The sequence below is a fragment of the Neolamprologus multifasciatus genome, chromosome 18, assembly GCF_963576455.1.
Source record: "Neolamprologus multifasciatus chromosome 18, fNeoMul1.2, whole genome shotgun sequence".
NCBI classification, from domain to species: domain Eukaryota; kingdom Metazoa; phylum Chordata; class Actinopteri; order Cichliformes; family Cichlidae; genus Neolamprologus; species Neolamprologus multifasciatus.
In genome coordinates this window covers 23,879,409-24,023,587 of record NC_140456.1, presented here as the reverse complement: position 1 = coordinate 24,023,587, position 144,179 = coordinate 23,879,409, and the positions used below count along the sequence as shown (strand labels likewise).

The 144,179-nt window shown below is 40.7% G+C and overlaps 5 protein-coding genes across 8 annotated transcripts; 1 reads left to right on the top strand and 4 right to left on the bottom strand.

The window, feature by feature from the left end:
- Positions 1–13,324: 13,324 nt before the first annotated feature.
- Positions 13,325–19,553, bottom strand: LOC146497985 (uncharacterized). The gene is made up of 7 exons (XM_085141661.1): positions 19,328–19,553; positions 18,844–19,246; positions 17,401–17,467; positions 16,584–17,293; positions 15,111–15,744; positions 14,914–14,971; positions 13,325–13,644 (listed from the first exon to the last, which is right to left on the bottom strand). Exons 2-7 carry the CDS (start codon positions 19,237–19,239, stop codon positions 13,611–13,613), a joined length of 1,899 nt encoding a protein of 632 aa, XP_084997787.1. The 5' UTR covers positions 19,240–19,246; positions 19,328–19,553; the 3' UTR covers positions 13,325–13,610.
- Positions 19,554–31,172: 11,619 nt separating this feature from the next.
- nr2f6a (nuclear receptor subfamily 2, group F, member 6a) lies at positions 31,173–40,144 on the top strand. 3 transcript variants are annotated; one of them, XM_085142008.1, is made up of 6 exons: positions 31,173–32,569; positions 32,886–33,681; positions 34,976–35,070; positions 36,408–36,736; positions 36,909–37,155; positions 37,794–40,144. In XM_085142008.1, the coding sequence occupies exons 2-6, from the start codon at positions 33,413–33,415 to the stop codon at positions 38,066–38,068; spliced, it is 1,215 nt and encodes a 404-aa protein (XP_084998134.1). In that variant the 5' UTR covers positions 31,173–32,569; positions 32,886–33,412; the 3' UTR covers positions 38,069–40,144. The 3 variants fall into 3 exon arrangements, with proteins under 3 accessions (XP_084998134.1, XP_084998132.1, XP_084998133.1); XM_085142006.1 differs by having other exon boundaries at positions 31,178–32,569; positions 36,405–36,736; XM_085142007.1 differs by lacking the exon at positions 31,173–32,569 and having other exon boundaries at positions 32,577–33,681; positions 36,405–36,736.
- On the bottom strand, positions 38,824–50,681 carry ocln1 (occludin1). Its single transcript, XM_085142002.1, has 9 exons — positions 50,301–50,681; positions 48,822–49,398; positions 48,015–48,218; positions 47,678–47,839; positions 43,595–43,749; positions 43,104–43,361; positions 42,264–42,435; positions 42,067–42,108; positions 38,824–40,744 (listed from the first exon to the last, which is right to left on the bottom strand). The coding sequence occupies exons 2-9, from the start codon at positions 49,368–49,370 to the stop codon at positions 40,643–40,645; spliced, it is 1,644 nt and encodes a 547-aa protein (XP_084998128.1). The 5' UTR covers positions 49,371–49,398; positions 50,301–50,681; the 3' UTR covers positions 38,824–40,642.
- A 1,478-nt stretch (positions 50,682–52,159) lies between these two features.
- On the bottom strand, positions 52,160–60,685 carry LOC146497982 (MARVEL domain-containing protein 2-like). Its single transcript, XM_085142003.1, has 6 exons — positions 58,927–60,685; positions 54,994–56,165; positions 53,295–53,482; positions 53,039–53,210; positions 52,916–52,966; positions 52,160–52,604 (listed from the first exon to the last, which is right to left on the bottom strand). Exons 2-6 carry the CDS (start codon positions 56,089–56,091, stop codon positions 52,488–52,490), a joined length of 1,626 nt encoding a protein of 541 aa, XP_084998129.1. The 5' UTR covers positions 56,092–56,165; positions 58,927–60,685; the 3' UTR covers positions 52,160–52,487.
- Positions 60,686–64,408: 3,723 nt separating this feature from the next.
- On the bottom strand, positions 64,409–128,703 carry kcnn1a (potassium intermediate/small conductance calcium-activated channel, subfamily N, member 1a). Of its 2 annotated transcripts, none has more exons than XM_085141998.1 (9): positions 126,433–128,701; positions 94,995–95,468; positions 91,158–91,253; positions 87,812–88,230; positions 76,368–76,509; positions 75,917–76,027; positions 74,305–74,432; positions 71,451–71,520; positions 64,409–69,106 (listed from the first exon to the last, which is right to left on the bottom strand). In XM_085141998.1, the coding sequence occupies exons 1-9, from the start codon at positions 127,732–127,734 to the stop codon at positions 68,801–68,803; spliced, it is 3,048 nt and encodes a 1,015-aa protein (XP_084998124.1). In that variant the 5' UTR covers positions 127,735–128,701; the 3' UTR covers positions 64,409–68,800. The 2 variants fall into 2 exon arrangements, 1 of the variants encoding a protein (XP_084998124.1); XR_014870958.1 differs by having other exon boundaries at positions 69,068–69,106; positions 71,451–73,664; positions 126,433–128,703.
- Between the last annotated feature and the right edge of the window lie 15,476 nt (positions 128,704–144,179).

Genomic DNA, 144,179 nt, shown 5'->3' with positions numbered 1-144,179 from the left:
TTATAAACAGTTGTAGAATTAAAAATTATCGTATTGTACAGAATGATGTGAGCTGCATCCACAGAAGAGAGGCCTGAGAGATGATTCCTGTTCAACCTTAAAATTCTATAGGAACCACAAGTACACTTAATATTCCAAAATTAAAATCTGGATTTCAAAGCGAGTCAGTGAAGACAATCAAATAAACTGTCATGACAAAACTCTGTTCAGACAGTGAATGGACTGATTCTTATATAGCGCCTTTTTACTCACCCATATTACTCAAAGTGCTCTATACAACATGTCACATTCACCCAATCAGGCCAGATGTAGCATGCCATCACATAAACAGTGCCATCTTACCATGCCAGAAGTCAGCCAGCAGTGCCGGCTTCACACCAGATCCAGGCAACACCCGTCTGCTATGTGGGATGACTTGTTCTTTTGGCGTTTTAGTTGTGGATTATGTTTGGGCTGTGTCTCTTGCCCTTTCAGTATAGTATTGTTTTCTTGTGCTTCTAAGTGTCCCTTTGTTTCTTTTTAGGTTATGTAGTATGGGTTAGGGATATTTTGTATGTTGTTTTGTTTAATAAATCCGCCTTTTGGATTATTCCCTGATGTGCCTGAGTTCTGTTATTTAGTGTCACTTTGAAAGGCACACAGCCAGCATTGACATATAATTGTTCTTTCAATTTTTGATAAAGATTACAGTGAATTGAGATGTAACTTGGCCCAGAGATACCGTAGGTCGCCCAGAGTAAGACGGTGTTGAAAGTTGGACATCAACTATTATGGATGATTTTTAATGAATTTTTGAATATGATGCAATATTTAAGTAAGTGTATTGAATTCAATATACATGTCCTTTAATTTCTGAGGAATCTTACAGTAAATCTGGATGAAACTTGGCACACAGGTACAGTAGGTGTCCCAGAGAAGGAATCTGTTGAAAGTTGGACCTCAACTACTAAGGATGATTTTTAATGAATTTTTGAAATAGACATAATTGTAGTGTATTGACTGTATTGCATTGAATATAAGTTTCCTTTAATTTCTGAGGAATTCGACAGTAAATCTGGATGAAACTTGGGACACAGGTACAGTAGGCTTCCCAGAGAAGGAATCTGTTGAAAGTTGGACCTCAACTACTAAGGATGATTTTTAATGAATTTTTGAAATTTGACATAATTGTAGTGTATTGACTGTATTGCATTGAATATAAGTTTCCTTTAATTTCTGAGGAATTTTACAGTAAATCTGGATGAACCTTGGCACACAGGTACAGTAGGTGTCCCAGAGAAGGAATCTGTTGAAAGTTGGACCTCAACTACTAAGGATGATTTTTAATGAATTTTGAAATTTGACATAATTGTAGTGTATTGACTGTATTGCATTGAATATAAGTTTCCTTTAATTTCTGAGGAATTCTACAGTAAATCTGGATGAAACTTGGCACACAGGTACAGTAGGTGTCCCAGAGGAGGGATGTGTTGAAAGTTGGACCTCAACTACTAAGGATGATTTTTAATGATTTTTTGTAATAGACATAATTGTAGTGTATTGACTGTATTGCATTGAATATAAGTTTCCTTTCATTTCTGAGGAATTCGACAGTAAATCTGGATGAAACTTGGGACACAGGTACAGTAGGCTTCCCAGAGAAGGAATCGGTTGAAAGTTGGACCTCAACTACTAAGGATGATTTTTAATGAATTTTTGAAATTTGACATAATTGTAGTGTATTGACTGTATTGCATTGAATATAAGTTTCCTTTAATTTCTGAGGAATTCTACAGTAAATCTGGATGAAACTTGGCACACAGGTACAGTAGGTGTCCCAGAGACGGAATCTGTTGAAAGGTGGACCTCAACTACTAAGGATGATTTTTAATGAATTTTTGAAATTTGACATAATTGTAGTGTATTGACTGTATTGCATTGAATATAAATGTCCTTTAATTTCTGAGGAATTCTACAGTAAATCTGGATGAAACTTGGCACACAGGTACAGTAGGCTTCCCAGAGAAGGAATCTGTTGAAAGTTGGACCTCAACTACTAAGGATGATTTTTAATGAATTTTTGAAATGTACATAATTGTAGTGTATTGACTGTATTGCATTGAATATAAATGTCCTTTAATTTCTGAGGAATTTTACAGTAAATCTGGATGAAACTTGGCACACAGGTACAGTACGTGTCCCAGAGGAGGGATGTGTTGAAAGTTGGACCTCAACTACTAAGGATGATTTTTAATGAATTTTTGAAATTTGACATAATTGTAGTGTATTGACTGTATTGCATTGAATATAAATGTCCTTTATTTTCTGAGGAATTTTACAGTAAATCTGGATGAACCTTGGCACACAGGTACAGTAGGTGTCCCAGAGAAGGAATTTGTTGAAAGTTGAACCTCAACTACTAAGGATGATTTTTAATGAATTTTTGAAATGTACATAATTGTAGTGTATTGACTGTATTGCATTGAATATAAATGTCCTTTAATTTCTGAGGAATTTTACAGTAAATCTGGATGACACTTGGCACACAGGTACAGTAGATGTCCCAGAGGAGGGATGTGTTGAAAGTTGGACCTCAACTACTAAGGATGATTTTTAATGAATTTTTGAAATTTGACATAATTGTAGTGTATTGACTGTATTGCATTGAATATAAATGTCCTTTAATTTCTGAGGAATTCTACAGTAAATCTGGATGAAACTTGGCACACAGGTACAGTAGGCTTCCCAGAGAAGGAATCTGTTGAAAGTTGGACCTCAACTACTAAGGATGATTTTTAATGAATTTTTGAAATGTACATAATTGTAGTGTATTGACTGTATTGCATTGAATATAAATGTCCTTTAATTTCTGAGGAATTTTACAGTAAATCTGGATGAAACTTGGCACACAGGTACAGTACGTGTCCCAGAGGAGGGATGTGTTGAAAGTTGGACCTCAACTACTAAGGATGATTTTTAATGAATTTTTGAAATTTGACATAATTGTAGTGTATTGACTGTATTGCATTGAATATAAATGTCCTTTATTTTCTGAGGAATTTTACAGTAAATCTGGATGAACCTTGGCACACAGGTACAGTAGGTGTCCCAGAGAAGGAATTTGTTGAAAGTTGAACCTCAACTACTAAGGATGATTTTTAATGAATTTTTGAAATGTACATAATTGTAGTGTATTGACTGTATTGCATTGAATATAAATGTCCTTTAATTTCTGAGGAATTTTACAGTAAATCTGGATGACACTTGGCACACAGGTACAGTAGATGTCCCAGAGGAGGGATGTGTTGAAAGTTGGACCTCAACTACTAAGGATGATTTTTAATGAATTTTTGAAATTTGACATAATTGTAGTGTATTGACTGTATTGCATTGAATATAAATGTCCTTTAATTTCTGAGGAATTCTACAGTAAATCTGGATGAAACTTGGCACACAGGTACAGTAGGTGTCCCAGAGGAGGGATGTGTTGAAAGTTGGACCTCAACTACTAAGGATGATTTTTAATGAATTTTTGAAATTTGACATAATTGTAGTGTATTGACTGTATTGCATTGAATATAAGTTTCCTTTAATTTCTGAGGAATTCTACAGTAAATCTGGATGAAACTTGGCACACAGGTACAGTAGGTGTCCCAGAGGAGGGATGTGTTGAAAGTTGGACCTCAACTACTAAGGATGATTTTTAATGAATTTTTGAAATTTGACATAATTGTAGTGTATTGACTGTATTGCATTGAATATAAATGTCCTTTAATTTCTGAGGAATTCTACAGTAAATCTGGATGAAACTTGGCACACAGGTACAGTAGGTGTCCCAGAGGAGGGATGTGTTGAAAGTTGGACCTCAACTACTAAGGATGATTTTTAATGAATTTTTGAAATGTACATAATTGTAGTGTATTGACTGTACTGCATTGAATATAAATGTCCTTTAATTTCTGAGGAATTTTACAGTAAATCTGGATGAAACTTGGCACACAGGTACAGTAGGTGTCCCAGAGGAGGGATGTGTTGAAAGTTGGACCTCAACTACTAAGGATGATTTTTAATGAATTTTTGAAATTTGACATAATTGTAGTGTATTGACTGTATTGCATTGAATATAAGTTTCCTTTAATTTCTGAGGAATTCTACAGTAAATCTGGATGAAACTTGGCACACAGGTACAGTAGGTGTCCCAGAGGAGGGATGTGTTGAAAGTTGGACCTCAACTACTAAGGATGATTTTTAATGATTTTTTGTAATAGACATAATTGTATTGACTGTATTGGGCTGTTCCATCGTAATGTGTGCGCGCGTGTGCGCGGGTCTAGGCTCTCAATCGGGATATAAAGCGAAAAGGCGCTACCGTAAAGACTGGTGTAAAAGCGCAAGGAAATTTATGCGGCGGATAAGAGGCGGCTGGCTTGACCGCGGCTCACAAATGACGGCTCACTTTACCGCGGTATACTCACTCAACACTCCAGACGGGGTTGAGGACGTCTGTTGATGCTGCTGCTGGTTGTTGGTCCTGTCCTGCTGCTGTTCGCTTGGCACCGTCCTCTCCATCCTCTCCCCTGCCCCGTCTCTGTCGCTTATGTCTGCGGCGCTGCTGCTGCTGCCACTGTTTACAGTAGCATCGGCATCAGCTGCCGCGGTGCCCGCCGCTTGCATGGTGGTGCACAAATACTCCAGTTGGTGAATTGGCTGGAAGACCGCACCGCACGGAGGACTCTGAATTTTTCGTTTATTTCATGGCTGTTGCGTGCAAAGGGAAACCCTAATGTATGTGAAAGATGAGGAGGAGGAGGAGGAGGAGGAAAAGGAGGAGGAACATGATCATGGCATGTACACGTTACGCACACCAGTCGTGACTGTGTGACGACAGAGTTTTAGGGGAACACCTAGCAGACTGCAGGTCTAGTGGTGGTATGAAGGTGCACTTTATGTTTTGGTTTTTTTTGGAAAAAATATATTTATTGAAAATCTACAAAGCCAACAGAATTGTATTGAGTCCCTTCAGGATTGGAAGTTCTCACATATTAAATTAAGTCAGTGCTCAAGATTAATAGCCTGTTATCACCAGGACTTCATGGCCTGTATCTGTAACTAATATGCTTTTGATTGTAAACTTGCAACCAATGGTTTTTAAATCAATCTTCTTTCTGCCCTGGATATCATCGGAGTCTTTTGTGAATTAAAAAAAATAAATTCAGACTAGTTTGCTTTTTAAATCATCTTCCGAGGTTGCAAGCAGGAGAATGCAGCCAAGGAAGTGGTTACCATGGCTTACCAGGGGTCTAGTGGTGACAGCAGCTTCTATACAAGTCTGTATGCACGTGACACTCAGTAGTTTGCTTATTACACAGCAGTAAATTAAGAAACCTGACACTCTGACATGGTCATGTTTTTAATAATCCCTGAGTCATATCTCATTATTTTGGCATCTATAAAATGTGGCTCTGGACTGCATATGGAAGCCTTTTGTTTCACTGTATTTTTGTGTGTGTGTGACTTGCTGGCCTAGTTACATATTCCAAATTTGCTCACTCAACTAAAAATATAGCGAGCAAATGCGGCTATGGTTAGACACAACTAACAAGTTGGTTTTAGGAAGGGTCATGTATTTGGTCATAATGACGTTGAGTTTTAAATGTTTGTTCATGTACAAAACAAGACAAACAAAACCAAAAAAAAAAAAAAATGCTGTCACATTTTAATTAGGTCAAGCCACACTAACCATTTCCATGTTCGATAGAAGTGCACATGAATATTTCCCAAGACATCATTGCATACATTTAAGTGAGCACAAAGTCAATTCTCAAATACATTTTTAATAAAACTGAAGAAGGAAGAAAACAAAATTCACATTTATTTCTCATGAGCTCACAGGTCCACTGCTTCTGTGAACTTTCTGCTGCTCAGAACAACATAAATAAATGTGCATGTTGGTATTTTCTGACCACCCTCTGGTGACACATTTCTGAGTATTAGAATCAGGAAAAAATGTGATTTAAGAGACTTTGAATCTCTCAAAACACAGCAAATTGAACCTTGCAGCAGATGGGCTACAGCAGCAAAAGACCACACCATGTGTCATTCCTGTCAGTTAACAACAGGAAACTGAAGCTACAGTTGGCACACGTTCACCAAAACTAGAGAATTGGACAAACGCTGGCAAGGCTGATGAGTCTGTGACATTCGGATGGTAGCATGGATGTTGTAGCAGAGGAAGAAGTTGGACAGATTCCCCAGAGCCCCAACTACAGGAATGAAACATTTGTTTTTGTTTGCAGTACTTGAATAAATCTACTGACACAAAATCATTTCATTCACCCCACACTTGGACTCGACTTTACAGTTGACTGATAATGCATACCTAAAGTCATCTCTCTAACCAAGGAATCAAATTTGGCGTGTCAAAAAACAAAAAAAAGAAAGGAGAGGGAAAGAAAGCAAAGTGAGGGAAATGAGCCATTAACAGATTTCTTTCAAAATAAAGGTGAGCAGAGCACAACTAACAGGTTAAGAATGGTTTAGCTAAGAGCATTTGTTAAAGGCAGTGAGCCAGTGGTTCTATCAGAGTTAGCCAGCACGACTTAACTCATTAACACATGAATATTCATTTCAGAAACAGCCAGAGACTGAAGCAGCAGCAGGTCCCTCTCTAGATTATGTGATACTAGGTGAGCACATGTAGCAGCAGTTTAAAGTTATTCTAGTCTTTTCTATCAATAGCAGCTTCAGCTTCAGCTTATGTTGGACCAGTGAGGCCGTGATGTAAACAAGGCATTTTTAAGGAAGTGTTTAAGGCTTATGAAATAGTATTTTAAAATAATGCAATGCTCCTTAATTAATATTAAAAAAAAGTATGTAAGTAGTCACTTATATGGCGATGGACGCATTTATTTACCTTTGGTTAGTTCTTATGAAGCACCAACATATCCACGTAGATGCTCACAGTTTCATGTTCTGCTAAATCATCCAGTCAAGACCAAAAAACTGCTGCATAACTTTTATGTTTGATAGCATCAAAGGAACACTAACAGATGGCAGCTGTTACATCATCGCACATATCGTAAACCTACTTTGACCTAATTTCAAACTAACACACTGCTGTTAGACCTGTACAATACTGTCATTAGCGTTTCATGGAAACAAGTAAATATGGATACTTATTTACACTTTTTACACACAATGATCAAGACAAGTACATTTATAATTATTCTGGTTTGCCTTGATGGTCTGGTTTGACCTCTGATGTGCCTTAGTGCCAAACAGGTTGAAAGCAGCATGATGCTGTAAGGTTAAGGGGCTGCAATCAGTCCCGAATGCGATAAAAGATGATGGAAGTGAAAAGAGAGAGCAAAATGAAGGTTACCCTGGGGTGATTGGAAGAATGAGGAGAGGACAGAGCATGTTAGAAAGCTAAGATTGCACTTTAAGCTTTTTTATGCCAAGAGAATAATAAATACTGAAATATAAATGAAGAAAATAATACACCCCTAAGCTGGATACTCCAAGCAAAACTCATTGAAACATAATATAATTGTAGAAATGTGGGGATATTTCAGACTAAACAGACTTTTGGTCTTATGTGTTTTTAAAGGCAGCTCATGAATACAGTACAGATTATTGTGTACAGTTATGAACTAAATTATTTGTTGAAATAAAATGAAATAAAATGATGTAAGATATGGAGCGAGAATGGAAGAGGGCCCACAAAGAGTCATGCATATGTGCCCCTGAAGGTTTGGTCCGAATTTAACATAAACACCACAAAAGCATGGATCAGGAAGCTGGTGGTGTAAATGCATGGGGGATATTTTCCTGGCACGCTTTGAGCCTGCATAAAGCATAGCATAAAATAAAGGCATAACTTTATGGTGAGTCAATCAACAAGCCCAGTAAATGTTCTTATTTTTTTTATGAAGAAAAACAATATGAAGCATTAATAATATCATAATTAAGGTTTTAATAATAGCATATGGCATTGTGTGCATCGTTTTTCACGAGAAGTGTAAAATTAAGCATTCAGCGATACAATAATTAGAGCTATTTGAATCTATTATTCATTTACACCTTCTACTTTTCTTGTCACACAAAGGCACAGCTGTTTGCCTACCACAGTTCTCACTGTCATGTCAGCACATGGACCTGACAAATTGTCCCTCAGCTCAGAAAGAGATCTTGTGTCTGCCTCTCAGCGTGCTGTGCAACGTGAGCAGCAGTGAAAGGTAAGCATGGCTGAGCGCTGACAAAGTAAGTAAAGTTAGAGATAAAAATGGAGTACTGTTGATTATCTTTCTGTTCTTGACTTTGTATGCCAGTATAGGCTACTACTTGGTAAAAAATAAACCAAACCTCGGGTTTTATAAATTGCATTAACTTCCTGCTTTGTAAATTGGTGTACCCTCCAGGCAGGTAAAAATGAAACAATCAAAAGAAAGATAAACGGGCATTCATGACACCCTTGTGTTCTACAGGGTGGACCATTTATATGGATACACCGTAATAACATGGGAATGGTTGGTGATATTAAAGTCCTGTTTGTGGCACATTAGTATATGTGAGGGGGCAAACTCCTCAAGATGGGTGGTGACCATGGTGGCCATTTAGAAGTCGGCCATCTTGGATACAACTTTTGTTTTTTCAACAGGAAGAGGGCCATGTGACACATCAAACCTATTGGTAATGTCACAAGAAAAACAATGGTGTGCTTGGTTTCAACGTAACTTTATTCTTTCATGAGTTATTTGTCTTTATTAGTGACAGTTTTCTTGCGTCCACATTTTGGCAAATCCAACACTGAACCAGTTTCACGAAATTTAGCAAGCAGTTTGCTAACTGTAGCATGGGAGATGGGTGCTCTCATAGGGTGTCTTGCATTGAAATCTGCTGCAATGACCCGGTTACTGCGTTCACCAGATATCAACACAATTTCGATCCGCTCTTCACGTGTTCACCTGAACAAAGAGAAACTTGTAAATAACTCATGAAAGAATAAAGTTACGTTGAAACCAAGCACACCATTGTTTTTCTTGTGACATTACCAATAGGTTTGATGTGTCACATGGCCCTCTTCCTATTGAAAAAACAAAAGTTGTATCCAAGATGGCCGACTTCTTATTGTCCACCATGGTCACCACCCATCTTGAGGAGTTTGCCCCCTCACATATACTAATGTGCCACAAACAGGACTTTAATATCACCAACCATTCCCATGTTATTACGGTGTATCCATATAAATGGCCCACCCTGTAGTATAGCAATACACTGGCATAGACACTAGATGGAAGCAGTACACAGGTTAGCGTCATGAAGGATGGTTCTGCTGCAAAGCTAATATGTGAACCTGTAACCCTTTTATTGCATTGAAAGAAAGACACTACAGGTCTATGACACACTGAGATAAACAAAAGCACAAACCTTTGTATCATTAAGCAAAAGTAAGGAAGGGGCTGTCATTGTCACGGACTGAGATGCAGAGTTTCTTATCAGACCAATTTTGTTATCAGCGTGTTGCACCGGGTTGTAGCACTAGACCTCTGTCATAACTTTTTATGATTTAAATGGGGAACTCCAGGAGTCACATGACCTTTGAAAAGTACCCATATGAATTTAAGATATTGTCAGTGACATCTGAAAGAGAGTATTTTTCACAGCGTTCACCATTTGTTCTTAATTATTTTCTGCTTTGCTCAAACTAAACAGATATGATAACTTCAAGAGCTTTGTGTAATGAGTGATGTCCTTTCTAAGGTGTGTAATGTATACAGCACCTACTGTTACCCTTAGCAGACTGGATGATCAATAACCTTCACTATATTCCCTGCTGTAGAATAGAGTTCTCAGCATGTGAGGGATAATTGATTAGATCAACAGCACCCTCTTGTAAACAGGTTTGAGTGGGCCTGCTTTTTGTTTCTTGTTTGTACGGCTTCCCTTTGTTACATATTGCAGATACACTAGCCGACAACATTAAATGTTTCTGCTATGCAGCAATTTCTGTTGAGTTATTTTGCCTCTCAACAAGAGAGTCAACAAACTGCTTCACTTTTTCACTACACATTGATATAGTGTTATTTTATTATCATCAAGTCTACATTTCACTTTGATTCATTAGCCAATCAAATGCAGGATAAATGTTTTTTTCATTAGTCTCAGCTACAAAATGTTTAGCTTTTCCATGTTGAGCATTTTTGCAAATTGATGTTAGCTTCTACCTTGGGCCATAAGTGATTTGCTGCCATTCACTTTTAGGACAATTCAGACTGCAACTTGCAATGTTTTAATTTTAGTTTCAGTGCAATTCATTAACCCAAATAGATTTTGGAAACTAATAGTTATTATAAGACTGTTTGATGGAAAAAAGGAGATGTCATCACAGGATCTTGAGGTAAGTGTTGTTCTTAAAGTACAAAGTGTCAAAGTCTGCCTGTGAATAACTGCACAAATTTGACTTCCAGGGTGTTCATAAGGAACATTAGAGCAAAACTACTGTACATGTGTTTAAATTGATATGCACTCGACAGAGAAATCAATCATTCCAGCTGGGATGTAGAGTAGTGAAACTGCTACGGTTTTGCTTCAAACATTTGGTAACGATTGATTCAGCAGTGAGTTCAGTGATATCAGTCATAATGAAATTCCATCTGTCCAGCAATTCAAGCTGAACCTGACCATGAGCTTTTCAACTGGATAACAAAAGCCAGTAAATAAAAAAAACATTCATCTGTTGATACAAACTCTTCTTTCTATGCCTTAGCGCTTTGTATCTAACATCACAGAGAAACGCGGGGTTTAGTATCTTGCCCAAGGATAGTTTTGGATGCAGACTGAAGAAACAAGGGATCAAACCATCAACCTGCCAATTAGTAGAAGACTACAGATATTATGACAGGCCTATGACATTAAACAAAAATACAGAACTTACAATCTGACAGCCTTAGTACTTTCATTAAATTAAGAGACACACACAGACACGTCTGTACATAATTTACTATATAAAGTTTAATGTAAGGTATTATTGTGCTCTTCGTGTTGGGGCAGTAAAATAAAGAAAAGTTGTGGGTGGAACATTTTATTATATTGACGTTACCATTTGAACTTCATGTTTCTTCAAAAAACATAAAGGTCTAGCTGTTAAAACAAAGATTATATGAAAGCAAACTGTTGTCTTTAACAACAAAAAAATCTTAGCCTTTCTTCCAATAACATTTCTGCTGAAAGAAGTCAAGGTGAAGGTCAGGGTTGCTCTGAAGGATGTAAAAAAAAAAAAGAAAAAGCCTCATAATCCCCTCTAGACTCTGCAGTGTTGATGGACAAAAAAAAGGGGTTTTGCTCCATGATGTCTTTTCCATCCTGGGCAGCCGTGTGACGGCAGCTACAGCCCAACAGACAGGAAATGCAATTAGAAGTCACAGTAAAAAAGGGGACATTAGCATGCACAGACAAAAGAGTCACAGTCCTGAAGCCCCAGGTGAGGAAGGAGGTCGTAATCATAACCACCCCTACAATTTCCTGCCTTTTAGGAAGTAGAGGGAGGTGGTCCTTCAGACTGTGCCACAAATGCCTCATATTTTTGTAAGTAATGACCAGAGTTCCTAGGGTCAAGATCCCCAGTCAACAGCCAGCACTGAGTGTGTGAATGTTATCTAGTCTTAACCTGACCATGTGCTGGATTAGCTTTTACCCAGACGTACATCTGGCCTTAATAATGACCTGCTTAAACACCCAGTGTATCGTATCTGATGCATGTCTTTTGTGACTTTTTGAGACAAGCAATTAAAAAATGCCAGATGTAGCATTTATGTAGCATTAAATTTAATAATTTTTTTAAACAAAGGGTCAGATGGTTCACTAAACCTTTCCTGGCAATTATGTCATGTTTCAGGTTTTAAAAGATTTTTAAAAACCTGAACAAATAAAAACAAAAACAGGATGGATAGGCTGCTTACACTTTATTTCAAACTGTGTCCAGTTTTGGCAAAGTGACAGAAAGCTTGAAAAAAAAGAGACATGCATTGCTCAAATGTAAGTATATCTCATATGTCCTATTGTTCTGTGATGAAGTTCACTTTATTACATGTTGACATATTTATAATGCTTTGTTTTTAGCTCTGTTCGAAGGAATAATATAAATACAATAACCTTCAAGGAGTTGTTCAAGCATAAATTAAATGTAAAGAATGTAAGGTGGGAAAGTTCAAACTACGCCTGTAGCCTCGTAGTCTGTTCAGAGTCTGCCCCACCTCTTGCCCTATGACAAGCCTGAACTGGATGAGAAATTATAGAAAGTGCATAACAATTGTTGTTATTGACCACTGTGTCAGTCAGACAATGCTCAGTGGTGAACTGTGCACATAGAATACACAAATGATGTACTGGGGCAGGAAAATGAGATGACATGACAGGAAACAGACTTGCTCAGATCAGCATCATCAAGATAATTTTCCAGTAAGTAGTTTTAACACATCCTGTGTCCCATCGCAACCAATAAAGAGACTCCCAGTAGCATCCAACCATCTGACCTTTAATACCCTGATTGGCGCTCCTGCATTTCACATCCTAAATGTGGAAAACATTACTGTTAAACAAAGGATATCCTATCCCTCTCGCCCAAGCCTAAGTGCTGTATTTAATTGGCACCAATACAAATACCCTTTTGATTCTTGAATTAACAGCATGTCCCCATCCTTTCACAGTTCTTTGAACAGGATGTTTGTCTGTTCTCAAGATGTTTTTTCCCCACTGGACCATGTTGGCTCCACACTGTTGGGGTCCAAATAAAACTAACCTTTGTATGAAACTAATCCAAGACCAGTAGCTTTGTTTATATTTTTGTCTGTATTAAAGCTGTTGTATTAATATTCAGGCTGTGATCGGAGAAAGAAGATAAAATCTGATTGCTATGTCTAAGGTTGTTTAAGGTGTGGTCAGACCACTCATCATGTAGCGATTGCTCCGTCTTTTCCCCACCTGTTTTTTTTTTTCAATGAGAGGTATTTTAAGATCTTATTTAGATTATGGATATCCGTGTTCTCTGCCGTAAGGAGGTTACGCACTGTTTTTAAGTGCTTGTCAAAAGATTCCTACCATTTTTCTCTGCCTCCATACTAACAAGTTGGCAGGTAAACATAAACATGTTGGAAGGATTAAACTGTGTTGCCAATAAGCTGTCACAGGAGGGGCTTGGGAGTCAGCTGCAGACAATTAGTTACACAATAGGTGACGCACACAGAAACAAACAGTTCTTTCCGGATCTGAATGGGATAATATTTTAAATAGCTTTGTTTATAAAGAACAAGACAAGGAGACAGAGAAATGGAGACTAGAGGCACAGTTTACATACTTAGGCTTAAACAAGACCTTTATTTTTATCTTTGTATTTACAGTGTAAAAATACTATATACTAAATACTAGATGCCATTATTCATACACGGATGACAAAGCTTCACATTTTAAATGTAAAAGTGCAAGTTATTGGAATGGATTTCATACATGCATACTGAAACATTACCTGTCGTAAGCAGAGCGTATTATACAGTACGTTTATGTATAGACAATGTGAGAACTCAATATGAGAAGCCATGTGTAACAGATAACAACAGATTATAAAAATGATACGGTTAACCCAGCATTCTGGAGACTTCTTGTTGCTCCCTGTTGAAAGAAAGAAAGAAAGAAAGAAAGAAAGAAAGAAAGAACGAAAGACAAAAATTTGGTATTTGTATATAAAGTGGAAGTGCATCAAACCTGCAACATTTTGTTAAAGGATAACTTTGGTGATAATCTGTGTAACACACAAGGGTCTTCTAGAAAATTTTGATATAAACTATTTAGAAATAACCTATAAACCTATTTTAAAACATTTATGTATTCACTCCACCGCTTACCAAAATCCAAATTTTTTTGGTAAGGTGTTCCATCGCACATTGCGTTACCTAAAAAAAAAACTGGTTTGTCTAAAAAGGCCAATTAATCACATTAGCAGAGGCTAAAATCTGTCATGCTGATTAAAGAAGCAGCACATTTGCTTAAAAAATGCTCGACCTTGGCTATTTTAGCAGACTTAAACCCACACAGGCTGTTGCCTCATTCACGTACATAAGCAATTGCATTGCTTCTTCAATTTTATCTGGTGCACAAATAACCCACTAGTGTTTCTAGTTTGAGTGACTTGCAGGTCTTCAGCTGGCAACTTAATTTAGTAAGAGCTAGACTGTGCAGGTTTGCGAACAGAGTATTATACCCTGTTGTATGTCTTTATGATTCTATAATCAAACCCAAAAGGCTGACATTCAACAAGTCAAAGTCATTGCTTTTTTAATCAGCACACTTTTCAGCATTAAGTAAAACATAAGTGATGGCTGATGTTGATTTTAACTATTTTTTAAAAATAATCCTGCATTAATAATGGTCATTTACAACATTTAGTGTCATATTTTATTGCCCTGCGCCTTTCTTTAAGAACCTGCACTTTTCTTACTGTTGCCTACCTTTTGAACATTAGTATAATAACAATACCAGTACATGCCCATTCTACAGTATTATTTGGCCTGGTTGTGCTGTTGACCGTGAAAGGAAAATGATGCAATGCTTTTATAATGTTTATAAATGCATAAAAAGGGTCATTTTAACCTATTTCTACGTGGTTGCTAGGCAACATGATGATGCAATAATATATCATGTGCCATTCAGCTTTTGTGGATGCACACGCAGATAGATAGCTGGAGAAATGCTTAAATGAGGTCATTTTAGCCTGTTGCTAGGCGTTCACTTAGCAACATCGGTAAGAACTTTCAGGGCTCAAGATGAACCCGTGTGCCATCTTGGTTGCTCACCTCCTGGTCATGTAGGAGGACTCAGCAATCAGCAACTTACAACACTTGCAATAAATCATAATCCTCAGAGAATAAATAAAATACTTACTGTGGGCCAGGCGGGTTGATCAGGCGTTGTAGATTTTGTATGTGCTGAGCGATGTTGCCTATTTGTTAAAACATAAGAAAATAGCGATTTATCATGACCTCGCCATGAGTTATTAATCATATAAATGTAGATGTTTGACAGTGAGAATAATAAATAAGAGTAAAACAAATGTATTTATTTATGCTCAAAGGGTGTACCTGTCATTCCATTGGGTTTTCCTGCACCAAATGGCGATCCAGCTCCAGTACTGGTACCACTTGACGTTCCTTTCCCTGGTATGCTTGGTGTTTTACTTTGACCTGAGTTACTGCTCCCAAACCAAGGAAGCCCAAAGGTAGTTTTACTTGTTGATGATGAGGAGGAGGAGGAGGAAGAGGAGGAGGATGAACCTAATCCTAAGCCAGAGCTTCTTGTATTTGATGTTTGCTTATTCAAGGAAAACGAATTTGAGCTAAGGTTAGGAGTAGACACTGATGACCCAGAGGAAGACCCGATGGAAGAAGAGCCTCTCCCACTCAATGATGGGTTATTTGAGCCTATTCCACCTGAGCTAAGATTTGGATTGTTAAGTCCTGACCCAGGAGAGCTGACTCTTGACCCAGTGGACAAGGGTGTATTTGAGGAGCTTGCTCCAGTTGCACCCAGTAGAGTTGATGCAGGTTTATTGAATGATCCAAGTGAGCTAGAACCTTGGCCTAACAGTCCAGTTGACCCTGTCTTACCCTGCTGACCGAAACTGGTAGAGCTTGGAGAATTAGAGCCGGCACCCCAGCGATTCTGTACTGGTGTGCCGGGCTGATGGGCCAGGGCTCCAGTATATCCAAACCCTGTCTGAAAAATTAAAAAAATGGTCAGTTTTAACATGAGAGAAAATAGAGCCTTCAATTTTCATTCATGTATAACACAACAAAACATGTGAATCAAGAGAAAATATAAAAACAATGAAATCATGTTCTGCTTTAAGAAAAAACTACATTTTTCCTCAGTAATCACAAAACTGCACTAAGCTTCATATCTAGGTTCATATTTTCTCCTCAGACAATAGCAGACACTTAACATGAAAGGCAGAAACATTTGCCTGCTTTCACCTCTTTGCCCTCTAGTTTTTTACTGGCAGACAATACCCTGCTCCCCCCTCATCTTCTGCACTTGCTGGAGTTGAGGCTGGATCATTTCCAACAACCAGTCATGCTGCTTTGATCTCATCCACCTTATATAACACCTCATTATCTCAAAGAGGTGAGGCATGGGCTTTTTTCTATGTTAGCATTCCTGCACTTGCTCTGTACTGCAGGGGCTGTCATTAACAGCAATGCTAACGCTTTTGCACAAAATCAGCTAGTTGCTGTATCAATAAATGCAGATCATTGCACTTCTCAATAGTTTTATAGGAAAATCTACAACAAAATATACAGACACAGACAAATTGCATGGGATCACTTTTCATAATAGCATGAATCTCTGTCTGCAGTTGTCATTGAGTTCCCCTGAGAAAAGCTTTGGAAGGATAAAGGACTCAGTTGAAAATTAAATTAGGTTTTTGATGACTAAGTGTTTTTTTTTCCTGAAATATCCAAGTTTTTATATAACTTGGATATTTAAGAACACAAAAAAACTCAAAAAGCAGGGCTTGTGTAGCATATCGATCAGTCTTGAGTGTTCTTTCTTACCTTGGACTTGTTGAGAATTTCGATTTGCTGCATAAGGCTCTCAATCTCTTTAGTTTTATAATTGACGGTGCTTTCTAAGACTTCTTTCTCTCCGCTTAGCCTCTTCTTTTCCCTCAGGAGTCTCTCCTGGTCCTGATCGTGCTTCTGCTGAAGTTTGTCTAGGTTCTGTTTGTGTTGCTCAACCATACCTGAGCGCTCCTGGCTGCACGAGCGGTAGTCTTCAGCGAATCGCCAGTTTTCAGCCTTCAAGCGGATGTTCTCATGCTGGATGCCTGCCACATGATTTCCCACGGTATTCATGTAACGCTGGAGCTTGTCTTCCACCTCTCTGGACAGGTTGCTGCAGTTGGAGCGGATCTGTTCCAGGTGTTCCCTCTGTTTTGGACAGGTGAGCTGGAAGGCGATGTGTGCAGGGAAGAGGGAATCGATCTTGTGCAGAAAAGCCCTGGAAACATTGTAGACCGAACCCAAGGACTGGGAAAACTCATCTTTGGATGTTTTCTCATAGATCTGCAGCTGCTTTTCTTTTGTGGCGATATCCCTCCTCAGCTTGATAGTCTCCAAGTTGAGGTTGTCCCTTTCTTTGGCAATCTCCTCCATTTCCATCTTCATGGCTTGCACTGACTGGGTGAAGTTGGAACTCACAAGCTGAAACCTAGCTTTCAGTTGTTCGACAATCACCCCACAGTTACAAGTATTAAAATTTGTAGCTTTAAAAAAATAGAAAAGAAAAACAACATACAAAGTAAGTCACGGCTGCATGAAATGCATTAATGTATTTATTTTGGGGCTTGCACTGAAGACATATCATATTTACCACTTTGCATGGGGCATGGGTACGATCGTAAGAGTCTGCATGAGAGCAGCTCAGTATTGAGCTGTTGCTGTTGACATTAATACAAACAAAACAAAACAGAGTGTTAGGGATTTGTTCTAAAACAGAGTGAAAAAACACATTTTTAAAACTTCAGGTTTGCCAGTCGCAAGAAATATTATGCCATTTGAGCTAAAGTTCTATGGATCTATGATCATTTTGATTCTTCTCCAGTTTTGGTGGTGTGAAGTTCAGCGGTCTCTGCCAACTTTTATACAGCAGGAATGGACACATTCCCTTTGTGGACAATTTTATGTCCTTGCGTAACTTCTTGGAGCTTTTTTTTTTTACCAGGACCATCTTCACCCTAACCACTGGGGTTCATATAATTTATCTACAAACATTTACCAAATCCTCAGCATGGCCTATAAACTCAAATACAGGTACAACTATCATAGACTTTCACCTTTTAACGTGTATAACCACCTTGGGTAAATGCCTCACTGCCATTACTAATTTGATATCTTTAGATTTCTCGCATCCTAATGCCAGCAAAATTGAGGTTCTGGTGTTTGGACCTGACAGCTTTTCTGAGGAGGTCAGTCATTATGTCGTGCTGCCCCCCCCCCCCCCCCCCCCCCCCCGTCCAGATTATCTTAAATCCCTGAATGTACACCTCTGTGTCCTCCTTAGCCTGTCTCTAACTGGTGCAAACAAAAAACTCGCCAGCACTCGAATATTACATTTAATCTTGCTGCCATTCACTGAGAAATTCAGAATTCATTTTCAAATTTCATTAATATCAATGTAGAGCTCTGATTTGACCATCAGAAGATAGGTACAGCTTGGCCGTAAAGAGATGGAAATGGTCAGCAATACTTAGGTAAGCTGTGGCATTTAAACAAGGCTCAGTTGGTACAAAGCCAGCCTCCTGCCTCTACAGCAGATCGGCTGAGACCTTATTCCATCAGCTGGACTCTCCAGTCGTTGGCAAGTCTAAAGGTGTTCACGCTTTTCGAAGTTGTGGCTCCTAAACTCTGGAACAGCCATCCTCAGCCTGGCTGAATATGTGGTTTGCTTTGAATGAATGATGAAAGCTCATTTTTATAGCTTTTTTTTATTCTTGTTTTTCTGATGTGTGTGCGTAAGCATGCATGCAGCAGTGAATGTAAGACCGTATATTTGACAGTTTGTATGTTTGAACCTGTAGATTTATCGTTAATGTGCAGTTCATCAAGCTGTGAAGCACAAATGAAATATTATTAATTCTATTATTATTTTGCATCAACTTGGCTAAAGCATTGCAGGTGTATTGGTTATCTTTTCCTGTCATCTGTAATTTTACTTATTAAAAAGATGAAAGCTTCATTAATTAAATTAGATAACACATAAGAAGGTAGACGTAGAAGAAAGATATAGGTATTGTAAAAAAGCTCAGTTCCTCACCTTCTTCTGTTCGCATTCGTGGAAATACAGAATTGACATATTGGTGTACTGACGCAGTGTTGTCAGGTCAGAGTCGAGCTGAGCCTTCGCAGTCAGGGTGACATTGAGGAAATTGGTCAAGTTTGTCCTCTGCTTCTTGAGAGCCACATTGTCCAAGGATAGCTGACTGAAGCGCTCCTCAAGGTCCTGCGTGCGTTCTTGGCATGTAGAGTCCTGCGTCTTACCATAGACAAGAAAGAGCACGAGGCTAACTATGATAAGAGACTGAATGAGCGAGGAGAAGAAGAAGACGATGCGCATGTAGTAGCCGCAACTCTTGCTGCTGGAGCGGTACTGCATCTTTTTTTTAGCCTGTGGGCTGTGCTTGGAGACCTGGGAATAGCCGCTGCTGTACATGGGTGCTCTAAAGCAGAGTAAAAAAAATCAAACCAAAAACCAAAAACAAAACGAAGGGCTTAAAGCAAGTCCAAGATCTGAGAGTTACCAGGAGACAGATGATAATGCTGAATTATTTCAGACTGTCCGGCTGATTTCACACCCCATTTCTTGTAAAGTCTTCCAGTGAAGCCCAATATGCTGCAGATCCTGACCAGACGTTTCCTCTTTGCAGTTGTGCTACAAGAGAATAGAAACGATTGTGTACTGGGTGTAAACTTGGGCAAGGGTTTATAAACACCTTTGGCCACACATTTCCTATAATGGGAATGGGCCTGTTCCCAGTCTCCTCCCTCCGTTGGCCGTCCACACCTATGCAGAGTTTATCAAACACACGATGACCTCTCTGCATGCTTTATGAGCCAAATGTTTTCTTGGGAAAAAATAAATAAATTCTCTTACTGTAATTTGCGAACTGCACCTCATTGCAATTGGTTGAGTCAGAATTTAAAGCCTGCTGAAAAACCCCAAATACCAATGGGCTCCAAGGACCTCACTGGACTGAATGTGTGGAGCTTCCCTGTAAATCTGCCAAATTCGTCTTTCATGGGATCATAAACAGTGATTTCCATCACGCAGCTGACAAGGAGGACAATGGCTCCTGATGCACCTCTAAGAGTCTTATTCTGTGGCTCTTTGATGCTTCGAGTCTCAGTCCAACACAATGACGTCAGCACACTTCCCTCTGTCATAACACAAACATGTACTAAGGCACACACACACACAGGCAATTTAAAATGAAATGTAAGAGTGAGAATCCCAACTTTTGTCCTGCACGCTGTTGTTGACATGGTTGACAGGAAGTGGCACACTGCAGAGGAACTGCTGATGTCCAAAGCTGCCAAGAATCTACAGAAAAGACTCAACAAACACAGGATACAGATTACACAAATAATAAGGGTGTTTTAATTGAGGTTGAAGTGGTTTGCTTGTTTTTTTTTAAATATCTAGATGGTGGGTCCGGTTTCCATTTTATTTTTATTTTTGGAATCGTGGTGATGCCGACCTGGTCGAGCAGCACAGAGGGCTATGTTTTACTTCCAGCGTACGCTAAACACGTGAAGCCCGAACTGCAGGCATCACATGCATTTGCCTAGCAAGCTGCAGTGAAGTCGGACTCCAGTGGTGATGGTGATGAGCCACTAAAATGTGGTTCAACACCATTTTTTGCCACTGAACATGAGCAAATCTCCTTACATGTGAATTTCAGGTTCCTTTGTGACATAAATAACAGGAAGGGCTCACAGGGTCCAGTTTTGTGTGATTTCTTTGCTTTGGGTGCGTCTTTCCCAGCAGGACTCCCATCACAAAGACTATAAATCAAATAATAAGTGTTTGAGCTGACCGTTAACAATCAAGGAAATATTTCTTGTAGATAATGTCATATTTATAAGAAAGACACATGGCTATCAATCGTCTCACGTCACACTCCATAAGAAAACTTCCCAAAATGGCCAATTTTTTTCTTTTCCAAATTTAACCTAGATTGTGACACTCACACTGACTGAAAGACCATTTTATCTGCAACTTTTGCACCCAAATTTCTTGTCTCAGTTAGGCCAGCAGGCCAGATTCTTTAATTTGTTTCAACAACGCGACACAAACTCAGAGGTGACGGAGCTTTCGCAGTTATGGCTCCAAACTTGTGGAATGATTTCCCATTACATGTCAGGCAGGATCCTTCATAACTTCACTTGCTGTTTTAAATCTCTTTTAAAAGCACACGTTTACTTCCTGGCCTTTGAGATGTGTGAGTGTGAGATTTTAAGTTACTTTTTATCCACTCGTTTGTTGTTTAACTTCTATAGCTCTTTCTTTGGATCTGTATCTTTCACCCCTGGCCTGTATTTGTCTATTACATTTGCTGTTATTGTACAGCACTTTGATCAGCCCTGTTTGTTATTTCTAAAAAGTGCTTTATCAATAAAGTGTTATGATGAAATTATCCCATCATGGGTAAGAGTTTTCACTAATTCCCAAATGGAGGGACTGAGCAGCTCCTTCAGCATTAGAGAGTTAAAACCCCTGTGTAGGATGAAGGGCTATCACAGGTCCTGTACTGTGACATGTCTTTTAATGTAGTGTAATTTATTTTAATGTATATGGTACAATTGATTAAAAAAAAAAAAGTACAAATTAGTCTTGTATTGTATTTTAATTGATTTTAACATTTGCAGTTGTAACTTATTTGTTTTTCAATATATTTCTATTTCACCTTTACCTTATGACTCTTGTGCTGTGGTAACAAGTGAATTTCCCCCTGTGTGCACTTAATAAAGTCCTTATCTATCTGAGAGATTTTATGCCATTAATATTGGTAATTTAAAAAAGAAGTATTTTAATTGAATTGTCTCAGAACATGGTAGACATTTGGATCTTCATGCAGTTGTAAAAATTACAACAACCAATAAAATCTTTTTGACATAACTGAGCAATCTTTTTTTAAATTATTATTAGTCTTTTGTTTATACAGGTAAAAAATATTACTCATTTTCCAAGAGAGACCTGTCATCTGAACATAACAATTATATTTCACTTGACCGCATGATTTTAAAAAAAGTTTAAAGTCATGATTAACGATGATTTTATGAGGCCGCTTAAGGTCTTTTTGTTAGGAAATGCAGACGTTACTGCAAAAACAGTTTATTTAAACCAAATTCTGTTTATTTCTCAGCCTCAAAACTGTCATCAACAGCTGCCCATGTGAGTGTGAAACAGCCGCAATTTCTAGCACCTCATGTGGGAACAAGCCAAATGCGTACCCCTCCCACACAGCACCAGCTAATGTAGGTGTGCAGCATCTGCTCCTGCAGCTGAGGTTAAGCACCTTTAACAGAAACACAGAGCTTGAAATGTTTGTGCCAGGCGCTGAGATTACACTTCAGGCTTGTGGCGGGCAGAAAATATTTTCCTTCAACAGGATTTTTTTAGTTATTTTATTGAAAAATATCAGAATTCAGCCAGACACTATAAAAAAGCTGCACGCTGTCATTCACCAGTGGTTTTTCCTTTCAAATTGATTGGGGAGGGGGGGGGGGGGGGTGTTTGGAGAGAAAGGTATTGCATTGTGCTTTTTATTTTCCTTGAAACTCGAAGACCTCCATTATGCTCGTGTTTCTTGAAACTGGAGAGGGCATACACCCACACAAAATCCACTGAGGGCTGCTTGCGTGTTCGCTTAAAATGCAGAATTACTGCTTCTGCAAATGAGCAACAAACATTTGGAAGTGGTTAAAGTAAACCTTGGTGCTACAATATGAGCATATATGAATAATTCTTATATATATATATATATATATATATATATATATATATATAAAGAAAACATTCTTTAGATCTTATGAATGATGAACGTTTAGTTTTAGTGTGGGTGAAATATTACACACAGTTTACCATTATGGGATTCTTTTATAGTTTCCTACATATTTTTAAAACATATCAAATTTGTCAAGTCAAGAAATCAGCTCATGGATTAAACAGTAACATTAAGCACAGGCCTCTACAGTGTACAATGTACCAAAACTGACAGATTTCTAATACATTTACCTGCAGCAGGTTGGTAATCAGTAATGACATATTTTAGGAGATAATCATTTAAGTAACGTTTGTCCTGATGGCACATCAAGAAGACAGTCGCATACAGTAATCGTCATGGGACACACTGCCACTTAGAGGAAAATAAACACTACTACAGCCGCAGATCTACTTGGAAATGTAGTGGCTGAATGCATGTGTGTGTAGCAGCTTCAAGCGTCAGGAAAGTCTATTTAAGCTTTGCCTGGATTATTATACTCCTCTAGGGAAATGCGCATGAATGAAAAATATGCACCTATTTAACAAAATTATTTTCTTGGCTATAATTGGAGTGCCATTGGAAAACTTTGAGAATGTTGTTCTGTTCAGACAGGACTATCTACTGATATTTTTGTTTTTGTCACAACTTGTCATATTTGCTCAATATAGCCTAACATTTTGATAAAAATTGCATGTTTTTTCATGTTGACTAACATGTTTAAAAGTATTCTGCATGTTTCCTTCAGTATTTTTGTGACATACAACAATATATTTTTCTGAAATTGACACTAGTGATTTTTTTTTTTTTAAATCAATGTGTGCTCAAATATGGGATTTTACAGGATGGCTTTATTTATTTATTTTATATTTACTTTGCCCAAACACAGATATTCTTTTGTCTATTCCAGATTACACGTCCTGAGTCATTTTTATGGTAAGAACGGACAATAAAAATTTCAGGCTTTAATAGGTTTTGAGATATTCATGTTCAAATATTGCTGCAAATTTTAACATGCGAAAAAAAAGAAACCCAAAAACATTCTGGAAGTGGGCAGACTGGCTGCTTTTAAAAAGATATATTTCTTAAAAAGTATTTCATATATACAAAAGAAAAGTATTTGAAAAGCTACAATTTTACACCAAAACATATATATGTCCAAAATTTAGCCACAAAATCAGAGGTGAATGAGAAGAAAACAGACGTGAACAGTAAAGCAGTGAAAATACTGCAACACATGAGGACGATTTAAAGAGCTGGACACAGAATTATAAATTCTTTGTAATGCTGTGGACAAATTTGTGTTTTACTAATTAACAGCTTTTGTTATTTAGATCAGAAATTTAGTTAATATTTGATGGACTGACTCTTTCATACAGCACGTGCTGCTGAATTTTTAAAATGTGCTCCAAAAAAATGTGAACATCAGACTGTGTAGCAGCTGTGTGTATCACTGATGGAGATGTTACTCAGTTTCATAGCACCTGTCTAAAAATGATTTTATGACTGCTGTCCTGATGTTACCAGCTGATGTGTGAAGTCCTGTTATTAAGCCTCAAGCTGGGGATTTTTGTTGTTGCCATGTCACTGTTTTGAAACTGAATGTGATTTGAAATACAGACTGAGGACACTCTATGTTCTGATCCAAAGTGCTCTGATTATCATTCATTCTGACTCGTAGAATGATCCAAATTCACAAAATCGACTTAACTGTTATTTTGACATCATGTTGAATAGAATATTCAGCTCATAACCCATCTAGGAAATGTTTAATAATGTCACAGATCAAAAAAAGGTGAGGGCCAAAGACTCTCATACAAGCGGAATTTGATTTCTATCCAAAGGAATCGCCTCCTGCTGCCCATTGGAGAGAATGCAGGTTTAAGGCTTACTTTTTTTTCAGACCTAGAAGCTATGTCATCTTTTATTCTGTCTGTGATGATGAGCTGGCCTCCACATTCCCCATATCCCACCCAAATCAAAATTTCCATCTCCAGTTTCACTTGAGAGCAGACTGGAATTCCCAGCCCAAACACAGAGGATCCACACACCAAAAACACCCCAAGAGGTCCGGTGTCCATGTTCACGTGTGTCAGAACCATCTTGTAGCACAGGAAAAATGTGCACAACTTTAGGCAGATAGTTTTAATGTTGCAAATGCTTGTTCCCTCTCACTTTCTTAAGTTCAAGGCAAAATCTGAAAAATAATCTGATTTGCGTTCTTGTGTAGCATACAGTCTTGATACAAGTTGGCTTGCTTCTAACCACAGGTAACATAATCCAGCTAATAGCAAAAAAGGCTCACTTTTAACATAATCTACTTTCTACTTAAATGCCACAGAAATAAAGTGGGTTCAGTGTACGAGCTGTTAATTTTCTTTTTAATTGTGTTGATGGATTTTCTTCTGCCCAGTGAAGAGATGTGATAAAGATAAAATGTAAAAATGTAAAAAAAAAAGAAAAAAAAAGCTACTTCTGAAGTAGCTTCCTGTCTTCGTGCTGGTCCCTGTGAACATCCAGATCTGATTTCAGCTTTTATGCTAAGCTAGGCTAACATTACCCTGTCTGCGCTTCATGTGACAGATATGAAACTGCGACGGCTGTTCTCATCTCAGCTCTCAACAGTCACAAATTAAATTGTTACATCTCACTTTTCTAATGCACACACACCAAAGCGTATAAACAATTTGCAGTTTTACCGGGAGGGGGTTTGTGTTATGTGTCGGCTGGGAGCACTAACTTCCTGGAGGCTCCGCTGGTTGCCTGGCAACTGCTCGATAATTCCCTAAAATGTCCAGCTTTCACTTTAATACCAAATATTTGAAAAGGAATCTAATTTACATGTTTCCTTTTTACTCCAGTGCTTCCTGGACCACCTACCTGGCATACTGTTTTATCTGCCCCAACAAAAAAAACAAACTTATTTCCTAATAAAAACTCCTGGATGACACTCAGAATCACACCATAGGATCTGATATGTTTTGATCCTTGGTATTTTGCTCCAACGTATCTGGTTACCTGTTTCACAAACATGTGCAATATTGGGTGACTTACTTAAGGAAAGAGGTGGTACATGCCTTCGTCAACCATCAGACCGCGGAAAGGCAAATAAACAAGGTGGTGCTAAATAACGGCGTGTGCAGAGTTTGTGCACAAAGAAAGTGGAAATACCTGCACTTGTTGTCTGCGCTCCAGCTTGAGCTGAATTTAAATGGCACTGCACCGCGTCGGCGGGGTTAAAAAATTCAGACGTTCATTTATCACGACAATGCGCGATGATATCAAAGACAGAATTGCTGAAATGAATTTTCTCAACAGGCCCTGTGATGTGCCATCCTCTCAGATCATTTATTCTGGCTCAAATTTAATTTAGAAAAAAAATAAAAAATGAAAGAATAGCTGTGGCCAGCACCTCCTGCGGTTATGTGATAAGAAAGACTGGAGCATTCATATCAAAGAAATTTCCCCCTCATATATATTGTATTTATCTATGTTTTTTAATCATTTTTTTCCTGCTGAGCCATGAGGCAGACGTGAAATTATCGGGAGGAAGGGGGGGGGGGGGGGGATTTCGCTTGTAATGGTGGAATGTACAGTGGCTTTCTGCACGTTCCCACCAGGCACCTCTCATCTGAGGTGACTGAAAAGACCAAATGATGAATACCTGGGAGTTAATCCCCCTCCCCTCCTTCTCTCTGTGTCTTCAGCACACAGCAGATGTTTTCCCTTTGACCCACACAAAAGGCTTCTGTTTTTGTTACCAGGCTTGTCCATTCCTCAAAGGTCAGAGGTCACACTGGTCTCAGGGCGAAGCTGTCACTGCAAGTCTAAACATTTGACGGCCATCAGAGCGTGATGAAAACGCCAGCCCTGCAAAAAAAGGCTACACAGACGCCTCACGACTGCTTTTAAGTAAAGACCTACTTTCCATATGTTGATGCAGTTGAAAGCACACAGTTTAGATCAGTTTAGAGTTTGGTAAGGATGCCTCGAGGAGAGGGATGGACTAACATGAGACATTTAAAGGTTAACTTAAATAGGTAAAATGTTAACTAACAGTAGTGATTCATGTTTGAACTTGTCTACACAAGCTAACGGTTCAATTAACTGCCCCGTAAACTTAAATTTAAAGGAAAGCTGGCAGCTTAAAGCCAAAAAAGTAACAATCATTCTAAATTTGACAAATAGGTTTTCTGAGCAGAGTTTAAAAACTTGAAAAACTTGTTGTTTTATGTTAGAATTGCATAAGATGATTTACTCAGGATAACCTAGTCATCTCTAACCTGAGAGATTGACAATAATCCCATAGAAATGAGACATTTAGGTAGATAGACGTATAGGAAAAAGTCAAACTTTTGCACAGTTTAAATGAAATATTTGAGCCCACATAAAAACATGCCAGATTTTTCCCACAAAGTTTATTCAGTTCATGTGGCCGTAGCGTTTTCAGTGGGAGAAACATTTCGGTACTCGTTCAAGTGTGACTTAATCTGTCTCGGACTGTAGTCACTGGATGCGTGATGAACGTCTCTCCCACTGAAAACGTTACGTCCACATGAACTAAATCAACCTTTTGGGATTTATGTAGCTGGATGATTGTGCATGCATCAAGACCTGCCAGATTTACATGCGTGTGTAAACGTAGAGATGTAAAACTGTGTATATTTAGATGTGATTTTAAAGCAAACAAAGCCTCCGTCTAGTGATGGGGTTGTAAAGTCAACTAACAGGCCTTTTTTAGCTAGCCATGTCCTCTATTAACCAGCTGCTTGTCAGCATTTGATGTATTCACCAACTCTGACCCCAATCAGGCTGCTTAACCTTGAAGAAAGGATTCAGCTGTGTCTTGTTCACTTGGTTCCTCGGATCCGTAACAAACTTGGACATTTCTTACCTCAGTAAAAGAAGCCACAGCCAGCTATACAAAGACACAGTGTTCGTGTACGAGGCACTGCAATGCTCTGAGTACTTCAGATTCTTCAGTATGTTACAGACTGCTGGTGCTGTTACAATCTATTACTTTTATTTTTTTGTTGTTAAATAAAGCACACTTACATTTTTCTTCTTATGATAGATTTTATTTTGTTTTCAATTTCATTTTTTGTGATATATATATATATATATATATATATATATATATATATATATATATATATATATATATATATAAATAAATAAATAAAAGAGTGTCATCAAGGCAATATCAAAGGAAATGGAAAACATAAGACCATCATGGTGGTGCATACTAATGCTTGCTTGCCTGCTGTGGTGTGCGATTGTTTAATTATTTATAATTACTGATGTTGGTGCATGAAAACTCAACATTGAGGGACTCTGGGATATGGTTTGCAGGTCTAGACTATGCTTAAAATTTTAAAGGGGTTAAATTAGTTCAAGCTACTTTTTTCCTTTAATCTGTGTATCTCAGAGAGGTGACGTTCATAGATATTTCTGTCACACACACATCATTTTTTAAAGAACAGACTGGGCTAAAAATCACAGGCCCTGTTTACTACAGGTGACCAACCTTTGCTTGGTTGTTGCAAGACTGGATCTACCTGCTGGCAGCTGTCAGTCATATCTGAGTATGAACTCATTTGACTATCAAAAAAAGTAGGGTAGTTGAAATGCTCTGATTTTCACTGTTTGCATCACCTCTACGTTCATAATTTTCGGCAAACATCAGAAACATGGGAAGTTTTTGACTCTTTCACTTGATGTGACTGGTTATGGAAGCTTTTTCTGCCTGTGGGAATGTTTTTATTTTCATGGGACTGGAAAAAGATAGATAAAAATTTGCCATCCGTAGGACAAATTTTCAAGCCCCCTCTCCCAAAGAAATTTTGAGATACAGTACTTATTTAGTATTTCAAATTAGTAAGTCTCAGACTAACCTGAGCTTTGCTCCTTACTCTAATTTTGAGATATTAAGTCAAAATTTAGAGATAATAACTTTATTCGTGGATGCCAATTTAGATTTTTTTTCTGTTTCTTCAAACAAACTTTCATTGACTTTCTTACACCAATCAAAAGTGTAATACAAGTAACAGGTATATAGAGGTCCCTTGTTTATGTTCTAAAAAATAACCTGCTATAGGTGAAATCTGCAAAGTAGCCAACTTTATTTTTTTACAATTATTATAGATGTTTTAAGGCTGTAAAACCCCCTCACTACACACTTTATACACTTTTCTCAGACAGGCATGAACATTTTCACACTTTTCTCTCTTGTTTAAACCCTCAAAGTTCAAATCTTAGTAGAAAAAATATTTCCAGTATCATAGAATAAAACCAAAGATCAAACCTTGTTTTCAGGTCCAGAACATGGGAATAGAGCAGCTGCCACAGAATTCAACATTAATGAATCAATGGTATGGAAGTGGAGGAAGCAAGAAGAATGAGTTGAGTAAAGTTTGACTTATCTTGCTTCGCTTAATGCGCCTTATGGTCCGAAATATACGGTAACTTCTACCTTCCTTTAGCATGTCCAGAAGTCCAATCATTTCTGCGATGGTTAGCATCTTCCTCTGCCTTTTGGGTGCTACGCAGGTGCCTTTGACGGTGCTAAACGTTTCGGCAACATTGTTGTGTTTGTTGGGGAGAAAACTTACAAGCATAAAGTACAGCACTTCAGAGTTACACTGCTAGCGATCGAAGATTTATGTAAATTTGACAAGCTGGAGACATGGCATGGAGGAGATTGATTGACAATGGTCTACAGCCGATCAGGATGCGGGACACAATGCGCTGTAAACAAAAACAAAACAAAAAGCATGCAAAAATAAAATATGCGAAACAGCGAGGCCGCGAAAAAGTGGCCTCGCTTATTTTAGCAGTCTTTGAAACTGAGCTAACCCATCAGTTGTTATCTTAAAACTGTTGATAAGTGGGAGCATTTTGCATTTTGAGTAGCGTGACCCTGTTGACCTAAAGAGAATCTCCAAAATGTTTAAACTGCTATTAGATAGTCAGACTTCACTATTTTATGTGTATGCACGTTTGTGTCTGTTGTTCTGGCTGCTTGACAGATATTTTTCACAGTCTTGCATTTCTGGATTTCTCGCTGGGAGCGATCACATCCTGCAAGTCCAAAGGTCACACCTCTGCTGCCCCCAGTAGCAGCATTAAATCGGACAGACACGCTGGCGTTGAAGTGACGAGAATGTTAAATATTCTCATTGTTTTCTGCAAAAAGTGATCTTAAATGTCACACCTGTTGTGTGCGAAATGCTATTCGGGTTCTGTAAATGACAATTTTATTACTGACATTTTTAAAACTGAGAGTTTAGGAAGATGCCATTGACATGTTTTGAAGACAGAACATGTCAGTGGCAGCAATCTGGTGCGCTAATGCTGAACCTGCATGGATAATGACATACAAGAAGGGCAGTTGGGTGCTGTTAAAGCTCCGCCGGTTGAGTAGGCGACACAAATGCCAAAGGCTACTGCCGGAGCCTCGTGCAGGTCAGACCATTTCCTGTGTGACACATCCCCCTCTCACTCTCTCCCTGTTTCCTGCCTGTTCCTTGTACTAACCTCTCAAAATAAAGGCCAAAAAAAAGGGAAAAAAAAACAAAAAAGTTCAATATCCAGGGGTTTGAATCCACAAGAGCTCTAAAATATTACTGACAGCATTATTTATAATGCTGTCAGTAAGCTACACAAAACACTCAGAAAAAAATGGTTTTAAAATTGTTTTGATTGCGTAAATCAACCTGTAATACATCCTCTGACCTGCAATGCCAAATTGAAAATCTTCTGACATCTAACGACAGGCCAATTAATGGGAACTCTTTAAATTTACTGTTTTTCAGATACAAAAAGTATTGATTATCGGCCCTGCTGGGAATCTCATCTCTCTCCACACACACTCCTTTTACAAGCAGCCTTTTATTTGACAAGCCTAATCTTTCTCAACACCAGAAGTGACAATAAGCAGGCACAGAGGCCTAATTAAAGGGACTTTCATTCAAATTAACACACACTCTCTCCCACACAAACCTCTGATGACCCATTAGCTGCACAATGGTTAGGACAATGCTTCTCTATCACACACACACACAAATACACACAGTGTTCTGCAGGGGGAGAGCGGTAAAGCTGGATTTAGATTTAGGAATGCAATAAAAGTGCAGATGGGGGTGGGGCTAACCAGCTGCTTGTCAGTAGGGTGGGGTTGGGGGGTAGATACCTTCACAATCTCTAGATAAGACAAGTTGCATATAATGGGATCTCTCAGGGCACTTTCATCTATCCATATCTTCGACTGCGACCCCCATGAAGCTGCGCAGTTTACAAGCAGATTCATCACTTATCTCTTGAAGCTCTTATCCGAGATTGTCGTCCCTCCTCTCCAACCCTTTTATCGGAATCTGACCCCGGGCTTTTAGCGTGGCAAGGGGCGTGAAAGTCAGCTTGACCTCTCGGGGTAACCTCCGACACAAAACACCGTGTGCAGCAACAAAGCGCTGAAAACAGAGGACCTCTGAGAAATGAGCAGTGACCATAAAATGGTAACCTCTATTTTCTAGCACAATAAAAGTGTTCTCGGGAGAACTGCTCACATGTACGCGGGATCAAAGAGCACCGTTCGCGGCGCAGTGCGCTTTTGCGCTGGGAACTAAAGTTCACCTCGATGCTACCTCGCTTGGCTTCTTAAAAAATAAAGTTTACTGTGATATGAACGCATGAATCTGAGGGTGCTCTTAAAGACAAAGGCGAAGCAGGAGATTGGCTTGCATGTGTTTGTTGTGGGGCTTCTGGGTAATCTGGTTTTGTCGGGATGGTTTTTGAGGCCTCGGGGTCATGCTCTCTGCATCTCTGAAGACAGACATCCTCCACATTCTTCCTGTGTGTGTGTTTGTGTGCGCACGCTGCCCTACACAGCCCACTCTCTTTGCTCTTTGACTCCAATGGCCATATAAGGCAGCCAGCACCATGGTAACCACAGGGCTTGAATAGCAGTGTCAAATCCCTGGGAGCGCACACACACACACACACACACACACACACACAGCCCCCTCCCCCTCTGCATACACTCCTGCTCCCCTCCCTCCTTCTCTCTCTCTCTCCGGCTTTGCTTGATCTCTCTTTCTCAAACACACACACAGACACACACACAGACACACACACACACACAGACACATACAAATACGTTGGAGGAAAACAGACAACAGGAAAGAGGGTCGAGGAGAGAGAGAGACAGAAGGTGGGGGGAAAAAAGCAAATGCTGAGAATTTCAGTCTGTGTGTCGAGCTCAGCCATTTCCTTGAATCATAATCTGATTTGTGGACTGTGAAGCCGGAGAGGGAGAGACAGAGGGGTGAGAGGAGCACCCATCTCTGCAACCCCCTCCTTCTGATCGCCTGAGCCATAGGGAAAAGCTTCTCACACACACACAGAGGCGAAAAGCAGCACACAGGGGCTAGGCCGCAAGTCATTAGTTCTTGGTGGACAAGCACTGACAAAAGGCTGGAGGGAGAAGGCTGCACAAGCGCCTGGAGAGCGACCGCAGGAACTATGGAGGGCTGAGCACACGGACACCCTCTTGTACGCTCTCTTGTTTTTCTGGGTTTTCTCTGTGGAAGCAGGAAGCACAGAGGCTTGTGTCACAACTGAAGCTACAACAAGCTACAACAAGCAAGGAAGAGAGATCACTTCCTTGTGCCGGGGATCTGCTGGTGTGTATTTTGGAAGTGAGTGCAGGCAGTCCACGTCGCCAGGTCTGCTGCCACCGCTGCTGCTTTTGCAGCTGCCCCCAACATCGCTCTGAGGACCGCCGTGACCACCTGAAAATGTTGCAGCTGCTGCGTGGACATTAACTTGGTTTGCTCAGTGTGGAATGTCTCCATCACGGGTCACAATGCTACTGCTGCTGCTGAGAGGATTACAGCAGGGAGAGAAGAGTTGCCTGCCTTCTCAGGAAGATCTCTAGAGCGACGAGAGGATTTCTTTTTCAGCGAGGGGAGCCACAGACACCACATTACTGTTTGCTCTAAGGTAAGCTTGACATTTTCTCTCAAAGGACTCTACATACACAGAATAGCTGCTACTAGCAAGGGCAAATTCAGTGTTAGGGGTACTTTAAGAGGGGCGGTCAAATGCTCTCCAGGCATGTGCTGAGGCGAGCTATGCTGAGGTCCTTTTTCAGCCATTACTGTTGCTACAGAGACAGGGCTGTACGTGTGTGAGAGGACAAGAGCATGCAGAGCAGCGCGAGACAGGATTCTGCACCTCGTGCCGTTTGCTTGCAAAGGATTTTGTGTTTTGCTCTAATTTTGGAGGGTGTGCGCTTAATGTGTGTTTCCTGTGTAAGGTTCCTCGGCTGAGACTATTTGCCTGGGCAGTGCTCGTTGCCCTTAACCATCTCAGGAACTGGTCTGAAGAAGAGGACGAAAACACCAGGCAGGGGCTACGAGCTGGATAAAGAGAGAGCGCGAGAGAGAAAAGAGCAGAGCAAGACACTGAAATCTACATGCATGCAAAACTAAAAGTTGCCACACTGAGACTGTTTCCAGGTCATAGTGGAGTGGGAGGAGACTGATCGCTCTTGTTTTTATTTTGTTCTCCTGCCAAACACACTTCTACTCAAAGGCTTAGAGCCCCCTCCTTTTTTTAACCCCCCTCTCATTGACATCTGCCATCAACCCCGAGGATTGTTTTTCTTTCTGTTCTTTGGTATAATAACCCAGAGACTTCATAAACAACTGAGAGAGGGAGAGGTGGGGGAAAACACACACACACACACAGTCTGGACTTTTTGATATTTATGTTACCTTGACAGCAACCAGAAATCTTGGCTGCCTGTCCCATTTTCCTCTGCGGTGGTTTGGTAACCAAGCGATGGCCATGGTGAGTGGGGGCTGGGGAGATCCCAATGGGGGCACTAACGGGCTGGGGGACAAGGGGTACCTGAGGGGGGAGGAGGAAGACGGCTCTCCCCAGGCGGGAGGCAGCGACATGGAAGCCGGAGAAGATGACAAGGCCTGCGTGGTGGACTGCGTGGTGTGCGGGGACAAATCCAGCGGGAAACACTACGGAGTGTTCACCTGCGAGGGATGCAAGAGCTTCTTCAAGAGGAGCGTCAGGCGCAACCTCAGCTACACCTGCAGGTGAGGCATTGTGGGTAATTGTTATTTTTTTGATTTATTGATGGGCTGAGCTCGCACAGCGTTGAGAAACCCGCTTAAGACAGGATACTGGAAGTTGAAAGAGGAAATGAGACTAGTTATCGTTAAAAATACGTCCATGTATGTTTTTTTCTTTTTAAAAAATATTGTAGCCTAAATTAAATATTTAAAAATAGTTATTATTGACAAATATAAACTTCCTAAATGTGAGGACTCGCTGCATTTCTTTGTCTTGTTGTACTGGATGTACTATAAGTGGCACAAAACAAACTGCTTTCATGTGGGAAGAACATTTTCTCTATTATCTGTTTTTTTCTGACTAAACGATTCCCCCAAAATAACAGAAACGTTACTAATCAAATCAGCTATTATTTGTAGCTAATATTTATTATATGTGTTCACTAGATCGCCATTACAATTTTGAAACTAGTGATTATTTTCAATTTTTTAAAAATAACTATCCGTGCTCTTCAGCTTGTATGCTTTGCCACGCCAAGATATTCTCACTTCAGATTATTTCTGTTCACTTCTGATCTAAAAAGTATCTGAATCCATTAATTAATTACAATTATTTATTTATTTATTTGCTGTTCATTTGACTTATTTAGCCCATGATAACATTTTTAGCCAATTTACTTGAATAATAATGAAAGCGTCTGTTGTTCACAGCACAGCTACATACAGTTAAGCTATATGACTGAACCGTGTAGCCATCAGCTCTCTGGGCGTCATCATGTTGTGCGCAGCCTCGTGGAAAATCTAGTTTCATAATGCAATATTAATGTTGAGTAGCTCTGTTAAAAGGAAGTGCTGGCATCAGACTGTTGACACTAATCTGCAAACAGCTTTTATGCTCAGCAGATTTTTTGTTTGTTCTTTTTGAGAGGAAGATAATGGCTGCACATCAGAGCAGAGCAGCTTTTCCACTCGCTGTTTATGGGGTTTGTTCTTACATTTGTCATCAGGTTTGGCCGCTTTTGATCACACGTCACACAAACTGACGCCCGCAGTAAAGCTGACCGTTATTAACTGTATTACAGGACAGTGTGGTCGATGTATTTTAATACATGTAAATGCAGTATGTAAGAGGTGTGATGTGAGGCAAATGTTTATTAACTTTACACATATGTAATGCTGCTCTGCTGCATGTGCTGCAGAATTGTTTCTTTTCCGTCTCACATGCGATGACACGAGGCCATCTTCATTTTTCCAGACAATCAAATATTTAATGACTTATTATTCATTAATTGACTTTTTTTGGCGGGTTTATTCTCAGATCAAATAGAGAGTGTCAGATCGACCAGCACCACAGGAACCAGTGCCAGTACTGTCGCCTGAAGAAGTGCTTCCGCGTTGGCATGCGCAAAGAAGGTAACTATCCTGTTCCCCAAATTATTTTACCATTCATTCACTTTTTCTGGCAAGAATAAGAAACACTGTGGCAAATGCTGTGATTGTAATTGCACAATAGTGGAAATGGTTCAGCTGAATGAATAAAAGAGGCTACTTTCAGCTGCTCTTGTATTTATAAGGGGTCGTCACAGTGGGTAGCTCTGCTTATTTAATTTATATGTTGGATACCCTTCCCTACGTAAACCCCAAAGAACCGGGGATCTTTCGCTTGTTAGGCAAATGTGTAAACCACTACACTATAAAAAAGGGGGAATAAGTGACATTCAGTACTAAGCATCAGAGTCTTCTTGTTATTTCCGTCAGATACTTTTTTAAAAAAAGAATAAAAACCCATTAAAGTATAGTAGTAATTATCTGCTAGTGTGATCTTGCCTTTTCTGTGCTCTGTAGTGCAGAGAATGCCACACATGGTTCTCTAGGTCCTATCATGGCATAGCAAGCCATGCGTGTCAGCTCAATGCCATGTACTAAGTGGCTTAATCTAGTGCCTGCGTAACAGTGAGTGAGAGGGATACAGGGCTAAGACACCTGCGTCCCAGAGGCTTAAACCTCTGGTTGAAGCTACAGAAACCCTCTGACTTGTTGGCTCAATCAAGAAGAATCCAATATGGGAACTTCACCCTAAGTGGAGGATCAGGCGAGGCCATCAGTAAATGTCACTCTGACAGATACACAACAACAAACAAATAAATAAATAGTTGTATACAAACACATTTGTTAGGCCTTTTAAAACTGACATCAACATTTAGGAGATTCTAAGCACAGACGTCCTCCCTCAGTGTCCCTTCAGTTGGTTTATTCCTTGTAATCACAGATCACAAAGTACGCTAACTACACACATTATGAGTCCCTATAGAAAACGAGAGAGATTCCCTTTGCTCCACTACCTTGACTGAGAGGTCAGAGGTCAGAGTCAGCTAGTGAGCTGCATTCCTACTGTATGTGTGAATTGGGCATATTGATCAAGGACGCTTGAAAAGGGCAGATGCTCATACCAGCAATTAATATCCCCAAATGGAGAGATCTCTACTGGTTTCTGCCCTGCTTTGAGCTGAGTTTGATTGTGCATGCTTTCAATGCTGGAGAATAGCTTCCTAATTGAGTCAGGCCTGGTAATCAGAAATGAACTGCTGGCTGAATTCAGTTTTAACTTTTCTTCTCTTTGGTCTTCTCAACCAAATCCCCTCCATCACCTCCCCTTGTCTTTTGCAATTTTCTATTCTGCCCTTTTCTTCTCCAAACCCTTTCCTTTCCTTTCCTCTCCTCCCCTTTGTCCCCCAACCAAAATACAGCAGTTCAACGCGGTCGCATCCCACCTCAGCCGAGCCTCAGCCCCTCCATCACACCCATAGGTGGCGCCAGTGGCCTTGGAGGCGGCGAGTTCTATAACAACAACAATGGAGGTAGTGGTGGTGGTCAGCCAGTGTCTGAACTTATTTCCCAGCTGCTGAGAGCCGAGCCTTACCCCAACAGCCGCTACGGACACCAGTACAACCAGCAGGCCGGTCCTGATAACGCTATGGGAATAGATAATATCTGTGAACTGGCTGCGCGGTTACTCTTCAGCACAGTGGAGTGGGCGAGGAACATCCCTTATTTCCCTGAGCTGCCTGTGTCCGACCAGGTTAGAGGATTATTTCTAATTAAAAGCCACATATACAGTTTTGACTTTGAAAGACTCTTCCCTCTTTATCAGATTATATTGCAGGAGCTGTAAAAGATAAGCAGAATGAACTGAGTAGACATTAAAGTGTTGAGGGGGGGTGTCACTGATTGAGACACTACTAAATCCTCAGGTGGCCCTGCTGAGACTGAGCTGGAGCGAGCTGTTCATCCTCAGCGCGGCGCAGTCTGCCCTGCCGCTCCACATGGCGCCCCTGTTGGCTGCAGCTGGTTTCCACTCCTCGCCCATGTCTGCGGAGCGCGTGGTGTCCTTCATGGATCAGGTGAGGGTGTTCCAGGACCAGGTGGACAAGCTGACCAGGCTACAGGTGGACTCTGCTGAGTACAGCTGTCTCAAGGCCATCGCGCTGTTCTCGCCAGGTGATTAGTGATTCGAGTGGCTAGTAAGAGCAGAAAACGTCTTGCTTGTTGACTTCACCTGCTGTCATTTAGCACAGCTAGATCAACAAAAGAATGGTACAAATCCTCACAGTTATATGGTGCCTGGCAAACATCCAACAGCTTTATCTTGTAAAACAGACCCTTCTTCTTCTTTCATGGAGAAAAAACAAAAAGAACTGCTGGAAGACTAACAAGCCACTTAGTCCAAGGCATTCATCGAACAATTTACCTCCTATGGCACCATCTCCTGGCTTGTCATTGAAAATGCAGTAATGTTTTAAGTGCTTTGTAATTAGCAGCACCATTGATCATCATGAGCCCTGAGCTTTTCCTGACTTAAGTCTTACATAAGTGTCTGCCTTAAAGAAATAGTTTATAGCGACTGTCACCTCTAAAAGCGATCATTATTTAAAGTAAAACTTTTTTAAGTGAGGCTTATAAATCACGTTTAGGCCTGAGAGCATCCATAGATGAAGCACTCTGGTTTCACGTGTTTCCCTCTGGGAGGTTTTATTACATTATTTGCTGGGATTTCATCCTTCCTCTAGGCTCATCACGACTCTTTATGTAACCTGCCCACACTATTAAGTAACTGCCTCCTCCCTCCTCCCTCTTAGATGCCTGTGGTCTAACAGACCCAGTACACGTGGAGTCTCTGCAGGAGAAGGCTCAGGTGGCTCTGACAGAGTACGAGAGGATGCAGTACCCGAGTCAGCCTCAGCGCTTCGGCCGCCTCCTCCTGCGCCTGCCCGCCCTGCGTGCTGTTCCTGCCAGCCTCATCTCCCAGCTCTTTTTCATGCGCCTGATAGGAAAGACACCCATTGAGACGCTGATCCGGGACATGCAGCTCTCCGGAAACTCAATCAGCTGGCCGTATGTCCCAGGACAGTAGCTCCCTGACAGACGAGGTCTCCGTCTGGTAATAGTGACGACAAGGACCCACAGGAAACCTCCTGACTCATCACTATCCATCTGTGTGGTTATCAAACTGCAGCGCCAGCTGGCCATCATATGCACTGTACTGTAACCGCTCAATTCCCCCTCATGAACGAGCCCTCAGACTCCACATGGGTCTCCAGAAGAAGAGAGTAGAAGAATAGCATAGCCAGTGCCAAGCTGGAGCTGTCTTGTTGCCAGTGCTGTCGTTCTGGTGCCAGGTCCCAGGCCGGAGACCAGCTCCTCACGCTGGGCTCCGATATGGCCACCACAGCCAGTCATGTCACCACCCACATGTCATAGTGACTAAAGACTCTGCAGTTTCATGTAGAGGGCAGCAGCACCCCACTACAAATACATTTAGAGAACAAAACTGTCCTGCCAACAAACACCGGAGGAGCAGTGTTTCCCACACCAGGCTCATTTTCCATGGCTCGCCATTTGTGATACAATGACCTTTTTAACCAAATAACTGACAACAGGATGATGAAGTATCACTATTATGGATCGATCTGTGCGCCTCACTGTTGAAGGGAAACTCTTACCTCGACAACGAGGAAGACACTAAGGAGCTCCTGAAAAGGAGCAGAAAGGAGATAAAACCAAGGAAAATTCACCAAAGTCTATCATATCATCCTACGAGATGGTCCTCACACCCAGAAAACGAGATGAACCGACTTGTGACTGCCTGACCATCGAGTAAACAGCGCATTTAAATTCATCCACAGGGCTCACTGGTGGTGTAGTTGAAGAAGATTAAAAAAAAAAAAAAAAGGCATAGAAAGATGAGAGCGGACTAATACCTCACTAGACATCAGAATGCTTTAGTCTGATATTTCCTAAACACAAACCTCTGTAAATTTTGTTCACCAGAAACCGCCTTCTTTTTGACAACTGCCTTGTTTTTCAGTACAAATTTGGGACGCCTGTGTAACACGAGTCTTAGATCCCCCGAATTGATTTTCAGTCGTCTACTGAATATGAGTTTTTGACTCGCTGAATACGGTGCGTTCAGCGTTATTTTGATCAAACGTCATTGTTATTATATATACGTATATATAAATATATATTTGTTTTCTTTTTTCACATATGCACTGAGAAACGGCAGGCTGACGTCTAAATCCTACTTGAGTTTAGTCGTTTGAAACGATTCTAAAACAATAAGAATTAGCTTGACAAAAACAGCTCTAAGAGTAAATAATCGACACTACCAGTTAAATTCCAGTTTACGCTTCTGGAGATCACGATCTCCCGAAAACTGTATTGAAATATGTACATATATATATTGAGCCCGGCTTTTGTCTTTTCTGCATGTTCAACTGTTATTTTGGATCTCTGCTAAGTTGATACTGTTTTATTTTATGTAATTAAAGTTTCATTTAAACATTAAAGTATTTGCCTTCAATGGTAGCTCCTAAATGTTTCTTCTTCTTTTTTTCCTACCTGTATTTACATGAAAATACCTCTGTCATCTGTTGAGATGTCAAGAAAGAAGCTGAATGCCATTACAACTAATACGACGTAGAGCTGTTCATGCTCTCATCTCTTAGCATCTTGAGTGTGTCTCTGCTGTTTGTGAATGATGTTGTAATTGATGAGGATCTGGTGAAAAGACTGCGATTGCAGGATATTCAATGCCAAAAGATTATACTGTCTGTCGGGTTCGAAGAAGATGGGATTCCCCGGTCCACCTGAATTTACCTCACATGGGTATTTCAAGAGGCGGGTTTACAAAATCAGGACTATTTTAGGTATTTTTAAGGAAATGATGAAAAACGCACTCCAAACTCAGCACGATTCAGCAGTTAGCAATTTAAGAAACCAGAGGAAGGGTGCAACTCCTGCTTCTTGATTTGCCGCTGGGCCATTTTGGAAGTTCTTTGCATATTCTTCCCTCAGTCTACAATTCACACAACCGCGCCGTAGAGGGAGGGGAAAAATATTGTTAATGTTTTCTTATCTTTGTGTTACTGAGTTCTTAAGATTAAAATTTCATGTGTATGGCAACGCTATTAAAAGAATCAAACGATGACGATGTGTCTTTTGTTATGTTTTTTTTTTAACTTCTTGAATAATGTGTTGTAATTTCATCTGTATGAAGAATGCCAAATAAACACTGCAACATGTACTGCAAGTTTGCTGTTGAAAGTAGTTTTGTATGACAAAAACAGGAGTTTCACTTGCTTCTTTATTTACATTATGCTCATCTTCCAGCGTATTCTTACATAGTTTGTCATATATTTAAATTAAATTACAACTGAAATTGAAATCTCATGCTTAAATATGACAGACATCGTGACAGACGTATGACAGTGACGTGTTCCTATGCAGTTTAAAACCACACACAGAGTTGCTGTGTGCTTACAGCTTCGTGAACATTGATGTCAAAAACAGAAATGAGGTTCACTGGCTGTAGGACCAGTATTAGTGACACTAGCTGGGAAGTTCTGTGCAGCCAGTGAAGATAAAGTCAGTAAATGCTGGATGAATTCTTGTCAGCACACCTTTCTGGACAGATGAATAATGTACACTAGCAGAAACCTTGGTCGTAGATTTTCACCAGACGTTTGATGTGGAAAAGTTTTTGCCGAAGTTCCTTACTCTGCTTCTTCTTTGCTTGATACTCAGGCGTCTAGAAAAAACAAAATTTAAACAAGTGTATATTTAACAAACTCAATATTGTCAGTTGTAGTAGTGTTACAGTGCAGGAATGAGATAGCTAGTTTATCTTATAATCTGGACTGTAAAAAAGCTAACTGCATTTGTCTAATATATGCAAACATGTCATAGCTTCCCTTAAAGAAATTAAAAAGTATATAGATGGCCACATTCTGCTTTCAGGTCCTGATCTCTGGGTTCCACCCTCCCCTATTGCTAGTTCCTGATGTTCCTGCTTTTCATGTCACTGGTGCTGGTATGAGTCCTGCAGCCACTGCATGCTCTCCAGGGCCTATAGAAGTTGACTAAAGTTGCCTTTCCTTAGCTTGGCTGGTTTGTTTTTGCTTGTTAAACCCGACTGATTTATTGTGACCACAGGGAGCTTGTAGGGGAGAGTTGCCATATTCTTCTGATATTCCCCTTTTTCTCTTGTTTATCTTTGGTTGCTAGGGAGTCGAGGAGTAGGTCTGCTTTTCTGTTGAGTAGCTTCATCAGTCAGTGAGTTTTATTTCAAGTTAGGGCCATTTTAGTTGCTGTGTTGGTTTTGTCTCTTCCTAAAATGAACTTCTGCTTCCTTTTATTCACAACCTGACAATAAATCTTTTCAAACCGACCCAAACAGCCTCCTCATGTTTCCCCATCTAGTATTATGTAATTCCCCTTACATCTAGGCCTATTTGGGGATGTAACACGGTCCACCCAAAGCCCCCAAATTGGGCTGTTAAATCAAAGAACGATGAAATGGCATGTGGGAAGATTTCAGACAAGCAAAGAAGGTGACAGAAGTATAACTTACAGTGAAAAAGTCTCGTCAATTTTGTTTTTTATTCGATTTCCCTGGTGACTCTAATCCTGCACTTTTTCTGTTTGCGTGACCACTGACAAATATTTAGAAAATACCCCTCAGCTCCGTTACTGCAAGACATCAGAAAATAGTCTTGTTTATGGGCTTAATCACCAGCTTCAAGCCCAATGATTATAAAACAAAGGTCATTTTAAAGAAATGGTCCTCAGCAGAGTTAGAAAGAAGGAGCAACCAGGGGATCCGTGTAACTTATGATAAACAAGTCGACTAGCATACAGTGTCCCACTTTTTCACCAGCTGCGTTGATTTCAAAACGCTAAGATGACGTTCGGTTTGACGCTTCACAATGAGTGATGACGCAGCAGGCATATCAATCTTTTATATTCAATCTATGATTTTAGGTTAGTGTATGTTTAATTTACTCAGTTTCTCTCTAAAGTGAAGAAACTGCAAACTTTACATTATGACATCACAGATCTTCTTATACTCACACTTTTAAGGCATTTCAGTCGGTTATACTCATCTGCCACACCCTAAAAAAAGAAAAAAGAAAGGTTTTGCTGACTTTATGCTGGGAAATGTCAAATACTTAAATACAAAAGCCACAACCATGACTGGCTGATATATTCTCCTGGCCCGCCACCTTCAGCTTTTCCACTCTGTGCGCCTTATTCCTGTTTTTCTCTACCTGGTACTTCATGGAGTCTTCTTCCAGTGCGTCCAACTCTCGGCTCAGCTTGTGCATCTTGTCGCTGATGTCATCCAGCTCGCTGCAGAGGATCTTATAGCGCGACAGATCCGAGTCAAAATCCTTCTTGTATATTCTGCGCTGCTCATCTGAAGTTATCTCTGGGTACAGCCTGGATTAATACCAAGACATGAAATCATTGTTACATTAAAACTGTTATTGGGGCAATGGCAGATACAAAGGGGAGCTTTTCATTAGTATCTCCACCAGTATTAAATTAGCTGAACTCCCTTAGAGGCAACTGTGATCCTGACCACTTCTTTCTGATATTGCTGTATTTTACTCTAAAATAGTATAAATACTGTGCCATTTCTTTATTAAAGATGTGACTGATTAGATAATTGTTCCTCCTCAGGGTATGATCTTTACGTAATTGTGGGTATAACCAAAGGGGATTTTTAAAAACTGATACCAGTGCTAATTTTTCTTGCTTAGTCAACATCTGCAGTGATATTCAGCATTTTTTTTTATTTAATTCAATTCCTTCATAAAAAAAAATTAAGAGATTGTTAAAAGGAAGGAAATGCATCTAAACCAGCACGTAGACTCTTCATTTAGATGTAATGCATATTTTTAACATTATATGAGTAAAAACATATTTTTCTTGTTAAATAAAGAGACGTGTAGTTTTTATGATTTCAGGTTCAAGACTATATTTTGTATTTATTATTTAAACTACTCTGAACACCACTGAAGCTTCTTTTGCTTTGAGTAAATACTTTCTCACACGCTGAACTCTCTGAGGTTGCAGCATTACGTGGCAGCAACCTCAGGACATACCTGTAGAGGTAATCTGTGTGGTCCCGGTCCAGCCCGTTGCCGGTGTCTCCCGTGGTGTAACCAGTTTCATACTGCGACTCGATCATCACCTGAGCAGCAGGCATTGGCTCGCTGTCCTTTTTCCGTTCCTTCTTCACGTAATAAGGTGGAGGCCTGATGCTGTCACTCTCATCTGAAGAGCTGCTGGAACAAACTATGGCCCTGCAGTTTTGGTACAAAGGCTCAACACCACGTGTCTTGCTCTTGTTTGCAGAGAAACTGTGGAAAATCAAGACTTAACTGAAGATCAGGAACAGGGAAACATAACTTATGTGTTTGACACTGTGACGAAAATGTGTCTCTTTTTGCTTTTTGTACTTCATAGTTGTTTGGATTTGAAGCCAAACATGTGTGTGTGTGTGTGTGTTTTTGTAATGTGACCTATTATTTGAACTCAGGCCACACTGGAGAATCTGTGCATCACAGACTCATTTGCTGCAAACATCACCCACCTGTTGGTTTTGTAATTTCCCTCACTGTGGATGCTGACTGCTCCATTGCCGTAGGAGACCGCGCTGTTCTCCGCCCTCAGGTCTGGCGCCGCTCTCTCTGACACAACAACAGTCGGTGCCTGCTGGGTGCTGCGCACTTCTCCAACATGATTCACCTAAGACAACATCCGGACAGTCAAATCATAATCTCCTTATTTACTTTCAGGACCTCTGGTTTGAATGACCTGAAGTCTTTATCTTGGTGTTTTCTGAGATAATGCCATATTTAACACGATGATATAAATAAGATAATCCTCCAGAGTTGTGAAATGTATTTTTTTTAAGCCGGAAAGAAATCCTTCGACTGACTCTGTTGCCTAAGTGGAGAAGTGCAGAACTGGAGGGTTCTCCAAACTGCTCAGAAACACTTGGCTGAAAGTCGGCATGTCCCTGCCAGACGCGTTCACATGTAGCCAGACTGATACAAGGGCAGACACAAACGCTAGCCTTGGCCTCAGCATGACTGTGTGACAGCTCTCATATCCATTCAGCCATTAAAGCGAGTGAGAAGCACTCCTCCAGGTTTTCAGGATGAGCTCCCCCTCACCTAAAATAATCTCTTCATTTCTTTCAGCAGCTAACAGAGGCGATTCATTCGAAGGACACGCGCGCACAATACAATTTCCCGGTTCCATCTGATGTGAGATGCATTCTACCAGAGCGTTAACAGTGTGAGAGCGTGTGAACATCAATATCATCAGCAGCGCGCTGAAAAGGCTGAGACTGCGGCGAAGAGTCGCATGTGTTTGTCAGACAGATATTTTAACACCTACAGTGTAACAGATGCTGCAACCACTGTCAAAAGAAAACATCCTTATAGGATACGGAGAATATAAGACACTGGAACTGCATTACGCCTCATTTGATCCACTGTCATATGCATCATTAATGAAGGCTTGTCTGACCTATTTCTGTAACAGGGTGCAGTCACACAGGATAAAGGTCTAGCAAGCTGATGTTTGAAAAATGCAGTCAGTGAAATAGATCTTATGAATGTCAGGGTTGCAAGTCAATCCCCCATGTGAGGGTGTGGGGGTGTGTGGGTGGGGAGCACCTAGAGGAAAGCTACAAGGAATTTGATCCACTGCGGCAGACAGATGCACATTCAGCTGTTATTGTTAAATCCAGACATCAGGATTATTATTAGTAATGGTTCTGATTACTACCTAAATCTGTAGATATTTCTAATTAAATGATTGTGTGTCTATAAAGGGCTGCCAACTATTAGAATTTAGAAATTTACCCGGGAAAGCTGTCTTTAATGATTGCTTTGACTCACTATTATGGTAATTCGTAAGCCATAGGGTCTGCGACATTATATAAACACTCATCACAATAAAATCTCTCTGTAACCTTGAGATATTTTTCCTTTGGAGGAGGTCTTGTCATCTGTTCGACTCTGGGGTAACTCCTGATGCTGATAAAAAAAAACCATTAATTAAGTTTTTTTTTAAAAATTCAACATAAGCAACGCACAGTTTTCAGATATCATAATGCATTTTCTTTTAATCTACTTTTCCTATATTCCCTCAATTATCTCCCTTTTTCAGTCATGTAGCACAAAACCGGGGGAAATTACGTCTTAGCCAGGAGTCTAATCTGCAGCAGTGTGTAGCAGCCCCTTCACAGACTGAATCATTTAGTGCCACCACACTCTGTAGGGATTCACACAGCAACACAGAGGCAACTCAACCCTTTTTATTCATTATACATGCCACATACATTATATATGCCTCCCTGCAAGGCAAGCATCTTCAGTGCGATACAAGAGTGCCCCAGAATAGGGCCTGCCTCTTGATGAATCAACTTGGTACATGCTTTGCGCTGATAGGAAGAATGTAGGCCAAGACTTCACTGAACTTACTGAATACGTTGCTTCCCTTGCCCTAATGAGTCACGGTGGGCCTGATACGTTCATGTCACATGGCTACTTTAATAGATTAATCGCTGCTAAACATCGCAGCAGGCTACTGCGAAATAAAAAGAGCACATAGCGTCAAAGCAGCAGGAATAGCTGGTAAATTCTGGACCGCTGATGCTCTCTGAGAAAAGCTCTCAAACCAATTTTTCTTGTCCTTTCATTGACACATGCGTCAATAAAACTACAAAAGAACTAATTCTTTAAATTCCTCAAACCCCACATCCTTGCTGAGGTCATAACCTGAGATGAAGCATATCTGCATCTCTGAGAAATGCAAAGAAGGCAGATTGGACAGTATGTGCAGTATGTTCCCATTAATAAACGTGCTGTGGAGCACGTTTATTAGTGACATGACAATGAGCCAAATTGCACCTCAACGTTCTGTGAGCTTTGTAGTGGACCAACTGGCAAAGTGATGGAGTTGTGCATCAGATGGCATGGTCATTCCAACAGCCTGACCTAAATCCATCATGGTTGGGATGCAGAGGGAGGAAATCAGTCAAGAAATGCTTATCGCAGCTGGCAGCTCCTGCAAGACTGCTGGAAACAATTTTTATGATAACTTAAGGAAGTCGCTTGTCGGAATGAACAGTGCTCAAACCTGTTATCAAAGCAAAGGAGGTTATTTGAGAAATGCTTTGTTCACATTTTTTGCTCCGCCCATTCAGTAAAGGTCAGAAGTTTACATGCTCTCATCACGGGCTTGAATGTTATGGTAATTTGGGGCTTTTAGTTATTTTTTTGAACTGTCCTTTTTGCATGGTGAAATAATTATACAGCATTCATCTTTAATGGCTTTGAAAAAACAAGAAGTGTGTGTACAAGTTTGAATTTATTTTGGATTTTCTCTAATTCCCATACAGGCTGATGGGCAACTTGCTGAGGGACATTTAATCAAATGTTTGTGAGAGTGAGTGTCAATTAAAAGCCCCAAAATACCACGACTGGAAACTGTAATTGTGTTATTTAAATTTTTCGATGTCTTCAGGACTGTTCTACTATACTGTCATGTATAAAAATAATGAAAAAACATTAAATGTGTACAAATTGGTACTAGAGATCAAGCACGTTTTTTTTCTGTGGGTAAAATCTTGATTCAAACAGATGGCACAAAGTGGTGCTGCATGTTAGTCAAGAGCTTCTATTTCTGTCTGTCTCTTTTATCTGTCTCAGCTTTAAGTAGATTTTTTAGTTTCTAAGTCATAATTTATGTACTCTAAATTTAAACAAAAATAAATGTGACAGAAACAACATAGAAATAATGTTTGTAATCTGCATCATATTCACAGCAAAGCACATATCTTATCCCATTGATAAAATCTAAGAAGTCAACCAGCTGTTCAGGGTTATTTCTTTAGATGGATATTGTACTGGTTTCTGTGGGTTTTGGCTGATTATATGGAGAATAATCTCAATTAAAAAATTACTGAATGAGGTGCCAACACCTTTGCTACGTGAGGTTCATTTATTGCCGTCTTTGTTGCTGTATGGTGTAATATATTATGTCATATGTTGTAAATCTGTGAGGTTTGGAACAAAACAACTTAATTTTATTTAGGGACAACTAGTTAAAAATGTGTTTATCACAAATTCTTCTGGTTCTAAATGAATCGCTCTGAGACTGTGTGCAAAGTGAAACTTAAAACCTGGCTCTTAACCATAAAGTGAGTTACTTTATGAGCCTCCTGATCAGTTTCAAGGTCCAGGTAAAACCTGGACCTTGTAATGCTGCCTGACTGTCATTGTTAAATGGTTTCTATGTGCCTGTTATCACTAGTCTGGTTAATCATCAGTCAGAGTGAAACCTGCGAGTGTCAAGGATAAACACCAGTATTCTTTGAATCAACATCGACAGGTATTGTGACCTTGTGACACTCATTTTTCACTGTCAATGCATGAAAACCTCAACAGTTTGTTTATATAAATGCTGGGAATTCATTGGTGCTGGTATCTGAAAAAAGCAATTGTGACTGTTTAGGAAGTGATGTCACTGTAAAAAATGAAGTTATACAAAAATAAGTCAAGATCTTTTTGTTAATTCACTTTTTTTTTTATCCTCAGCTGATAAACATCAGTTCTCCATTTATATGCTGTTTCAAAAATAATAATAAGACTTTACTCACCCAGTCCTGTATATCCTGCCCCTCCGATGGCCTGGCCACGGCCTCATCCCAATGGATGTTAGCTTTTCCATGGCGCCAAATCTTGCTGCGGGTTTTGTAGGCGAAGTAAGCAGAAAACGATAAAGCCACCACCACCAGAAGACCCAACACAAACGCCACTGCCTGAGGAAAGAGTGAACTTTGGATGGATGGATGGATGGATGGATGGATGGATATAGATAGATAGATAGATAGATAGATAGATAGATAGATAGATAGATAGATAGATAGATAGATAGATAGATAGATAGATAGATAGATAGATAGATAGATAGATAGATAGATACTTCCTGCTAACCTCCTCGGGGTCCATGTAGCAGTAGTGCTGCAGGTATTGATTGAACAGAGGAAACCCCCCAGGAAAACCGGCCCCCACGCTCCCACTGAGGCTAGGGCTGCCCTGGATGTTCTGACACATCATGAGCATGGGGTTGTACAGCATGCTCTGCGAGCTCTGAGACATCGGGTTCACACCAATAACAAAGATGATGTCAATGATGCCCTAGACGACAAACCGAAAGCAAATTTAATCATAATAAATAAGTGATTTGCCAATGCCACAGATTAAAAACACAGAAGTCTCATGTAGTTTCTACTTACACTAAAAATTTGGCTCAAACATTTAATTTAGCATCATTTCTGAACACAAAAGGCTGCAATTCAGTTTCAGGTAAAAACTGACTGATCAGAAGAGGATCCCAGAGAGAACACAGAACCACTGTACTGTGTTCCCCCTCTGAGTGGGGTCCTTCTGCATGGAGTCAGCATGTTATCCTGTATCTGTGCAGGTTCTCTTTGGCTACTCTGGCTTCTTCCTACTATTCAAAGATATGCAGCGTGTTAGGTTAGTTGGTGATTTTAATCTAGTTGAAGGTGTGCAAGTCAATTAAATGGTTGTCTGTTTCTCATATACTGTCCCTGCGATAGACTGGTGACCTGTCCAGGGTGTATCCTGTTAGGACAACTGCTTTTGAAAAGCAGAAGAAGAATTAATGGATGGATGGATGAATGGATGGGTCACGAGTGCTGATCGAAGTGATCTGATGAAAATGAACAACTGAATATATTTGTGACTTGCTTTGTTTGTTGGGTGAGACAGACTCACCTGAAGGACAGCTAAGATGATATCACAGATGAACACAGTGAGGTAAAACCTGCATGTCCGTATGCTCCGTGACCGCGAGAAACTCGCCACCAAGAACCCCAGTGACACCAGGAAGTTGATGGCGCACATGGAAATCATCGCTGCCTTGGCGGACTGAGGCGTCATGTAGGAGCCGCCATAGCCGTAGCTACCTCCATAATATCCTGACCCCAACCCTCCAACACTTCCAGTATCAACAACACCATATCCCCCATACCCAAATCTGTTCATGTCCCACACCAAAGTTGACGCTACTAAGGCGAAGATGAGGAAACACATGAGCACCGTGGCTCCTTGGAAGGTCTTGACAAAACCAGGAGGTGAGAACCAACGGTAGAAGTGTTGAGGCTTCCCCTCCATGTAGTAAGACTCTGGTGGGACATAGTAGGTATAGGGGACATTCTGGCTCCGAGGGGATTGGACACTCCTTGGGGGATACAAGCTGTGGGAGGTAGTGCTGTAGGGTGGGCTGTACACAGGGGGGCTATCATAGTACCGAGGCTCATACATGGTTTAGTGGATAATGCTCCAATATAACCTGGAATAGGGGTGAAAATGAGACAGAATTAATGCAAGGGTAAATGCCTTGAGCCTATATAGATATCAGCACTATAACATAATGCATTTAATAGCAGATTTTATTACGCTAAGTATTTTTAATTCAATTTTTTATAGTGTAAATTCTTCAGTGGGATGCTTTGATGAGCAAAATGACTTTCAAAATCTAAAAGATGAATTCACTTCCAAAGCATTTTCCCTGTCCCTTTAAGCCCCAATTAAGTGTAGCTACGTTTTAGTTATAAGCACCTTTTTCAGCTCACCAGCATGCAGCACTCTCACCTCAGCCCGTCCCTGAACCCTTTCTAGTGTAGCTGACCCACACTTCATCACTCCAATGAGCTCAAACCCAGCACGCTTCAATTATTCAGACACACAGCAGATAAGAGGTGAGCCGGAGCAGCCATGCGTGGTGTTTTCAGCAGTGGAGAACCACAGACATAGCCCCTGTTCTGCATGTTACCTGTGCGCACCTGCTGATTGTCAGCACCACTTAGGGAGGGGTGAAGATACAACTTAAATCCCCCAAATTTAACTTTTTCTGTTTGATTTAAACCCGTGAAATAACGAACTCGTGTACTCCTCTGTTACTGCCACTGTGTGCTAATTGTGCATAACTGAACATCTCTACATTAAAAGAGGTTCATTCCACTTCAGCCAAGAAAAAACACTTCTGTCCACTGTCATAACGTGTTTAAAATATGAGCATTTTACTTGGTCATAAAAGATTTTAAACTCATTTGTTAATGCTCGGAGGTTTTCTTTTAATCAATCAGCATCATCAGCGAGGTTAAACGGTCAATAATAATTAAAAAAAAATCTCTTTAAATGTAAAAAACTTCAGAGAGGAATCAACAGGGACATGTGAGTTACGCAACTTACCCAAGCACCGTGAAAAACTCATAAACTTTACACCGATCCAGGTTCAGCTGCTTAAACCGCGTCGTTCATGACTCCTGTCCACCACCACACCGTCCGCTTTATATCCCATCAACGATCGTTAACTTCGCCTTTATTTTACTGGATGGATAGTTTCTCCTAACAAAACAATGAAAGTTTCGAAAGCGTCACCCACACCCTCCGGAGCTGCCGAGCGTCTCAGCAGGGGCACTGTTCACCCGCTAACGACCTGCTTCACCCACGTGCTCGTGACAGTTTATACCCAGGCTCCTGCTACATTCAAATTAAAGTTTACAACCTCCAACCTAAGTATAACCTACTGATATTCAGCCATTCAGCCAGTCCACGCATTAGACCGAAACCTTTTTGACAAATCTTTTAATAAATTCTAATATAATTGTAAAAAGTACAATTCATGTGATCTATGATTCATACTTTATACAATGCAGAGTGAAACTTAACTACAGAATCATAACAATAAGTGCATAACTGCTTTTGCCAGACAGGCCGTATTAAGTAAGTAAGTATTTCAGACACTGCTGATCTACTGGGATTTTCTCACGGTGATCATCTCTAGGGTTCACTCTAGAGAGTGGTCTGAAAAGGAGAAAATATCCAGTGAGCCGCAGTTCTCTGGGTGAAATACCTTATTGATGTCATAGGTCAGAGGAGAATGACCAGAGTGTTTGGAGCTGACAGGAAAGCAACAGTAATTTAAATAACCACTCATTAGAAGCAAGGTATGCAAAAGAGTATATTTGAACGCACAACATATCAAAACCTTGAAGGTGATTGGTTACAGCAGCAGAAGACCACGCCGGGTGCCACTGCTGTCAGCTAAAAACAGGAAACTGACGCTACAATTCACGCATGCTCACCAAAACTGGACAAAAGAAGACTGGAAAAACACTGCCTGGTTTGATGAGTCTCGATTTACTACCTTATTGCCTACCTGAGTATTGTTGCTGACCATCTCCATCCGTTTATGACCACAGTGTACCCATCTTCTGATGGCTGCTTCCAGCAGCATAACACAAAACTCAAATCATCTCAAACCGATTTCTTGAACGTGGCATTAAGTTGGCTATACTCAAATGGCCTCTACAGTCACCAGATCTCAATCCAGCAGAGCAGCTTTGGGATGTGGAGAGTAACATCACAGATGTGCAGCTTCCAAATCTGCAGCAAATATGTGATGGTATCATGTCAATATGGACCAAAATGTCAGAGAAATGTTTCCAGCACCTTGTTGAATCTATCCTAATTAACTATTAAGGCAGGCCTTAAGTCCAAAATAGTTGAGTCTGGTACAACTAATAACTTGTGTAACTAATAACATGGCCAGTGACTATAAATCTGTTCTAATGGGTGTATATGACAAGAGAAAGGATCAACAGGTGGTTTTGTTTGTTGTTTGGTTTGTTGTTCTTGTTGTTGTTGTTTTAATAGAAATACCACAGCCGCTGATTTCATAGATAATATCTCTACATTGTGCATTCTATGAGTGCCTGTGGCAGAGTCTACTGAGAACAAGAATAATATTTCTGAGCCGAGTTACTTTACAATACAATTTGGAGAAATTTTGTTGCATTCTCCTATTTAACATTTTAAATCAGAGAAACTATGAAATCTCCAAAATATATTAAAATCATTAGATTAAAAATTATTGCCAGTTTCCAAGTTCTGTTAATTTGGCACCTGCAGTTTTTTAACTGAGAACTGAGAACTTGCTTTCGCTGTGATGCCCAAAGAAGAAAAGTGAAAAGTAAAGAAATAACAGCATAAAAGTAATATAGTTGTAAAAAAAAAATATTACAGAAAGATATATAACAATCCTTTAACTTTATTTTATTTCTACATCAAGCATGTGAACATTGCTCGGCCTTCATAGAAATGACAAGAAAGTGTTTAGAAACACAAAACTGTCAAGTCAAAGCTCTACAGAAGAAGCATCTCTTATAATGTTGTAGCCCAAGTAATATAATCATGTCACAAACCAGAATTTGTGCAAACATTGATCTAAATTTGCATGAAAATACAATGATGTGCAACAATCAGACTTTTCCAGAAGGAAGAATGTTGTCTGTCACACAAAGAAGCAGAGATTTTAAAAAGTGTTTTTATTTCATCAGTTCATCAGTTGCTGTGGACACTTGTTTCTGATCTTCTTCATGTCTGACCATCCGCAATGGTCTCCTGGTCATAATCACGGATTCTGTTTTTAATGTGGCTCAATTTGGCTTTCAAGTAGTCACAGCGTTCCTTTTTCTCTAGGAAAGTAGGGTCCTGCGAAACATGCACACAACAGTCTGCTGATTAATGCATGAAAACTCTATTTCCAACCTTTCTTACTGATTCATCCTGTAATTGATCTGTGTTAAACATGATTTTTAAGAATTATTTGCATCAGTAGACAATTACCGAATAAAAGCTACTATTACCTGGGCAGAACACAGAACTCTAATACCTCTATGGTTAAATTTGAAAATTGCTACAATTGATTTCAGAGTGAGCAGCTGTAGAAATCGCGGTTTATACTGTCATTAAAAAAACATAGAAAAAAAGGTAAAAATAAATAAAATAAATTTGTCACTTACATTCCTTTTCTGGTGATACTTCTTTACAATACTTTGAATCCTGCGTTGGTCCTATATGAATAACAAAGTAATTAATTCCCATATAAAAAAGGAAAACCGATGGGAGGTCGGTATGAATCTCACCTCTTTGCTACTTGTCTCTCTGGGGAGTCGTTCCATCATGAGATCCAGCTCTCTGAACTTACTCAGAGTAGCACTGATGTCTCTGTGAAGGTCTTTGTATTCCTGATACTGATCATTGAAAACTGCTTTGTACTTTTCCCTTTCCTCCACACAGCTGATCTCTGGATACTTGCTACAGAAAGGAGACACACAGTAAAACTGATTCTCTGTATGTTTCAAACTAATGGTGTGATTCAACATATAAATGCTAACTTACATGATGTAGTCTGCAATGATGTGCACTTTGGGGTTCAGATTGACTGGATTCTTTTGGACTTCATGTAGGAGATTATCCCGATTGTTATAATCTTTACTCAGCGCTTTGCCAGCTTCATCATCCCTGAATGATATGCGTTTTGTTGTTACCGGTTTGAGTGGGATGGACTGTTGAAACTCCTCCTGAGGCTGAAGGCAAAAGAAAAACATCATTTGGCAAATACAAAACAAATGTGCCATGCATGTGCCATCATTACATGAAGGCTTTTATTTTGAAAAATAAAGCTGCATTTCTTTAATGGAACTATTATGTTCACATCTGGCTTCTCATCCTTTCTTATTTGACATTACTATACATATTATCCCAACACGCCATTACAGAAGACTATAGAGACATGTTTACTGCACAGGTTATGTGGTGATCTGCACTCACAGTAATATGGTTGTTTTGTTAGTCTGCAGTGGCCCAGATGTTGTTGTCAACAGCTGGAAAGGCCATACACTGAAAACTAATTTGCTTCATTCTTGTTTTATGCTTCAAATATTTGCTGTGGGTTACTCATGGGATATATTTTGCTAAACCTCCAATCATCTGTGTATCTGATATTTCTATTTAGCTCTATCAAACCTGCAACGTCACAGACCATGGCAGCCCTCTTAGACCTGTTTATTTGCCAGTGGGGAAATGATATGGTCATGGGAGCAGTGCTGATGTTATTTTATCATTTTCAGTATTGTTACTGGAACAAAGTAGCTGTCACAATCATGGGTCTTTTGACCCAGCGTTTTGAGTTTTAGTTTATTTTGATGTTTATAGTGTATGTTTAAAGTTCATTAGGTTGGCGAAGTTCATTTGTTTATTAGATTCCCTTTGTGTTTTGTACCCTTGTATTTAAGTTTCCCTCTAACTTCATGTGTTTCATGCTGCATGTCTTTTGTTGTCAAGTTTGTATTGTCATGTCATGCGTCTCATGTTTCCTGTTTTATTCTGAAGGTCTGTGTCCTATGTCAGTATAGTCAGCTTTGCTTCCTGGTTATGTCAGATTAGTGTCAGCTGTTTCCCCATGTGTTTCCACTTCTCCTAATCACCCTTGTGTCTATTTAGTCTGTGTGTTCTGTTCGTTCATTGTCAGGTTGTCTGTTGTTCTATGTCATGTTTCCAGGATTTTTCCATGTTCAAGGTTTTGTTTTTTGTTCAGCAGTTAATTTTCCCAGTTTAGTTCTAGTTAGGGTTTTTCCTGTGTGCCTCTGCCTTTTGTTTTTGTACTTTTTTTTTTTTTTTAATCAACCATATTAAACGACTTGCTTTTTGTTCCCTGTTCCTTGGAGTCTGCGTTTTGGGTCCTTTTTGTCAGTCCACACAGTCTGCCTCTGCCAGACTGTGACAGTAGTTGCCCTTGTGCCAAAGATGCAGGTGATAGCTACATTTGCAGGTGAAAACTCTGTTCTTTAAAATTCTAAAATACTGCCACACAAGAAATGAGCTAAATATTAACCAACTTTAACAGAAAAAACTGTATTGATGAGCGATTTAAAGGTGGGTTTCCACTATATTAGCCTTTCACAGAGAATTTAACTGTACTGTATTCATGAGGATACCTTCATATATGCAGCTTTGAAATGTATTTCAATCATTCTTCAGATTTAGAACACCTGACCTTGTATTTCATATTTGTTTACAGAGGAGTAAAAATCTGTACCTGGTTCTCAAAATACTGCCTCTCTCTACGTGCAGCTTCATGCCTCCACATCTTCAGACATACCAGGAAGCTTCCTAGATACAGGGCCATGTTGATGAAGATGAAAGCTGTTCCTGCCATCTGGCCACCATCAACCCGACACAGATTCGCGACGATGGGGTTAATACCTATTGTTGTGTAGCATAGCCCCCCGCGATTCAAGTCGTTCAGGTAAACTATCCCTGCTGCCATGTAGAACAGGAAAAGAGCCACGTTGATGAAGGCCTCTGTCAGGGGCCACCACGAGGAGTCGAGAAGTATAGTGCGATAGTACATTGTCATTCCCACCACCAGGAGACACAGAGTAAGGATCCATGAGATTCCAGCTACAGCTAGAATGAAAGGAGTCATAGGACCTCTGTAGCTGTACCCAGACAGGCCCATCCCATTGTTGTATACACCGTTATAGAGTCCGTAGCTGTTGGACCATTCACTGTCTTTCTGAATGTAAGCAATGACACACGCAAAAACCATTCCTCCAAATAGGAGCTGAAGTCCAGCTAGAAGCCTGAGCAATCCTGGCCATGATTTCAAATAAGAGTACTTCTGCTTGTAGACCTCCACCTTCTCAGCGTAATACTCTGCAGGGTGGATGCTGGACAGTAGTGACTCCTCTACTGGGACGTGACCAAAGAGACCGTCAGTGGGACTCTCTCTTATCAAAGGCTTATGTGAGCTGTGACTGGAGCTTCCCAGAGATTCATTCCAGTTCCGACGCTCCACCAAGGGACTTACAGGGGGGCTCACTCTGGTCCCATTGGGTAGGATCTGGATACCAGTTGTGCTGGCTTCAGAGTTGCTTTCTTTTGTCCATTTTTTGCCCCATGACTGAGGGATGAGGGATTTCAATCTGTCTTTCAGGCTTCCTTTTTTTTCCTTCTCTTGCTCAGCATAAGGTGGAGAACTGGATGTGCGACCTGTGGAGGTCGCATCATCCTCACCATCATCGGTGACATTATCCGGTGTGGGTGTGTGAGTAACCCACACAGCAACTGGTGGATCTTTAATGGTGGAGGACCCGACCACACCCTCGTGGTCTTGTTTCTTGAATGATTTCATGCTGTGGGCTGATTTTGGGAATTCATTGGAAAAACGTAATCGCAGAATCTTTACCACGGCAAGACAAAGAGAAGCTGTGGGAAAGAGAAGCATTAGTAGCATTCTACAAATAACATTCAAACATCTGTATATCAGTTTGTTAGGGTAAAAATGAAGCTATATATGTGTATACATACATATATGTATACACATATATGTGTACACATACATATATGTCTATATATCAATATATATATAGATATATACAGTGTTGGGAAGGTTACTTTTAAAATGTATTCCATTACAAAATACAGAATACATGCCCCAAAATGTATTCTGTAACGTATTCCGTTACGTTACTCAATGAGAGTAACGTATTCTGAATACTTTGGATTACTTAATATATTATCATGCTGTTTAGAACTACGATTATAACTACTACTATTGCTGTGATTTATTACTGTTACTGAAGGTCCACGGCTCCGAACCGTAGTAAAGGGACCTCTGGCTAATACGGTGGGTTCTGTGTCAGGCTCGTAGCCAAAAACTAGCTTTACTTTGTTGTCTGGGTCAACTTTGCTAGCGAGAGACAGAGAGAGGTGTTGAAAGGCTGCTCCAACGGAACTTATTGTTTTTGGAGGAAAACATGAACACGTGTACGTGTGCTTACTTACAACTGGGCTTGTCAGGCACTCTTCTTGGCTGCAGTGGTTATTATTACATTTATATGCTTCCAGCTCCCGTTTTTGCTCGATGACAGCTCATACTTTTCCTTTTTCTCCCTCCCTCGCTCACAGACACATAACGTGTATGACAGTCCATTCTCCCTGCAGCACGGACTACACTGCCTATGATGCTACATTCTTTAGAGCTATACGGTAGCATTCTGCCTACTAGCTTAGCACAACAACAACAAAAAGGCCTCTCTCACCCAGGAAACACGCAGAGAGAGATCGTCACCCTGTAACCATGGCAACCGTAACGCTGCCACCTGGAACAACAGAATGTAGCTGTCAAACAAAACCCAAACAGTCCTGACCCGCCACAATTGACTATGTGCGCGTTAGCATATGCTACTTCCGGTGCGGAAACTCCTGTGGGGAGCTTTGTTTCCGGTGTCCTATTCACGCCCTGTTTACGGTCCAAAACAAGTTAAGCAAATGAATGAATCAAGCGGCGATTTACATTTCTATACATGTCTTGGGCATTTACCCAATATATCTGTAAATGATGTTCATCGACTTGTCAATATTTTTACCCGCGCCTCAGGGCAAAAGAGAAAAGTGATTCAAATGTTATATTTCTCAGCTGTCCCTCATTTATCGTGGGTGTTATGTTCTAAAAATAACCAGCGATAGGTGAAATCAAGTAGCCAATTTTATTTTTTGACAGTGCAAAACGTTTCGTGGACATCGTGGACATACAGTACTGCACTTCAGAGTTACACTGCTAGCCATCGATGCAGCGATTCTGTACTGTACAGGACAGACGTCACGAGGAGATCGTCTGCAGCGATCAGGACGCAGGACACAATGTGATGTAAAAAAATAAGCATGCAAACTTGCACTAAAAAAGCTGCGAAACAGCGAGGTGAAAGGTGAACCACGTTATAGCGAGGGACCGCTGTAATTTTGAAGGTAAGTCACAACATACCCTTGTAAATACTAATGTATAGAAACCCTTACCAGCAATCATTCATTTTTTGTGTGGCTTTTTTTTCACGGTTTGTTAACATGCTGTGTAGGTGTGTACTTGACTAGCTGATATCGACATAACGGGAAACATCTGGTTTGACTATTGTTCACCTGTAGTTTGAATGCTGAACATTTACCTGTTTAAATCATAAGACCAGTCACTATACAGATATGTGCTTCTGAATGTGGACGATGTGTCTTCTGCATGGGGTGATGCAGTTCTGCTTGTGTTGAGAGATGTAAACAACTGATCGATCTAAACTCTTTAAACGTCAAAGTTGATCATTAGATTTTTTATGACACAACAGTGGTGAGTGTTCCCACCTTCTCCTCTTTGTAACTTAACGTGATCTTTCCGTTTTCGAGTTTTGGACATGATTTTGGAGTATATCTTCGCAGTAGCGATTGACCGCAAAGTAAAGCTACCGGAAATGCACAACCCCACATCCGGTCTCAAACCAGGAAGTTAGCATTTTCTCGTGCACAGGGTCAATATGAAACAGGCAAGTACCACCGTGTAATCCATTTATTTCAACAAAGTAACTGTATTCTAAATACCACCTTTTTAAACGGTAACTGTAACGGAATACAGTTACTCATATTTTGTATTTTAAATACGTAACGGCGGTACATGTATTCCGTTATTCCCCAACACTGGATATATAGATATATAGATAAATAATCATTTGTGGGTTTCTACTACTGAATTAAAATTTACAGGCTATAGTTAAAAATAAAAACCTTCCCGATAAACACAAATGTCAGATTCTTATACAGTGAGGTATCTTATGCATAGACCTCCTCAACCAGTTGCAAATATATGGTGACACAATATCTCTATATTGAATGGAAAATGAAGGAAAGCCTCGATTCAAGATTTGTAAAAGACAGTTGTGTTAGTGGAAAGCCATTAGTCACACCATGTCAAACAGCACGACACATACACCACAAACTGCTGGAATACAACAACTCCAAAAAAGACCCCAACATGACTCCAGTGCTGCTTGGGCTTTGCTAATTACAGAGGACTTGTGTGAGTTGTGACTCACACAATGCTGCGGCTCCGTGTACTTCACTACTGTCGTGATACTATTGCTGAATTTTAAAAAACGGGACACCTGATTCTACATTTGTTTTTCAAATGTCAAATCCAACAGCTTACCTTGACCCCAACTCTCTGGTCACGTAGAGATGGCACTATCTCATGGGATTTTTGAGCCGCAACTGTCCAGCAGGCCCACACAGTTCACTCTCTTCAATCTCTCGGGTGACTCACTCCTAGTTTAGCGCACACAGGGAGATTGGCTAATGTGTGTGGACAAAAGAGGTGGTACTAAAAGCTTAAACATTAAACCTGAACCGCCCCTGCGCTGGTGCTGACTGGCACTGCTAGGTTAATCTGTGGGAGAGAGAGTGGCTGAAACTGTTGACATTCATGGAGTGCATGACGTTGGCACTTTGCTGATAAAAATAGGTTAAAAGAGTGGGGGGAAAAGTGCACAATCTAGTAATTAATACTGGATCAGGGACTCCTGGGTACACACAAAAGTTCATCACGTCAGCAGTTCTTAAAGCATTACGCATATCACTTAAGACTATCAGCAACAGGAGTTTGTCCATGAGATTTCACTTTTCTTTTTAGAGATGAGAAAGTGTTTGATAAGAGACCCATATTATCAATTACATCTCGTATCTTGCATTGATATAATACTGCTTTATCATCCCATCATTTATGAATTATTCATTCTCATCTCAGCTGTGACTTTGTGTTAGACTGGGAGCAGGATATTTGACACTAGAGGGCAGCAGGCTCCCATGCTTCTCCTGCTCTGAGTTTGGTTTGTCTCTTTATCCCATTTAATGTGGCTATCTTTCCCAGTTACCTTTTCAGTGTTGCACTGAGTGTATTCAGACGTGGCCCTGTGAATAATGGCTACAATCTGCGTTTTAAGATTAGTCATGTCCTCTGAGCTAAATTCATAAAATACATTTAGTTGTAGATGAAACTGCAGGCTTTGATGATGACGTCTCTAAAGTGTTACTGGAACACTTCCCATAAGCGATGACATTGTGATACATGTCTTTTTATGTATCATTTAACCCTCCACAGCTGATTCCAGGAATCATTCCTGCTGTAGCGTGGCATCACTCGGTGCCAGCGATTGTTCCAAAACAGATTTTCATGTAGAGAAAGCTCGGGGCAAGGACATCTGTAGTCCACCGCCCCTCCCCACCTACAGAAAACACGCACGCACACACAAAGCAGTACTCATATCCTATACAGTACAATGATCTTATAATGTGAACAACTCTATCAAGTGCATAGGGAGTTGGTGGACCTCCGGTAGCCCTGGGCGTGGGGCTAAACCTCATTTGGGATTACCATAGTTGTCCACTGCTGCAACACAGGCACCTACTCAACTGCATATAATATGGAGGACAATGCAAAAGCATGTTTAAATATATTATTATATGAGATAATACTGCTAGCTTAGTACAGTGCCTCTCGGTTTGGAAACTGAAAAAGGTACATGCCTCACACTCAGGCAGAATTTTACTGATCTAAATATAAGCATAATGGCATCACCATCATCAAATGGTACAAAATTGAATATTTTTCAACTTCCACTTTATGATTTTTTTTTAAACTAAGTGCTTAATTCTGTGACAACCTAAATACCTGCTTGGTCTTTGCTGTCAAGAGAGCAGGTAGCAAAGGTTTAATGAGTCAGCTGTTTGATATGAATAACCTGTCATTACCGGTCACACCATTACCACTGGCTTTGCTGATTATTTACTGATGTAAATAATGGGCAATAGAGTGAAGAGTGAGTCCTTGTGAGGTGTGATGTAGTCTCAGTGTGTCAGCTTAGATTGGGAATAACAGTGTCGATCATCATGGTTTTATCATAAACAACATTTATTGTGCCCATCTTGGTTGTGAGCCAGTACCCCATTATTTATATATATATATATATATATATTAGGGGTGCAACGATACTCGTATCGATATCGAACCGTTCGATACAGTGCTTTCGGTTCGGTACGCATATGTATCGAACGATACAACATTTTTAATTTATTTTATCAACTTTCCTTCTGATGATGCTGTCTGTGTTGAGCGCTCAGTGGATCTGCGCTCGACAGTGCAGCCTAGGCGGAGTAGTCGAACACAGATTCACTGAGCGCAGGGCAAGCTAGCGAGACAGAAGCTAGGCTAGTTGCAACATGGCAAATTGAACCTCCCCCACCCTCATTCAGATCTGGCGTTTGGAACTATTTTGGTTTTCATGTGATGTATGACCCTGAAGGTAAGCCTGTCATGGACAAAAGTAAAACAGTATGTTGGATGTGCCAGCAATGCTCAATTGGTGGGAACTAGTGTGTTAGCGCAGTTAGCTCGTTAATGTGTTGACGTCTTCCAGCCCCACTCATGAGGTGATCCGCGGTAGCTCGTTAACGGAGATTTGCCGTGTTGTGACGTTAATGTCATTTCAGATTTACGCTGACAGCACTAGTGGGAACACAACCAATATGACTGCACATTTACTCCGACATCATCCTAGTGCAAAGACAAGTGGAAGCAGAGAAAAACAACAAGCAGCATGCTACAAACTTTACCCGAGTCATTTAGACAGCCGTTAGCACATGATTCTCCTTATGGGGACCTGATATGTTTAATATGCTGCTGAGAATATAGCCCAGAAGAAGCGTATAGTATAGCTTTTATTTTGGAAAGAGACATTTCTCCATAATAAACTCTCTTTTCCAAAGATGAGTGATTCCTCAATCAGATACAGGGCTCGCAAAATCGCTAGCCCGACGGGGCTTTTTTCCAGTCGGGCTACCAAAATCTATCTCTGCCCTGCCCGTCGGCCTATCCTAGGAAGGAAAAATATATGTCAATGCTTTTGCATTCTTTTGGAAATGTAGCTGGGTAATTATGTCATTGGCATCGGCCACTGTCAATATGTGACATACTGAAATCGCGTTTGAATTTGCGCTTGTTTTTTGCTTTCACTTTGCAATCGCGTGAACTGTGTATAGAGAGCGACAGTACTGATTGGTGAGTGATGATAATTTGCGCACCAATTCCTCTGACATCGTCTTATCAATCGTTAGCTTACTATGCAAACATGACAAGTGAAATCTCCCGCAGCTTAAACATGTGAGAGGTTGATCGCGCAGAGAATCGCTGAGCGTTATGTTAGTGCGTGTGTAAAAGCAGCAGGATATATATTTTAGTTCTGCTGAGCCAAATAAGACAGGTCAGCGTGAAGAAGTGACAGCCAAAGAAAAGCTTACCACAAAACGGAAAGGTTATGACAAATCAGACTATAAGGAAAAAAGAAAGTGCAGCTTTATGGTTTCATGGACAAAAGAATTTCTGTGGCTGCAATATGACGAGCTAAATAACCAGGGCTGCACATAAGTGGTCCGCAGGTGCGCATTCGCTGTCAAAATAAAAACCCGCACAAGATAAGAAGTTGCAACGCGTGTTTGCGTACATAAGATTTTCAGGAGGACAGACATTTGTTTAGAACTCTTAAAGATGTCGAAGAAGCTCCTTTAAGCAGTTACTGTGATGTTCCTCCACCTCCAAAGAAATGTCAGAAGGAGTCCGAACCACAAAAGAAGCGCGTATTCTCTGAAAAGTGGTTGCAGGAGGTGAGCTGGCTTCAAACAAATGATGAACGCACAGAGATGTGGTGCAGAATGTGCCGTGAAAATTTAATAAATGACAAATTAATAAAAAGGCATGAACATTTTTTTTGTATCGAAAAAATATCGAACCGTGACACCAAAGTATCGAACCGAACCGAACCGTGAATTTTGTGTATCGTTGCACCCCTAATATATATATATATATATATGAATAACTGTATTTACCTACTGATGGAGCTAGACCCCCAATTTGAGAGCCACTTATGTACTAAATGAGCAAAAATTTACAAATGAGGCAGCAATGAATCATGCTAGCTGACTCTGTGTTAAGTCAATAGGGAAACTAGGCCTACACAGAAACAAGAACAATACTGTATGTGTACCAATCTGAGTTTTTAGCTTTGGCTTAAATGATCCTTTCAAGTGGAAAACATCCAGCTAGCCAAGCATGTGTGAGTGTGAACATACACATACGCAATATAAAGTGCATGTACACTTTCACAGTTGAAGTCCTAGCATATGGTTTGAGAGTTTTGAAAAGAGCTGCCGCCTTCTTTCACTGCTAAATGAAGCAGATAAGCAATGGCAGCTTCCAGCAAGCAGCCTCATTTGCAGCCGTTCATTCTGTTCGGATCTCAGAAAGAGAAAAAATGGGCAGCAGATGAAAAGATACAGATAGAGCTAAAAAGACAGAAAGAGAAATGATGGATGCTGAAATAAGTGACACTCAAAAAAACATTTGGTGGAATGAAAAGGCCCTTCACACCCACTCTCCACCACTACACCAAAACCAAAATCAATACTCTCTCTGATTTCCCCAAGTGTATGCCAAGCCACATTAGTTGAAAGCTATATGCAGGGCATTAAGCATAATGCAGCTCCTAGCTGCTCGTTCCTGAGAAAAGTCGGCCTTGTAATAAATTTAATAACTTAATAAAAACACTTCCCCATGTCCCAAGTTTTCCCCATAGGATCTTTTCAAACTATGCTCTTCAGTACCCTATATGCTGATTCTTCTTCCCCCTGTAATTCCAAACTCCAAGGGTGATCTTCAGTCCTCTGCAACATGACTCCATCTCCTGTTTTCTCACTGTTTGGCTGAGCTTCAGTACCCTCTAGGGGAGATTGCTGGTAATTTAATGCCACTATGCTTGCTTTTCACACTTCAGCACAAGGATAAGCTGAGTGAATTAAATGTGTTTAATAAGACAGACTGTTAGAGAAGGAAAGGATGGCCATGCGGCATAATTTGTGTGCACCTTTCACAATTTCTGCCTCTCTTTCCTACTTTGGTTTCCACCGTAAAGCGAGATTTAGTTCTATGAGAGCGCATTCAATGTCACATATGATTGTTATCACTTTAGAGGATAAAAACAATATTTTAATTACTTTGTACTAATTGGATTGTTGAGGAGCTGTTCCCTGTGTTTCCACGGTTGCATGTCTTTGGGGTTGTGTAGCAACAACAACAGGGTGACTGACTCTGCCACTTTTGCGGGATATCGGTCTGCTGCCAAGTCCCTGCAGATTTTACTGTAATTAACTAGGCAGAGCCTTGTTTGTGCATGTGGACATGAATAGTAGCTTGTTATTTGAACATTAATGGCTGTGTACGAGTGTGTGTGTGTTGTGCACAGCCCACAGTTCACCTTGGAACAGCGCCCCAGCAGCTGCGTGTCCTCTGGAGTGCTGTTTATATCAATACTTCCTCCTGTAATCATGTTTTAGGACGGCCCATGCCTCAGTTTCACAGGACGAAATGTGTGATGTTTGCGTCTGTCAACACATTTGCCAACCCACCTTTCAAGTCTCACATTTGACTTTGGGCTTCTGCCATTTTCCTTCCCTCTTGGGGAGGCCCTGGCATGGGAAAGTTTCAGATTGGAGTACGCAAATTAAACGGGAAGTAAAACATTAGGAAGATTATTCAAAACGGAATTGTCAAATCCCAGCGGAAGAAAAAGAAAGAATAACGGTCATAGATGAAGATAGTCTTTAATGTTGACCTTGGTGTCTCTCCTTGTTAGGACAAAGGTTCACCTGCAAAATGAAGGAACAATGAACAGTATACAGAGAACATGTTAAACCCATTTGCCATCCATTAAAAGTTGATTTATTCCAGTGCTACTACGTACATTATGCATCATGTGGCAGTGTACACAGAACAATGATTAGGTTACATTTTTTCAGTTTTTTGGGGAGTGGGGGGTTCACTCTGTACTCAGCAGAAGTGTGTTCTGATGCCTGCTCTATGACGAAAGCCTACTTATAATAAAAGTCCGGGATGTGTTAATCGTTTTGTCTTATCTACCATTATCAGAGCAACATCATGAATGTCCCTCACTTCACTATGAAATACTGTGTATGTGTTTCATCTTCTAGAAAAGGATCAGTTCAGTAAATATTAGAATGGTGTTTAGGCTGGTCTTTGTGATGGGATACAAAGAAAACCAATTACAACAGAGTAAGGAACAGCAGATCCTGGATTAAATTTCCTATCTGCAAATGTAAAACAATAAAAGGTCTTTTGGGGGTTTCTTTTGTAACTGCCAGAATTTCAATCCCCTCGTGTAATTTCTAGGCATTTTTTTTTTACTACATACCTATGACATGCTGGCAGCCACCTACCTTTACCTTTTCACCTTTGTCCTGTTTAAATGGTGACATCTACAATGAGGTCATATTAACAGGACACCCAATCTTGCTGTTCATAACCTTCCTGTCAGTGAATGAGCAAAGTCTTTCCTTTTTTTCGTGCCACCCGATGAAGTCCTTAACACCAGCATTGTTATGTCTCTCTGGGGAAGAGACTCCAGCATCTGTGATCCTTTCTGTTGTAACTACACACCAAGTACAAAATGGGACATGACCTGGGTTTCCATTGCTTCTTCCTCCCTTGCAGTTTTTCTTTGTTTGGTTGGGTTTGGTTTTTTTTTGGAACCACTTCAATGTCTTTTCTGCAGGCCATCTGTCAAGCCTACTTTTGTATGAGGGACTGATATTCTTAATAATGACAGATGAAAAACGTGAGGACGTACCAGATGTAATGACAAGGTGGAAACCTTAGATAGGAACAGGCAGGTAAGGCTGTAATCAAGCAGATAGGCTTAGCCATCCTGACTAATTGGATGATACTGATTGAAACAGAGACTGCAAAAGCATGATAGATCTCTTTATAGGCTACTATTAGGGAGAAGTGTAGCACTCTGAGATAGGAAAGGCTAAAGGTGGGGGCAGTAAAGAGTCATGCTTCATCAACTCAAGTTGAAAGGGAAAAAGCTAATATTCATGCTCGATTAAGTTGCACTTGTAGCAAACTGAATACATTCTTAAAAGAAGTGCTCTCTGGTCAATCCAGAGCCTGTGAGATAGCGAACCTGTTTGTTCTCTCACAGGGTTGGACCTAGACTCAGTTAAGCCTAAAGCAGCTTGGAAATAATTAAGACCATGGAAATAATAATGATCCTACAACTGTCCATTTGCTTAAGGGACCACAAATATGAGATTTAGCACTAGCGTTCTTTTGGGACTCAAATAATCTACTGTTCAAATCATCCTAGCCTGCTAACCTGATGACCTCCTGTTCTGTTCTAATGTGCTCTGGGAAAATCCTAAATATTTGTCTTCAAATTAAACTTTGCAAGTCATCACAGCACTAGAATATGCCAGTGCATGCTTTCATAGAAGTTTCCCCCTCACTTCTTATCCATCACTGTACCACTCAGATAACCAAAGCAAAGGCCTCAAAGAACAGTTCAATGTTATACTTTACTACTGAGAGCTGTCCACTTAGACTACAGGTCTGTACAGTAAATATAAAGCTAGTATTAGAAACCAGTTAGCTTATGCTCCTGATGAGTCAATTGAAGCCACAGACTGAAAGTGACAAAACTCAGAAGCTCTGACAGACATGCCCAATTTTACAGTAGAAGTAAAATCTTTACAATGGATTTGGTACCTATAGCCAATTTCCCAGTTTATAACAATTGTTCGGAATAATTTTGACTTAATTAGACTTTATTTGTAATAAAGCTTGAACTATAATTAAGGGTCTATCTGAGTATTGTGTCTTGTTCTTGTCATACTAAAAGATATTTTAAGAAACTGGCTGTTTCTTTGCTAAGTACATTTTAAGTCTGTTTTTCACTAGTCAAAGTTTGTGTTGTGTTCAATATCACAGTGAACTCCTGATGCATCTTTTTCTAAACTTTCCCAGGCAGTGCTAGCATTACAAACCATGAGTCACTGCAGCTCTCTGAGAAAAAAAAAACCCTCAGAAAGCCCCCAGTGCATCCAGTATAATCTACATAATGGAGATAATGTGACACGATATGCTAGCGATAGCTTAAGAGGAGCTAGAGCTAGCATATATCTCAGGTTGTTTTGATTCTGTCTGGACTCAGGAATGTAAGTAGTTAATGTGAATTTGTGTTTATTACTTAAATTTCTCTGCATGTAGATGACAACATACACAAAAATTAATCTTGCAGTCTCCCACCAGTTAAGCCAATCTAAAGCTAATTTTATATTTATAGTACAGACATGAGGGGCAGTGATAACATACTAGACTGCAAGAGAGCATATAAGTTTAATCGTTTTTTCTTTTTTTAACTGTAAAACTATGGTTTATTTACTTTGAGATCAGTTCACTGTTTTGTAACCCAAAAGTTTCTTCTGCATTTTTTGTATTTTTGAGGATTTTTTTTGTAATACTGATTTTTTTTATTTTTTAATCTCTCTTCATATTTTAAACAGGATCAACTTGCTGCAATTCTCTAGGTTCTGCAACTCTAAAAAACACAGGTATCCTCGCAAAATAAAAAATTGGGGGAAAAAAAAATTTAAAAATATAATACAAAAGAAAAGCAACCAACAAACCAAAGGTAATCTAATGAAACTAAGTGTATAAATAACCAGAGCCATCTGGGTGTGATCCATAACTACTTCTGGACAGAACCATGCAAAAGAGCTGGGTTAGTTACTCAATTTGACCAGTGATGTGTTTGTGCCTGTATCCCAGCAGACCTCAAGCCATGCAATTTTCTGAAGACCACAGGAAGTTCTAATTAGTGGTAGTGAGAAAGGTAGACTACTACATATTTCATATTTGTTGTGTATGAGTGTGCAGCATTGAGCTTAAAGTGAACTTGTTCTCTGAAACACACAAATATGCTCTCAATCTGTCTCGCCACGGGTTTCTCGCAGTACTTCTCCATTTGTCTCTGTGTTAGAAATAGAAAAACAGGTTTTCAAAACATTTAGAGTTGCAGTGTAATGGAGGCAATGTTATGCATGTTAGACATTTTCTTTAAAGTTTTGGAGAGGAATGTATCTGAAAAAGGAATGCAATGTTGTATTTAGACTGTTAACATCGTAAAAAAGCTCTGAAATTAGTAATTAAATAACCCTCTACTATTTATACATTCAGGCACTGAAAAATCACATGTCAATATGTAACTAAAAAAGATAGTCGCTCTCATTTTTTTCCTTGGTAAGAACAAGGAAGCTGATACCTTGAAGTTGGCAATAGTGATCATTTTTCCTACCCAGTAGTAATGCCATATGCATCCCCATTGCTATTTATTTGTGTAACAGTTTCTCCTCCCCTTTAAGTGCATTTTCAATCACTGACCTGAAGTCAGAGCTTTTGTAGCCTCTCCTAAAGCTTTCACCCTAAACTATGGGAAAGAATCCATGACACTAGTCATTTGAAAGGGAAGTCCAATGGTTTGTCTTGTTCTCCTCACCGGACAAACAGGTAGACGGACAGATGGCTGGACAGATGTCCTCCATGGCCTCAGAGGGCCAGCAGGTGAGCCAAGGCCCTCAGCTCCACAGACCAACTTCCCCCCTTGTTGTTAAGGACTCTCCGGTGTGATAGCCAGCTCTCACCTCAGCAACCCTGAACTCAGTCTTTTTCTTTTTTTTTTTTTTTTAACTATACAAGGGCTTTTACAAAAAAAGCTAACTTGGACAGCCATACAATGGCTAAAACATAAACCATATCTCTACTTTATCTCAGTTTGTAATTTTTTTTCTATTTTTCTTTTTTGGATGCATTTGTTTTTTCTTGATTTAAGTCTTTGCTTGCTTTTCTTTGTTCTTTTCGAGTAGCTCTAATCAGGCCTGTGCTGAGAGGCTCAGTCACAGAGAAACTGGTTTTCTGGATTTTTTTTTCATTAGGTGGAGAGGAAGGAATGAGTGGGAGGGAAAGGACAAGGATCAGGTCACGGACCAAGATGTGGGTTCATTATTAGTCCAGACATGGACTTGCCAGCAGATATGAGACAGAATTGGATGGGACAGAATGAGGCGACACGTTGGTTTGGGAAAGGTGGGGCTCAAAGGTGATTACAGAAGATTTGTCAAGGTTATCCGCTATCAGAGGAGGTGTGTGGTGCTGTGGAGGGAGAGCGCCGCCTACGGGCGGTGGAAGTCCAGGATCGCTCGGAGCGTTCGGAACGCTCAGAGGCTAGCGAAGCGGGTCGAAAGCGGTGAACAAAGCCGTCCAGGAAGTCCTGCTGCTGCTGGGTTATGGCTTGCGAGATGAGGCAGGGCAGTGCCTGCAGGCTGCCCGTCACTGAGTCCAGCTTGTCCTCCAATGTGCCGATGCGCTTATCCAGCTCCTCGCTGCGTTCCTGCAGCTCTGACACCAGGTCATACATCACATTCTGGGTCTAATGAAGGAGAGAAAGTAAATGTGTTTTGGGACAAGAAGGAACAGGAGGACATAGACAGGAGGGACAAGGGAGGAAGAGGCAAGATAGAAACATTAAGAAGCTGTTTCACAACTTGTTGCAACAACTAAAATTAGAGATGATATACAGTAGGACGCATATAGTGATTAAAGAAAAAAAAACCTTAATGTAACAGTAATAATAAATTCCATGAGTAGACAACTACGGTAAATATATTACAGCAGAGGAGGAAATAATTTAAAGGAAGCAGTAGGAAGGGGAGCTGTAAAGTTTCAGCAAGTCAGCATAGATTTTATCTTCCCATAGATTTTACAACCAACTTCTCCAATCCATTTATAGCTCCTGAAGGTCTTTAATCCTTTATGTGTTTGCTTGACACAACTCATTTATATAATGAAAAGCATCTCTAGTATTTAGGTACTTAATGCTTAACAGTTCATGCAGTTCTGGCCAGCTCAGCATGTGACATCTGCAAGTAATTCTTGCATCTCAACTAAGCAGTTTTTGATATTGCAAAATTAATCACACATTATATACAACATATTGCATTCTTCAACATCACAGAGCATTTTATAAGATTTGCAATTTAACAGTCATCTGCAGAGATGACAAAATACTCATGTAGGGTCTCCAGGCATGTGTGCCCCTCAGAAATCAAATCTAAAATCCAGATGTGAAAGGTTTATATCTCTAGGGTGTATGCAGATTGATCTGACCATTGAGCACAGTAAGGCGCAAGTAAACACACATTAAAGCGATTGGCCTTGGAACCTTTTAAAATACACACTGGAGTGCAAATGCCATCCACATCAAATGAAGTCAATGCAGCCATGCACCTCCCTTTGAACCCCCTCTCAGCTCTGGTGCCTCAGCTGACATCTGTACAGCCAGACAGAAGCTACTGAAGCATTTCTGTATCCAGTAGGGTTCATTCTCCAAAGAGTTAGCTTGGCCAAGATCACTTTTTAAGGCAGTGCAGGTGCCGTTTGATTTGATGTGATGCGTAGATGTTACATTCAATTTAAAATGGTATGATAATGTCAAACATGAAATATATATATATATATATATATATATATATATATATATATATATATATTATATTATTATTGTGTACAATAACTTTACCACTTTAATGATTTCTATAGGAGCTTAATTTGCCAAAAAACAGAGAAAATAGTCCATGAAATAAAGTTAGAATTGATTCTGACTGATTGTATTTTCATCTTCTCCCGCAAACCTTCTATAGATAACATAACATAACAGTAAAAGTTTTAAAAGTTTTATTTAAGAATGAAACTGATGACCTGTACTGAATGACGTAATGTTTGACATTTGTATTAGCCCTCAAAAACTATTAAGTATTAGATTAAAAAGAGCACTCCTCTCAAATGTTGAAGCCTGAACATCTTAATCTTCTAACACTTCAAGAGCTGCACATATTGTCTACCTGGGATGTTGCATCTTGGGCCAAGCATTTTAACCAGTTGCTTAAAACCCTGCTTTCCAACCACATAATCACATCAGTAATTTCTATCCACCATTTGCTCTTCCTTTCATATGCAGTAGAATTAGCAAATAGTCCAGCAATGTTTGCTCAAGTTATTTGTTTACATTTGGGTCTCATATAAAAAGTTGCTATTATCTCCTCCTCTGAAGCCTGGTTGTACTCAATGTGTTTTTGCCTGAAGTAATATAAAAAGTTAGTTGTTTCCACCTTTAGTCTGAAAGGTTATCTTGCATATTTTGCAAAGTAGCTGCTAGTTGTTGAAGTAGCTTCCTTTTTGTTACCAAATCGTCATCAGAGGATGATACACGCTCTTGCCCTCAGACATGCCAGGCTTGTCTCGTTATTCTGTGTGCTGAGGAATGTAAACGCAGGCCTTGGATATAGTAATGATATGGTACTTTTTTATTATGTATTTGCGGATGATATGATATGGCACAACCCTATTTTCCTAGGGGTTTTTTGCTGACTATTCAAAAAAAAAAAGAAAAAAAAGAATGCACAACTTGATGCAGTCCCAGGATCGGCTCACCTATCAGCTTTATGCGGTAAGCTAAAGACGCTACAATTTTTAAGTGCACGGGGAGACCACTGAAAATATCCTAGGACAAAACCTTGGGGTTCCCTGTAGTTTATGTCCTTGGAAAGAGCCTGCTCGGGCCCTTCCTGAGAAGAATATCGCCATATAATAGAAGAATATACATTCAGTCAGTTTAAATAAAGACAGAATAGCAACGGCAAGTTAAAATAATCACAGCACAAATTATATCAAAACCTTCAAAAGATTAAGTTAGATTTTTAACTTGGAAAACTTACCTTTGCCAGGTCCACCAAGGTGTTAGCCTGATCATTGAGTTTCCTTTGCTCCATCTTAACACTGCGCAGTCTGAGTGGGCGCACAAGGAGGTGTGAACATGAAAAACAGGGAAGGAGAATGTGGACAAAAGGAAAGAGATGACAGCAAGGAAGAGAGGAGAGCAGAGTGAAGAAGGGGAAGGAGGGTAGTTTGAAGGAGTAGAGCACAGAGAGACAGGTTTTTGAGGGGCAGAGAGGGCCAATAGAAAAGAAAGGAGGAGGAGGAACAACAAATGTTTTATCAGGACACTTCTTTGACTGATGACATTGAAAAGAAAGTAAGACATGCATTGTAAATATTTTCTTTATGTATTTATATTTATACACATATATGGAAGTGTATGCATATAAATATATATTAAAGGCATTCCTGGTCTTGGTCAATACAATACCAACCAAAACATGCAAATTTACAGAAGCATACTACACTCATTTTGAAAAAAAAAATAGACTGTTTGTCATGTTTAAGCTAGCTCTTTTTTGTTATAACAAGATCTTTTTTTCACAACGTTACAGTCCTTTAAGCAGCAGGTGGCAGCAAGTATTTTTGTTGTAATGAGAAATGATGCTAATAGTGAGAGATGATCTTGTTACAAGCCAAAAAAAGAATCAGTTTTTGAAAAAGTGGGAAAAGGAGCTCAATACGTGAAAGAAAAGTATTATTAGGAGTTAAAAATGCCCCTGTGAGCTAGAATGCAATATGCTTCCATACAAGAAAATCCCAAAACCTGTTTGAAATCAAAACATTCCCATCTCTTTCCAAAACTAAGACATTGAAAAAAGGAAAAAGATGGCATGCCCTTTGTCAGTGCTACACACAGCTCAGTGGTAGGACTTCAGATATACACACTGGTCATTCAGTAAGCGTGCAGTGACTATGACTGACTTTGTGCACAATGAAACGAGTTGAGTGTTTTCAGTGCTGGATATTGTGAGTGTGTGTGTGTGTGTGAGAGAGAGAGAGTGCATATGTGCATGAGCTGATGTGTGTATGTGTGGATGCCACAGATAAAGGATGAAACTTGCCAGAAATAAACTGCCTAATGACACTGCTGAACATACGGCAACATCGACATTTCAAACATTTTAAATGAAATGCTGCACGATGATACATTGGACATGTTTTGTGATGCCTTCAACAAAGCGCCTCCTTATCTCTAATCAAATACATTATGGCTCTGTAAGAACTGTTAACGCTGATGTGCATAATATGCCATTGTTAGCAGTGGCATCACACAGCCATCATCTGAATGTGCGAGGGGAAGAATTTCCCTGTTCGGCAAATTATGAGACAGGATGACATTCAAGGGCATTTATTCATGTGCAAATCAGTATATCAGAGCAGAGTGAGACTGCTCGCTTACGGCTCTATCTCTGTGGGAAACTGCTCCAGCTCGTATGTGTCTGTTTGCCCGGCTTTGTCATCCCTTATGGCTGTCGAAGAATTGGGACTATTTGAGGTAAAAGCTCTACTTATTAGCGTAACACATTTTGAGTACAATTTTGTTCTACAAAACCCCAATGTACATGTTGCGCTGTGCCTTTTGTGCCATCCTATTGATGTCATGTACAAGGCCTTGTTGTTTGATCTCATATTAGAAAGGGAGAAAACAGCATAAATCAAGACTAAATCAACAGCAAGCATTTGATCCACATTAGAACTACAGGATAGAACACTGTGCTTATTTATGTCATCACAAAACCTTCAGGAGTGTAGGATGAGTTCTGTTGATGCAGGTTAATATAGCCCCAGAGCAGCTATATTAATCATGGGCAACAATATACACTACATCATCAATGATTATGAACTGCTGGCCAAGCCAACAAAGCTCCAAGCTCATTCTGCGCAAGATGCTTTTTCTTTCACACGTTCTCTCCAGACAGCCCTCCACTATCGACAATGTGGATGCTTTTCGTTCATTCAAGTCAGGGGGGAAATGGGAGGGAGAGGGAAGTAAATGGAACACTGAAGTAAAGAAAAAAAAAAAACACAACCGAAAACAGCAATTCAGCATCCATCCTTTTTTTCTTCTTCTTCTTTTTTTTTTAGAAACAAGTAAACTTTTTTTTTTTTTACATGCATGTCGAACGCAGACATGGAGAGAGGAGGAGCAGGAGGATGTTGAAGAAACAGTAGGAAGAGGATACATAGAAGACTCAACTTACTTCTGAGCTCTGCGGTGATAGAGCAAAACAAAGACAGAACACAGTACAGATTTTTAACCCCACAACATTCACGAAACGAGCGAAAACCATTACACTTCTCACTGTAAGCACAGGGTAAAAAGAGGGTCGCGGGGAGAGGGGGGCAAGGGAGGGGAACAGGAAGGACCATTACACTAGATTGCAGAGTGTTTGTGTGTATGTGTGTGTGCGTGTGTGCGTGAGTGTACGTGTGTGCGCGCGCACGCTCTGTATGTGTCCATCTGTGAGAGCTTACATATGTGTATGACAATCAAAGGAAATGGTCTTCAAGGAGAGGACATTGTGGGAAAACAGCATTGTTGATACTATCAGATATACACAACTATGTGGTATTATAGCTGATAACGTTGCCTAACAACAAATATAATTAAGGAATGAACCCAAAGGGACTATTTTCTTTTACAGCTAATCAGTAAGAATTACATTATCTCAGATTAACAGTTCAAATGATAATACAGCCTAAATATTTTAATCACAAGTAGCATTAAAGATTGAGCATCAGTAGTTCTGGTTTTAGGCCATGCTGAAAGTCTCCTTGGTAGTTTGTGGTGAACGTCTCTGTCATATTTAGATTAGATTATGCAAAACACACAAGGTGTAGTGAACTTACTGGTGAATGGCTTGGAGAAACTTGCGCTGGTGTTTCCGCACCTTGGCGTGATCTATCTTCTTGACCAATTTTGTGTGTTTGTAAATGAGCCATGTTTCCCTGAGTACATTGGCAGCTGTGTTCTTTACCTATGAAACAAGGGCGAGAAACTTATATAACATAGAGTAGTTTGAACTGCTCTGACAGATTACAAACTGAAGCACCCAAAAGGTTAAGTTAGAATTACATGTGCCAACGTTGAGTTTTAAAAGCTTTTTTTCAAAGAAAAAAACTCATTGTATTCGACTCCATACACACACTCACCAGCCATTTCATTAGTTGCACCTAGCTAATACTGGTTTTGGATTTGTGAGAGCCAATTCCTCATGACATCACACAGTTACTGCAGATTTATCAGCTGCACATCCGTGACATAAATCTCCCATTCAACCACATCACAAAGTTGCCCTGTTGGACTGAAACTTCTTGTCACTTTCAAGAAACCGGTTAGAAACAATCTGAGCTTTGCGACATGGGGCTTTATCCTGTTGGAAGCTGCCACTGGAAGCTGGGTACACTGTGGTCATTAAGGGTTGGACAGGTGGTGTTTAAAGGGCGTTCAGCTGGTACTAAGTGCATTTAAACACCTATAGTTCATTTACTCTGGTCCAAATCAGTTTATGAATTTGTAAGCTTGTAGCTTTCCCTGTGGATTGTTTTTTTTACACAGAGTAAAGTCCAAGAGAACCAAAATGCATCACTGCAAACTACGTGAGAGTGTTCAGTCTGCTTGAATGGATCCATGCGTTCATGGTGTTTATGCCATATTCTGACCCTACCATCTGAATGTTGCAGCAGAAACTGAGACTCATCAGACCAGGCAATGTTTTTCCAATCTTCTGTTGTCAAGTTGGTTAGTCCATTGTTGCACCCGGTGGGATTCTCTGCTGCTATAGCCCATCCGCTTCAAGGTATGACATATTGTGCATTCAGAGGAGCTCTTCTGCATACATTTAAGTTCAATTTTATTTATATAAAGCCAATTCCTGACAAAAATTGCCTCAAAATTTCTGATAATGTAAGGGAAAGACCTTAAAATATTAGAAAGTTATCCCAAACGACCCCCTGTCAACAGTTGGAAGGAAAAACTCCCTTTTAACAGGAAAAAACCTCTGTCAGAATCAGCTCAGGGAGTGGCAGCCATCTGCCATAACTTGTGGGGGGTGAGGGGAAAGAGAAAAGAGCAGAAAGAGGACGAAGGGAGAGAGAGTCAGGGTTTAATAGTTACAAACGATTAAAACCAATAGTTGGCAGAAAACACACATAGGTTTCTTCAGCATGTTGTTTTGCCCATGTCTGCATATTTAAATGCACTGACTTCCTGTCATGTGACTGGCTGGTTAGACGTTTGCATTAACAAGCAGTTGAAGAGGTGTACCCAATAAAGTGGCTGGTAAGTGTGTTGTTTATTCTACAATCCCAGTCAAATTAACAGATTGGAAGAAGCAAATTGTTACACATTTTTTTGAGCTGAGAATGCTCGAAAGATTTATAAACCAAAACATTCACATCACTGTTACAAACACAAAATGCATATTATAAGAGTTTACTATTACAGTTTACTGTGACTCACTCGTTTGCAGAGTTGTGTGTCCATCATGAAGTTGTGGACATGCTTCTCAGCCTTGGTTAGCTCCAGCTTCCTGGCTACCACTGCAACTACCAACGCAGTGCAACCAGCTCCCTGTTGCACAAAAACAGCAACTGTTCTTTCTTATATGGACACTACGTTGTGTTTGGCTGGTGTTACATAGATCTCCATATATACATAGTACATTTCAGGTTCTTTAAAATAAATGCCCAGTGTGTGAGCTCTACAGAAGAAGAATTAAATACATGTTCTGGTAGGTTAAAAACAAACAAACAGAGGAAGCGAGAAACAAATATATGTTGAAGAATCAAGTTGAAATCTGACGTTCAGGTTGCACGATAATACTTTGAGCTTGAGGTTCCGTTCTATCTGATCATAGTTGTCTTGTGTGTTCTGTTATACATTTATGTAACTGAAGACATGATGAACCTACCATGATCCCTGTAAGCAGACACACGCCTTTCCCACAGTAGGTGTGTGGTACCATGTCTCCGTAGCCAATGGAGAGGAAGGTAATCGAGATGAGCCACATGGCTCCCAGGAAGTTACTGGTCACTTCCTGTTTGTCATGATACCTAAGGCAATGGAGATATGCAGAAGTCAGGAAAACTGGAACTCAGTTTCGTGAATGTGAGCATGCTGAAGAATGACATGGTGCTGTGTGAACCAAACGGGTTGTGAGCGGAGGTGGTGGAGGTGGTGAGGATCGAGGAGTAGGAAGAAATCATGATGGAAGGTGAGACACCTGTTTTATAAAGCCAGTTCAAAAAAAAATGCAGCAGATTTTAGTGAGAAACAACAAAAAAAAGGTCTACTCAGTACTTGTGCGAAAAACAGTAGAATTCCTTTCTGTTTTCCTTCATCTTTAAGACAGTTTTTAATGCAGAGCCATATTTTTAATGGGAAGGACGCTCAGAATAATGTGAAGGAAGGGGGGAAAATCACTTTCTAATTGAAATAACTGATTTGAAACTGAAACCATGATGTTCACCATCTGTAAGTTTGAAAATGAGGCACTTGATGAGATGAATGATGGGAAATTTAAAAAGAAAAAAAGAGTCTGAGGCCAAATGACATCATCTTGATTTAAAATGGAAAGAAATTATACTAAGTATAGTAAGCAAGTTTTAAATGACAAAGAGAGAGGCCATGTTGCTCAGCGTGACTGGATACAGTTATTTTCAGTATTGCAACCCCAGAAGGTACATCAGTGCATCCAAAAATGCATACGCTTCTTCTTTAAATCAAACTAATAGTCGGATTATTGGTCAAAGTTTAATAAAAATCTTCCTTCCTTCTCAGAGTTGCCCCGACAGAAGTTTTGGTAATGCAAATCATCAGTTCAAACTGACAGCCATGCTTGAAAATGTCGGACCAAAAGGCCCATAGTGCATACGTAAAGATACTTGTGTAACAAAAAACACAACGCACACAAAGCTGGATTGAGGATGACATTGCCATACCTTCCACAGCAAAGCAAAAGTCAATCACCGAGGCAAATCTGCCTCATTCACCCACCCTCATTCAACTCGCCTGATTATTCCCAATGGGCTGTCTAGGAGGAGATCAGATAAGATTTAATTTTGAAGTCAAAATCAAATATTCATTAAGCACTTTCAGACAACATCACGCTAACATCCTTATGACAAGGCAATCTAGACTCTGAGTCTAATTTCTTGGGATTTGGTTAAGGATTTTGTAAAGGGAGTGCTAACTGGGCCAATCATGAATTTCCGATCAGTTTGAAATATCCAGCAGCGTCCAAGCCTATGAACTCCGAATGACCAGCACAATCATCTCTAATTAGCGCACAAGTACATATCAGAACAGCTGGGGTTCAGCCTATGAATTTCTAAAGTTTTTTTCTACACCAGGAGGAAAAAAAAGATTCACAGTTTCATAGAGAAACCGTTTCCTCTTTCTCCTCCAAGACAGTTCATTGTTACCAAACACCATAAATGAACTAATCATGCCTTCCACATTTCTTAAAACTCCCACTCCCAAGTTTTTCTATTCATGCTCAAAGTCCGGGGGAAAAATAGCTGAGCGTTTTTGTCCCACAGAATGTCAAAAAAGTGTGTGGTCTATGGGATTCAAGCTTTTTCAATAACATGCAGAGAAGCAGTCTGTACAATACCATGCAGGAATAAAAAACATGTCTGCATCTGCATGCTTCAAAGCCAGTATATTGAGAGCAGGGGAGCAACAGAAAAACCTAGGGTCCATTTAGAGATTAACACCACCTATGACAAATCCTGCAGTATTACCATGTGAAAGGGGACCATTACGTCTTCTTGGTACTGATCATTTGTAAACAGTGGGGTGAGGACTGGTTGAGTAACAAAGGAAGAAGCTCATTGAATTTGACACCCCTGTCTCTTTTACCTGCATCCCAACACTTCACCAGCTGCCCTTTGATAACTGCCAGGGGGATAAACTTGATCAGCTGGCTAAATATTGTAATTACAAGTGACTACAATGTTAGTGACTAGTATGTTAATTTCATTCATTTTGTCATCAAGGCATGCAGAGAGTGAGTCACGTCTCCAAGGCAGGCAGGAATGTGCTGCACCTTTCAGCACAGTGAACAGTTTATTGCAGTGCAATATGGTCGCCTCTGTTGTAAATATGACCTATAAATATGCTTGGCAACAATGCAAAGAGGCATTGTTGCTTTCTCTTTTATCGCCTGTTTTTCTGTTGGTGGACATTTCATTGCACATATTTCAGCTCTCTGAAAAAGAGCAGAAGACAGCAGTACTGGAGCAGAGACAGAGGCTGAAATGGGAGCAAATCAATAGCGTTTTAAGGCTCTCAATATACTGTGTCAAGTTTTGGAATAGCATGGAGAAGAGCTGGCACCACTTTCAACTTATTCCAGGACAGGACATATATAATGTCCAGAGCAGATAGTTGTAATCCCCCCTGGTTAAATTCTCCCTGACAGACACTAACAGCAAATGCATTATTCTTGGATCAATTACCCAAACGTTTTACAGATTACATTATTTATCCAGCATCAAATGCAACAACACCGCCATTTACACCCAAAAGAGCACCGAGGCCTTCATTCTGCGAGACAGTGTGATGACCACAACACAAGACCAATAAGGCGAGGTCTCAAGTCGCAGTGTTTTAACTAAGCTGACCAGCAACGACATAAACAATTGCTTGTGAATGACTATATCGGCCTGTTCAAATCACCATCGGTGTAGTCTAATCAGCCTTTTCCCTCCCGACATGACTATGCTCTCTGTTTATGTGCACAAATGGAATCATTTCATTTTTCAGCTGCTGTTGTCTGTAGATGTTTGACAGAGGCTGACAACACAGCCTCTCTATAAATAAAGTAGCAAGAATGGATCACATGTGAATGAGCCGCACTTAACCTTGCCAACATGCACACACACACATACACTCAGGTTTTCCTTTCAAACCGGATTCCTTCACATACGCGAGATATTTTAACAGATGTTTCCTTCAGAACAAGGGCGCTTTTTAAGGTATCACACACATAAAAGTTACTACTGTGCTTCGTGCGCCTAAAATGCACAAATGAATTAAAAAAACACTTGCAAAACCCGATAGTACAACGATATTTAGATTTCAAACATGCTAGAGGAAGAACGTCAACCTTGCCTCTGTTTCTTGCCTTCTTTAGTCAGCCGGCACAGCGAAGCAAAGAGCCGAGCACTTTGTTCACACTGAAAAGCTCGTGCTTTACATTCTGAAGTCATCACCTTCATATAGTAACAGCACATCACCACTTTTGTCCAGATGTTCAATTGAGGCAAAATAAATGAAAAAAAAAGAAGTCAGAATGCCAAAAAATTAATCCGAACACTGCTGTGATGACTTTTAAAAAAATACATTGGGATGCTCCGCGGGGGGAGGGGTTTTAGTTGCAATAAACATGAGTAATGACAGCTTCTTTGAAAAACTGCAAACCTAGCAGTGTTTTTACAGCACAGCAATACACAAAAGTGAGCAAGCAAAGCAGCACAGCAAACTAAAAATCTGTACATTTGCTAATTGCTGAAATTGAAAGGGGACATATTGTATTTTTACATGCTTTATCATATTTATAGTGTTACAAAAATGGATCACATTACAGATTTAACATGGCTGAATTTTTTTTTAAATTGCTATGAACGAGACAAAAGCTCAGGCTTTTGAATCTTTGGGATTTCTTGTACCTTTAGGCTCAGTTTACCAAGAGCTCTTCTGCTCTTAGTTCTTTATGAACTAAAAGTACAAGTCAGAGAGAGAGAGAAAGGAGGTGTATGGTCATCTCAGTTGAACAGCTCTGGCTGTGAGCACAGTATTCCCACCCACTTGGTGTTCAAACACTCAACCAGAAGGGAGGATGGCCTTTGGATAATGTTCTTCTGAAGGAGAGGAGCTAAAACTACTTCTTTCAGACAGAGGGCTGAACCAAGTCACAGTGTAAGCTATATATGGATTATTTTGAACTGATTTATGCAAAGCTACTCAAGCAGAGTCCAAGAATTAAAATATGGAGTTGGGTATGATAATAGGGGAATAATAAGTCCACTTTAAATATGGTGGGAGTTTTCACAGTTCAAAGCAAAGCAAAATCCCAGATTCTTCCTGTGGCACCAACGTGAGACTGATTTGTGATTTTTGAAACTTTACAAGACCAGATTTTCAGTTTTCTCTAATGGCACGATTAGGTAAAATTTAGTTATGGATTAAATGTGTGAAAGAATTAATTATGGTTAATTAACAAATGTTAGCATGCTATCAATCTAATGTGATGAACATGGAACACGTTTTAGTTAAAAAATATGTAAAACTTAAAAATTCTGAAGGTTTTATTATTATGCAGTTTAGACTCAACCCACTGTAAAGTTTATGCCCTAAATTAACTGTATTGGTAATTACCAAAATTGTTTTTATGTTTCAGTAATGGTTAATCCACCAGTATGCACAAGCTCTTTATCTGAAATATTTTAATGTTGGTGTTATTGTTGTTAACCTAGATTTTCAAATGTACTGGCTAAAAAAAATAAAAATAAAAAATAGTCGTTAAGATGCCAAATTACAGTGATCTACTTGGATTCCTGAACAGAAATTTTTATTTTATTTGATTAATTTCTTCTTAAAGAATTTCAGTGTAACAGCTCAAATTTATAGAAATATTAATTCATTAAAGTTTGTTATTTGCCTAATGAATAATAATATTTTTTAATGTGAAACAATTTTTCGTATCCATGTGTGGGGCATCCAGGTGGTTCTCAGGTTGCTCTGCCTGGTCTTGGAGTCCTGGTGGTGCTTTGACCCATTGGTGTTATTTCCAAAGCTACTATGAAGTGTGCTCATGTATTGACTATACATTTTGCCTGCTGAAGTATCTGAGAGGAGCTTCCATGTTGTGGAGAGGCAGGTGATTACCTGGACGGCAACAGTGTTGTACCCTTGTAAGGCTCCTTCATGCATATAACCTCTTACATTGGGGTGGCTGGCATAGTAACATCTGACATGGACCTCGTTAATAAGGCATGTGTACATGTATTTTATAATATCTATGTTTAGACAGCTTAGGAAAAAAATAGATTTCCAAGTTCTCTAATTGCTTTCTGTGATATGTGTACAATGAAGAAAGCTTTTATATGATGGTATATGTCATGCAATTCAAACATGAAATGAAATTATGCAGACGAATCTGCAGCAATCTTCACCTCTTGGCTTTGTGCCCAAATCCAACTCTGTCAAATGAATTCTTAAACACACTTGAGCAGTCAAGGGGCTCAATGTCACAGTGACCTGTCATCAGGAAATCAAACACAGAGGAGTGGCTGTCTCACAAGATCTGATGTAATTGTGCTTCGGTCAATTAGCACGAAATATAAACCACATGGAGGCTTGCCATGTTGCAGAAACTGGATATTAGCTTTAAATTAAGTACCTGATTTCCTCTATATATGTGTTGCAGGGAATAAATGAATTTTAAAGTGCCAGTGCAAAAATGCACACACTTTAAAGAAGAATTAATTCTAAATCTACTGCACTACTGTCAATAGGGCTGTTTGATATAACGATATATATCGGATGACGATATAAAAACGTCTATCGTTTCATTTTACGCTATCGTTTTGTTCGTGGTGTCGCAAAATAAACTGTTTACGGCAAAATTTTTTCATGGTTTTGATGGTTACTGTAGTGGCTATATTAGTTTCTTAAAGTTCTCTCTTTCTCTTATATTTAATATAACCACATTACAGACGGACATGCGCCTGTTTTTATGCGTTGTGGTTAGCAGCAATGACACTAAAACCATCGCGTGTCCGCTTGTTTATTTTCCACATAAACCTTTCACAATAAAGCTCAAGATCCTGTTGACACTTTTCAAAATAAACTGAATCACGTGAAAGAGTATGCAGAGTGTTTACGGATGAGAAGCAAAAAAGAGTCGTCAGGTGCTAAAAAAGAAACCTTAGACTCAAACGTTAGAACAGGCTTTTCCCCGCAGCACGCCGTGTAATAAATACGAAAAAAGAAAATGGCGGGCGTTACAACTTATGTCTAAAAATGTATCGTTTTATGCATCTGTTAAAACACTCGACTCCAGGTACACGACACCCAGCCGGAAACACTTTCACAGAATTTACAGAAAATGTTACATTTTTGTGATTTTTTTTTCTTTTCTTTTTTTTTGGTGATTTATATCGTTATCAAGACGATAGATGTCTTATATCAGGATATGAGATTTTGGTCATATCGCACAGCCCTAACTGTCAACCAACTAAAATGTTTTCTTTTTAACTGAAAGCTCTTTAAATTTGCTGACTCAAGGTTTTATCCCCCCCTCAACGAGGCTTTCTCTGGGCCTCTGCTGCCAGAAATGCTCAGAGTGTGTTAGCACATCTGCATTTTTTTATTTATTTTTACAGGGTCAATGAGAAAACTTTCAAACAGTATGCTGTAACTGCAGAGATTTTCTGCAAGTCACTCAATTATGAATAATGAAGTAAATAATGTCAGCTGGCCTAAGCCCTTTACAGTGTTGTGTGTGCGCCCTTGCAAACTTTCGTAATTAACCTGAGAACTACAGTCAGTCTTTCCTGTCATGAAGTCAGGTCTCTCTGTGCTATGTTGGGACTGTCCTCCCTAATCTACAGACAAGAAACTCCATTCGTGACACCCTTAATCTTAATGTTTCAGAGCTGGAGTGTGTGCTTACATCAAAGGTTATCAGATTGACAGTAATCCATCACAGATGTTTCGCTGAATTAGGATAGCGACACCTCTGGAAAAGCTCCTCAGTAAGCTTCCAAGCCCAGTAACACACTTTACATTCTCAACTCCAACAATAGTTGTTTTGCTCAAGCTAAGAAGCACTTCAAAACAGTTTCCATGTAAATGTTAAAAATCTTTTCCACGAAGTAACTCGTTCATCCTCTGATGCACACTCGGTATTAAACCATCATGGGACACACAGAAACACCGAAACACTACCACTCCACCTCCACTGCCAACTCAGTACATCTAAACATTTTCTTTCATGTTTCAAATCTTCTCAGTACACTCAGCCTTCCACAATGTGTGGTTTACTTCTGCACACAACACAGAGACTGTCTTTAACATTACACTTTTAACTCTTTTAGGTGCACGCAAAAAAATAGACCTACCAAATGATTGTGAAGTTTTCAAGTTTTCAAGTCCTAATCATCAGGTCATTATTTTATTTTTGTCCCTTTTTTTTGCAGCTGTAAAGAAACCTTTCAGTTTTGCTTATTAAACTACTTGTTTTCCCACACGTGAGAACCACAGAGCAGAAGCCTCAGCAGTGAGTCTGTTCTTCCAGTGAGGCATTAATAGGAGGAGTCAGTGGAGCTGACAGTCCCCCAAATCAGACTTTTCCCTTTCTAAGAGTAGACTGAAACAAGCAGGAGGATCTCCTAGACAGGATAACAACTCCACGTGTAAACTGGTAGAAGCAAATCCACCGCTGCTTTGTCTTTCGGAAAATCATTTCTGAATGCATATGATCGCATCAAGACTGCAGAGAGAGACAGTAACTGATGTGGCTGATGAAAAACAGAGAGCTAACTTAATTTTATGTTACTGCATGTCAGTCTTTTACCTGTCCCAGTGCTTATCACATATTATGCAAATTTACCTTGTGGGTTACATGCGCTGATAGGCTACAATCAATACTAGGCCTGCAGAGCAAGCACGCTGTCACATCAAGTGAAACAATGAAGAATCTAACTGTCCCTGGTGAATATAGTAGTACATGCCACATCGAATCAAAGAGGCTCCCTTACATTGCCCACGTTGCAGCATCAGACTATAAATGTAAACCTACTGTAAGAAACTCAAAGGAACGGCAACATTTCGGTTTTGTATATGTTTGGTTGAGCTCACAGCCTGGAAACTGTAAAGTTACAAAGCCTGCTTGAATATTTCATGTAAACATGTGGTTGGTGTGAGAAAGTTCAAGTTGCTCTGGTATGCATTTCTCCAGTTAAACATTCGGATAACCTGTCTTGGTTGGCGCTGTTTGTATCTTGAGCCTGATAATCTGGTGCTGTGCTCTAAGGGAAAGTTAGCTAAACTTTCTTGCCTTTTACGTAGCCTACAGGCCCTCAATGGAGTATGCGAGGTGAGAAATAGCAGCCTCGCATTGCCCCGAAATAGAGCGTTTTGTTTCAGATAACAAAGTTAGAACAGGAGTGGAAGAGAATTAGATAACAGCTAAAGAGAAAAAGGAGTGAGAAACCAGGGAGGCAGGCAAGGCATGCATGCAAGTGTGTAACTGAGTTCGGGCTGGATTACGCCTGCTTGTTATGGATAAGGAAAGGCAAAGGGACAAGGAATCAGTAGTGGGGAGAGATGAGGAGAAACTGCAAAGCATGCCACGTTAGATGGGTACAGTAGGAGATCTGCAAAGGATCAGTCAGCAGTAAGAGAGAGAGGGAGGGAGGTGTCTTTGGTAGTGAGGGAGAAGCCAAAAGAGCTTAGTTAAGGAGCTTAGTTGAGGTAGGTTAGCTCTGAGGATGGGCTGTAACAAGAAAGATGGGAAAGGGGGCCAGTGTTAAATCCATCTACTGTAACATTAGCATTTCTCCCATCTCCACCCTCTCTCAGTCCCTCTGGTTGTGTGTCTTTCATTCCCCCCATCTAGGCATTTTCCAGGTAGACTCCGTGTTCGTCCAATCTCACACCGTACTGCCCTTTGATTTACTTCGCAGCGTGGTCAATGTGACAGTGTTACGGCGCATTTAACAGATACAAGTCACATACAGCACTTTGGGAAACAAGCGCCTCTTTTTTTTCAACTTTGGTTTCACTTGAAATGATGGGATTGATAAGTAAACATGAAAACTCGCATGCTGTTTCAATGTTTACTAAAAGAAAGGAGGAAGGGGAATGACATTCGGCTCACGTGGGCAAACAAAAACTAGAGACGCCGCATTCGGCAGAGACCAAACTCTTGTTTTTAAACGATGTCTCCGTTAACACATGTAGCAATGGAAAGCAATGCTCTCATTTACCCTCTAACTGCGTTACGCCACTCGCGTATCTCTCATTCAGGATCTTGCTGTGCTAAAAGTAACACGCAGCCCAGACAAAAGTGCCCTCAGCTAAATACACGAAATGACTTGACATTCGTTCTCTTCTTGCACACGCGGGCCTTATTTTGATAACAGAGGACAAAGTGTCTTCATCTCTGCAGAACAATCTTTTGGGTAGAAGCAACAAAAGTCTGTGGAAAACTATAACACTGTTCAATTAGTTTTGTGAGGGGAGACACATAATGAGATGGTAATGTGTGAACACAAAGAACAGAAAGGCCTTTGGTCCTCGAAAATCTTTGGAGTTGCTGCTAAAAAGACATCTTTTTGCAGTATGGATCTATAACAATTGCATAAGGAGAGAGAGAGAGAAAAAATGAGATAAGACAAATTGCCCTCTGGCAGACTGGTGAAGGTGACTTGAAGGAGTTGCTCCATTTTTATACAAACTTCCTCCTCCAGCTCCTACCGGCCTAATGCACAACAGTTAGCAAAGAGACGCTTGCTTCAAAGTGCTGCTCACACTGTAGGTCTCTGCTGTCCTCCTACAGCCACTAAAATCTCTTAGGAATTGTGCCACTTTCATGCCAACTAGAGAGCCCTTCCTAATTCTCCGTTTGACCTACTGGGTTTGGAAAGGATCATCGGTCAATTTTGTTTCAGAGGAGCTGCCCCTTCTCCCCGCTACCACCACCCCGCTCCCCACCACCCTCCAACCCCACTCAGGGCAGCAGTGGCGCCAGCTCGGTGAAAAAAATGATAAGTTGGGTTTTCCACGGCTAGAGAACGAGGACTCACATGGTATCCCTATGGAGCAGCATAGTGGGGAAATAGAAAGTACAACAAAACATTATACAAACACACGCACACACATGCACACACACACAACCTTCATGTGCATGCTAAAGTGCACCCATCCATAGTAACAGACGTAGACATACAGACACAAATCTACCCATCTGGACACATTATTCTGAGGCTAAATGATTAATAGCATGCCCTGCTCATGTGTTTGTGCATTTTTAAACCAAACCACACTCTAGAGATTCTGTGCCTCTCACCTCCTTATTCATTTAAGTTCAGAAATCCAAACTAAACCCATGTAGTTTGTTTTTCCCTCTACCAGCCTTTGACTTGAATGAAATGACTCCTTCCTTTTATGAGGTGCTAAAGACTGAATGATGGCACAAATGTGACATATAGCCAATTATAATAGAGAGACTTTGTGCAACTTAACTTTATGGAGACGTCATCATTTGCAAATTTAATGTTGTGTTTTCAACCAATGCATGAAGCGCTTTAAGTGCTCAGGTAGAGTAGAAAAGCGCTATATAGGAACCAGTCTATTTATCATTGGGTTAAGGTTATCTCATGCCTGTGACACCTCACTGGCCTCCCTCTGTGCTCCAGAGGAGCTGGTGTGAAAGTTTTTGAGTTTTAAATCCACCAGCCACGAAGATCCCAAGGTAAGGGCGTGTAAAGGGGGTTGGTTAGTGACAGGTTAACATGTGGGTAGTTAGGGGGCAGGGGTACAGGAGGGAGAGGGGAGGTACTTAATAAAAGCAGGCAAGATGAGCTGCAGCAATAAAAGAAAAACCTTCCTCTGACGGGATGTTTAGCCTTTGTGGTGTAGCACGTGTAGACTAAAATATTGGGTTTGACAAGAACTGCTGCTATAGATTTTCCCACTCTCCACCCATGCAACTCGAGTCCCCCTTCCACACCATCTATGCAAAAGTGAATTTAAAAACATCAAAGCTGGCATTAATGTCTCATTTCCCTATGCAAATGCACAAACGAGAAAGAAAAAGAGAGCCTCTCATTTCTCCCTGCCTCTTTCATTTTCAGCGAGAATCATTGGTGCCCCCTTGAGACGAAGCCCGTTGCGCAGTTTTGGTGAGAAAAACGGGTTAGGGGATCCTGGGGGCTGCTCTGCATTATCAAAACAAACCATTCAGCAAACAAACAATTAAACACTCATGAATTATGGACAAGCCATCTAAAATAGCAATAAAAACAAGGAGTGGGAAGTCGTGGAGCAAGTGCTGAGCTAATGAAACGTGTGCAAGGGTGTTTTTAAATAGCCGGGCAGTGGTGTAGTATGTGGGCGTATTAGCGTATGCCTTCCTGCACACATGTACGGCATCAATATGTAACCTATTCTGATGATTCCACATAATTTCCGGGAAAGGACAGAAAGCAGGGAAACGCGTGGGAACAAAAGCGATAAGTGAAGGAAGAGAAGACGTCTAATAATCCACAAAGTGCAATTGTGCATCAGCCATTTTGGTTTGTGCCCAGCAACAACATCCATTATTCACAGCCCTGTATTTACCTCTCACAGACACGCACAGTCCATGCAGCAATGATCCAGGAGGATATACTGAACACCAGCAGAACAGTTCCTGGACAGATGGTCATGAGGGTCTTCATGACAAAGCGTGTGTTGAAGTTAATCTTGTTGAGGGCGCCAATGCTGCGGGACGAAGCGTCCGTGAACAGCTTGCTGTGGAGTAACATGACTCTGCCAATCAGGTAGAGTCTCAGGAACATGGGGATGGAGAGGATGATGTCCACATCCGCGTCAGCCACCGACGGCGTGTAGGTAAAAGCCAGCCGCGCTGTCCATGTGAAGACATACTGGCCCGGGATGGGGTGAATGGCACACACCAGTAGTTCCAGCACGATGAAGAAGATTCGCTCATACGTCATGGCTATCCTCCAATCATCCGCACCATTGTCGACCATAAACAGCTGAAGGAAAAGACAGACCGAGGTCAGTTTGGATAAACTTAGAATTTCCTTCCACGCTCAACTTCTTTTCCTTCTACACATCTTTAATACATTTTCAACCACATGGAGCTTTGAATGAGGCCTCATAGTATTGGTGTGTTTATAAATGATCCATAAGACATGGATGCTGCTCATGATGGCCAATACTTGATCTACAAATATCAGCATTAAAAACACCTGCCAAAACTTGTGTAGATCAAAAATGTCAGTATACTGGGATGGTGGGAGGTGGTGATGGTGAGTTCCTCTGGGCTTGTCCTGAGCAGGTTTTGTGGTGTCCTGGCCTTGTCTGTGAGAAATCCAACATTTCTCAAGCAGAAGATCATCATTGTTATTCTTCTTTCTTTCTTCTGTTTTTTTAATTTGGCTGATCTTTGTAAATCAAGCTAGCAGACAAGAGTAGCATAGGTGTCTTATGTTTTCGATTTATAAACAACACACCTCTAAGACTCAAATAAGCTAAGGGCAATAAATATACGGAGCATGAGATGTATGGCAGTAGTTCTAGTTATCCCAGGAAAACTTTACAGAAACTCAAATACAATAAAACAAACAAAAAAATGTATAGATTCATCAAGACTACTGTTTGCAAATAAATAATACAGTGTTTCTGGACAACAACTTGAGAGTCATTTAAGAGTGATCCCACCCCCCACTGGAAAACCTAAATTGTGGCATAAACCTTTAAGCATAATTTTTTACAAAAATTGTGAGAAGGTTCAATAAAAAGCAATTGAAATCTGTCAATTGTTTTGTGGTTTGAGGTTTAAAGGGTTAACAGATTTAATTTAAGATAAATTTTTCTCTATGGCAACAAAACATTCAGCCTAATACTGCTGCAGAGGTTCCTGTGAATATGCTGCACATGTAGGTTACTCTTCTTTGCCTCTCGCCAGGTCCTTACTGTTTTGGGTCATTTTCTTTCTTTAGAAAGACAAAGTAGTCCATCTCCCATTGTTACCTGTTGCCCTTTTTTCTCCACCATCCTCTTAGCAGTATAAAATACTAATTGTCGCACTCAGGATAGCATTTATGATGCATCAGAGTTTACAGTGACATAGTTTTCCTACACTGCCTTTGTACAGACAACGGGGTTTGTAGGAAATGTCAATATTTAGTTCAGTATTAATTTAATCATCTACTATGATGTCAGTTTTGTTTGTGTAAACTATTTAGTAACAATTTATAATCACAGTCATTAATAGAGCAAAAACTAATCATTTTATTGATTTGAATCAATAAACAGACGATTGCAAACACTTAATACTGACTATTCCACCTATAAACATCTATAAAAATGTAATTTTATCAAATGTTTACAATACTTACTTAACTGGCTGTGGTTTAAATCTTAAATTGGAGATTGCTGTGGTCCTGTTTCTCTCCTGTTTAGTTTTGTTTCCACTTGTCTACATTTTCTGTGAATGATTTTGGAGTGAGACCTCTCACGATTTCTACATGCGTATCACAGGACCAACACTACGAGACATCCTGTACAAATCTGAGACATCAGAGGCTCTGACAACAGCAATATTTCACACCCTGAGACTGAGAACAGGCTCAGTGAAAGGTAATAATAAAAATTAAATGAAAAACTTTATCACAAAATCACAATGACTCTTTGCAGTCACTAACTAATATAAGATATTTCACACACAGTATGAAATAAGTATTGTCTCTTATCAGTTATGATACACCACATGTACAGTACTCATTACTTTACATTTTGCTACAAACATAGGTGCAGCGATTTATTAAAATGTGTGCAAATGTACATGGAAATACAGCACACAGTTTGTACACTTCCGTCAATATTTGGTATCAACACCTTTATTCTTCATCACAGCCTAAACTCTCTCAGACAGCTTTCTTTTAATTTCTTGAAGTAGTCTCCAGGAATAGCTCTCAAGGCTGAAAGACATTCAAAGCCCATCTTTGGATGTTTCTGCCTTTTGTTCCGTCCCCTTTAAAAATGATCCCACACTGCTTCAATAATGTTAAGGCCCGGGCTCAGGGGAGGCCAATCCATGACTGATAGTGTTAAACTGTGTGCTTTTCTATTCAGGTTTATTTTTTACAGCACTGGCGGTGTTTGAGGTCACTGTCATGCTGAAAAATTAGCTGTTGTCAATCAAATGCTTCCAGATGGACTGGTGACTGTACATTGTACAAACCATGACAGAGCCTCCACCTTGTTTTACAGTTAGCTGTAGACACTCACATTATACCTCTCTCCTGATTTCCCACATACATAATGATGGAAATCTAACCAGTTCAGATTTGGCTTTTTTCTTTTTTCTTAAGGTCATAGTTTTCAGGTACTTTTAATGTATGCACAACATGTTGAAAGTTAACATCTCACTGGGAATCACCTAGTTGGTGCCAAAATACACTGTCAAACTGTATCTTTGGGACAGGCTTACAAAAGAAAGAAAAAAACTTATCTGAAAAAGGTCAGGTACAAAGATTGGTCTGAAAATTGATCAAAAACCAGCCAATGTCCAAAGAAAAATGCTGAAAAAACTAGCCTGGAGAACTATTGCTCAAGACCACTAAAAATTACAAGAAAGTCCAGCTCCTTAGAAGCAAAATTACACGGGTTGGGGGGGTAAAGTGGTTACAATCCACAATGCACTTTTTACAGTTCAACATTTTTTTAAGCTTCAAAAGTTTATCTTTGGGTGGGTGCTTTAAGGTTACACTGAGCTGTCTGCTTCAATTTCAGTTAAAGAGAAAAAAAGTGATTTGTATTTAGCGTCGTTTTGCCAGTAGAAATTGAATTCCCAACAGACTTTTTAAGATCAGGTTTTATAATATTTAACTTCTGCCACACTGATCTCAAAAGGTAAATGAATAAACAAAGGTTACTTTTTCTGCAGTGCACTCACCTGGATTTCCCGGGCATGGTACATTATTATAAGACCAAGCAATATAACAGTGGAAAGGCTGATAAGGCATTTCAGTGCAAATGAGTATGAAGATTCCTAGGGTGAGAAAAAAAAGGACATGAGAGACAATATTAGAAATAGCCACCAAAATTAAAACCATTCTCCTTATATGTGCAAACATCATAGAGTATCATATATAGGAGTACAACATTACAGTCAAAGAGTGTTCACCATTACACAACTCATATTTTCTAGGTTTAAAATAATAAGGTATATACATGTCATTTTAACCTCTATGGTATAGCTATATTTATACAGATGACACTACACAACTGCATCTATACATAGCACCCTCAAACACACACTAACACATATACACACACACACACGCTACTTATTAGCAGAAGCCCAACAAGAGCCCACATAATGGGGTTTCACGAACAGCGCAGTCAGGATGTTGCTAAACAATACAGCTGCAGGTGGAGGTGTAGCCTGATATTATCTATGGACACCATTTCCCACCATCTAAACTACCAATTAATCAAAGCCCAGCACTAACAGGGGGACTTTCCACTTAATGGTAGGTGCAGAAAAGGCAAGGATGGTATTAGCAGGGGGGCCAGCACAATGAGCACTGCTGGTGATAAATAGGCCGGCTGGATGCTCACGCAGGAAAGTGTATGTATGTGTGTACGCGTTTGTACATGGGGGCCGTAGATCTAGAAAATGAGAACCTGTGCTACTCAAATCCTCCCCCAATCCTCTATGTCAGTAAAATGCCAACTGATAAATCAATTTAACAACCATGGTGTAAAAATGCTGCTCTGCAGCAGGCTAATGATCATAGTGTTGTTATTACAATAACAACACTGACGACAAACGATTAAAAAAACCAAGTGGAAATATCATTCATAATTGCCAGTGAGATGACAGTCCTTCCTTCTCAATATATGTTGTCCTTTGGTGGTCCATATTACAGAATTATTTTTAGCCATCAACTAGATTGCTTTGCCCCTCAGGTTGGCGACATGTTCTCAAGACATTCTAATGTCTGAAATTGTTTTGAAAGTCCCTGATGAAATAATACAGAGTAAACCAATTAATCCACGTGCCAGAGGTTCAAGGATTTTTAAGTCCCAGTGCTCACTACCTCTTTACATGTTCCCTCCTTCAGGGCTCAGAAAACCTTTGCTGAGCCGCGAGCGTCTGCTCCATGACGGGACGTGAGATGGAAAAATGGACCAGCCACAGCACATGCTACCTGTCTGATGTGGGAAGGCTGCGGTGCTGCTCAGAGACATTAGGTCATTTCCATTTCAGCTGAGGTCAGTATGATGAATGGACCGAACAAAACTCAGTAACAGTCACAGACAAATCTATTGACTTTCTTAAAACCCCATAAATCATCCTATAGATTACCCCACCAACTTACTATATTTTAGAGACACAAACCCTTCCTCACACACATATGAAAGAGAACACAATTAAAATGCACACACAGACACAAACAGGCAAAAACAAAATCTATCCCTTTTTTAAATTAAAAAATGTATGCTTTTTAAAGAATTTTAGTATGTCATTCACAAAATATTGAAAAACTTCTAATTGCCCATAATGATTACCATGACAGTTAGCACACTCCAATCCTGCACACATAAAGTAAAAATACCCATTAAGACAAGCACATCATATGAATAATTAATGATTCATTATGCATTTTCAGCTAAAAAATTGCATTCCTCTCTTTTTGCTGACAGTGAAAAAAAAGTCTTGTTTGGAAAGTGGTTTATTTACTATAAGCTCATTTATGACTGACTGTAAAAGATCAACAAAGGAAAAGCAGTAGCCCCTTAAACCAGAATTACTTCTAAGGCCAGTAAGGGGCAAGTCCACTGCTTGTAGAAAGAAGTCAAATTGACTTAAAAAAAAAAAAAAAAAAAAGTACAAGAAAAAATATTTTTTGAACTAGAACTTTGTTGAGCACTTTCTTAAGAGTTTAAATCAACATTTTGTACACGAGGATTAAAAAAAAAGGACAATAAAGCAGGATGTGCGATCATATGAGCATGCAGCATCCTCAGATTATGTAAGCAGATAATACCAACATTCTGCAAACTGCGAAAGTGCTCGTTTTGTTTTAGTAATGTAGGCAACATATGTGCCAAAGCTGCAATTCTTATAGAACTGACAGGGGGCCTTCCAATGTCCTTGTCTATCTCACAGAGAATATGAGTCGGGTATGGAAGTACTTTGCATTTGAGGAGGATGACCGAGAGGTGAAAGGCTAAGTGATTTACAAAAGCAACATGCAAACGAGCCTTTTCCACTTTAGTGAAGCTCTTAAAAGACTGACATCCACATTTTTTTCAAAGAATTCAAGTCAGTTAAGTATTAGATTATATTAACAACCTCCAAAAGGTCGTTCTCTTTATGTTATCCTGGAGATCAGCTGTGACACATGTTTGCAGTTGCTAATGTTATGTGAATGTTCAAGCTAATGTCATGTAACAAACGTTATACCTCATAGTAAACTTTAGCAGGCCACTCAGCAATCATCCTAACATCTCAGTCTGTGCCTGTCAGCAACATAATGTTAAGATTTTCTGCTCTGTACTGTTGTTGCTTTTATTTACAGAAATGTCACTGTTGTAATGTTCAAGTGGGTTTTTTTGTGTTTTTTAAATAAAGAAGTTTAAATAAGTGGGATGGCTCTATAGTGGTGTACAGATTTGCTTGGCATACTAAAAGTCAGTAGCTCACTTCCAGTCGGAGAAACCTGGGGGCTTTTTGTCCCCTTGGGGTTGTGTCAGGAAGAGTGCTTTGTGTTTAGGCGCATGGTAGTATGAAACTAGTATTATGGCATCCATTCATCAGGTTCTCAGTCAGATTAATTCCTCGCTTGTGACAGCTCAAAACTCAAGGCTTGAGAACAGTCAACAGACCATGCACTTAAATTTTCAAACACTAGGTCTTCTATCCTACTTTGTTTTTACTGACTCCAGAGAAGAAAGAAAACAGCTCTGTGACCTATCATATTGCTGCAGTGTCATCTCCACAGTAAACAGTCTAATAAATAATGTGGTGGGACTTGTGCCGCACTAAGTGAAGGATATTCTTCCCCCAAATATGACACACTAGGGTTGACTGTTTGACACTGATGGACAATGACGGGCCAAGGGGTGGTAGCTTGGTCACCACAGTGACCCTGAAAACACACTGCCTCGCCAGTGTCCTCGCTCAAGAGTCCCTCTTGTCTCTAGAGTGTGCTGCGTCATTGCCACTCCTACAAACTGATGCAGTTTGAAAAACCTGGAACTTCATTCCCACCTTTTATTCTCACTTGCCGACCTCTTCGTTTCTATGTGTCTTTATCTCTCTTTGTATGAATCTTTATGTTGTTGTCCGCTTTGCTCCACTATCCCAGTTTCCTTCTGCCAATAAAGGCAATAGCAATGGAATCAGTCCTTTGGGTACGTGCCAATATAATGCCAATAACTAAAACTTTTAAGTAGTGACAAAAATAGACCTACCAGCAAAAACAACCCCCAAAAAGACAAAACAAGTTCCAAAAAGACAATATCTTTTAATAGAATAAATAGTCTATTAGTCATTGTGCAGATCACATGACACTTCTTTTTACTTCTATTGGAGCAATACTCCCAGTTGCTTTGTTGCATACTGTACGTCAGTGTCTGTGCTAATAATCACTCTTCATGAAACTGACAGCTGCCAACCCCACACAACTCAAACATAACAATAGAAGTGACAACACACAGGGCTCCCACTCATGCATCACACACACACACACACAGACACACACACACACGCACAACCTACCTTAGTGTAAACCCCCCATGACAGTTCCGTCTCTGTCACCATGACAACAATCCCAAACATCCCAAAGATTAGAGCGTAATCGCTTAACCGTTTCCGCTTCTCAAACAACGCCCTCCGGTGGCCGAGCTTGTAGCCAATGTCCCTGTTCTTCTTCTGGGGTGCCCGCCCACTGCCCCGCCCACTGCCCTCCCTGACCAAGCTCTCGTTGGATGCCTTGCTGGGGTCTTCGCCGCCGTTGCCCTTGGACACCACCACCTCCAGGCCAGAGCTGTGCAGCGTCTGCAAGGGTTGCGTCTCCGAGTCGAGCTCCGCGAGGTTGCGGCGCGACGAGGACGCCAGGCTGCCCACTAGTGGTCTCACCACTCCGCCATTGTACTTGCAGGTGTTCATGGCTATCTGAGGGAGTCGGCCACAGCTCTCAGAGAGGGAGGGCTTGGATCCAGCATGGCTCAGCTTCTTCTGCTCAGTATTGGCCTGTGAACAGGAAGCAAAGGAATTAGCACAATACTACCACAACTTTATAAAAAAAATAAAAAAATTAAAGGTGTAAAAACAGACAGCAGGTTGAAGAGACGCACAGGTTTAGACTTTAAATAGAGCATTGATGTGGGAGTTACATCACTGCAGCTCTGGAGAGGGCACGGAGACGAGAGGATCTTGCAAAACAATATTGGTTATAAAAGGAGACAAATTTAGTGCTTAGCAGGACATGTGTCCAAGCGTACAGCATGAATCAAAATAGCAATAGTTCTGGTTTCAAAGTCCCACATATGGAGGGTTTTTCCTTGAGTAACAAACTGATAGCTTCTAACCAAGTTACAGCTCTTCATTAAGAACAGCCTGTTTTTATGAGTAGTAAAAGCATGATTTTTCCTGTTAAACATTTGGTGCCCTCTTTTTGTGGAGGTTTTCCCACGAAAAGACCTCCCCTTCAAGAAATGCCATCCAAACTGCATGGCTCAAAAATAAATTAATAATGGATGAAAGGGGTTTTGATGTATAAATAAAACCATATAACCAATATTGGACCCTACAAAGTGCAGAAAATTGAATCTTTGCGCAGCACAAATTTAGATATAAATGATTAATGCACAGCATGGCCCTTTTTCCTGTCAGACAAACATTTTCCCCTGCAGAGATGAGCAGCTAGCTGCCCAAAAGAGGAGAAGAAGAAGAAGAAAAAAATAACACGGATCTCCTTAATTCAGGCGTCCCAGCTTCTCACTAATTTAACAAAACAGTATAAAGTGTTTATTGCGTTTCATGTCTGTTGAAGGCACAGCAAGCTTACAGGAAAGCTGAAGAACAAAGGATGACACAAGCATCCTTGTGAAAACAGTATATTCTTCATTTTAAGGGGGATGGGGACTCATTTTTTTCTCTTTTGGTTTAAAATCACCTTCTAACCCGATGCTATGAGATGTGCCTCCTCTTTTACTGAGTCCTATATCACTTCTGCTGTTCTTGGTGGATAGGAATGAGTTTCTGCCCCGGCAACGCAGACAGAAAATGTTCAATCCATGCAGAGACTATAGAGCAGTCACCCCAGAAGCATCTATCTGCCGGTCTATCCCTTGCCCTTCAGAGACTTGGGCCGATTATCATAATGGGTTATGAAAACTTCACATGGAACAGTGCTTTTTCCGAAACAAGTCAGGGGTGTGCGATAGCACTGCTGGCCCTTTTTTATCAGCCCTGACAAAGCATGCCTAATGCCTTTAAATGTGCTGGTGGGAATACAGAAGGGCAGCCCTAATGGAAATTTACTAACTCTGGGCCTGTGATGCTATCATCTTGCACATATTGTGGCTCCATGAGAACAGGACTAAAGGTTAAGGATAAGTGCAGCCCATAGTGTTTCTAATCCCCTTTCCTGTATTAAATTGCTTTTTAATCTGTGCCATTAGGACCTCTGTACACTTGTGAAGACTGAAGTGAGTGAACTTTACGTTTGAATGACAGGAAAGACTGCAGAATTAGATGCTGATATGGCAGTCCTACCAAAGATGATGGAAGAGGATATAATTAGAAGAGGAGGAGCTGAATTTTTCTAATCTAACTTTTCCCGCAGAAGCTTCTTGGATAAAAGAGTCTTGTGAATGAATTTAAATTAATTCTAACAGTTTGCATCTTATTGACATCGAGGATTAGAATCCCCAAATATGGATTTATTTCAGTGTCAAGTAAAGTTTGAAAAGATTTCACACAAATTATGCCTTCCTCGGGCTTCCTCTGCTTCAGGAAACCCTTGAAGCAGTCAACATAACCCAACACAATAGGGCATGTCAAAACAGTAATTTTTTAAATATAAATTTCAAATGATTACTCATTATAGCCCATCAGAAATCCAGTATCTCAAATTATTATTAGTACACACAGAACATCCCAAGCCAGACAGCCAGCGGATTCAATGCTATGCTATGTTGCACTTTATCTGGAAATCAAGGTCCTGGAGTTTAGTGGAAGATTAGAGTAAATATCCAGGGTATTTTAAAACCCAGTGTAAAGTTTCTGCAGTCTGATGATGTTGAGGGCCATGCTGTCTGCTGGCAGTTGGTCCACTGTGTTTTATCCAGGCCAAAGTCAACACAGCTGCTCAACCAGGAGGTTTTAGAGCATGTCATGCTTCCATCCAAAGACAAGTTTCATGGAGAAACAGAAAGGGACTTTTTCCACAATACTCGAAATTCTTGAGACGTAAATGTCAAAAATATCACCGGTCATGAATCAAAGATATGTACAGACTGCGTCAGAAGAGAAACAGCAGAGCTGAATCATCCCGCAAAATACAGCTGGATCAATCTCAACCATAAGCAGTCTGTATTTAGAAAGCCATTTTATTAAATTCTAATAAATATTTCAAAAGTCATTACCAATGCATCAATAAAGTCATTTTACTAGCATTAAGATCCAAAGCAGAAAAGCCTGTCTTTCCTTTAAATGCTTGGGATTGTCATAGTAACTGGTGAGCAACTGCAAAATATCCTTATTCCTTTGGTTTTAAATGTTATAAACATGATGTCACTCATTCTCAAGAGATAATTTCCAACTTTTGTGTGGGAGGTAAATAACACAGAAGTTTCACTTCTTGCTGATCCCGTGTTATTTTTAGTCTCAGTCAAACTTCCTGAGATGCTTGATATGCAAATATGGATGGCAAACTATAAAAGCTGACAAAAAAAATTATATCACAGAGACTTACTGAAGACCACTACTTTAAGCATCGCTTGTGGATTTCTGTGAGAATGTACAGTAAAAAGGTCGTCCAACACAGAGGTATTCTGACTCAAGCGTTTCACATGTATAAGATGGCTTTTTTCCTGACAGTCATCCTCGTGTTTTGAGTGAGTCTGTAAATCAGTGTGTGTTAGTATGCTTACTTCAATAGACTAAACCAGGGGTAGGCAACCTTTCTGATGGCAAGTGCCATTTAAAATTTCCTCAGAGGTCAGTGTGCCATATGATTGCATTAGCAATAAATGTAATAACGCTCTATATGAACAGTTACACAATATATAGAACCACTTTAAAGAATTATATTTGTTTGCAGATGTTGGCAGCTATCAGCGAATAGTTATCGGCTATTTTGAAACAAAAAAAGACATTTTTTATCCATAACAGCAAATGAACTGTACAACAGAAAATACAAATGCTATTTATGGTCATCTCACAACAATGATAAGAAAAAGAAATTATAATATGGCATGTCTGTTAATACAGAGATACACATGTTAATGTGATCTCTGGTCTCCCACTCAGAGACACAGGTCTCCGAGTGTCCAGCATTCAGACGGCTACCTGAGGACACTCATGTGAGAGAAAATCTCCTCACACAGATATGTAGAGCCAAATACTGTCAATAAGGCCTCTGCAATGTTCTGAAGAAAGTTAAACTTGTCAGGTAGTGATGTCCAGCAGGTGAAAATGCAAACTCCAGGAACACGCACAGCTGTGGATTCCAGCTGCTTCAATGTTGCATTAACTGGCATTAACTCAGCCAGTTAATGCGAGACAAATCCAGCTGCTCATTAAAGATTTCTGGTTTGATCAGAAAATAAAACATTGGTCCATACACCTGAAAGTCCCGATTTGCAATGTGCACCACTGGCGCGGCCATTTATTTTTTGATGCACCTTGTCAGATTAATTCACTGCGTGTCGAGCCCAGGGCTGGACTGGGACAAAAAAACAGCCTGGGCATTTTGACTAAAGACCAGCCCACCAGGTATTAAAGCCATAAAGCCTTTGAATAAAAAAACAAACGCTGTTGTGACAGTGATGTACAGTCTTGTTGGTATATGCATGATTTCTATACATTTTACATCAGATAAAAACTTTGGTTGTAAGCTTCAGATAATTATTTAATAACAGCCAGACATTTTAAATGAAAATAAGAACGTATTTCTTTGTGCCCCCCTTTCGCTGTTAATGCCCCACCTGGCTCCCCTGGCAAAACTTTGCTAGATCCACCCCTGCACAGTTACCAGCTGTCAGCTACATAGAAAAGGATCCTGGTATTATTTGTCTCTCAGAAACAGTTCATAACTTCCCTTCAACTCATTCATGTCACCTAAAAGGTAAACCTGTTACTCCATCACCTGTTCAGCTCTGATGATTCAGTAAGGACATCTCCTGGTTTCATCTTCATGTTTCCCTCTCACCAGATATACAAACCATATCATGACCAGCAGCTTTACAGCTGTGGCTCCAGCAAACATCAGCTGATACTAGAAATTAATATTAAATAAATTCTAACAACAGCTGATCAAGCTTAAACGTACTGCTGTTGTTTAGCGCGACCTCTTTCTGGCGCAAAGTGGGCGATAAACAAACAAGAGAGAAAAGCCGATCAGCTGATTATTGATCAGTTTCATGATTGAAGTAGCAACGGGAGAGAGAGAGGAGAGAATGAGAGGAGAAGAAGAGGCAGCTGTGCAGCGTAATGACAGAATAAATCCACCTTTGTGTCTTTTTCCATCCTAGACAAACTTCGTCCCTTCTCAGCTCAACACCAAAAGGGTAATAATTTCTGTGAATGCGGGACGATTCCGTCTTTTTAAGGGATGGTTGGCAACTCTACTAACTAACCTTATGAATAAAATAAAGTTCATTATCAGAAACATCATAGCACCCACCCAGCTGTATAGAAACTCTGTCATGCTAGCTAGTAGCAGTACGAGTTATTGTAACTGACTGTAAAAAAAAAACTCAGCACAACGAAAATAAACTCCACCTAAACTAGTTTTATATCTGACCCAGATAGACTACAGGTCATAACTTCTTACCTGAAGTTCAGTTCACCTGACACTCGGACCAGCGGCTGCCTCGGGTCTCTGCTCCTCCTGCCTCCCCTTTCTCTCATCCACCTGCTGGCCTCCACCACTTGTTAATGTTACTGAATCTGTGGAAGCTCCGCCATAGCCACCACCAAACAACTGAGTTATTTTTACACACCGGCCAGCATCTGGCCAATCCACCACTTTTCATTGTTTATACCCTTACAAAAAAAAATAAAAAAAATCATCGGGCCACCGAGCAAATGCCCGGTATGCCCGATGGCCAGTCCAGCTATGGTCGTGCCATCAGTTAACCCTTCGCGTGCCAACTGTGGCACGCGTGCCTAGGGTTGCAGACCCCTGGACTAAACTAATAAACCAGCCTGATAGAGTGCCGCCAGGCCAGTGTAGTCCTCTCTCCTTTCTCCTGGTATCTACTTTCCACCATAAACACGTCCCTTTCACTCAGTTGCATGGCTGAAGATTTTGAAATATTTCCAACAGATTAGTCACTACAGTCACTGTTGAGCAAGTTTTAAAAAAATCTAACAATCCACAATTTCCACTGCAAATCACCCAGACCGCTCCATGCAAACATTTTAATTCATTTCAGTCAAATTAAATATTTTTTTTAAATAGTACGTTTAAAAAGTAAGAAATGCAGCAGCGCAGGGCTGCGCTGCACAATCCAACCGCTCTCTCTCGCTTACCATTGTCATTCACGTGTCGGACGCTCAGTGAACGCAGCCTCTCGTTGCAGATCTTTTACTAAACTGCTGGCTTAAAACGGGTCATTAGCATTAATACGGACCCTGCTGACCGCATGTGACGGGCACACTTTCCAGTCTAAAAGCGCTGTGAACGCCCATCTGCTCCCCGACTTCCTGCTTCTGCTACCCATTGTCCAACCTGATTTGCACCAGTGTTTTGTCCCAACCTGCACACGGGTGTGACTTCTTAAGAAGCAAATGTTCACCTAGAGTGAAAATAAATTAAACGATCAGCCCTATCATGCAGTACAAATTAATGCTTTGGAATGCCATAGGAATGCCATACTCCCACATTAGGAAATTCATAGAAAGGTTATTATAGTTCATTAAAACTAACCTTAAAACTAAGAATACAAAAAAAAAAAAAACTTAAGAGAAAAATAAAATAAATCGGTAAATCGGTGTAAAGTTTCAGTTAGTTATTATGTAATATACTTAGTTTTTAAGTTTGTTGATCAGGTACAAAAAAAGAAAAGAAAAAATCGAAACTTGCCTGATGATTAGATTAGATAAAACTTTATTAATCCCTCGGGTGGGTTCCTCTGGGAAATTTGTTTTTCCAAAAAGCACAGCACCGACAGAAGTTACAGAGTTAAGAATATTATATATATATATATATACACACATATATATAAATACAAAGACATATATAGATAAAATATACAAGGGGGATAAATAGAATAAATAGGAATAAAAATAAAAATAAAAATACAAGTGAATTGCACATTTCAAGTATGGAGTCTATTGCACCACTGATTATTAACAAAAAGTATTGCACAAAAGGTAATTGCACAGTGAAGTGGAGAGGCACTACAGCTTAGTTGTTCCCCCCTCCTTTGTCCTCCTGTTTCCCCTCCCTCTCCCCTCCAGAGAGGAGTTAAACAGTTTGATGGCGTGTGGGACAAAGGAGTTTTTAAGTCTGTTGGTTCTTGTCTTTGGGAGAAGCAACCTGTCACTGAACAGACTCTTCTGGTTGTTTATGGCCGTGTGCAGAGGATGCCCAGCATTGTCCATAATGTCCAGCAGTTTCTTTAGTGTCCTTTTCTCTGCTGATGATGTATTTATTTACAAATGTTTGAGACTTTGTATGTGTGCAAGACCGAGTCAGCTGCTTTCAAAAACTTCTGTGCTTTTATTGTTTTATCTTTACTGGTGTTCATATATCTTGTCTTCGACATATAACCTCCATGCAATTATAATTAGAGAGGTTAAAACTGAGGCTGAAATTAATAAGAGAAAAAATAAAATAATCTAAACATTTTCAAACACAAAACTAAACTGAAAGAAGAAGAAGAAACGCACTCTGAATGAACATAAACTGAATTAAAAGCAAAAATTAAAACTAAAAATAAACATTATAAAAGCTCTTCTTGGCAGATACAAAATTAGGCACACCCAACTGTATATCCTGCTCATCTCATGTTCTGAACAGAACAAAATGACCATCATTTTGTAGCTGTTTCAGGAGACATGAGACCTTGAACTTACTAGTGTTTAGTGATGTCAACAATTTAAGCCACAACATTTTTAGCCTACATCATACTTTATATAACTCACAAGTTATGGCTGAGCATCTGCTTACCTTTGATGCTGGACGTTTTGGCCTTGGTTTGTAAAAACTTGCAATGATTTAGCAGGAAAAAAATGCAAAAAAGAAAAAGAAGTTGTACAGATGCCCCCTCTTTAGTTATCTGTTAATTTGCAGTCCTCACTAGGTGTGAGCACTGCTCATTGGTCAGACTATCTGTAGGAACAATTAGCCAGCAACAAACATTTGTTTGCGATTGCCCATTGGCATACTCCGACTATAAATACACACAGTCAGGCTAAACACATGTGTGTTGACACATTGGAGCAGAGATGATGAACATCAGCAAGAAGAACTGATTCAGCTCATGAGGGCAAGTGGAAAACTGGCACCAGAGATTTAAAGGTCTTTTGTAAGCCTGGGAATTAAACTGTCACTGTAAACTGTACACCAGCACAAGAAAGACAACGCCAACCGCTGAAACTAAGGAAACTGCAAAAATAAGCAACAAATTAAATTACTATATTCGGTACATACATACAGTATCAGTTCTATGACACATTACAAAACCAGCCTGTTTATTGCTGTGTTGATAATGTTTTGTTTTTTGGACTTCCACAGTGATGTCCTGGCTGATAGCATGACCAACAAGAGTTGACTGTACAAGTGGTATTTGTCGTGCCTGAAGAAAGCTTGGCTGTAAGTATGGAAAGACTCGATTCTTTCCAATGATAGAGAAGCACAATAAGGAGGCAAAGCTTCAAAAGGCTCTTTAGTGGATAGAATCAGGGGAAATATGGCACTAATCTACTATCTTCACTAAAGAAACCACTGTGACCCTAGAACACTATGCACGGTCTCATTTCAGATGGAAAAACCACTTTGTTGTCAAATCAAGCTCCATGTCTGATGGTTTCAGACACGCTGTAGCCAGTATCAGGGAACATTATGGCCAGAATCATAGTTTCTTCCAAGACATCGACCTAAAGCACACTACTACTTCGGCCGAAATCAGAGGGGATCAACTGGGTAAAAACTCCAGAGTCACTGGTTGGAGTTTGCTTGGCACTCCATGAAAGACTTCCTCCATACGGAAGCAGGAACTTGTTCATGCCATAAAAGTGTTTTGAAGATTTTTTTGTTTAAAAATCTCATTATGGTCAAGGAGCAACCAAGGACCGGCTGGCTATTTTAAGTGAATGTATGATCCACTTACCACAAGGAAAAAATGCTCAAGTTCAAAAACAGAAGCAAGAAAAATAAATATATTTTTTTAAAAGACATGGCCTACATGTTTTGTTCATATGGGTTAAAAAATCTATATTTTCAGAGTAAACTATGAGCTAGTGTGTATCAGAGAAAGATTTTTTAGTGCTAAAAATAAACCAGAGTGTGATAATAAAACTGAAAATATGCACAATAAAAATAGCAGACAACTTAACTTACACCAAGAGTCACATTGCTTTCCAACACCACACCCAACCAATTCCAAAATACTCGTACCCACTTAGCCAGCTACCCGTGTCGCTTTGCTTGTCATATGTTTCCCTTCACCCAGACTAAACAGTAGAAAGGCACGCCGGACCATTGTCATCCCCTGATGACCCCACAGAGGAGCCATGGGTGGGGGCTGCCTGTCCAGCCAACCAACAGCTCAATTTTAGGCTGAACAGCACGTAGCATTCAGGCTTTTTGAAATTGAGACTTATAATGAAATTGAAAAGCCTCAGTGCAGAACAGTTTAAATGATGGCAACTCTTCATCTTGCATTTCTCCCTCTCTGCTTCATTCTCCATCCAGCTCAAATCAAATAGAAAATCCTCACTCTCCTGTGTTGTAGTCTTGAAGGCTTATATACTCTAAAATGGAATAGTGTATTATTAATATTAATTGGGTGAGTGTTTGTAAGTTTGAGCACGTGGGTGCCAGTCTGTTTAATTGTGTGTCTGTGTGGCAGGAGGAGTGGGGGTGGGGGAAGTGTCGGGGGGTTGCATATGTGTGCTAGAAGTACATGCTGAGTCTCTGCCACGCTCTGGATTAGGTTGGATATTGATGCAGACAGCGTAAAGCAACGAAAACGAGCTCGAGGAGAAATTGTTTGAGAAGATCCATGTGTTCGTGTAAAATCTGCGAGCAGACGACAGATGCTGACAAGTCCGATATGAAAGGAAGGTCACAAATGAGGGAGACGCGGGAAAAGCGACAAAGTAAGGTAGGGATCTAGAAATCGAGGAAACATAAAAGGGTGAAAACAGAAAGAGATAAATGAAAGAGAAGACAGACAGCTCCCTATGGGTGTCTCTGCCAGCCCCTGGAGTGATTGAGAGCTGCAGGCTACACTCTCCAGTTTGTCCCTGCACACTAGACGCTGTCACATTTCTCTGACAGGCCAGCAGGAAACAGGGCTCCTCCATCCATCCCTAGCCAGCATGTGGATCATTACTCAGCACTAGCAAAGACAGGGGATAACCAGTAGCTGCAGCCCCACACTCATAAAGGAAATTACTCTGTCAGAGCTATCTGTGTGCTGAGCTGATTGAAATAATTATATATTTAATGAATCATGCTGGAACATTAAATGTTTAAAGGTGAACAGCATATTCTTTAGACACATCAGGTCTGAGGAATAACACCATGATTTTAAACCTGTTATCTTGCAGTAGTGGAAAAGGTGAGACTCTTTGCGCTCAGCCTTATCACCTTATACTTCATGCCCTCATATCTCTGTAGGGGTGTCTACCTCCGGGATAAGCTACAGCTATTCTGAGTGGTTTGTGAAGACACAGCAGTTCTAGGGAGTAAGGAGAAAGCAGACGTTCAAAGTTCTCACAGGATACACAGAAATGTAAAGTCGGACTGAGTTCACATGTCTGATACAATCTGTAATGTCTGAACAACTTGAAGTGCGCTGAGGTGAGCTGGTTGTGTGTCTGGAGCGAGGCTAGAGCAGGTTTATGGGTACACCTCTTGCACTGCTTATTAAGACAATGTAGATATGGTCAAGATGTGCTGCTGATGTTAAAACATAGCATCAGAATGGGGAAGAGAGGTGATATAAGTGACTTTGAACGTGGCATGGTTGGTGGTGCCAGATGGGCTTGTCTGAGTTTTTGAGGAACTGCTGATCTAGTGGGATTTTTTGACGTCACCACACATCTCTAGGGTTTACAAAGAATTCCCACCCATCCAAAAGGGAAAAAAAGAGAATATCCAGTGAATGGTAATTCTCTGGGTGAAAATGCTTTGTCAGAGGTCAGAGAATAGACAGAGTGCTTGGTTGAAATGTGTGTTTGAGTTACTTTTCCCGTACTTTCAGCTCAAAGTTATGTAGCAGTCTATCTCTAAATGCTCAACGCATCAAACCTTAAAGCAGAAGAGTTAAATCAGCACAAGAGTGACACTCTTATCAGCTAAGAACTGAGGAAACTGCAATTTACATGGACTCACCAAAAGTGGACAACAAAATTGGAAAAATGCTGCCTGGTCTGGCGAGTTTCAATTTCTTCTGCAAAATTTTGATGGTAGTGTCAGAATTTTATGAAAATGTGAAAACATGAAATATCGATGGTTCGGGTTGGTGGTTGAGCTGTAAGGGTGTGGGAGATATTTTCTTTTGGTTGCTCAAATATTGTCGCTGACCATGTCCATGATGGTTGTCTGATGGTTGCTTCCAGCGAAATAACACACCATGTCACAAAGATTTAACCATCTCAAATCGGTTTCTTGAACATGACAATGACTTCACTGTATTCACACTGTGCTGTATGGTCTCCAGAGTCACCAGAAATCAGTATAAGAGAGCACCTTTGGGATGTGGTGGAACGAGAGATTCACATCATGAAAGTGCTGCTGAAAAATTCACAGTTAATTTGTGTAACTCTTTCATTTTAGTATGGGCCATAAATGTTTCTAGCACCTTGTTGAATCTATGCCAGAAACAAATAAGGCAGTTCTGTAATAGCGGAGGGCTAGTAGTAATACAAACCAGTACTGGCAATGTGTACTTAATAAAGTGTTCAGTGAGTGCACGTATCACCTTTCAACTTATAAAGCACATTTGTGTTACACAGCAGTGACAGTGGAAGTGCAACGCCAGACAGGCTGACCAAAGTATTATCTGGCATCTCAGACAGTTGGCACATTGTATCCACGAGAGCATTGAAGGTCTTCTTTGTGTGTTTTAGAACCTGGTACCCTAGAAGCATTGCTGCTTCTGTTTTTCAGACCCACTGCATGCCCTGTTGCTCTCAGTGTGATAGGCTTTTGTTCTTCACTTTGCAAAATGAATCCTGGCCAGCTGGGCTTGCCAGCATAAATAGGTCAGAAGCTGCCGTTGCCCAAATAATTATGTGCATTTACAAATAATTAAAACTTTGCTTGGATTTTGTAACAACCTCATGTTCTATAACAAAATAGAAAAACAATGCTATTTAGGTTTCTGTACTTACAATATCCATCGACAGATAGTCAAAATCTAGTGATCTGAATCGTGAGACAGACTGACATTATTACTGTACAAGTAAATTTTCAATTATAAGCCAATCATAGACAAACACATGTCTAATGGTGCACACATTAGATTTATATTGTTCGCTCACTGCTTTGTAAATGCCACATTAATTGTGTTTTTTCTGCATTTTGAGTTACCTGTCTCTTCTTCCACTCCTTATCCTTCTTCTGTTTTTATGGCAGTGTGCAAAAAACTTCTAGGTGCATTACCGCCACCAACTGATATGGAGTGTGGCCCAGAATGTCACTTAAGGATTAGATCCTATCATACAAATTGCTGAGGTTGGAGCTGGTTCAAATACAGACGCCCATCAAATGGTCCAAACCATCTGCAGTAACAGCATGGGGTCTGATTTGTATTTCTTTGTACTGAGTTTTCTTTGTACTGAGTTTAGTTATTGTCCATGAGATTTTAAACTCAGTGGTAGAATCACTGTCTGGAAATTCACTCTCTACGCATCCTGTAATTAAGATTGATGGCCTGTTTGATAACAGAGACAATTATTGGCGTCTTGTTAAGCTCACCCTCCCTCTTGCCCTCTTTTTGCTGCATTTAGAGATGAAAGAAAAAGTAGCCAAAAACAAGACAAAGCCTTCACGGAAGGAAGGACACAGGTACACGCCTGTGGGAACGTGATATTGTTAGGACTAATAATGCACTGTGTTCAACCGAGACACAAAGCTGTTATAATTAGGACCCAACAAGGTTACTTCATGTGTGAGTGTGTGCTTTATAATCTAGGTCCTGGGGAGATTGGCGTTAGAACTAATGGGAGGAGGGGTATTTTTCCTGTGGGACACCCATTGCCTCATTAGGGACAATTTTAATTTTCAGCAAATTAAAGGAGAGGGCTGTTACAAACTCATCTGCAGAACAGACCATAATGTGTGAACTGAGATTGATAATATACAGTAAAATAAAATGTACATTAAATCTGGCCGTGTGTGGCTCCTTAAATGTTGCATGGTTGGAGAGTAAATATATTAGAATTACTGTAATCAAGTACTGCATGTAGAAACAGGAAAGCATCTTCTTTCTTTCAGCTAATCAACAGTATTGCCCAGTTCACCCTCAGAGACTCCCATTATGCCTGATTGCTTGATTGATTCCAGATTTGTGCCAATAACCCATTTAGAAGGACAGAACAGGTGTTTGACGAACTCTGTGAGAGACATTTCTGGCCAGAAATCATACCTTCTCTCACACAGCGCTACAGTCACCCTTTCCTTTTGTTCTATGAAATTACCTCAAAAAACTTTGGCACGATAAAAATGAAACTGAACTGAAACTGAATTCAGTGGGTTCAATTTAAGAGGGTACGTCAACATCAACAACTTTCAAAAAGGGGACCTGTGCCATCCGTTTCTGGGACATGCTCACAGTGAGCACAAAGGGAAAGGAAATGTGAATATATCCACAAAATAAAGAGTCAATGTTTTTAGTATGATCAAATATTTGGCCATAATGAACAGAGGCTGTATTAATATTCTAGAGAGGCAAACAGCAGCATTAACTGCCTCCCAAAGGAAACACAATGCTCATTTCTCACCAGCTGCAAGGTGGGGTGGCACTTTTGGAAGGTTTTCAGCAGTCGCGGCCTGGCTTTCAGTTTAGTGGTGTTTTTAGTGGGGCTTTTAGCCCCATTTTTTGCAACACAATGACATAAACCAGTGATTTATTTCTTAACTTTTGTTACAGGTGTAGAGCAAACTACAAGCAGTGAGTACAATGGTGCTGATGGTGTGTGCGACTTAAAATCAGATGTTGAAATTCCTAATTTCCAAATTCCCAGTTGGAAATGTTAACTGACACAAGGTTAGAGCAATTCCAAAGACCCCGGATTAACAATCCAAGATGGCGGCAGTGCTTAAATATTAGCAAAACTAAGAAAAAGCTGCCTTCAGCGGCAACAGCAGGCAGTGCTGCATGTTTGAATTGGCAGTAGACGTCCATTCTGATGTAAACCAAAGGGGATTTGTGTTAAACCAGGAATTTTTCCAAATGTGTCAACTACTACACTATGGCAGCCACACACATCTGTCAAACTCAACATCTGTGCTGCAGATAACTAACCCTTAAGTGTTGTGTATTTGTGAAAAGAGTCTACCTGTGAACGTGCTGTAGTGTTTTTAAGTGCAACAAAACAAGCACTGCGCTGTATTGCTAGTAATGCATTAATGGCTGTAACTTGCTAAGGAGCTAAACAAATCATGCTTTTCCTTCTTTTTCTGACTTTACTACTGAACTCAGGAGCGACATCTGACTTTCAAGGTAGATGCAACACAGCATGAAAAAGAAAGCGTCAAACAAGAATGTAAATATATGTATGTGAATGCGACTATAGATTTTAGATGGGGAAAAAACCCCATTCATATTCTCCATAGAGATTTGATGGTGACCCATGATGTTGAAACAAGACGCAACACTGCAACATGATGGTATGTCCTCCTATCGGAACCACAGTTGCTCACTTGTTTGAAAAATAACTTTCAATCCATCTTGATGTTGTACCACTGTTAATTCACTCTTAATGCAAATGTTTCGACCTGCAAACGTCAGCTCAGTGAGTACAAAACGCCAGAAAAATATAAATGTTAAACCAACCTTGTTAAATATAACAAGGTTGGTGGAATCTGGGGTTTGCAGTGCATTATGGAATGAGTTTGTAATTATTTACACAGTCGTGGACCTTTTGCCTTGTGTTTTTACATTTTTCTTGTGATCCAAGCCAACCTTGTAGTTTTGGCTTGGGTCACAGCTTAGAACTCTTTATCTAAGCATTTCTGAAACGCTAATGGAAACAAATGAATGGGAATTTTACTTCCAGAGCTGGAACCTATAAAAAAGTGGGGCTCAGTTATAGTAGGTACCAATCCATGTATACATCTACCAAGCAATGCCTATAGACAATCAGTGGGTGTCTCTATGAGATTGTAAGGTTTTCCTTACATTGTAAAGTGCTCTGAGATGATTTATGATGTGACCTGGCCTTATAAAAATAAATTGAATTTGAACTTCATTGAATAGTTTGTTGCTAGTGATCAATAGTGCAAGGAGTAGCAGTAGTTTAAAATTACATGTGTAAGAATGTATGTAGGATCGTATGGGGCATTATGTTTTGTATGATTTATGCCCTAAATAGTTTCTCATGCCATTGACCTTTTGTCCCATTAATCAGCGTGCTCAGTAATGCATGTGGTCAGGGACACAAGACTCACAAACACACCAAACCACAAAAGCTTGAAATATGGCTGGCTTATGTGTTCCCAGTGGACTAAACCAACCTCATTAGGTGACTACTCCCTGGGTGGCTATTTGACATCCCAATAGCACCACAGTGGCCCTATATTCCACAGTGGCATTATCACCCTTAAGTGCCCATAATCCACATTACAATCCCACAATCTTGGACTCTTACGAAGCTTCATTCCCTACTGTGAGACTTTACAACGGCATCAATGTATAAACGGCACCGCCTGACAATTTCTATTTTCATTGCGAGGTGATTGTAAGTCATTTGAAAACTGGCCCCCAGTAAATTCAGGCTGAGGCAGTTTCTTTCTTTCCCCTCGGCACAAACATCAATAGCGGAGAGAGAAGCCAGGACAACCTATAGCACAGGACAGATCGATAGCGCAACAAACTCAGTAAAGATTGACTGGAGAGTTGCCTGGAAACATCCAGCTTGAGATTTATGATGGGAGGAAGACACAAGCCAAGAGGAGAAGCTAGAGGACAAGAGAGGGAGAGAAAGACGCACTTATGGGGATTCAGAGGAATTCTCATATTTTTTAGGATCTCAGAGCCAAATATCTTCCTGACAATTGTAAACACACCAGTTCATGAAATAAATAAATTGTCCCTAAACACTATGCACATGTTTCTATGGAGAATAAACACCAATGGAGAAAAAATCCAAATGAATCTTTCAGCTACATTCCCCCTCTTCTAGCCATCTTCCATGTGGTCTTCCTGTTGAAAAAAGGAGGAAAAATGATATCTACTCAAGCAGACAGTATATGCCTGACATTCCACTGGGAAAATTACTGAAACAGTGACAAGATGAAATGAGAAGATATCGAGTTTCTATTCTATTCTAACAGAGAGCCCTTACCATATGTCACCCGGCTCCAGCGTGCTCCGACTGTTGCAGCAGCCTTCCATAGACTCAAACTAATTGAATATCCTTATCTGGCAATGAACTACCCCCTTTTTCTCTGGTGAAGTGAAACAGAGGCCAGTTGGAAAAGCATTGCATGTGAATTCACCCAGAGACACATCCAGAGGAAATTTAACACACTACTGTACTTTCTTCTCTGCATAATCTTGTTTTCAGGTAGATGAACCATAACCAGACCCCACAACCTACTATACTACAGCAAGATAAAAGTTCTGGGAATGGTGCTAACGGCCTTAAGCTACAGCAGCTTCCCTCTGTGGTTTTTTTCTTTCTTTTTTTGAAGTTATGAAATTAAGTGCTGCAGTTTCTAATACCCCTTGGGCTCCTTAGTGTAAATTGATTCTATTTAAAAGGCTTTTTTTCCTGTGTGACAGAGAATAAGAGGTGGCTGGGGAGCAGAAACAAATGATTGAAATGAACTCTCAAAGAAAGAGACGGGAGACAGCTGTGTAGCAGCTTTGTTCATGAAAGGGTTAAAGAGGAAAAAGTGGAGACAAAGACCACTGGACCACTAAGAGTTAAAGGTAGAAGGAAGCTGATTATTTTAGGCTGGAGCAGCTGTATAGGACCACTATCATAGACGAAGGGAAATCAGGGAGGAAAACACTACAAACCACAAGTATGACTTGATTTCAAGTCATACTTGTGGCTTGAAAGTATACAGCTAGCCTACACTTTATACAATACATGTGATCCATCTCACGTTATAAATCTATGACACGTTATAAATCTATGACACTCTAAATGTAGAACTGGGCTTGAGCAATATATGTAACTAAGGTCCATGATAAAGCAATAATGGTCAGATTTACATCAGCCAGACTGAACTAGATCCGAGAAATAAAAGCAACATTCACATGCTGCACTGTGCAAAAGTCTTGAGCCACCTCTCATTTCTTTATATTTTCTTTCATGGAGTAAGATTTTCAGTCATTGTCAAAGTGGTCTTGAGCATTAGTTATTCAGTCTTTCTGAAGGTCTTTCACAGATTTCCTTTAAATATTGTCCGCTTTTAAATCATTGTCAATATCTATGGAGGAGACAAGGAGAGAACAGTAAGTGTCTACAGCCATCTGTGAAACGCGGTGGAGGCTCTGTCATGGTTTGGGGCTGAATTTCAGCCAGCGGTTTTGAAGAGCTTGTCAAAACTGATAGAATTATGAACTCAGAAAAGTACTGTCTTTTCAGTCCACAATGAAATACAATCTAGGAAGTCCGGCAACGGCTTCATTTTTCAGAATGAGATTGATACTGTCAGTGCAGTAAAAGCATATCTAAAAAGAAAAACACACATGCAACACTATCAGTCATGGATTGGCCTCCCGAGAGCCCAGACCTCAGCATTGTTGAAGCAATGTGAGATAATCTGGACAGAAAACAGAACAAAAGAAGCCTGGAGAACTATTCCTGAAGACTACTGTTCGTACATTTTAATAAATTGCTACACCTGTTTCCCATTTTCCTATCAAAAAATAAAGAAATGAAGGGCACCTTAAGACTTTTGCACAGTACTGTATTTGCTAATGCTTTTATTTATTCAACCGCAAAAGAAATGTAACCCAAATCCAAAACCCATTAACACATCCTCATTCTAAAGACTACTGCAGATGCATAATTAACCAAGCTATGACTCAAACAAGGAAGAATTCCTGGCAAAGAATACAGTGCAGTGATACAGTGGAGGATAATATGCTCTTCTACATGAGAAGCTGGAAAAGAATTAATGTCACCTTTTCCAGTTAAGGCGCTGACTGTGGTACGCACATGATAATGATAAACTAAAGCAATCCTCCCACTCACTCGCTCACTCTCTTCCGCTTAATACTTAAACCAAGTGCAAACACAGAACATGCAGCAGAGCACACACACACATACACATACACACACACACACCGGAGAAATGCCCAATGGAGTAGCTGTTTCTCTGCAGCTTGTGTTATCCATGACAGCTATTTCATATTCTCCAGCTAGGTGATTTGAGGTAACAAAGGAAAGCAGCTTCACTCAACTCGTATTCTCTTTCAATTTGCAAAGCTCATATGTTAGAGAAGAGCCACTATAGCTGGAAATAGTAAAACACAGGTGCGCACACACACCTGAGTATTACACACATACACACACAGTAGAATACACACAAATACACAGTCTTCCTGATTAGGTGCTTGGATTACTCTTTTTTATTATTTCCAAAGAAACACCCTTGTTTGTATAAGGGTAACAAATAGTACTCCCATTGTCTACAAACCGCTAACTGCAGGGTGCATCTGACTAGATGCGGATCAGGTTTTTTGCGTTCACTGCATATTTATCAGTGGCCAGAGGAGGCTGTGAATGAGTAGTGCAGGGAAATAGTTTGTGTATCATGTTCTGTAAATTAAGCACTACGGTAGCTCAAGGGATCAGCAGTCAGACTTTGACCTGGAGGCATAAAGACCTGAAGAGAAGAACGGGGGAAAAAGCACATTTAGTGAGAGCAGTGAAGTAGCATTCACATGCGCCAATAGAGCACACACACCGACACACAAAGCAAACATCGTACAGATTCTCACAATGGCGAGAGAAGCTTTCCAAACTTGAATTTTCAAGGGCAGGTTGCGAGCAAAGCGTTAGTGGATTGTGTGAGCAAAAGTATGATGAAATCACACATCTTTCACATCCCATTATTGCACTCTGCACTCCTTCCAAACACTGTGTTTAACAAACATTTGAAAACAGCCAGCAGGCAATATTGAAATGACTCAGTGAGCTTACATCTCGACAATATTCAAAGATACGTAGAAGGACGCATGCGCGAACACACCTGCAGCCGTGCACGCACACACTGTGGAGCATCACTGTACATCTGCATCTTTAGGGCATTGTAAGGAATGACAAATGACTGCTTAAAGACACATTACTCATACTTTCATACTCTTTTGTGTTGTGATCATGCCCTAACGCAGGACCAGCCTCAGATCAATAACCTAATTAGCCATAAAGCATATGCATTGCAGTGATACATTATATGCCTGGCATCACTTGGCTAACATCTCACAGGAATTACCATATAAATTAACTGTGGTCATTTATTAAGCAAAGAGCCATGGTGGGGAGTTGGCACGCAACAAAGTTTTAAAAAAATTAATTTGTAAGCTGCAACACATATTAAAAAAGAAAAACACCATGAAAGTGTGGCCCCTTAGTGCAATAACCATGCAGGCAACTGCCAGTTACATTCTGCCTGGGTGTTGAAAATTGGCGTCCTGACAATTTATTAAAACAGTATACCAACTTACTAGAGCCAGCTATTTAAGAAAGTACCCCACCACTTGCTGCTGATGGTAGATGATGTCTTTCAGGTGGACTTCCTGATTCCTCCTGGAGGTGGTGTGTGACTTGAGCTTGCCTCAGCATTACCTGTAGCCCTGAGAGGTACAGGTGAGGTTGCTGCAGGTTCCCCTACCAAGCGAACCGTTACACAGTTCTCAGCTTCACTATCTGGACTAGCTCCCACAGCTCCTGGGTTAGTTGGGGAGGAGAGGAAAACTATTTCTCAAAACTTCAACCCTGGTTAGAGTGTAACCGAAGTGGGACTCCAAACGTATAGAACCATTCCTTGACCGAGACCTCTGTGTTGAAGCCTGCTTGTCCCGAGTGGGAATGACCTGGATGAACTTAGAGAAAACGAGAGTCATTACAAGTGCATACTCCCTGCCAACTTGTGCAGGTTCCAGCAGAGAAAAGTCCAGTGCTAGAATTCCATTCGGCCTTGACAGTAGCAGGCGTCCCTTAGGTGCCCAAACCTGCGGCTGGGTATTTTTAGCCACACTACAACTGCTGCATCTCTGACACAAGTCTTTAATCATCATCCCCAGAGCAGGCCAGTAACACCGCTGCAGGATTAACTCTGTTGTCCTTTCAGCTCCCTGGTGCCCATGGTAGGTATGCAACTGTTGAAAAACTTCCCCTTGTAAACAGTCAGGTAAGACCAATTGAAGCACACACTCACCCCCATCAGGCGGCTAGTACCTCTGACGCAGCACTCCCTCTTTCACCAGCTGACCATCCCACTGACGCAGTAATCCTAATGCAGCAGGGGGAAGGTTCTGCCTTTCAGAACGGCTAGGAAATCGCTCTTGCAGACAAAAAGATAGAACAGCACTTATAACAGGATTGGCCTTCTGCAAGGCCAACAAATCATCTGTTGAATATTCTTGTACAGCAGAAATAGTGACCTGGACTGCCTTGTTTGTTTTATCAGCCTTTTGAACCACGTGTGGCACAGTGGTTCCTGAACAGATAGGTTCCACCCCTACCGCTGTTGGAGAGAGGTGTTGTCTGGACAGTGCATAAGCATTCTGGTTGCTTTGTCCACACTTTATAATCAAACACTGCAAACTCTGACACCCAGCATTGCTCTGTAGCTGCAAGCTTGGCTGTGTTTTAGATGACTGACGGGATTGTTTGAGCCGTCCACACCAGATACCTGTGGCCCAGGAGATATTCTTTTGGTGAATTTCATTGCCAGGAACTCCAGTTTCACTGAGCTGTAGTTCTTTTCAGCTGGATGAAGACTTCAGCTGGCATAGTTGATGGGTCTCACTTTACCCTCTTGTTCCTGGGACAGGACTGCTTCAAGTCCTTTGTGGTTGGAGTCCATCTTCAGAAGGCTAAAATCAGCATACGCCAACACAAGTGAGGACATCATGGGTTTGAGGTCCTGAAAACTTCTCTCTGAGCTGTCCAGGCATCATCCAGGGCCACACTCCCGCAACAATTTTTCTTCCCAGTGAGGTCAGCCACCAGCTGGTGGAGTGGGGCAGCCACCTTGACAAACCGCACTACCAGCTTGAAAACCCAAGAAATTATCTTAATTCTGATACTGTCCTTGGCGTTGGCCACTCCACTACTGCAGCCACCTTCTTGGGATCAGTCGCTACTGCAGCAGCTGACACCACATAACCCAGATACCGTACTTGGCAATGGAAAAACTGGCACTTCTCAAGTTTTACTTTGAGCCTTCCTGGTTTTACTATTTCGTAGTCTGCAGTCCGCACAGAGCTGTAGGCTACTGTCCTTCTTTTACGAACTAGGACAATGGGAGAGGCATACAGGCTGCCACTCTCTTATAACAGTACTCTCTAGCAATTGGCAAATGCGGGCTCTCACATCATCATAGTTGGAGGGAGGCATACGCCTAGACCTCTGTCTCATTGGGACATCATCAAGCAACAGGAGGTCATGGGTAACTAAGCTTGTGTAACAAAGGGAGAGAAGAGAGGTACAAAGACCTTATCTGTTCTCTTACTGAACTACCCAAAGCATCATGGGACGAAAGCCTAGCTGTGACAGGACTGGGCTCCTGAATCACAGTAGAAATCCCCTTGGGCAAGCTTACAATCTGTGCCTGGCTTAACACACCAAGTGGACAACGGGGGTGCAAGTAGACCATGGTATCACCTATGTTGACTACTGGCACATATACTGTGCCTTCCCTGACAGTAACCATTCCTGGAGAGACAAGCACATGCTCTGAGAGGGACTAATCATCAACAAGGGGCTTAAACAACACCGCATCTGACTCAAAGCCTTTATTAGACCCTCCTGACGCTCTGTTCTTCAGATCAGGGAGAAATAGTTTCCCACATCCTGAGCTATAGTACATACAGCAGCAGGCGCAGGGTCCCTAAGTGCCTGTTCCTGTGAATCCACGTGTATACCATTCCCTAACATAGTGGCCTGGCTTTTGATAGTGTCTATGCAAAATGGTATCAGGGCATTTAAACCTAGCAATAGTGTGGGGAGCGGTTTGCAATACCATGAGACCCTGGGTCAGCTGGTTAAGCTGTTCCTGCTGTTTTTTTAACAATTCTTTTAACTCAGCAATTTCTGTCCAACCCGTGTTAGTAGGTGCGACACCTCTAGAGCACTGTAGAGCACCAAGGGACGGGACAAGATGTCCCCTACCCCTAGGTTCATTGGGCTGCCCTTCCCGCTCCCAACGGATAGCTTCAGCTCGCACATCCAAAGTATAACCTGGTGACTGACGCACCAACCGTTCTAAAATTTGGGTCATACACATGCTCAATGAACTGGCCTCTGAAAATACCAAAACATGCTCCCCTAGGGACACACCGTTCAACCTTTTTTTCATAAGACAGCACAGAGCATGTGAAAATTCCTGTAATGACTCTTCCTCTCGCTGCTTCCTCGAGAAAAAGCTTTATTAAAAATAGGATTTAGGGCAACCATACAACTCTTCAAGAAAAGTGAAACTCTTATTTGGATATTCCCTCTCTGCTCTTGGTCCGTACACATATTACTAACCCTGATCTCATCGTTAGCTTCCCCTTCCAAATGTTCACATATAAAATAAGCTTGATCAACAGGTTTCTGGTTCTCAAGTCCCACAGCTCTTGAACCTCATTCCACATTATGGGAGACAGAAGAGATTAGTTCAGTATGACCACAAATTGGTCTGCAGGGATTCCACAGCCAATGTCGAAAGGTCCCTTGAAATGCACACTGCTGTTTTTGTTCAAAAATGAAAAGATAAATAAAATAAACAACTAACACTTTGTCTCAAATTAACTGACCAGTGTGAACCTGTCGATATCGCCAGAATCTGGCCCCGCCCTCACATTCAATTATCGAAATTCTAAGGAACACGCTTGGTCAAAGAAACTTGAGCTGGGACAAACAAAGCTTTCCCCAAAAATTATTTATAATTTATTTAACAATTTTCAAAATAGTTCTTTTAATATTAATACATCTGAAATACAATCACTATAATCAATCACAAGTAAAAGAAAATCAGTTAAAAAGGGTGGCCCTACAGGCTGCTTGCTGGTTTGTCCAAACCTCCCCAGCCAGACTCCTCTTTATCCGCCAAAAAAATATGACTCGTTATTAAGCTGCTGTTTTCTTTTCCTCGTCATCAATTATTCCGTATACGATTACCTGATGTGTCTCACGGAAAGTGCTCACCAACAAGCAGATCACCCGCGCACAGCATCCTCACCACCAGCCTTGCAGCACATTTCCACACACAGCTATAACCACGAGCATGATAATCAACTATGTAAAGTCGCAGAATCCCTTACCGGTAGCAAATAAACAGAATCTGCTTGGTCTCTACAGAACCAAGCCACAGCTCTGCCGCGTTGCCACATCTGACAGCCTAAACGTTATGCACAGCTGTATGCGACTGGGACATTTAAAGAGCCACCCAATCCTGGCTGGCATCTTTCTGCAGAAGGGGGAGGGCGTGCAGCACCAGACAGCACTCCTTAGTGCAATAAACAGGCAGACAACTGCCAGTTACAAAAGGTCCAGCAGTCAAGCTGCAAACTCCACTGACGGCTAACAGAGTAAAAACATACCTTGGCTCTACTTGTGGGAAGCAGCGACGTGACCGAGGAAACCCCCCAGCACGCTTTCTTTCCACTCTTTGTATTCAACTGGACCGCAAGTAATTCAATACAACTCTTATTGTGCAGGATGACTCAAATGAAATGCAAATGAACTAGAACAAGTGGAGAACTATTTGAACACATCTTACAGCAATGTGTGTGTGTGTGTGTGTGTGTGTGTGTGTGTGTGTGTGTGTGTGTGTGTGTGTGTGCGCGTGTGTGTGTGTGTCATGTGCAAACAGTGCTGTTAAGTGTGTCTTGCTTTTGTTAAAGACAAGAGTGAAATGACTTGTAAATCTAATAGACAGTCTTGCTCTGCACATGATTTCTTGACCAAACTCAGTAACCCAAAGAGAATCTGCTACACAATACAAGACTGATCTCTCTATAGCAACACTCATGGTAACATTTCAGAGCAGACGAGCAGCATAGCACACACACAGAGACACACACACACAATACTAGGGAAAACAGTTTAACAACAACTATATAATTTAACCTCGCAACTCTCCTCGAGCTGCACAATATTGCCACAATGCACAATAATACCATATCTGTCATTTCCATCCACTGTTTGCTCGTCCTGTCATATGTAGTGAGTGCTCAAGTGATGCTCCGTTGAGTCACATGTTTAACTTTGGGTTACACATCACCAGCTGCTAGTTTTGCCTCTTTTCTGTAAACTGGTTGTACTCAAAAGTGTGTTTTTGCCTCAAGTAGTTGTTTCTACCTTTATCAGAAAAGAAATTCTTGTATATTTTGCTGTCCTTTGCTGGAGGTTGCTAAGGTAGCCCCCCTTTTAGGTATTAAATTACTTAGGTGATCGGAGACCGACACATGGCTCTTTCTCTCAGACATGTCTGGGCTTGTGTTAATCGCTGTACACAATAGGAAAGTTCATGCACGATGTTGCTACGTCCTTCCTATCAAGGTATGGCACTTTTTTTTTAATCACGTAAAACTTTATACCAGGACAGCATAGTATGGCATAGTCCTAATTGTTAACAGTGTTGGATGCAACAGTTTACTCTTTGTACAAATAGTTAGAATCTGATTACAATACTGAATAGTTAAATGCAGACACTGTACCTACAATTCTAGATAGCTACACTTTAGCCTACACTTTATAAAATACATCTAATCAATCTCATGTTATAAATCTATGACACTCTGAATTTAGAACTGGGCTTGAGCAATATATGTAACTACGGTATATATGTAAGGTTACATCCATGATAAAGCAATAATGGTCAGATTTACATCAGCCAGACTGAAGTTGAAATCTTAAAACTAAATCTGAGAAATAAAAGCAACATTCACATGTTGCACTGTGCAAAAGTCTTGAGCCACCTCTCATTTCTTTAGTTTTTCTTCCATGGAGTAAGATTTTCTGTCACGGTTAAAGTGGTCTTGCACATTAGTTATTCAGTCTTTCTGAAGGTCTTTCCAGTTTTCCTTTAAATATTGTCTGCTTTCAAATCATTGTCGATATCTGAGGAGGACATCAGGAGAGAACAGTAAGTGTCTACAGCCATCTGTAAAACACGGTGGAGGCTCTGTCATGGTTTGGGGCTGAATTTCAGCCAGCGGTGTTTTGAACTTAGAAAAGTACTGTCTTTTCAGTCCACCATGAAAAACAATCTAGAAGGTGTCTTACTGGCAACGGCTTCATTTTTCAGCATGGTTATTCTAAAAAATACTGTCAGTGCAGTAAAAGCATATCTAAAAAGAAAAAACACACATGCAACACTACCAGTCATGGATTGGCCTACGTCGGCACCCAACAACGTTTTTTAAAATTAATTTGTAAGCAGCAACACATATTAGAAAAGGAAAACACCATGAAAGGTCCAGCAGTCAAGCTACAAACTGCACTGACGGCTAACAGAGTTAAAACAGGCCTTGGCTCTACTTGTGGGAAGCAACGACGTGACCGAGGAAACCCCCCAGCACGCTTTCTTTCCACTCTTTGTATTCAACTGGACCGCTAGTAATTCAACAACTCTCCTTGTGCAGGATCATTCAAATGAAATGCAAATGAACTAGAACAAGTGGAGAACTATTTGAACACATCTTACAGCAGTGGCAGTGTTTGTGTGGGCTATGCTGGAGTGTGTATGTGTGTGCGTCAAGTGCAAACAGTGCTGTTAAGTGTGTCTTGCATGTGGCAAAGACAAGCTTGAAATGACTTGTAAATCTAATGGATAGTCTTGCTCTGCACATGATTCCTTGACCAAACTCAGTAACCCAGAGAGAATCTGCTACACAATACAAGGCTGATCTCTCCATAGCAACACACATGGTAACACAAATCTATTTCAGAGCTGGAGTGCAGTGTAGCACTTAAACGGACCGTAACACACGCACACACACACACACAACTAGGGAAAACAGCAATCAATTATTAAATGAGCTTCATGTTCATACTTACTGCCTGTGTATTTTGCCAAAAACTAAGAGGCCCCCACTGCTCAACACCTACCTCACTTCATTCAGCTTTATCAGAGATATACAGCGGTGCCACTCCTTCTAATGTGAGCTAGGATCTGCCCTGTCTCTGACATTTAATTGTTCTGTCGGGTGTGTTTACTTTGAAGGTGTTGGCTAGCCCTCCAATGCATAGGCCAGTGGAAACATGGGCATCTAATGAGAGCAAAACAAACAGAGGCCCTACAACAACAACAGCGGGGAGATGACCGATAGAGAAAGTTTAAATCAACATAATGTTTCTCCTGGCATAAGCCTGCCAGTAAATCATAATGCTGTAAGCAGATCTGTCTACATCAATTGTTTCGTGTTCCAGCAGACAGCGTTACCTCAGCGTTATTACGGAGCCAACCCAAACACACACACACACACAATGATAAGATAAACTAGTTTTTTAAAGAGAGCCAGAAGCTAAATTACCTCAACATTTCCTTAATTTAGACAGCTCAAGTGCACAAGCGTCCGGGTAGGATTCAATTAGAAATAAACGATCTCGGTTACAAGAAAAATTGAATGCCCGGAAAGGAGAAAAAATTACATGCTAAACAAGAAGCTTTAAATGGAGAAGAGCAACATCTGGAGAATCAAATGTTTCCTCGCCCTCTTTTAAGGAAATAATCATTCCCCTGCTACTGTTCAGACCTCTTGCAAACACAACCACGCTAAATCCTCCAGAAAGCGTCAACGAGACACTAAGTTGGTTGCAAGTGGCACTTTGATATATACTGTGTTGACCTAGATCATATAGAGTGATTATAACCATGTTGGACCGCCATTTGGCAGGAGCTGCACAAAAGGTTTTACTGTAATAGCTTTCCTCCTCTTTCAAGCCATCCATTCTGCAGTGACACATACAACCTTATGTTCTCCTGAAAGGTGGGCTGGCAATCGCCCGGCACACACACACACACACGCATACATACCGCTACAGTACAGTAAAGCAGGCCTGTTGCATCCAACAAATGTGTGATGTGACAGGTCAAAGAGAGAAAGGTGACACCAGGTTATAAATATATTTTTTTCTTCTTTTTCTTTTTTTCTTCTCTTCTTTCTAGATCGACTTATTATATTGGCTTTCCCTTAAGGGCAATTTTATCCAGTGTAAAACTGACTGATTTGCTGCACAGCTTCTAATGCCACATTGGGTAAACTGAGAAGAAGTGAAATGATTAGCACATTGACAGGTTAGTTTGGTGACAGAAAATGAACAAGTAACTACTTAATAATTGATCATCGGTGCCATTTTTCACGCAGAATTATAACTTATATCTTTCTTAAAAACATTTTAAGCTATATCATTTTATTTGTGAAGACCTTTCTCTTGTGCTTGGATTTTGACTGCTGATCAGCTGTAACACATAGCTCCTCAGAAAATATAAGCTGACACTGGCAGGCCAATATCGTTGGGTGAGTTTAGCTATTTGCTAATTCATCAGTACCGGCCTTTATAACAAACAATACATGGAAATTTTAAAAGTAAAGAAGAAACACCCTTTAACATCGTATGAGCGTTGACATCACCAACGCACACTCAGCAACTTCTTTTTAGCAACACGTGTTTGGAGTGACACAAACACAGCAACCAGTGTAAATGAGTAAATAAATAACTACACATAACAAGTGTTAAGAAAACATGTTTATGTTTTGTGTTTGCGAAAGAAAAAGAATATCTGCCGATATATCGGAATGTCCGATTTTATCAGATCAGAAAAATAATAAGACTGAAATCTTTCACTAATTTAAAAGTTCTCATTAGTTTCATCTCTTTTAAGTTCCAATTCCTGTAAAATTTTCAAACACTCAAAGAAACTAATATTCAAACTAAAACAATCAGACAACCTACTCGGTGGAGATATTTAAGTGTGTCTATAAAGGTGTGTCATTTCAGAATATTATATATATGGATTTGCTACTTTTCTCTAATCAGTATCGCTGAACGTGGATCATTTGGGTGAGCTGACCTGTTGTTTTAACAAAACAAAATTCTGAAGATGTCTCCTGAGGCAATTGTTTGATTTTATCTTGTGTTTTTATCATTAATATTATTTTTTAAACTACATAAATTAGCTTAATGCCATAATGTCATTTATGGCATTGAAAAAGTGATGATAAGGAAAATCTTGTAGAAAATGTTGTAGAAAATCTAAAAATCTGAGATGGTGCCCTAAAATGCTCTATGAAAGTGCCAGGATGGATTCCCCAGGCTTGTGCTCCCACATGTCATCTTTGGTGTTCCAACAAGAGACAGAAGCCACGTTAATATAACAAAGAAAGAGTGCAAAAAACGGAAACCCACCTCGATTTCCATGACTCTGCATACAAAGCCTTGCATTTATTTTACCACATTTTAAATTTCAGACAAACCTACTTTAATTTCTGGCATTGAATCAGACAAACTGCATCCCGATTAATCACAGGTGTCTGCTACACACAGTGTTGGTATATACTCAAAAAAAAACCAACTTATTAAAGGAAAGCAAATCCACTGGTGTTTATGTGCTACAATGTCCCTGCAGGGAATATCACCATAGCAGTAAGTGGCAGGCATTAGAGTACTTACACAGCCCGGCACAATAGAAGCAGCAACGCAGCTTTCAAAGCACAATGTTACTGAGGCAGGACACAATATCGTACTACCTGCCATCAGTTCAGTGGGCTAGCTATTGAGTTTCAGGGTGTGCTGATACTGTAATCGTATACACTTTATCGGGCTTGTTCTGTCACAAGTGTTTTGTTTAAGGGATTTCAGATGGGTGAGGGGGTATGGGCTGTCTCATTAAGGGTGAGTCAATAAGATGTAACCACGATCCCACAAACGTCTGCGGATAGATAAGCATTTCTCGCCGTACCAAAATACTTGGCATGGTCAGCCTGAGCGAGTGGAAAAGGGCTGTTACTTAACAGAGTTTCGTAGCAGCAGTTCCACGATTGTTTTTCTTTTTCTTTCTTTCTTTCGTCCTCATTTCCATTTTCATGATTGAAACGGGATTGTGTAATAGTTGTGTGATAATAAATGTCTTGTTCACAGTGCCAATTACATGCTGGAAAGCTGCATACAAATGGGGATAATTACAATACATAACGGCATTTTGATTATTTTTGAGAGTGCACAAAGTTCATTGTATACATCTTGCTTCTCGTTCGGAGGCTTTTTTGTAGCCCTGACTGGTGTCCCACTATGTGCGGACACCTCAGACCATTTCACAGCTTTCAATGCCTCTGTGGCTCTTGAAATCACTCAATATCATGTTGGCAAAGGATTTTAAAGACATAACATTCTTAGAGCTTATTAAAAATCCCAGATTCTTTACACAGTAATGAGCATGCACTTGGACTATTGTTCATTTAATCTTTATAATGAGTTTTTACACTATAATTAGTGCAATATTGGCTCATTTGCTATTATATAGAGATAATAGTTTCGCAGCATACTTATGTTCTTCCCAAACATTGTGTTTTCCATTCTTGCTCACTTGTTTGTGATTCACATTAATGTTTAAGTAACTAACCAAAGACAACTGATACCTGGTGAACAACATATCACCTGTACCTTCATCTATGATGCAGTGAAGCCAGCAGCAGCACCAGAGCCGACCGTCATACTTCTGGTAATAACTTATAACATTATTTTTTAGGGATCTGGAGATCAAAGCAGACTCTGTAGTATGGACACAACTGTAATATTATGCAACTAGAAGAGGTAGAGACGCTACTCTTCATTTTCCCTATTTTTCCTTCCTAGCAGGAGCCTGTGAAGTTGGTAACTTCAAGGAAAAAAAGTGTACTTCCTGAAGCCACTTGGTCATTTTTGGACGTTTTGCTGACGCCCCAAAATCGAGCCAAGTTCAGAACAGTCGTGTCAAGGTGGTTCAATATAACACCTTTTGCAACTGGTGCCAGCTAAGCCTCAGAAAACAGCTGTGGCATTTTAAAAAGGAGCCTCTTGGTGAGATTTAGATGCTGCTGAGCCCTCATCAACGCCTTCCTGTTCCTTTTTTTTCCCTGTCCTGTAAAAACTTCACCTTGACAGCAGTGGGAGGAAATGCTGAAGGAGGGGAGGAAATAACAAAGGTGGCAACTAACTTAATAATCATTTTAAAAAACAAACAAAAACCTCCTAGGTCCATCGGTACACTCAGTCATGATTCAAGAACTAGATTTCTCAGTGTCACTTTTAAAAGAGTACTCGGTGTGCTGCGGGGGAACATCATCAGCAATCATTATCATCAACAATCCGGTTTAACACTTTCCAATTTATCTTTGTCTGCCTTATCTTTTCCTTCTGTCCAAACTACAATAAAATTCTTTACCCTCCAACTTTGAGTAGCCTAAAGAACATCAAGTCACTGTTTTATCAGCGACTTTGGAACAAATGGCTAACTGGATCAAGAAGCATTCGTAGTTCTTTAAATTTTCCACCCCCTCCTTCTTTTTCCCCCATTTTTTGGGATTTTGACAGACATACGCACATTCCACTTGTTGTTACCACTTTCACTTCTGATGTCTGTTGAGTTGTTATAACTCACTCCTACCCTCAGTTATCCCCATTTTTTATTTTTTGTACCCAATCAACATTTCTGTCCTCTTGATTTGCTATCTGTTGTCAAACGCAATAGCTGACTTTCTTTTAAACAAACAAACAAAATGCTACATATTTAGTCGTCTTAATACGGTGTGGAATGCACTGTGGCTGTTAGGAGAGAGATCTCTGCGAGCAGGAACATGCAGCAAGGTATGAAGTGAGTGTGCTCACAGAGCCAGGTATCAGGGCCTAATAACATTAAGCTGAGCACTGACTCTACTGTCTCAGAGCCAAAATATAAAAATGTCCTCATGTTCAGTGGAAAACACAAACCTCCCTGTTTCTAATCAGCGCCATTTGAATGTTTCTAACGTACTGCCTAAAACAACACCGCAACATGGAACAGGTGTGTGCGCGCGCGAGTGTGCGTTTGGTGTGTGTGTGTGTGTTTTTGGACTTGCATGCGGACGCTTGTGTGCGACCACGCGAAATAAACAAGCTTCCAGGTAAAGAAAGGAAACATCACAGAGTTGGTTATATGTGCGGTAGTTTCGCGCATTCTGTTAAAGCTGCCTAATAGATTACTGAATGACGATTCGCACACGAGTGCGCGCACCAAACGCGTAGGTTAATGTGTTCTATCAAAAATCATATCGCAGGCGTGGTCATTCACTGAAAATCTTAGGAGCAGTTTGTTTTGTCATCTGGAGCTGTCTCCGAAACCGCATGATAAAATGTGGAGAGGAGGGGAAGGGAGTAGGGGAGAAAAATCTACCTTGTGGAGGTCTATGCGTATCCTCTCCTCTCCTTTATGTGGACTCTCGGGCCACAGGTGATAGCTCGAGCCGTAGTTGGGGCTGTCTTTGCTGCTGTTGCTGCCGGTAGTCGCGGACGAGTTCCCCGCGTATGCCTGTTGTGTTACCGGGGGGGTTACGCGGGAGTCGCGGTTGTTTGGCTGGTCGCTCTGCGCGGTGATCCTCCCAGACTTATTGCGGTCTTGTTCACAGTGCTGCGGACGCTGGGGACAGAGCCCCAGTGCGCCTTGCTGCCGCTGCTGCCGCTGCTGCTGCTCTTGCTGTTGCAGCAGTGGAGCCCGATGAGTCCTACATAGCTCTCCTGAGTCGCTGGCGCAGTAGTTGATAGGCAAGCTGCTCCCCACCAGTAGCTGTTGCTGCGCTCGTAATTGTGGGATCTGTTGCTGCTGCTGCTGCTGCTGCAGGTCCTGAGTCTGAAACTCGAATGCTCTCCTAGCCTCGGTTGACTCGCATACATTTAAAGAGCGCCCTTTCTGTGAGTTTGCACGGATTTCTTCAGGGGAGGGGTCTTTCTGCTGGAGTCTTAAATGACAGTGCTGCTGCTGATGCTGTTGCTGCTGCTGATGCTGTTGCTGCTGCTGCTGTTGCTGCAACAACTGCCTGTGGTCTCGGTGCCCTCCTGCTCCTCCTCCTCCTCCCCTGCAGCGTTCCACGATGCTTGCCTGTTGGTAATTACTGGCACTCCTTCGGAGACGATCCCCCCTCTTAGATTCCCGGGAAAAGAGCAGAGAGGAAGAGGACGACGTTGGTGGCGGCGGAATAGGCGGCGGAATAGGCGGGGAGGGATGAGGTGGGAGAGGCTGGAAAGGATGGGACTGGTTTTGAGACAAGCTCGCTTCCTGCTCTGAAAAACTGCAGTGGCAGCTCGGAAAAACGGGCTGCTTCTCTGACTGCGGCGGCGGAGGCTGCTGCTGCTGCAGCTGAGAGCCGGCCGGGGCCCAGGGATCCTGGTGCAGGTGTGCCGGCTGCCCGGTGTTAGGTTCACTGACTCGGTGTGAAGGTCGCTGGGCGGTGTCGTAGCTCGCCAGAGGTAGAGGGTCGCCGCTGTGAACAGGTCTCCGAGAGGGCTGGCTCAGACAGGGGAGCTCCTGGAGGCTCTGGCGATGAGCGGCGGTGGTAGAAGTGCGATCTCGGTGGTGAGAAGAGGGCGGGGGCGGCAGGCTGAAAACAGGCGCGACTTGGTCTCGGCTCTGCTTACTGTTTCCTCGGTTTTCGTCGGGGATTTGGTGCTGATGGACAGCTCCCGCGTACCGATGCCGCATCCCCTTGATCGCCTCGTCTCGCTGTGGTTGCTCCTTTGCCGTGCAGAGCTCCGATACCCGTTCATTGCGATCAGTCCCAGCAGAATAGGACCGACTTGTATCATTGGTAGGTTTGACCAAGACCTGCCTTAAAACGTCACTATAGAGCCAAAACACCGCCTTCGACTCAATATCGGTCCATTCCCTGCCATGCGCACAGGTTGCAGCAGATCGATCACTCCCGAGTGTTAAAGATTGGCGTATTACAGGAGCGGGACTATGCAAGAAAGGTGTTTAAATCTCGGACACTGACGGGTCGATCATGTTAAGCCACTGCGGACCTAATGCATCGAGTTTGTCAGTGTTGCCATAACCGCCTTGTATAATCAGAAATCACTTTTTTTTTACTGCTACGTCACCCATATCCAACATGCCCACATACATCCCGAGCGTCACTAAAATTTATGACCAACTCTGCATGATTGCCTTGTTCGTAAAGTATCCGCATGTTTAAGGGGAAAAAAACACGACGGCAACAATTTGTGTCTGTTTGCACATCACATTTCCACTTGTTGGTCCATGGAGAGCACATAAAATCAACAGGCGTGTAGCCGATTACCTCATGCTATACAGCACAAGCCTTGCAGTATGGAATTTAATAATTCATGTGCATAGTTTTTGTATTACCAGGCAGAAATATTAAGAATGGGTGCTGCATTCAGAGCCCGCAGTCACCTCTCGCAGGCTGCCGTGTGTGACGCGCAGCTCGCAGCTGTTGCATGCTCTCACTGAGACATTGTACAGGCTTCGCTGTCACAGCTGTGAGGGGATCGGTTAGATGGAGACAGAGAGAGGGGCTGGGCGCAGACGGCACTGGTGCTGGAGGAGTTAGGACACGCATTTCTAAAATAGCCTATACTTGCCGGGGTGTCAAGTGGCCAGAGGACTGTCCGTCAAATGTCTGTTAGTGCCATGCAGCCGTGAGGATTACTCATCCAACAATAGACAACTTGAAATACATACGTTCAGATATATGTATATTTTTAAAGTCTGCCTATTTAAAATAGCCATATGTAGAGATAAAAAGTATTCTACACGTCAATACTTCACGAAAATACCCCTTTTATTTAGTAGGACCATTACATTTTGGTGCTTTGGTTGGAATTTATTATAGAACTGAGGTCTATTAAGTAAGTACGTGGACTTTCTTCTGCAGCACGTTTAAAGCATAAAAAACATAAAAATAGAGTAGCAATAAATTGCAGCATGTGAATGCATTGGGGATTAATCAGTAGAAATAAATGATTTCAAAGAAAACAAACCCATCGGACCAACGTGCTTTAATGAAGGCCACTTGCACATATGTTGTGCTTCTAAAAGCAGAATCACCGTTTGTCTTGAACCCCTGATTGTGAAACTTCTGGACATTTGATGGTCAGACATTAGAAGTCTTGGTGCAGAATAGGAATAAGAAATAATAGATCAAAGACTGAAACTGTTCTAGGAGTAAGAGATGCCTTTTACAGGACTTTGATCCTATATGCTGTGTGGAAATCTGTCTATTAAATTTGTTTCCTATTGTCCCAGGTAAACAGATTGCTTTAGAGTTGTGTCTGTTCAACTGATTTGTGTTGTAAATCTGGGATTCTACAAGGGTGGAGGGATGTTTTCCTTTCTTTCTTTTTTCTTTTGCTTGTTATGCCCCTCTGTGACCCCTACTTTCTTTGTAGAGGCAGCAGCAACTTTTATGGCAGCTTTGAGAATTATTCATCCAATAATAGAAAACTTGCTAAAAAAAAAAAAAAAAAAAAAAGTTCTCATAGATTTTTTTAAGTCTGTCTATTAAAAACACTCCCCTGAAGAGTTCAAGGGTATTCTACTGTATAGTACTGTATAAATTTACCACCCAATTTGTTATGGACACCCATTCAAGTGCTTGTTAACATGAATATCTAACAAGCCAATCACATAGCAGTAACATTTAGGCATGTAGACGACCTGCTGAAATTTAAAGCGAGCATCAGAATAGAAGAGAAAAGTGATTTAAGTGCTCTGAAGTGCTGATCTGTGTGGGATTTCCCCACACAAACATCTCTAGGGTTTACAGCCAATGCTAAAAAAAAAAAAAAAAAACAGACTGCAATGAGCAGCAGTTCTCTGGGTGAAATGACTTGTTGAGAGCAGACAATCGAAATTATCCAGAAGAGCATCTCTGAATAACACATTGAACCTCCAAGCAGATCAGCTACAACACCTGAAGACCACATCTAATGAGATGCTTAGAATCAGGAACTGAGGCTACACTTCATAAGGGCTTGCTGAAATTGCATAACAAAAGACTGAAAACACTGTTGCCAGCCTCAGTTTGTCCTGTACAGTTTGGATGGCAGGGTCGGAATTTGGATTAATCAAATTGAAAGCCTGGATCCGTCCTGTCCTAATGGTTCAGGCTGGCAGTGATGGCGAAATGGTGTGAGGGATATTTTCTTGGAACATTGGGCTCCTTAGTACCAAGTGAACCTCATTTAAACATCACAGCCAACCTGAGTATTGTTACTGAATATATCAATCCCTTCTGACCACATCTCCTCTGATGGCTGCTTCCAGCAGGATAAATCTCCATGTCACAAAGCTCAGATAATTTTAAATTGGTTTCTTGAACATTGAGTTGACATTGAGTTCACTGTATTCAAATGGCCTCCACAGTCACTAGATCTCAATCCAACAGAGCACATTTGGGATGTGGTGGAACCGGAAATTTTAATCTTGGATGTGCAGCCGACAAATCTGCAGTAACTGTGCGATGCCAATCTGTGGAGCAAAATGAGGATGTTTCCAGCATCTTATTGAATCTATGTCATGGAGAATATAGACAAGTCTTAATGCATTTATTAGGTACACTAGCAAGGTGTACCTAATAAAGTGACCAGTGAATGTATGTGTACATTGAAACTGGTCTTCACAGGGAATTGTTGAATTGAATCAGGCCTGTGGGCTTTGTCCACTTCACAGTCAGTATGCAAAGAGGGTGAGTGAACCTTTTCACTGTGTGGATATGTGACTGTTGTATTGAAAAAGACTTTTGCATGCTTTTGTGGTTTCATGGTCTGATGGATAGTATGTAAAAGTGTAGGCACAAACAACTCAAACACAGCATTTTAGCCAAGAGAGAGAAGTGGAGACTGAGCCAAAGAGACAGGAGAGGATAGAGGATGGAGATGAAGACGCAGCCAACTTTTACATCATACATTAGCCATTCTTAATAAGTAATAATCCTTCCCTTAAAGCTGGCTCAGCCATTTGAAGGTTTGATGGGTCCAAAGACTGCAGAGGTGGCACACTTTGCCTAACCACTGGAAGAAAGCTGTGGTACACTCTGTTTTATAGCTATGTGAAGTACTGCAGGAATTTGGAGTAGAGCTCTGGCCAAGGCTGCATTAGAAACCTGAGCATTTTCATTAAGTAATTGGTCGCTGTGACCTGTGTGAGTTCCTAAGCAAGATGGAGTTTCATTTGCTAGTTTGGGAAGCAATGTTACTGCTTCCACATGAATAATTAAACCAAACTTTACAACTGCTGGACACACACAAACACCCATCCACCAACCGGCCACACATGCCAAAACCCACACTTTATATCTCAGTTTTCCTTTTTTTCTCCCTTCCTCCTGGTCCAGACCTGCAAAACAGCATATTGTGTGTCCTCGTCTCTGTCGGCTGCTGTAGGGAGACACTGTGACACTAAAATGGTAGAGGAGGAAACATGGAAGAGGCCAGTGGCTGCAGCGTGTAACACAGGAAGTAGATAAGAAACCTGTAATTACAGAGAAAGAGAAAACCAACCAGGGTGAAGCGGAGAGATGTGTAAGAATCTGTGTGTGCGTGAGAGAGAGGAAGAAACTGATAGTGTGTGCATATGTGAGAGAAACTGGACAGAGAGAGAGAGATATCTAAAAGAGCAGGTGCACCATCACTGAACAGATCAAAAGAGTTCAATTGAAAAGAAGAGGAAAACAAAAAATGTGCTGCACTGTGACATAAACCAAAAAATGATTATACACGGGTACAGAGATTAGCCATTAGCAAAACACAGGAAACATCCACACTGAAAGACACGTCATACCTGTTTCTAATGTTCTTTGCATCTCACTATGTTTTGTGTAATATATCCAATAGCATTTATTTAATATTAATGTGACAAGCTTTACATTTACAGTATTAGGTAAACTGATGTGACTTTGACTGAAGTGTTTGGCACGACTTGCTCAGAGACACTTTAATTGAGCACATGTGGGGTTTCAAACCAGAGTCCAGCTCCTTGTTACCAGCTGCGACACTATAGCAGGTATTGTTTTCAGCTTGTGTGTCTGTGTTTGGTGTTTGTGTGTGTATACGTGTACTTGTGTCATCACTGCAAAACAGCACTCTGCTCCTGGTGACGTTTACTGTAACGTGAACTAACCTAAAGGTGGTTTTAACTGCTTTAGTATAAAGTACATCTACGAGGGGCTGATTATGCACACCAAAATGGTTTGTACAACAAAGCTGAAGACAAATGGACATCACATCCTCTGTCATAAACTGTCATGCAGCAACTGTTTGAAAAGATTTTATGGAAAAAGCCTTGAAAAAAACAAAAATTCTTCGCTCCTATGCCAGCGTAAATGTGGAGGTATGGTCTGAGTGAGGACACTTGATGTGCACCCTATTTTTTAAAAAAAGCAAAGAAAAAAGGAGAGAAATCACACTGAAGGAAGTCAGCTGTTAATAGAGTTCTTTCAAAATAAAGGTACAACTAACAGGTTAAGAATAGTTTAGCTAAGAGCCGTTTAGGCTAAGGTTTGCTATATAAAGCTTAGCAATACTAACATCAAATAGCATTAAGCTTAAGCTGGACCAGTGGTTCAACAAACAATGAACTGCTCCTCAAGGGAACAAACCAGAGAAGAAGAAAGACGTGGGCCTGTGTTGGACAAGTGGTTCTCAACTGGTGTACAAAGAGGTAAACGAGGCATTTTGAGGTACATTTTAAGGTAATGAGATAGCATATTAAAACAGTACAATGACAATGCTTCCTTAACTTTAGATAAATGGGTGTAGGTTGATAGCAATGGATACCTGTGTGCACTCTCACAAAAGCTTTCATGCATTACTAAATCATCCAGAATATTCACAGCAGCATCAGACGTGCTGTATGTGGCCCGTTTAACTTTTGTGTTCCATAATGTTAAAAAACACTAACAGAAAATGGATGTTAGACCAATTCACATCTCATAAAGCTGATTTAATCTGATGAATGTTAACTTACTTCTTTTAGGCTAATTTAACTTTAATGTTAGACCTTCATAAAAAAATATGTTTTGAGACTTACCTAAACTTTCATCAGTTATCATGAATATAATTACATTATGTAAAATTAGTGCGGTGTGCCTTAATGATCAGGTGTCACCACTGTTGTGTCTTAGCACCAAAACAAAACCGTATTAAACTGTAAGCAGGTTAACATAAATCCTGTGTGCTTCGTTCTGTGTAGCAGATAATGAGCAAAAATATATGATACAGACTCAACATTCTGCACGCTGTGAAATCAGGGCTGAAATGGAGGAGATTTTAAACTGTCCAGAGTTATGGACATTTCATGGAGACATTTCAGATTGTTGCATACAGTTATTGACATAATTATCTGTTAAAAACAAACAAACAAACAAAGACGCATGAAAGCTATCGATCAAGAAGAATGGAAGGGGTCCCATAGAGTCTGCTCATGTGTAGGGCATGATGTTCTGTGCTACGCCCCTGTATGACTGTGACCTACAAGCATTGAGTAAATTGCAGTTAAAGGAAAGGACCTAAAAGGGTCACTGGCTTCCCCGGTTGATGCACTTGTGCCATAGTCTTTTAATTCTCCATATGGTAGTCACATTTAGCTGCTCCTTTATTTCCCAAGAGGTCAGCACAGCTGATAGATCCATATGTTTGATTTGACAATGGATGCTAAACCTAACACAACCCTCCCGTTTCATCCGGGCTTCGGACCAGCACTAGGAGAACGCTGGATTTTGATACTCTGAGGCTGGGTTTGTGTTTCCTCCTAGTCTTGAACCAGAAATTCTTCAAGTGTAAAGCCAATTCCAAATGGATGGATGTTCAGTCAATCTAACCATCAGACTATCAAACTGTCATGATACCATTAGCGCTGCATTTGCTCCCCTGGGAGTGAACTGCACTCCATGTTTTTTTGAGCTCAGCTTTATTGGATCATATGCAATGAGTTAAGGAAGTAAGCTTGTTCTCTCTTGAAATGATCCAGGTGGCTGTCCTAGGTTAATATACTATAACAAAGTAGAAATGCATTTTGTCTTATTAGGGTTAGCACAGCAACACCAGTACTGTTGCTGTGCTAACAGTACTGGTGTTAAAGGGATTTTGCACTGATGGTCTAAGCAGGCATGTTTAATATAAATAATGTGACTTCTTTTTTTAAATAGATTTGGATAATTAGATAATTAGATAATTAGATAATTTTAGTTTTTAATTCAATTTGTTTAAATAGCACCAAATCATATCAGCAATCGATTTAAGATGCTTTGTATTTTAAGGTAAAGACCTGACAATAATTAAGAGAAAGCCTCAAAAATCAGATGATCCTCCCAAGCACTTGGCTTGTTAAGAAAAATCTCCCTTTTAACAGGAAGAAACCTCCTGGAGAGGCTCAGGCTACGTCCACACTAGCCCGGATAGATTTGAAAACGGCGTTTTCGTCTGAAAACGCTCCGCGTCCACACTAGCGTTTTCACTCGTTTGCACAGAGTTGTGCGTCCACATTGAAACGGCCGAAAACGCTTACATTCCACCACTGCGCATGCGCAAAAGCGAGTGAGAATTAAAGAATTTGACGAAAAGCTATGTGGAGCATGTAGAAGCTGATATTAATCCCTTTTTTTTTTAGGGCTGTCAAAATTGAGAGCAAAAACTGCTGTATAATGTCCTCCGCTATCTTTGTTTAATTGGTCACATGACTGCATGGCATGACTAAAATGCCTCATGGTTTTAGAAAGTCTGCGTTTTCGAGTGTCCACACTGCGACGGGACAGCTCCGTTTTGAAATGTATGCCGTCTCAGTGTAGACGGGAGGCCAAAACGGAGAGAAAACGCATTAGTGTGGACGTAGCCTCAGGGAGGAGCAGCCATCTGCCACACCTGGTTGGAGGTGAGGGGAGGAAGAGTACGAAAGACACGCTGTGGTAGAGGACCCAATTGGGGTGATACTATGAGGGCTTTAAAATATAAGATGAGGCCTGATTGTTCAAGACTTAAAAAAAAAAAAAAAACAAAGAGAAAAAAGCCAAAATCTCATTTCAGCGTCCACACCTTATAGTGGACGGCAATACTGTAAGAATGAGACTTTATTTATTTTCCTCTTATACCAGGGGTCGGCAACCTGCGGCTCCGGAGCATGCGGCTCTTTAGTCCTTAAAGTGCGGCTCCGCGTTGTTTGGGAAAATAAATTAGAAGTATTTAGCTAAAGTGTGTTTTATTTATGTTAGTTCTTTTTTAACTTGTAGTTCTAAATTGTTAGATTATTGTAATATTGAAATATAAAAATAAAATTATATTTTATTATTTTTTCATCGCTCAAAATAAGCGTCACACTCGCGGAAGCCGGTATACCCGCCAAAACGCCTGCATTTATCGAGACTTTCAACCCCAGGTAGGCCAATTACGGATCTTCGGATCCACGTTATGTCAGCAGCTATTCTCCACCGTGAACTATGTTAAAAACAAACACAGCTCACGCCTCACAGATGACAGCTTACAGTCCTGCTTAAAGATGAAAGTGACTTCGTACAGCCCCGATTTGCAGACGCTGTGCGCAGAGGTTCAGGAGCAGAAGCCCCATTGTAAACATACCACGGCAGACCCGAAGATGTTTGCATGAACATGCTTTTCAGCATCTCTTTATTGACCACTTTTCACACACGGTTGCTGACGCATACAGCCGGCTGTAGCTTTTCAGCTCACAGCCTGACAACACAACAGCAGAGAGAGCACAGACATTAAGGTGGCGAGGCGTGATTGTGGGTGCCGCTCAGGTGCGTCCGCCTCCCCTGCAGACCACGCCTTGCCACACACATTAACCAGGTAAAATACATATTTAAACAGAATTTTGCAAATATCTATTTTTGTTTTTTTTAGCAGCATAGTGCTTTTTTTCCAATTATTTTTTTAAAAGTCAAGTCAAGGCTCCAAAAGCCCAAAGGCAGAATATCTGGGAAAAATGTGGATTAGTTGTTATTTAACAGTGTAGTCTGATACGTTTCTTGTCATTGCTCTCTTTTTCTGCACAGTGGCCTTAAAATCCAAATTAGTCACTAAAGTAATTGCAAATCAATGTTATTGCAGCAAGCTTTGTCAGTGGTGTAATTTTGAGAATAAAAAGTGATTCTGCATCCTAAATGACCAAAAACTCATCAAACTCGCCAACAGTAAAAACAAAAATTGCACTGCAGAATTTTCATGTTACTGTGACAATTAGGGAAACACACACACGCACACCTCTCTATCAACACAGATTAGGCAATTTAAGAGAACACCAACTTTGAAGTAAAACGAGTGCAAGAAATATTAAGGTAAAGGTCTCCACCAAAGATCTAAAATAAAGTTACACTTTAATTCATTGCTTTTAGGGTATGGCTTAGTGAGAAAACCCTTTTTTTCCTTTTATATTTCAAATAGCAGTCATAAATTGCTTTATCACTGCACAAGCACATTGGAAGGCTGTTATAAAGACAAAGCTTATAGTAAATATCATATGTAAACAATGTCGTTAAGTTAAGCAAAGGTTTCCAAATCACTTCTTTCCACATCAACTTCTCCACATTGTTACTTTTTTCCAGTATAATGGCTGAGTGTATGGGAGCCATCTTGATATTCACTGCATGTTATTTCTATGGCTGTCATCTCACTCTAAAACTACTTACTGGGACAATGCCTCAAAGCCAGACTTTGATGCAGTGAAAGCAAAAGTAGGCCTTTATACAGTGACCAGTGAATAATGTGACACATATTCTGCGGGACCAGTGCAGCTTGCCTGTGCTAATGCTGATATGCGCCACACATGATGAACTACCTGCGATCCCAGAGATTAAAAAAAAAGAGTCGTGACTCAGTTCAGCTGCAGCATTAACACGCTCGTGGTGCAGTTAGTGTGAGATGATACCAAGGGGCAGGCTCGACACAGCGCGTCTGGGAGATACAGGCTGCCAGCCGCGGCAGTGGCGGTGGAAGGGCTCCGTGCCCAATGGTGGAATTTATCTCTCATAACTAAGATCATTAGTCAGATTTGCTCCACCACTCAAATGACTAAGCAGCTTTGCCATCATTCAGGAGGAGGCAGGTACCGGAAGAGTCATTGTTAAATATCAGCTGACATGTTTGCATCCCACTGTCCCATAAATGAGCGGAGAGTCCTGCAAGGCGGACAACTGTGATGAAGTGTTTTCTATTACTGCCACGAAAAGGGCCAAGGCACAAGGAATGATGGAGTGGCCCATGCAGGCAGCAGCTGGAATGAACAGACATGCCAGGTAACATCCGAGATGAGATGGGATCCCATTTAAGGAATTGAATAAAGGAATACCACATCCAGGGTAGAGAGACAGAAGAATGAGTGTTCTCATCCACCTCCAGAATATAACCCAGAAGCCAATTAGTCCCCTTGAGCCACAAAAAAACAAACAAAACAAAAAACACACACACATACGTTCAGTGAGTAACACGTTGATATAACCGTTTCTATTGATTTAGTGTAGTATTATATTTGCTATAGTGTGTAATGTTGAGATTATGAGTAACAAAAAACCTTTTTATTTTAGTAAGACGACAACTAGACAGCAAAATCCTCGCATGAATGTGACACCTACTCTCCTTTAGCTTGTTTATCTCCGCCTGAGACGTTATCACATTTGCTTTAAAGCGCTGTGCGTCATACAACTTTTAAATCTGATAGGTGTGGCCGTGTTAATGCAGTAATGACAGAAGTGTCACTGGACTTTGCCTGACGCCGGGTCCGCGTGACGTCTTCTCGGCTCACAAACACCAAACACCTGCCCCGCATTTTCTGGTCTGGCCTTTGCAGGAGCACTGGGCCATCACCCTCTTTTCACAGAGCACAGCATTGCCACCGCACTAAATAGAGCAGTTGACGATGAGGGGAAGTGAAAGAGAACAAAGAGAAAGATAGAAAAACACAGGGCAAGGTCCATTTATAATGCAGCCCGGTGTGTGTGTGTGTGTGTGTGTGTGTGTGTGTGTGTGTGTGTGTGTGTGTGTGTGTGTGTGTGCGTGCTCCTGCATAGGTGTAAAGCTAGTTAAGACATGATATTTAATTGTGTGTGTGTGCGCACACGTTCCAAACATGTGCCTCTGGACGTGTGTTTGTGCATCAGTGTGTTCTTGTGAACAGATGTGCACACTGGTGCACCACAGTGTGGGTGGATGGGACCAGCGTCTGACTAGAGAGGCTCACTTTGTCCAGTTGTAAAATATGGTGATGAGAGATAGAGAGGCGAAAGCTCATCACTAATGCAAAGGTTCAAAGACTTGGTCCCTGTCTCATCATCAGAGCCGCAACAAACACAAAGGAGATGACCAACTGACCCCCCACCACCACCACTCCATATTATCCACCAACAGGAGGAGATGGACTGTGCAGTACTCTGTGAAAGGCTCATCTTATGAAACACACACGTAGAACACGTAGAACACACACTTAATGCCACCTAATGTAAGGACAGAAAATTGTAAATAATGACGCACACGTGCAGCATTGCATTATCTAATGCAAGAGGATATACCTTTATATCCCACTCTGCACACCAGTGAGAAAGAAACTGTCCATTCCTAGTTACTCAGTATAGGTGTGTGGCAGATAAGAAGCTTCAGCTCTGCAAATAAAAAAAAGAAAGGGGGGGGGGGGGTCATGCACTACTGCTGCAAGGTGTGAAAATGCAAATAAAGGGAGACCCTGCAATTGGAATTTCATCCTGCAATCTTTTCAAACCCCGTCCTTTTGAACTGATGCTGATGGGAAAGAGAATGAACAGGAAGGCAAAGAAATGAGGAATACCAGGAAAGAAGGGGAGGACGTACCTTTTACTTGATAGAGATTGCACAGGAGCTCTCCTTGGAAGACACATCAACGATGATTATAAATGACAGAAAGAAAATCAATAGTCTCCTGCTAAGAATAGGGGCTCTCCCAGTCATTGCCGTCTCCTGTCGCGTGTAGCATGGAATGGAAACGGAGGAAACACGTTGTGAAATTTTGCAAGCAGCTTATTGTTACAGCTGCTGGCTGCTCTCGTTTCTTTGCGCCTCGGTATTTCCCCCTCTTCCAACTGTTTGTGCGCTCACAAAACGCGGCTTCTGCTACGGAAAGTGTCCCCCTCTTTTCTTTTCTTTTTTTTGAAGAAAAAAACTGATTTATTTAACTTTTTTTTTTTTTTTTTTTTTGCCTTGAGTGCTCAGTGAAAGCTCATTCCCATTCTCCGAGTCACGAAATTAATTATAAGGAGGGACGTTTTAATAGGATTTAGAGAGGGATCGATACCATTTGGACTTTTTTATCAATTCAAGGCGATGAAATAAAATCTGACACGGTGTGGGTCTCGTGGATAAAAACAGATGTGAGCTGGGGCAAATCATGAAATGTGCTGGATGGGGACTGGTGTGTGGGGGGGGGGAGCGGGGGTGACCTTGTGTGAGCTAACTCCCCCACCCTCCCCCCACCCTCCTCCTCCTCCTCCTCCTTCTTCTTCTGAATTGATGCGGGGATTCCTGGTGCTATTTTTAGCCTCTCGGTCTTGGAGAGCCGTGCGTGGGAGGAGAGAGAGCGAGAGAGGGAGAGAAGAGGCAGCGGGAAGAGGAAGAGGAGCAGCGGGTGGATGAGGAAGAGGGAGGGATGGAAGAAGGAGAAGAGAGGAGAAAGAGGTGAGAGGGGGGGTATTTGCATGAAGGGGGGGGGGGTTCCCATGCGGACTTCAACTGCAGCAGCATCCACACACAAAGCTCCACGCTGTGAGGGCTCTGAATCGTGACCAGACAGCCAGGAAAAAACAGAAAAGGGAGCGCCGTGTCCCCCCCCTCCCCCTCCCCCAAACACACACGGACACACAGAGGGAGAGAGAGAGAGATTTCTCTTTGATTGTATTTAGTTTTTATTTATATTTTAGTTTTGCTTATTTTTTTTTTTCAAACACCAGCCTTAAATTAGGTCTTTGAGAAAGATGGAGGAAGAGAAACCGTGCAGAGGTGCATGACGTTAAATGAGAGTGATGTGAGAATGATCAGCTACAGTGCACGGTAATAAATGCAACATTTAAAAAAATATACAGAAATAAATACTTTAATACTTAATCACATTATTGTCATTTTACTGGATGAGATTAAAGTCTCAGCTGTGTGATGTCGTATCAGAGGCAGGTGTTCTGCTTTAAAAAGGGGAATTTAAACTGAGCAAACCTTTGCATCTGATTGTGTTTTATCCCAACATTTAAACTTGGTCACACCACAAAAGATTTCTATTTAATTCTTCGATTTATTTCACTCCTGTAATTGCAGCTGAACTCAGCATTTGGCTTTGACGGAAAAATTATGTGCAATTTTCCTTCAGTAACAAAAAAAAAAAGCGGGGGGGGGGGGGTGTATTAATGCACACCATTAATAGCCCCAGCTCTTGCGTTTCTATACAGCACGAACCCAGCAAATTAAGTCATACAATTAGCCGCACAGACTGAAATCACGAGGAGAGGAGAGGGACGCTTGGCATATGGAGAGAGGTTTTATTATTTATCACCAGAGGACTATTTTTAGCTCGCGCTGCGCTGTGTTGGCGTCGCGGTGTTTCCGGGCACGTTGTTGGCAGGCTTCCCCGTCACCCGCAGGTCACACGGTGGGGAGATCCATACATGCCATACTGCAATGAAGGGGGGATTAAAAAAAAACATGCAAACGTCACAGAGAGGACTCCTGCTCAGCCTGCCAGCTTCATCGCAGGCGTGCAAATACTGACAGAAACAAAAGCAGGCACCTTCACCGGGGTAAGAATGCGTCAAGGAAGAAAGAGTAAATCAAGTAGACTCTTGGGCAAAACAGCTTTTTAAATACAGTAAAGCTCTTCTTTTATTTAATGTTATTATTTCCAAAATGGCCTTCAAAAACAATACTCAGTAAATAGTCACTAATATTGCTTTTATATGGCAGAACAATAAGCTGCAGGCAAGTTTTTGGTGTGTGAGGTAGAATTCAAGTATGATGCATTAATGACAATTTTCAGTTTTCTTTCCCTATTTTTATGCCATTTTTTGCATCTTTTGCGTGCTGTGGAACCACCTGAATAGATGTGGGCTGGTGAGCTTAGTGTAAAAGGAATCGATGGAGTTTCTACAAAGGAGAAACTGGACAAACATTTATGAGAAAAGTGCATTTAAGGTTGAACGCATCCTCCTAAACTGGGAAGCGAAGAGGACGAATGCATGCAGTGAACAATAAAATGAATTATATAAAGCAAAAAGACAAAGAGAGAGAACAATGGAGGTAGTGAGGGATGAAAACAGGGTTGCCTGATTGAGGGGGAGGACGGTGGAGGGACAGGGGAGCGAGACAGATAGAGTGCATTAGGAATGATTGGAGAGGAGCGATACAGAGAGAGGAGTGGATGGGGTACATTCAGATGTTCTGGATGATAATTCTGCCTTGTGTCATAATGAAAAAATCCTGATGCTATCTGGTTGCTGGAAAACGCTGCCCCCCCTTCCTAGGAAGAGAGTAAAGCCACTTTAGATATAGCATCTCTTCACTACCAAAGTTGTCCCCAAGGCATGGAGTGGTTGCAGGCCTGTTGCACTGTCTGCCCTCCATCTATTCTGCATGGATGTCTGGATTTCTGCCACCCAGCCTGCCTGAATGTCTTCTTATCCGTCAGTCTCCATGCGTCTGTCTGTCACTGTCTGGCCAGCTGTTTGTCCATTCTGTGTATTATTTGTATTCCACGTGTATCTCCGTGGTCCAGCTTTTCTCCGTTTCCTCTCTGACAGACTCCCTCCCTCTCACGTCTGTCTGCATGTTGACGCTAGGTGCCTCTGTCTATTTGAATACCTCCATTTTGCTGGACGTCTTCGCTGCTCACTGCCTGCTGCATGCCGGGCGGCCTGTCTGCTTCAACGCCTCTTTGCCTCCCCTCGGCTTCAGGAAAAAAGACGAAGCTGCTGCCACACCCAAAAACAACATTAGGCCTACTTTGTTGGTCACGATCTAACCTTTAATTTGTGAATTTACAGCTTAACAGCTCTGTGTGTGTATATTTGAGTAACTGTGGCTAATTTAAAATGGAGCTGAGGGAAATGCAGAACAATGACACAGACACAGTCCTAATTAAGGACTTAAAGCAGCTTAGGTTTATTACGTGACAAGGTCCATTCATCTGAGAGTTTAACCGTGCACCTTGAATTTGCTGTTCAGGGTGCAGTTTGAAACTGACCTCATGTTCATGGTCTTTAAGCATGGTGAAATATCAGCCATTAACAGCATTGTTTTTAACCTTCAAGGGACCTTCAGCTGTATTTTTTTCACCGATTCCTTAAGGCTACAGAGTATTTTTGCACGCAATTGCTAAACTGGTGAGACAGCCACATCTAGCTTTTGTGAAACTAAATTTATTCATTGATTTTTGCTGCTTATAAAAAGAAAAATATCCATTTTGATAAAGGGGCATTTTGGAGGATTTCAGTTAGTGATTTGAAACTAAATTTGCTAGCGTTGTAGCTCAATCAAATCGCCGTGGAGAAAACAACCCATCAAAACGTACTCGTGACAGCTAGTAAAGCAGATATTTATAACTGTTACGTAAGTTATGATGCTGCTTTTAATAGAAGTGACGACTGTTAAAAAACAGACAACATCTGGCAAAAGAAATGTCATATGTTTTTGTTTTCTGCCTTTAAGCCCTATCTGGTCAGCATCACTGCCGTGTAGTTACTGCCCTCTGCTTACTTTTAAAGTCAGATTACAGTAAAAGACCAGGTCTGCATTAAAATGCTATTTTACAGTCTATCTACTGTAATTAATAACAACAGTTTCTTACTGTAAAACATCTTTGGCTCATTGTGCCATATATATACAAATATTACTTAGTGTTCCTAATGTTATTTCCATTAAACAGTTCATTACTTTAATATGTAACATGGAGCTACAAAACCTCACACCTGCACCCAGAATTCAGTTTCACATCTTTCTTAAAAGTATGACAAGGTATCAGTTTTGTCTATATTCCCCTGCTCGTTGCGATGGATGGTTACAGGAATGCTGCTGTGTTGATGTGATTAATCACCACAGGTGTCTATTCTCAGGTGCACAAACACAGGAAACTACATAATGCATGCACGACTACCAAACTCTAAACACCAAATTTGAGCTGAAAGAGTCGTCACAGCTTTTCCAAATATAGATTTAAATTAAAATGTTTACATTCCTGTCAGTTTGTGCACAAAGAAAAAAGCTGTGTACATCCAGAGCATCAATTATATCCAGATGATTTTTACAAATAATGCCACGTAACTGAAGAAAATTTATTGTCGTTTTACAGCAATTTGTTAAATGGTAAGACAGAGTCAGCAGGTGTTTGATTTAATGCCTTGGCTTTAATGAGGGCGAGCTGCACACAGCAAAATACTTACTTACTTAGAATGGACGTAAAACAGTAGCGAATCCTTGTTTTTGGATGGTGCTGGAGCTTCTTCCAGACTGCTGTGTTTTGGATCTGATGCTGTTTGTTCTTAATGGGCCAGACAGATGTGGTTGCTATCCATCAGGCCACATCTTCCATGTGTCACTAACAGTCTATTTCCCCGTGGTGCTGCCTCTCTTTAAAATGTGTCACTTTATTGTTCTGATTTCTCTTTCTTCTCCTGGGAGTGGAATATGATTTCACAGAACATTAAGTGGATGGGATCTAGGGGAATAGAGTAGGGACTGGGGATGGGAATGGCGGTGGCAATGGCGTAGAGCATCGGTGATCTGGCCTAATTAAGCCCTCTCCCCATTTCCCTCCAACCCCCCTTCCTCCTCCACCTTTACTCCCACCCAGCAGTCCCTACTCCCTGTGCCTACCCCCCGTGCTCTCTGATAGCTTGGTGACTTTCACCGTGGAGTGTGAAGGACGAAGGAGTACTTCTCAAATCGTAATCCGCCTGACTTTGGGAGAAAAAGGATTAGTCTAGCAGTAGCCTGATTCAGTATCCTGTGTCTGTGTAACCCACATGTCAAGTACAAAGATGAAGAAAGGGTAAATGAAAATATATTAAGACATCAGAGCAACTAAGGTTAAACTTTAATGCAACCTAGTCTTTGTGGACTGAAATTATACCTGGCTATGAAGCCACAGATAGCACAGCACTGCATCCAGACACT

What these genes read in the sequence shown, in the direction of transcription:
- LOC146497985 (XM_085141661.1), bottom strand. Translation starts at nt 19,239, where the DNA reads ATGTACAGCAGCGGCTATTCCCAGGTCTCCAAGCACAGCCCACAGGCT. An exon ending in ACGAATGCGAACAGAAGAAG is followed by an intron (nt 17,468 to 18,843) that starts GTGAGGAACTGA and finishes TAATGTCAACAG; the next exon opens with CAACAGCTCAATACTGAGCT. An exon ending in ATCAACCCGCCTGGCCCACA is followed by an intron (nt 13,645 to 14,913) that starts GTAAGTATTTTA and finishes TTCTTTCAACAG; the next exon opens with GGAGCAACAAGAAGTCTCCA.
- LOC146497982 (XM_085142003.1), bottom strand. Translation starts at nt 56,091, where the DNA reads ATGAAATCATTCAAGAAACAAGACCACGAGGGTGTGGTCGGGTCCTCC. An exon ending in ATCATTGCAGACTACATCAT is followed by an intron (nt 53,211 to 53,294) that starts GTAAGTTAGCAT and finishes TCCTTTCTGTAG; the next exon opens with CAAGTATCCAGAGATCAGCT. An exon ending in AGTATCACCAGAAAAGGAAT is followed by an intron (nt 52,605 to 52,915) that starts GTAAGTGACAAA and finishes CATGTTTCGCAG; the next exon opens with GACCCTACTTTCCTAGAGAA.
- ocln1 (XM_085142002.1), bottom strand. Translation starts at nt 49,370, where the DNA reads ATGTATGAGCCTCGGTACTATGATAGCCCCCCTGTGTACAGCCCACCC. An exon ending in GGCAGGATATACAGGACTGG is followed by an intron (nt 43,750 to 47,677) that starts GTGAGTAAAGTC and finishes ATGTTGTCTTAG; the next exon opens with GTGAATCATGTTGGAGAAGT. An exon ending in GGAAATTACAAAACCAACAG is followed by an intron (nt 43,362 to 43,594) that starts GTGGGTGATGTT and finishes GATTTTCCACAG; the next exon opens with TTTCTCTGCAAACAAGAGCA.
- kcnn1a (XM_085141998.1), bottom strand. Translation starts at nt 127,734, where the DNA reads ATGCGGCATCGGTACGCGGGAGCTGTCCATCAGCACCAAATCCCCGAC. An exon ending in TACGCATAGACCTCCACAAG is followed by an intron (nt 95,469 to 126,432) that starts GTAGATTTTTCT and finishes TCCTGTTCACAG; the next exon opens with GCCAATACTGAGCAGAAGAA. An exon ending in ACTGTGCGTGTCTGTGAGAG is followed by an intron (nt 76,510 to 87,811) that starts GTAAATACAGGG and finishes CCATTGCCTTAG; the next exon opens with GTATCATGACAAACAGGAAG.
- nr2f6a (XM_085142006.1), top strand. Translation starts at nt 33,413, where the DNA reads ATGGCCATGGTGAGTGGGGGCTGGGGAGATCCCAATGGGGGCACTAAC. An exon ending in CGTTGGCATGCGCAAAGAAG is followed by an intron (nt 35,071 to 36,404) that starts GTAACTATCCTG and finishes ACCAAAATACAG; the next exon opens with CAGTTCAACGCGGTCGCATC. An exon ending in AGCTGCCTGTGTCCGACCAG is followed by an intron (nt 36,737 to 36,908) that starts GTTAGAGGATTA and finishes CTAAATCCTCAG; the next exon opens with GTGGCCCTGCTGAGACTGAG.